At 42.1% G+C, this 144,179-nt stretch overlaps 4 protein-coding genes across 6 annotated transcripts; 2 read left to right on the top strand and 2 right to left on the bottom strand.

Annotated features, from left to right (window-relative positions):
- Positions 1-11,848: 11,848 nt before the first annotated feature.
- On the bottom strand, positions 11,849-31,506 carry LOC112242970 (calcium-binding protein 1-like). Of its 3 annotated transcripts, none has more exons than XM_042302214.1 (9): positions 30,594-31,506; positions 19,365-19,529; positions 19,183-19,188; positions 17,249-17,279; positions 16,749-16,892; positions 14,360-14,469; positions 13,993-14,067; positions 13,787-13,859; positions 11,849-12,001 (listed from the first exon to the last, which is right to left on the bottom strand). In XM_042302214.1, exons 1-9 carry the CDS (start codon positions 31,266-31,268, stop codon positions 11,976-11,978), a joined length of 1,305 nt encoding a protein of 434 aa, XP_042158148.1. In that variant the 5' UTR covers positions 31,269-31,506; the 3' UTR covers positions 11,849-11,975. The 3 variants fall into 3 exon arrangements, with proteins under 3 accessions (XP_042158148.1, XP_042158150.1, XP_042158149.1); XM_042302216.1 differs by lacking the exon at positions 30,594-31,506 and adding an exon at positions 22,667-23,160; XM_042302215.1 differs by lacking the exons at positions 19,183-19,188; positions 19,365-19,529.
- A 14,023-nt stretch (positions 31,507-45,529) lies between these two features.
- Positions 45,530-53,763, top strand: ggt5b (gamma-glutamyltransferase 5b). The gene is made up of 12 exons (XM_024380669.2): positions 45,530-45,794; positions 49,028-49,155; positions 49,273-49,368; positions 49,650-49,845; positions 50,562-50,722; positions 50,889-51,035; positions 51,163-51,293; positions 51,379-51,563; positions 51,778-51,869; positions 52,007-52,119; positions 52,285-52,395; positions 52,746-53,763. The coding sequence occupies exons 1-12, from the start codon at positions 45,616-45,618 to the stop codon at positions 52,890-52,892; spliced, it is 1,686 nt and encodes a 561-aa protein (XP_024236437.1). The 5' UTR covers positions 45,530-45,615; the 3' UTR covers positions 52,893-53,763.
- A 2,396-nt stretch (positions 53,764-56,159) lies between these two features.
- ggt1b (gamma-glutamyltransferase 1b) lies at positions 56,160-70,562 on the bottom strand. The gene is made up of 13 exons (XM_024380671.2): positions 70,466-70,562; positions 62,092-62,262; positions 61,602-61,732; positions 61,363-61,452; positions 61,013-61,205; positions 60,672-60,832; positions 60,392-60,541; positions 59,177-59,313; positions 57,974-58,161; positions 57,759-57,886; positions 57,524-57,639; positions 57,299-57,412; positions 56,160-57,213 (listed from the first exon to the last, which is right to left on the bottom strand). Exons 2-13 carry the CDS (start codon positions 62,256-62,258, stop codon positions 57,067-57,069), a joined length of 1,722 nt encoding a protein of 573 aa, XP_024236439.1. The 5' UTR covers positions 62,259-62,262; positions 70,466-70,562; the 3' UTR covers positions 56,160-57,066.
- A 6,275-nt stretch (positions 70,563-76,837) lies between these two features.
- lrrc75bb (leucine rich repeat containing 75Bb) lies at positions 76,838-129,336 on the top strand. The gene is made up of 4 exons (XM_024380672.2): positions 76,838-77,435; positions 96,887-97,015; positions 101,362-101,474; positions 127,183-129,336. The coding sequence occupies exons 1-4, from the start codon at positions 77,142-77,144 to the stop codon at positions 127,799-127,801; spliced, it is 1,155 nt and encodes a 384-aa protein (XP_024236440.1). The 5' UTR covers positions 76,838-77,141; the 3' UTR covers positions 127,802-129,336.
- Positions 129,337-144,179: the final 14,843 nt, after the last annotated feature.

Raw genomic sequence — 144,179 nt, 5'->3', positions numbered from 1 at the left:
AAGGGCACCTATTGGTAGTAGTGGTGCATGGGTAAAAATCACTGGAGAAGCTAATCCAGGAATTCAAAAGCCATATTACAACTATGTGTTGTGATAATTGCGTTGTTTGCTCTATAACCTGTTAGTTCATATGCGTTGCCACCGTGATATATAGGCCTCAGGCTGAGATAATAAAAGACACAGTTGCAGAATAAATTCAACCACACCTTTGTTTCATCACAAAACCAGAGAGCAACATATGTCCGGTGAAGTCCACAAAGCATTTTGCCTGTAACAAACAATTCCATGCTCTACAGCATGGTCAAGCAAGTTAATGTTTCTGACATTGGAGAAATAAACCATTGATTTGGAACCACAGATTGTTACTGCAAGTCGAAAACAAAACAGGAGCTGCCTCCACTATTCCAGCACCAAATAACCTACGCTTAGTTTAATACAGTGACAACTAAAATATACCAACAAAAAAAACAATTTAGCCCAATCAACTTAAGCTAAAAATGTTGTGGCCGTCCATGGAGATGTGTGTGTGAGTAAGTGTGTGCAAGTAGAAAAACATGTTGACTCCCCCTACTTGTAGAGAAATGGCAATGACATCCTCTTCTCTTTCATGTTGGTGAAACGGCCTATGACTCTGTCATGCAGTATACACTTTCAGTTTGTTGTCCTAGGTTACCTGGCTGAAATGTTTGCTCTCTAGCCTAACTTCCTTTCATGAGCAATGATGAGCCAGCTAACTGTACAAATATACAAACATAACATGGGAAGTGTTGGTCCCATGTTACGTGAGCTGAAATAAATGATCCCAGACTTTTTCCATACAAAGAAAAAGCTTACTGTGGCAAGAAAAAGTACAGTTGAAGTCTGAAGTTTACATACACTTAGGTTGGAGTCATTAAAACTCATTGTTCAACCACTCCACAAATTTCTTGTTAACAAACTAAAGTTTTGGCAAGTCGGTTAGGACATCTACTTTGTGCATGACACAAGTCATTTTTCCAACAATTGTTTACAGACAGATTATTTCACTTAATCACAATTACAATGGGTCAGAAGTTTACCTACACTAAGTTGACTGTGCCTTTAAAACAGCTTGGAAAACTGGCTTTAAAAGCTTCTGATAAGCTAATTGACATCATTTGAGGCAATTGGAGGTGTACCTGTGGATGTATTTCAAGGCCTACCTTCAAAAGCAGTACCTCTTTGCTTGACATCATGGGAAAATTTAAAGAAATCAGCCAAAACCTCAGAAAAAATTGTAGACCTCCACAAGTCTGGTTCATCCTTGGGAACAATTTCCAAACGCCTGAAGGTACCACGTTCATCTGTACAAACAATAGTACGCAAGTATAAACACCATGGGACCACGCAGCTGTCATACCGCTCAGTAAGGAGATGCGTTCTGTCTCCTAGAGATGAACGTACTTTGTGTGTGAAAAGTGCAAATCAATCCCAGAACAACAGCAAAGGACCTTGTGAAGATGCTGGAGGAACCAGGTACAAAAGGATCTATATCCACAGTAAAACGAGTCCTGTGTCGATATAACCTGAAAGGCTGCACAGCAAGGAAGAAGCCACTGCTCCTAAACCACCATAAAAAAAACAGACTACGGTTTGCAACTGCACATGGGGACAAAGATCGTACATTTTGGAGAAATGTCCTCTGGTCTAATAGAACAGTTTGGCCATAATGACCATCGATATGTTTGGAGGAAAAAAGGGGTGTCATGTCCTGACCTTAGTTCCTTTTTTATGTCTCTATTTTAGTTTGGTCGGGGCGTGAGTTGGGGTGGGCCTTCTATGTTTTGTTCTGTGTGGTCTATTTCTAGGTGTTTGGCCTGGTATTCCCAATCAGAGGCAGCTGTCAATCGTTGTCTCTGATTGAGAACCATACTTAGGCAGCCTGTTTTCCCACTATGGGTTGTGGGTAGTTGTTTTCCATTTTAGTGTTTCCACCATACGGGACTGTTTCGGTTTTCATTTATTCCTTGTTCTTTGGATTTCGTTTTCAGTTAATTAAAGGAAATATGAACACATACCACGCTGCGCTTTGGTCTACTCCTTCTTCCTCAGACGAACATCGTTACAGGGGGAGGCTTGCAAGCTGAAGAACACAATCCCAACCGTGAAGCACGGGGTGGCAGCATCATGTTGTGGGGGTACTTTGCTGCTGGTGCCCTTCACAAAATAGATGACATCATGAGGTAGGAAAATGATGTGGATATATTGAAGCAACATCTCAAGACATCAGTTAAAGCTTTAACATCAGTTAAAGCTTGGTCGCAAATGGGACTTCCAAATGGACAATGACCCCAAGCATACTTCCAAAGTTGTGGCAAAATGGCTTAAAGACAACAAAGTCAAGGTATTGGTGTGGCCATCACAAAGCCCTGACCTCAAGCCTATAGAAGATGTGTGGGTAGAACTGAAAATGCGTGTGCGAGCAAGGAGGCCTACACACCTGACTCAATTACACCAGCTCTGTCAGGAGGAATGGGCCGAAATTCACCCAACTTGTGGGAAGCTTGTGGAAGGCTAGCCGACACATTTGACCCAAGTTAAACAATTTAAAGGCAATGCTACCAAATACTAATTGAGTGTATATAAACTTCTGACCCACTGGGAATGAGATGAAAGACCAAGCTGAAATAAATCATTCTCTACTATTATTCTATTAACTGACCTAAGACAGGACATTTTTACTAGGATTAAACGTCAGGAATTGTGAAATTTAGTTTAAATATTTGGCTAAGGTGTATGTAAACTTCCGACTTCAACTGTATGCAAACCCTTTTGAAACACCCGGATTACTGCATAAATTGGTCATCAAATTTGATCTGATCTTCATCTAGGTAACAACAATAGACAAACACAGTCTGCTTAAACTAATAACACAAACAATTATAGGTTTTCATGTCTTTTTTAAACACACCGGGTAAACATTCATAGTGTAGTGTGGAAAACGTATGTGAACCCTTGGATTTACAATAATAAATGGTTGACCCTCCTTTGGCAGCACTACCCTACACAACTCTTTCTGTAGTTGCGGATCAGACCTGCACAACGGTCAGGAGGAATTTTGGACCATTCCTCTTTACAAAACTGTTTCAGATCAGCAATATTCTTGGGATGTCTGGTGAACTTCTCTCGAGGTCATTGTTTTGGGTCGTTGTCCTGTTGCATCACCCAACGTCTGTTGAGCTTCAATTGGCAGACAGATAGCCTAACATTCTCCTGCAAAATGTCTTGATAAATTAATTTGTCCATTTTTAATAGCAAGCTGTCCAGGCCTTGAGGCAGCCCCAAAACATGATGTTCCCTCCACCATACTTTACAGCTGGAATGAGGTTTTTATGTTGGTGTGCTGTGCCTTTTACCCCCTTCACACAGTGTTGTGTGTTCCTTTCTAACAACTCAACTGTAGTTTCATCTGCCACAGAATATTTTGCCAGTAGCGCTGTGGAACATCCAGGTGCACTTTGGCAAACTTCAGACATGCAGCAATGTTTTTTTTGGACAGCAGTGGCTTCTTCCTTGGTGTCCTACCATGAACACCCTTTTGTTTAGTGTTTTACGTATCGTAGACTCGTTAGCATGTTCCAGAGATTTCTGTAAGTCTTCAGCTGACACTCTAGGATTGTTCTTAACCTCATTGAGCATTCTGCGCTGTGCTCTTGTGGTCATATTTGCAGGACAGCCACTCCTAGGGAGAGTAGCAACAGTACTGAACTTTCTCCATTTATAGACAATTTGTCTTACCGTGGACTGATGATCATCAAGGCTTTTAGAGATAATTTTGTAACCCGGAAGTCAACAATTATTAATCTTAGGTATTCTGAGATCTCTTTTGTTCGAGGCAACGCTTCTTGTGAAAAACAAACTCAATTTGTGAGTGTTTTTTTATCATGCAAGGCAGCTCTAACCAACATCTCCAATCTCGTCTCATTGGACTCCAGGTTTGCTGACTCCTGACTCCAATTAGCTTTTGGAGAAGTCATTAGGCTAGGGGTTCACATACCTTTTCCAACCTACACTGTGAATGTTTAAATTATGTATTCAATATAGACAATATAAATACAATCATTTGTGTGTTATTAGTTTAAGCACACTAAGTGTCTATTGTTGTGACTTAGATGAAGATCAGATCAAATTTGATGACCAATTTATGCCGGAATCCCAGTAATTCCAAAGGGTTCACATACTTTTTCTTGCAACTGTATTTCTCTCAAATTTTGTGCACAAATGTGTTCACATCCCTGTTAGTGAACATTTATCCTTTACCAAGATAATCCATCCATCTGACAGGTGTGGCATATCAAGAAGTTGATTAAACAGCATGATCATTACACAGGTGCACCTTGTGCTGGGGGACAATAAAAGTCCACTCTAAAATGTGCAGTTTTGTCACACAACACAATGCCACAGATGTCTCAAGTTTTGAGGAAGTGGCATGATGACTGCAGGAATGTCACCAGAGCGGTTGCCAGAGAATTGAATGTTCATTTCTCTACCAATGTCATTTGAGAGAATTTGGCAGTACAGTGCCTTGTAAAATTACTTGCTTAAAAAAAATGCAAAAAAATGTTTTAATGGAAAAGTGGTGTGTGCATATGTATTCACCCCCTTTGCTATGAAGCCCCTAAATAAGATATGGTGCAACCAATTACCTTCAGAAATCACATAATTAGTTAAATAAAGTCCACCTATGTGCAATCTAAGTGTCACATGACCTGTCACGTGATCTCAGTAGATATACACCTGTTCTGAAAGGCCCCAGAGTCTGCAACACCACTAAGCAGCACCCCAAAGCACAACCAAGCAAGTGGTGAAAACCAAGGAGCTCTCACAAACAGGTCAGGGACAAAGTTGTGGAGAAGTACAGATCAGGGTTGGATTATTAAAAAATATCAGAAACTTTTAACATCCCATGGAGCACCATTAAATCCATTATTAAAAAATTGAAAGAATATGGCACCACAACAAACCTGCCAAGAGAGGGCCGCCCACCAAACTCACAGACCAGGCAAGGAGGGCATTAATCAGAGAGGCAACAAAGAGACCAAAGATAACCTCGAAGGAGCTGCAAAACTCCACAGCGGAGATTGGAGTATCTGTCCATAGGACCACTTTAAGCTATACACTCCACAGAGTTGGGGTTTACGGAAGAGTGGCCAGGAAAAAGCCATTGCTTAAGAGAAAAATAAGCAAACACTTTTGGTATTCGCCAAAAGCCTGTGGGTAACTCCCCAAACATATGGAAGAAGATACTCTCGTCAGATGAGACCAAAATTGAGCTTTTGGCCATAAAGGAAAACTATGTCTGGCGCAAACCCAACACCTCTCATCACCCCAAGAACACCAATCATGCTGTGGGGATGTTTTTCATTGGCAGGGACTGGGAAACTGGTCAGAATTGAAGGAATGATGGATGAAATTCTTGAGGGAAACCTGTTTCAGTCTTCCAGAGATTTGAGACTGGGACAGAGGTTCACCTTCCAGCAGGACAATGACCCTAAGCATACTGCTTAAGCAACACTCGAGTGGTTTAAGGGGAAACATTTAAATGTCAAAGCCCAGACCTCAATCTAATTGAGAATCTGTGGTATGACTTAAAGATGGCTGGCTGTACATCAGCGGAACCCATCCAACATGAAAGCTCTGGAGCAGTTTTGCCTTGAAGAATGGGCAAACATCCCAGTGGCTAGAAGTGCCAAGCTTACAGAGACATACCCCAAGAGACTTGCAGCTGTAATTGCTGCAAAAGGTGTCTCAAGTATTGACTTTGGGGGGGTGAATAGTTATGCACGCTCAAGTTTTCAGTTTTTTTGTCATATTTCTTCAAAGTGATAGGCATGTTGTGGTTGTGTAAATCAAATGATACAATCCCCCAATAAATCTATATTAATTCCAGGTTGTAAGACCACAAAATAGGAAAACTGCCAAGGGAGGTGAATACTTTCGCAAGCCACTGTACTTCCAATCAGACTCACAACTGCAGTCCACGTGTAACCATGCCAACCCAGTTTTTCTGTAATGACATTCTGCTTTTGATGTGATGTGGTTGGTGTTAAGCCAAATCCAAACTGGCTTCCCTTGACACTTTTTTTTTGGTGAGCAGGACCATTCAGAGGTCACTCAGTTTAGCTCAACGCTGATTGGCTTTTTTCTTGGTCAATTCTTTGGGAAGCCTGGCTTCCCTTGGCATCCATGAGTACACGCCACTGATTGGTAGATGGGAAGAAAATTACTGTACACTTTGGATGGTGTATCAATACACGCAGTCACTACATAGATACAGCCATACTTAACTAACATTGTAGTTAAAATCCACAATACTAACCTAATTGACAGAGTGAAAAGAATGAAGCCTCCAGAGAAGAGAAATATTTCAAAACATGCATCCTGTTTGCAACAAGTAATACGGCCAAAAAATGTGGCAAAGCAATTAACTTTTTGTCCTGAACATAAAGTGTTATGTTTGGGGCAAATCCAATAGAACACATTACTGAATACCACTCTCCATATTTTAAGCATAGTGGCTGCATCATGTTAAGGGTATGCTTGTAATCATTAAGGACTGGGGAGTTTTTCAGGATAAAACATAAAGGAATGGAGCTAAGCACAGGCGAAATCCTAGTGGAAACCCGGTTTCAGTCTGTTTTCCACCAAGCATTGGTAGATTAATTCACCTTTTAGCAGGACAATAACCTAAACCACAAAGCCAAATCTACACTGGAGTTGCTTACCAAGAAGACAGTGACTATTTCTGAGTGAACGAGTTACAGTTTTGACTTAAATCTGCTTGAAAATCTATGGCAAGACTTGAAAATGGTTGTCTAGTAATGATCAACAACCAATTTGACAGAGCTTGAACAACTTTGAAAATAATCATTGTTTTACAATTGAAGGTCAAATACACTGCATTCCAAACAGTTAGTAATAATCTAATGAATTCTGGGTTTACACCTAGTCTAAATATAAGCCTTCCACAACCATAAGACCCACTAATAATGAAACGTGTTTATCAAAATAGTTTCAGGCTTTTTTGCAATGAATACTAATTACCTTTTTTGTTCCAAATTTAACTAGAACCATGCATAATGCATATTCACTAAGAATGACTAACTTCTTGTAGGAGGCATTAGGCCATAGAAAATGAACACAGGTCTCGTCAACAATCTCTCAAACCCACGTGCTAGTGATTAGCCAGCTAATCTTTGTATTTCAAGTTTAGCCAACTTGGATCTATTTGCTAGTTAACAAGGTTGAACAGTTGAATAGTTATGAACACACCATTCTGTCTGTTTCCAACTGTTTGAAAAGCATGCCAGCCTGTCCACTTTGTTCAGATATTGAAATTGTCACGTCTACTCCTGCTCCTTCTCTCTGGCGCTCATTGTCGCCAGTTGTCTAATCATTACGCACATCTGCCACCATCGTTACGTGCACCTGCGCCTCATGACACTCACCTGGACTCCATCGCTTTCTTGATTACCTCCCCTATCTGTCACTCCCCTTGGTTCTTTCCTCAGGTGTTATTGTTTCTGTTCCAGTGTTCATGTCTGTACACTAGCCGTGTTTCTTGTTCTGTTCTATGTTCATTTATTTATTAAATACACTCCATGAACTTGCTTCCCGACTCCCAGTGTACACTTTACAGAAATCAAGCGGCCTACCTTATTTCTCAGAATGAGAACCAGTTGTCAATTCCTTATATATTGTGTTTTATGTTTATTGCACATTCATAAAACACTAGATGGCTACTATGTAACCGTATTTGGCTAAAATGCTGCTAGTGGTACGTGGGTATGATACACCAAATGCGTTTGACGGGTCCTTTTTATCTTCTTCTAATGCCTCTGAAGGGGAAAGTAATCCAAAAGTAACTGAAAGTAATCAAGTTACTTTACTTAGTTTGGCTAATCCAGAAGTTGCGTTACTGATTACAATTTTGGACAAGTAACACTGAACTGTAATGGATTACATTCAGAAAGTAACCTACCCAATTCTGCTGATGCCTGCCAGATCTTACAACGCCTGGATAGGTATTTTACACATCAGCTAAGCACGCAGTGGTGAAAAGTAATACTTTAAAGTACTACTTAAGTAGTTTTTTGGGTTATGCGTACTTTAATTTACTATTTCCATTTTTGACAACTTTTACTTCACTACATTCTTAAACAAAAATAATGTACATTTTACTCCATACATTTTCCCTGACACCCGAAAGTACTTGTAACATTCTGAATGCTTAGCAGGACAGAAAATTATTCAATTCACACATTTGTCAAGAGAACGACCCTGCTCATCCCTACTGCCTCTGATCTGGCGGACTCACTAAACACAAATGCTTCATTTGTAAATTATGTTTGAGTTTTGGAGTGTGCCCCTGGCTATCCGTAAATTTTAAAAAACAATACAATTTTGCCTTCTGGTTTGCTTAACATAAGGAATGTTAAATTATTCATGCTTTTAATTTGATAGTAAGGTATATTTTAGCAATTGCATTTACTTTTGATACTTCAGTACATTTAAAACAAAATACTTTTAGACTTTTACTCAAGTAGTATTTTACTGGGTGACTTTCACTTTTACTTGAGTCCTTTTCTTTTAACCCTTTAACTATCTCTTCTTGAAAAACGTACAAAAAAATATTTAACCTTTACATTCCTACAACTAACAACTCAAATAAGAACTTCCAATAGTTTTCTTAACTTGATGTTTATTTATGAAATTACAGAGGTCTACCAGCAGTATGCTACAAACATGCCTCTTTGACATGTAGAATAAGGAATCACGGCTCTATTCATGGTATTTCTATCTGCAACGTTCAAAACACTTTGGCAACTGAACATGGTTATGCCAGCAATGCCATATTAGAATGACAATTTGTATAGCATTTTTACTCAGCTCAACAATATTACATAAATTACTTTAGATCTGCTTAATGGCATTTATAGTTAGGCCTAGTTAAAGATTGTTAAATGAGGACTGATATCAAATTTGAACAAATGATGGATTTCTTTGGTTTCCAAACATAAATATTCAATTACATTAAATTAAGGCATTTTCAGATGGTGTATATAGTTCAAAGTATTTCATTTTCAAATGATCCATGTTCTTCCATCATGTTTCCCACATGATTAGACTACATATTGACATAATGTGACAAAGTGCAGCTTTTTTTAAACTATTATAAGCATTATTTTAGAGACAATCTGTAGTCTAAATATTGATAAATTGACACCAAGGCGAATGTAGTTTAACCAATTTATATTGCATAATATAGTGTGTTGACAACAATTCAATAAAATGTTTAACCAAAATTAGTATTTTTAATAAAACATTTATTTACCACATTCTTAGTCCATAGTAGCCAAGTTCTAGTGACGTTTCTTTCCTTTTATATCTACTCTTTAATCCAATGTCAAAACATGTTCTACCAGCCGGTTGAGAAAACAGTTCAAATTCAAGCTAATTGTTTGTTTCTGTATACAGTTTCAGTTCTCTAAATCTTTTGTCATCAATTCTATTATTTTTGTACGCGACAGGTGTTTGATTATGGTTATATTTTGATTCTGTGACTCTCTCTCAGAGTTGCGTGAGGCATCATCGGCTGAAAAGACCAGGGCAACTAACTGTATGAGAACCATTGGTTACATGCCTACCACAGGAGGCTGGTGAGGGGAGAACGGCTGATAATAGTGGCCGGATAGGAGCAAATGGAATGGCATCAAACACCTAGAAACCATGTGTTTGATGTAATTGATACCATTCCACTGATTCCGCTCCAGTCATTACCCCAAGCCCGTTCTCCACAATTAAGGTGCCACCAACCTCCTGTGATGCTTAAGCTAGAGCTGATAGAGATGAGCCAGCAGATCAACATGAACTGTGAGTAGGCCTAACCATATCTGTGGTATGTGTGTTTAAAGGGAACCTTTTGTGAGTGTCTTTTTTCTGTGATACCGCTCCTGCATTTACTCTATCATTTTCTCTGTTATTACTCTCTCTTAATACACTATCTCTTCCCTTCCTTTCTTCCTCCCTCCCTCTCTTTCTCTCTCCCTCCTTTTGTAAAGTAAAGCAAACTTGGTCTTTGCATATGCTATTTCAGTTCTCTAAATATTTTGTAATCAATTACATTATTTCTGTATCCGACAGGTTTTTGCAACCTGTAGGCTAATGGAAGTACACTGAGTGTACAAAACAATAAGAACACCTTGAGTTGCACCCTCAGAACAGCCTCAATTCGTCAGGGCATGGATTCTACAAGGTGTCGAAATCGTTCCACAGGGATGCTGGCCCATGTTGACTCCAATGCTTCCCACAGTTCTGTTAAGTTGGCTGGATGTCCATTGGGTGGTGGACCATGATACACACACACACACATGATACACACGGGAAACTGTTGCGTGTGAAAAACCCAGCAGCGTTGCGGTTCTTGACACAAACACCTGGCACCTACGACCATACATCGTTCACAGGTACTTAAATCTTTTGTCTTGCCCATTCACCCTCTGAATGGCACACATAAACAATCCATGTCTCAATTGTCTCAAGGCTTAAAAATCCTGAGTCTATGTCATGGAAAAAGCAGGTGTTCATAATGTTTTGTACACTCAGTGTATATCCAACGAGCTCAGGTCCAGTCTGATTGCCCTCTGCTCTGAATGCAGATAGACAAGGTCACACGCACCCACACGCATGCACACACACGCGCGCGCATGCACACACACACACACACAAAGTGTATAATTGCAATAAAGCTGTTTATTCTCAACTACACATTGTTTTAGTATTTTGCATGCATAGAATCGCACAAGACAAATTCAAAGTCACAAATAAGACTGCATAAGGGAGACACACAAAAACTCACAAGTTCCACACTCAAACACAAACACACTCTCATCAGTACAGAGATAACACACTGATCTCACACACATAGAGAGACACAGGTTTCAGTGTTATGTTGATCACCACATTAAATTACAGTGTGTATGTTTGTCTGTGGTGCACTTGGTTGATTTGTACGGAGGGACAGCGTGACAGTGTGTCTGGTTAAATCAAAAGTGGAGCTTGCAATCTCAGTATTCATGCAAAACAATGTGCACATCTTTGGGTCTTGGGTTGGCCAGACGTAAACAGTTTATATATGATTGCTACCCCATTCCCCAGTCTTCGGTTTTCACCAAAATGCTATTTCCTTTAATAAAAACAGTTGCCCATCTATGTTCAGAGCTTGTATAATGTAACTTGATATGTGTTTGATAAGAAGTGCATCAGCGCTAATACGTGAGATGTATTTCAAGACAGAGACAGTTGGCTAGCGTATGCCATGGGTCTGAAACTAACTCTACAGTAGCTTAAGACATATGGAATCGTACAATATGGGAGAATTGAGCTTCACACAAACATACACGTACGCACACATGAACAATACATATTTTGACAGTAGGTACGTTGAAATAATATTGCCATTAAAAAGTTTAGCTCAGGAGTACAAAGGCCCAGAGGGGAATATAGTGCTTTAGGTTGGTTATGGGAGACGCTGGCATGAGAAAATGCTAAAAATGTCAATATGTCTCCTTTTACTTTCCCATAGCCTTAACCAACCATGGTAATGATTGTAAGTAGCTCAAACGTCACATTGCTCTATTAGCCCCTGTTAACACCTACAAATGTTTTCTCTAATATCGGAAATGTACAGTGTAAAATTGTGGGAGGCTGGCTGTTGTTCTCTTTTGCAGCAGCATACAGCATCATCATCGCTGGCGTTGTTCCGTCAGCTTCTGTGCTCATCTTCGGATGTGGCAGTAGCAGGGCGGTTGTTGATATGTCGTTTCCCCTTCTGTTGTACAGAAGTCAGAGGTAAGTGGTCTGTTGGTAACGGCTTCGGCATCTCTTCTCCTTCTCTTCCTCTCTTACCAGGAAAGGGGCCAGTCAGAAACATGGCCTACAGGTGCTTAACCTGTCACTCAGCGAGACATCATACGTACAAACTCTGAGGGGTGAGGAGAAAGATGAATAAAACAACAGAGATGGCGAATGAACATGATTTAGGTCAAGTGTAGGGGCTGAAGATCATGGCGCTTTGAAGAACTGTACGTGCTGCTATCAGCCAATAAAAAGAAAGATGTATTTTGAGCACTGGGGATCATAAACGTGGATGGATTTAGTGGGTAATGACTCTAGGAAGAAAAGCAGCACATTGCTATTTTTATCCTGCCTGTCTTCGAGTGTGTGTTAGGGGATGGAGAAGAGATAGAGAGAGGGAGTGAGAGGAAATAATAAAAGATAGTTAAAAAAGGAAAAGGCTAGAGGGAGAGAGAGAGGGAGAGAGAGAGAGAGAGAGGGAGAGAGGGAGAGAGAGAGAGAGAGAGGGAGAGAGAGAGGGAGAGAGAGGGAGAGAGAGAGAGAGAGAGAGGAGAGAGAGAGGGAGAGAGAGAGGGAGAGAGAGAGGGAGAGAGAGGGAGAGAGAGAGAGAGAGAGAGAGAGGGAGAGAGAGAGAGGGAGAGAGAGAGAGAGGCAGAGAGAGAGAGAGAGGAGAGAGAGAGAGAGAGAGAGAGAGAGAGAAAGGAGAGAGAGAGAGAGGCACAGAGAGAGAGAGGCACAGAGAGAGAGAGAGGCACAGAGAGAGGGAGAGAGAGAGAGAGAGAGAGAGGGAGGGAGGGAGAGAGAGAGAGAGAGAGAGAGAGAGAGACAGAGAGAGAGAGAGGCAGAGAGAGAGGGAGAGAGAGAGAGAGGCAGAGAGAGGCAGAGAGAGGCAGAGAGAGAGAGAGAGAGAGAGAGAGAGAGAGAGAGAGAGAGAGGCAGAGAGAGAGAGAGAGAGAGAGAGAGAGAGAGAGAGAGAGAGAGAGAGGCAGAGAGAGAGAGAGAGAGAGAGAGAAAGGTGGAGCGAGAGAGAGAGCTTTCCTTGTTCTCTTGGTCATCTATGAGGTGACATAATCCCTTGGTGTGGAGATAATCTGACAGACAGCCCGACTCCCTTCATCCACCCGTCTCACTCTCAGCATGGTGCTGGAGTATCCTGACTCAAAATGTGTGTGTGTGAGGATTGGCACTGAGGCAGCGTGTCGATGCATGTGTATGTGCTTGTATGTGTGTGTGATAGATAATGTGAGTGTGAAGCAGGAGAGTGTGTGTGTGTGTGATTGAGAGAGAGTGTGTGAGCGGTAGAGAGACAGAGAGTGTTTGTGCACTGTGTTTGTATTTGAGTATGTGAGAGTGTCCGAAGGGAATAGACTCCACAAGATTTCTAGCTTGCTTTATGTTCAATAAAGCAAGCTAGAAAATCTTGTGGAGACTTGTTATTATGAGGGAGCTCACTTTTCTCACAGGACTTGTTATTATGAGGGAGCTCATGTTGAGCAATATCAGCAATCCCAAAGGGCCTGGTTGGACATGAACAGTGGAGAGGGATTTGTCAGGTGCTGCAATTTAATCCCACTGGGCACCGACGTCAGTTCAACATCTAGTTTGGATTTACATTTGATTGAGTTTTCAACCAATGTGAATTCAACGTGAAATCAACAACAATTTGAACCATGTCATTGGATTTAGGTTAAAAGTTGGGTGAAAAAGAGACAAGCATTCCAAGGAATTCCTTAACACTGAGGACTTTTTCAAATCCACGTTTGACTTTTGTTGAAAATTATGTGGACACAACGTTGATTCACCCAGTTCCTTCCCCCTGGGATGTTTCACACAACAAAATAACAACGACGATAATACCGGTCAAAAAAACGCCCTATGAGGAGGTATCGTAGAACCCACTTAGACAGCTCACCTTCAAAGTCCACGTGACCATCTCCATTCAGGTCAATGTCCCTCAGGATGTCTTCTAGGTCCCTGTGACCAACCTAGCAGAACAGGGAAAGAACCGAGGAATGACACTACTCCGATGTAGGCTACAGTGACAGGATCAGACAGATGCGTGGACAAGTTGAGTGAACGAGTGAGGGAACACACAAAGCGAAAAACTACTTTTCTTACCTGTTGACCGAGAAGTTTTTTCATTGCTTCTCTGAGTTCTGATGTGCTGATCTTGCCGTCACCATTGGTGTCAAACTGAACGAGTAATTAATAGTGAACTAGTTAATCAATCTGCCCTCTCCAAACACCGTCATCACTCCAAAATGAATATTGAGTTCCCCTCGTAAGTAGTGCTTCTCCTCATTGAAACAACTTTCCTTTAGCGTAAACTTTCTTTCATCGCCTTTGGATTTGGTTCTTTCTTTCTCTATTATCTCATTTCTATTTTCATTATCTTCCTTTCCCTCTCACTCTACTTCCATCACTCGCTCTCTTATTCTTTTCTCATTCCATACCAGCCCCCTTTCTCTCCATCCCTTATCCTCACCTCTTTAAAAGCGTCCCTCAGCTCCTTGACCCCAATCATATCTGCTGTTTCAGCCAGAAGCTTTGGCCCCATCAGCTCCACAAAGTCCTCAAAGTCAACATGTCGTCCCACTGTGTGAGATAGAGGATAGAGGAAACAGAATACATCTACAGGGACATTTGCACAATGACAGAAACATGCAACCTTGAAAAAGGACAGAAAGACAAGGCTGGCAAGACTTATCTACAGCGTCATATTCAGCCATCAATGTTCCCAAAGCCCACAGAGTATTTACTGAACGGATGTGATTTTATGTTCCTTTCAGGGGAAATTGTTAAAGGGATCTACGTCAGAGGTACTGGGACCTTGAATGTTCAGAGGCCTGTGTGTAACGGTGAGCGCAAGTCTTCGAGTGTGTGTTAGGGGATGGAGAAGAGATAGAGAGAGAGAGAGGAAATAGTGCAGTTTTTTCTCAATTGCTAAAACACTAAAAACCCATTGGCTGAACAAAGTTCTCAGTTGCCTGGACTCATTTAGCTAATTATGCAGTCTGTTGTCAATACCTTAAACCCTTTCACATGGTAAAACACAATTTGCAGATCTCACTTAGAATTTTCAGCAAAACTCTAAACACATTCTCATTCTCAAAACGCAATTCTGCTCTCTAATGCACATGTCATCCATACTGGTAAACACAAGTGGCAACAATCAAATACAAATAGAGAACATATGTCATTGATTGAACACAACCACTCAAAATTGATTTAACCTGTTTCAAATGCTGCGACACAACCAATATAAGCCAGTTCAGAGAGCAAACAGGTTGTTGAAGGTGGGAAGGAGAAAGTCTGAGAATGGATACTGTAGTACAGTGCATTGTAGGCTGTATACTGTACAATGGATGAATTGTATGGCCCTGAACATTGTGCTTTCCATTTATTAACAGTACTGACTGCTCAATAGATTTTGACTGATTGCAGGTTCATATCAACAAAGAACAAGAATTAGTATCACAGTATCACAGAGACAATGGACAGGTTTGTGAGATGCAGGGTACAGTACTGTAAAAATAGGGGTACAAGGAGGAGGAAGAACAAAAAACAAAATTGCAAAGAGCAAAGCAGAGTAGTAATTTCGGATACATTTTGAGCTACTATGATAGAACATGTTTTCGTTCATCAAAAGACAATGACGGAAAAATATGAATATTTTTTAGATTAAAAATGTACTTCTCCCTGAGAATTGTATGTTTTGAACAATGTGTTTTCTATTTTTCGGTGTATTGTTTACTGACTGCTTGAGAGTGTATATAATTTTGATCACTTTGTTTATGATTTGAGAGCAGTGTTTGATTTTGAACACAGGTAAAACTGTTTTGAGGCGAATGTTTAATTTTGCAAAAGGAGTCAGAGGTTAAGTAAATAGTGCTAGAAGATGAGGTTTTGTGTTGAATGTTTTCAGGAAATGGAGCAAGGTTTCAGAAATTGTGTTTTAGCAATTGAGAAAAACTGTAAAAGAGAGTTAAAAAAGAAAAGTCTAGAGAGGGGGGTAATAATAAGAGAGTTAAAAAGGAAAGTGTGTGAGAGAGAGAGAGGGGGGTAATAATAAGAGAGTTAAAAAGGAAAGTGAGAGAGAGAGAGAGAGAGAGAGAGAGAGAGAGAGAGGGAGAGAGAGAAGAGAGAGGGGAGAGAGAGAGGGGGTAATAATAAGAGAGTTAAAAAGGAAAGTGAGAGAGAGAGAGAGAGAGAGAGAGAAGACAGAGAGAGAGAGGGAGAGAGAGGGGTAATAATAAGAGAGTTAAAAAGGAAAGAGAGAGAGAGGGGTAATAATAAGAGAGTTAAAAAGGAAAGTGAGTGAGAGAGAGAGAGAGAGGGGGGGGGTAATAATAAGAGAGTTAAAAAGGAAAGTGAGAGAGAGAGAGAGAGGGAGAGAGAGAGAGAGGAGAGAGAGAGAGGAAGAGAGAGAGAGAGAGAGAGAGAGAGAGAGAGGGGGTAATAATAAGAGAGTTAAAAAGGAAAGTGAGAGAGAGAGAGAGAGAGAGAGAGAGAGAGAGAGAGAGAGAGAGAGAGAGAGAGAGGGGGGGGGTAATAATAAGAGAGTTAAAAAGGAAAGTGAGAGAGAGAGAGAGGGAGAGAGAGAGGAGAGAGAGAGAGAAGACAGAGAGAGAGAGAGAGAGAGAGAGAGAGAGAGAGAGAGAGAATGATGGAGAGAGGAAATATCATAGAAAAAAGGAACACTGGACCTTTACACTCACAACATTCTCCCTATCCACACACACACACACACACACACACACACACACACACACACACACACACACACACACACACACACACACACACACACACACACACACACACACACACACACACACACACACACACACACACACAGAGAGAGAGTTACTCACGGTTCATATTGATCTGCTGGCTCAGTTCAATCAGCTCCATCTCAGTAGGCATGTAGCCCATGGTCCTCATGCAGTTGCCCAGGTCTTTACAGCCAATGAAGCCGTCGTGGTCTTTGTCAAACTCTTTAAAAGCCTCACGCAACTCTGCGAGACAGAGGAACACATGGAAAAATATAAATTGGGGTTTTCAACCACATTATCAAAATCATTGTTAGTTTATTGTTACTACTACAATGAGTGTAGTGGTATAATGAACATGAGGGTGAGAGGTAAGCTTGTGTAAGCTTGGAACAGTCCGCAATGATTTTGGGCAGAAAAGTTCATAGAAAGGCACTTAAAGGCACACAACATGACAATGAAATTTTACCACGGTCAGATCCTTTGTTTGTCTGCATCTAAACCAGGGAGGACTGCTACAGCCCGATCTGGACTATGCAATACCATGCAATATGAAGGCTCTTTGTCATTTAAACTGTATGCTCCTGTATAACGATACGTACCATCCATTTCCTCCGGCCTCAGCTCTCTATCCTGTAAAGAAGACAGGGTTAGGACCCAGTGTGTGGCATTCTTCAGGTGATGACTCATGATGCTACAAAACTCTTGTCAGATATGATCAATTCAACAATAGTATAATGAACAAAAATATAAACGCAACATGCAACAATTTCAACGATTTTACCGAGTTACAGTTCATATAAGGAAATCAGTCAATTGAAATAAATAAATTAGGCCTTTGTCTATGGATTTCATATGAATAGGCAGGAGCGCAGCCATGGGTGGGCCTGGTAGGGCATAGACCCACCGAAGAGCCAGGCCCAGCCAATCAGAATTTGTTTTCCACACAAAAGGGCTTTATTACAGACAGAAATACTCCTCAGTTTCATCAGCTGTTCAGGTGGCTGGTCTCAGACGATCCCACGGGTGAAGAAGCCGGATTGGAGGTCCTGGGCTGGCGTGGTTAAACGTGATCTGCGGTTGTGAGGCCAGTTGGACGTACAGCCAAATTCACTGAAACGACGTTGGAGGCGGCTTATGGTAGGGAAATTAACATTCAATTCTCTGGCAACAGCTCTGGTGGACATTCCTGCAGTCAGCATGCCAATTGCACACTCCCTCAGGACTTGAGACATCTGTTGCATTGTGTTGAGGGACAAAACTGAACATTTTAGAGTGGCCTTTTATTGTCCGCAGCACAAGATGCACATACTGTATGTAATGATAATGCTGTTCAATCAGCTTCTTGATATGCCACACTTGTCAGGGATATGGATTATCTTGGTAAAGGAGAAATGCTCACTAACAGGGATGTAAACAAATTTGTGCACAAAATTTGAGAGAAATATTATTTTTGTGCGTATGGAACATGTCTCGTATCTTTCATTTCAGCTCATGAAACATGGGACCAGCACTTTACATGTTGCGTTTATATTTTTGTTCAGTATAATATATCATAGAGTACCTTTGTCATGTGTGCAACCCCTTTCTTGTGTTAAATCATGTAATGATGAACCCAAATGCTTGCCTGGCTACCCAGACTCCTTGTTCCGGCCAAATTCTCCGCAATAAGTCTGGATCTGAGTAGCTCCCCAACCCTTCACCGAATGCGAACACATTTGGAGCCGTCTGATTGGTCCAGAAACCGAAGGATTGGGCCAGGACACACGTGGGTAGAGAGTCATTGGCTTTGATACTGATTGGTTAGAGACGATCCAATCGTTGATGTTTTTGTTTTATACAACGCCCCTCGTGCCCTTTGTCACGACAAATGACTTCAATGTTAGCAGTCTCAGACTAAAGTATGTAGTGAACGACAAAACAGGGGAAGAATTTAGTGCGAGTCGTCAGGCTACCCAAATGCAACTTAGTCTAGAGAATTTGTCTGACGCTTGTCTGAGTAGCCTATCTACTTAGGTGAGAGAGAGGTACATGCCACCTTAAGGTTGGTGGTGAGTCGTGGGGGAACAAGGACTGAAGGAGTTCCTTTTGTTCTCTCTCAAGGTTAAAGTCTAGCCTTTGAAGTAGCTCTAGCCCGCATCCATCCCTGCATCCCCAGAACAGAGTACATCGTCAGGACAGGCTATGTGTAACGGATGTGAAACGGCTAGCTTATATGGACGGTGCCAGTATACCAAGGAGAGGTCAGTGCACATCTTCCCTTCACGACAAGGCCTTGCCACTGATCACAGTGAGAGTGAGACAGATGAAGACATCTGCCGCTGCTCCACGCAGACTTTAGTACTCGGGATCGCAGTCTGTCAGGTTAATACTAGGTGTACCACAAGGATTTACAATCTATCAGCGTGACACAAATGGCAATGAGTGCCATCACACACACACACCCACACACACAGTCGCATACGCATACACTTATCTTCACACCAACTGGCAGGCATTCTATATGTAGTTACTGCAAATATTTTGAGTCCATTACCTTCTTCTTTGAGTCCATAGGGAGTGTATTGGTCAACATGGGTGAAAAAGAAGCAGACAAAGACAGAATGTCTGTATGATTGTGTGTAAGCTTTTGTGTACACTGTTTTATCAGGTGCAGCTGCATACTGTAAATGTGTCTCTGCATGCATTATGTGTCTGTTTGTGTCTGGACTTACGTACAGCCTGCCGGCTCTCAGCGAAGCCCTTGCGTAGAAAGATGCAGGCAGGCCCCAGTACGTTGTGCATGTTGCCTCCGTTCTGAGCCATAGCCACTAGTGGCTCAAGATAGGCCCCCCCAGTCCCCTCCTCACAGGACTGCACTGCTCTGTAGTTCTTCTTCTGGTCCTGGGGCCACAGACATCCAGGTTGTGGGGCCAGGACATAGAGGCGCAGGGGCAGAGACAGGGACACAGACTGTGACTCAGCTTGTGGATGGACGACATGGAGTCAGACTACAACAAGAGGCTAGCTGGCATGAGGGTGGGTGGATGGAGGTGGAGGTAGAGAGGCTGAGGTCTGCTAGTCCCTGTGAGGTCAAAGGTCAGGATGGTAATGGGGCTGGTCGGGGTGTCAGTCATGTGAAAAGAACACAGTCAGGGGCTGGGTTCAGTGAACGGGGCACTGAATGCCACCCATCCATCCATCCCAAAGATGCTCTCTGTGCAGCTGGGGACACTTATTTGACTCAGCACTCAGCACATACAATCAAAGAGACACAACAGCTAACTAAGACAATCAGACCAATCCACGAGAGAACACGCAGGAAGACGCAAACAAATATCTGCAAGCCATTCTGCTTTTGATAGACACAGTTTAGTGTTTCCGTGTGACAGCGACCCCAAAAATGGTCACACTCATTACTGGTTAAAGATGTAGGGTTGTCAATACATCATTTAGTCTAATCTCCATTTAACCTTTAAATACAGGGTTTAGTTCATGATAGGAAAGCCACTTGCATATGAAAGTGATGGATGGCTTATTTGTGCTCATTCCAATTTGCCATTGTCCCAATGGAAGGAATCAAATCCATCCAGCCATTACATTATAATGACCAATTAGTCTGTGGACCATGGGGCAGCGGCAGGCCACACATTGCCCAGCCCCAATTACAGACAGAGCCTCAGGTTAATTAAAGAGGGGAACATCAGCCACCATTGAAACCTTTACAAATATTCATCTGCACCAAGGCAAATAAGGGCCAACCTTTCTGCAGTCGAATGACAGACCAACAGAAAAGTGGCATCAGTGGACAGAGCTGAGCTGTGTTTAGAGACCGGAACGCTGACAGGCTTATGACAAAAGTGTCACTATACAAGGAACACTGAGCTGGCAACTTAAGAAGGACATGCTTCTATTTCCCTCCATTGTTTGTTTCCCCCCAAAATAGCCTTTCTCAGCAGCGAGACAGCTCTCTCTCTATCCCTGCCCCACTATCCTTCCTTCCCTCCCTTGGTGGGATTTTAATTAGCTTGGTGGGATATTTTGGGTGACCTTCATACTCCATCTGTTGCTGTGGAATTTCTAGTGCCAGCTCCTGCCCTGCTACAGTGCACCCCATCACACTGTCCACTGGGTAATCTGAGCAAGTGATGCATGAAGCAGTGCAGATTTTCTGAAGGTCCAGTGTGTCACCAAAACCACTACTAATGCGCAGACGTATGTTAAAAATGATGACGTTGAAATGGCAGCTAGAACAATATTGGAATGTGAGAAGCAGTCGAGAAGTAACTTCCTATTTACCAGATGGCTTCAACTGTTGCTTGTCATATTGTACTGTACACGCTCAAGGATGTACAGCTGCTGAAGGGGATTTAAATCCCTGATGCATGGTGTCCCAGCGCTCCCACTGAACATGGAATCCTGTCTTTATTGTGCAGTTATCATTGTACTAGATAGCTAAAGAACTGTGGCTGTCATTGTTGTACGCAGACTAAGCATGTCGCGCTGGCAGATACTGTAGAACTAAGTCAAATGTATCCATTCTATAGATACATGCCGCTCAGTCAAATCCAGTTTGTAGTCCACGTATGGAACAATGACCATCAGCCGGTTGCAAAAACAACCTGCGTCAACAAGGTTTCTGCTAAGATCAGGTTATGGTTCGTGGCGCTCCTGCAGGCAGGGTTAAACAGGATAGCGCCACCTGTTGGTTTGTCCGCGCCACTGTATCCCCTCTGAAGGGGTGAAGTGGTGACGCTGGTTTGGGGCTAAGTCCTTTGACTCATGTGGTTGATCTTGACATGAACCTGCTCATTGACACCACTCATCCCAGCGAGCGGGTTCCAGGACACCACTGGACACTGTCGACTACAGTCGAGTGACGGTTAAGCATCATTGGCTACACTGAGGACTCCAACACAGTCACTCCAGCTCAACTGACATTCAGTAGGGAAAAACAGTTATATGTCCATCTGGTATATATCTATGACAAAGAAATATGGAAAAACAGACGCAATACAGTCCTAATGTGTGGTAGAGTGGTACTGTCGTCATCCAGTCCACAAATGATTTCAAGCATCACAGTCGGTATTCTATTCTGGTCAGCGGACTATTTTAGTTACAGTGGTTCAGTGGGGTGGATGAGACAACAGCATGACACACTAGGTTGTCCTGTCTCCTCTAATATTCACAACTAGCCTATAAGAGCGGGAACACTGCTCCTCGGACCAGAAGTCTGACTGAGATGTCAATACAGCAGTGTGCTCTAAAACCGAGTCTCCCACAGTCAATACAGCAGTGTGCTCTAAAACCGAGTCTCTCACAGTCAATACAGCAGTGTGCTCTAAAACCGAGTCTCCCACAGTCAATACAGCAGTGTGCTCTAAAACCGAGTCTCCCACAGTCAATACAGCAGTGTGCTCTAAAACCGAGTCTCCCACAGTCAATACAGCAGTGTGCTCTAAAACCGAGTCTCCCACAGTCAATACAGCAGTGTGCTCTAAAACCGAGTCTCTCACAGTCAATACAGCAGTGTGCTCTAAAACCGAGTCTCCCACAGTCAATACAGCAGTGTGCTCTAAAACCGAGTCTCTCACAGTCAATACAGCAGTGTGCTCTAAAACCGAGTCTCTCACAGTCAATACAGCAGTGTGCTCTAAAACCGAGTCTCCCACAGTCAACACAGCAGTGTGCTCTAAAACCGAGTCTCACACAGTCCAACACTACTGTAAACATTCCAGTAGAGTCTGCTGAGGGGAGAAGGCTCATAATAATGTCTGGAACGAAGCTAATGGAATGGCATCAAACACCTAGAAACCATGTGTTTGCTGTATTTGATACCATTCCACTGATTCCGCTCCAGTCATTAGCATGAGCCTGTTCTCCACGGTGAAGGTGCCACCAACCTCCCATGACACAATCCCAGGGTCAAAAAGGTCCAGTGTGGTCCAATAACCTCCAGTCAAGTTAAGGACACATAGTGAGACATGCACCACAGACAGTCAGGGGTTCAGGTGGACCACAGCCAGTACACAAAACCTTACCTTCTTGGAGAAGTGAGATTTGACAGAGTTCCCCATGGTGAAGTCCCTCTCAGTGTGTGGTGCGTCTCTAAACGTGTCTGTGTTAGTATGCCTGTGTGGTGTGTGTGCATGTGTTTGCGTGTGCGTTTGCATGTGCATGTGTTCCTATGCATGGGATAAAGAGAAAGGGGGTCCAGTGGGTCAGAAACCAAGACGAGGGAATTTAGGGGGAGAGAGAGACGCACAGAGAAAGAGTGGGAGAGTGAGGTTGCACAGGATCAACATAGGACCTAGAGGGAAGGACACTGGGAGTCACAGGAAGAGAGGGAAGAGGGGAGGTAAACCTAAATGGAGGAAAGCAAAGAAATACTACAAAGAATGAGAGATCAAAGTGACAAAGACATGAGAGGGAGAGGAGGCAGGCATGTCTTAGCGAGATGCATGCGCTCAAAGCAGAAAATGCAAGATTGCTTTATTCATTGGCTGACCGTCCTCTCTCTCTCTCTCCCTCTTTTCCCCCCTCCCTCTCCCGTCTCTCTCTCTCCCTCAGTCTCTCCCTCTTTCCCCCCCTCCCTCTCCCGTCTCTCTCTCCCTCACTCTGTTGCACTGTTTCAAACCATCTCTGCAAAGAGAAAGTGGTGAAAAAGCTCATTAACATATTACCTTCCCCCGAACAACACACTGGAGACACTAATCCAAATACACACACATGCATATACTGGATTAAACCCACACATGCATATACAGGATTAAACCCACACATGCATACACTGGATTAAACCCACACATGCATATACTGGATTAAACCCACACATGCATACACTGGATTAAACCCACACATGCATACACTGGATTAAACCCACACATGCCTATACTGGATTAAACCCACACATGCATACACTGGATTAAACCCACACATGCATATACTGGATTAAACCCACACATGCATACACTGGATTAAACCCACACATGCATATACTGGATTAAACCCACACATGCATATACAGGATTAAACCCACACATGCATATACTGGATTAAACCCACACATGCATATACTGGATTAAACCCACACATGCATACACTGGATTAAACCCACACATGCATATACTGGATTAAACCCACACATGCATACACTGGATTAAACCCACACATGCATATACTGGATTAAACCCACACATGCATATACTGGATTAAACCCACACATGCATATACAGGATTAAACCCACACATGCATACACTGGATTAAACCCACACATGCATACACTGGATTAAACCCACACATGCATATACTGGATTAAACCCACACATGCATATACTGGATTAAACCCACACATGCATACACTGGATTAAACCCACACATGCATATACTGGATTAAACCCACACATGCATACACTGGATTAAACACACACAGATGTGGGGCTATGGAGCTAAAAATACAACACATGCTCTCTCTTCCCCCTCTCTTTTTCTCCTCCCCCTCTCTCCTCGCTCTCTCCCTCCCCTTTCTCTCTTCATGTACATTTTAGTCATTTGTCAGATGCTCTTTTCCAGTGCAATTTACAGGAGCAATAAGGTTAGGTGCCTTGCTCAAGGGAACATTGACTGATTTTTCACCTAGTTAGCTTGGGGATTCTAACCAGCGACCTTTCGGTTACTGGCCCAACGTTCTTAACCAATAGGCTACCTCCCCCTCTCTCGTACACACACATGTACACAGAAGAGTGTGCTCATCACAAAGGCATGCTAAACTAGAAGGGACAGTATTGAGATCAAAGTCAAAGCTCTACAAAATATGCACGAAATGAAGATAAAAGGCATGTGAATGATGGACCGACCACACACACACACACACACACACACACACACACACACACACACACACGTACATGTACTACACACGCAAACACACACCACAAATCACTGCATATACTTGCTAGACAGCTACAGGGGTCCCAGCTTTTAGACAGCAAGCACCACAGGGATGCTGATGCTGATAGCAATCCCTGCAATCCCCTGCAGTGGCTGCCACTGGTCACATAATCAACGACATCATTTCCTGTTTGACTTTGTCAATTGTTTCCCATAGTTACACACACCAAGGTCCTATCTCTCGTCTATCCTCTCTCTTCCATTCATTTATTCTCACTCTGCCTCTCCTCTCACAATGAGCCCCCACGGAGGCTCATTGTGAACATCAGAACACATTAGAAATCAGACTCAGGAGCCGTCGGCTCTCATAATGTCAGTGCAAAGACACAGCACACACACACACACACATCTTATTAAACCTACATAATGGTGACAATTCACATAAACAATAATGCTCACTGCATTCGCACACCTCCTGATATAGACTCATCCATACAAAAATCCCTCTATAATGTGTGCTAATAACAAGTCACATGAACACCCACAGTCATCACACAAAGGAAAGCATGCATTAGTATTTCAAGAAGCTGCACACATGCAGGCACACTTGCACACACGCATACAGTTTGTCACGGGAGAGACAGGCAGCTAATTCCAATAGGAAATGTCATGTTAATAATTGCATTCGCAGTTTAAGGAAGATTTGAGCTGGGAGAGAAGGGAGAGGGGTCTGGGACTGGGAGGGCTGATAACGTCATCTCTCATGATGCCGTCATGGTATGCCTTTTCTCATTCCATGTTTGTACTATACCCCATGTACTATACTATGGTACTGTATGTGAGTGTGGGCTCATTCTGTAACCCCTATACAACAATGAACATATTAGTCTCACAGTAAAAAGGTTGTACCTCCTCCAATGACCTATAATTATTACTGTACATTATAACGCTACATTGCCTCACATAACTATTCACATACAGATGTTCTTCTGAGAAAATAGATTCATAATGTGCTTTATTCTTTGTATTTTTGTTTCATCTGGGGGTAAATACTGAAGAATGGATAACCCTTATCTCTGTCTTTTTACGGAGGAGAGCTGAGCCTGAAAAAAAACTGTTGAATTGGGACGATGACCTTGTAGCATGTTCGCAGCCTCACAGCTCTGTATGTGAAGATCACCAGAGGAGCATTCATTCAGTGATCTATAAAAGCGCCCCAGGCAGAAAGAGGCTATGGTGACCTTCATGGTGACAGGTCATCTCCTGAGGTAAAATATAACAGTTGTTTTAATTCAAGTGTGAATAATTGATTAGGTTGAATTGGTTGTTATTTTATGGCAAGGAAACTATCATCTTTCATTTGAGACTAATTCATTCTGTGCTAGGGATAGTGAAGAGAGAAGCTCATGAAAAAAAGGAGAATGGAAGGGGAGTAGTTTGCTGTCAACGTTTCAAATAGCAAAGCACATAGTATTTTATACAACCCCAGCCAATATTACACTTCTCTTTTTCTTCTGTATCTAATCTGCTTTAACCTCTCTGCTCTCTCTCTCTCTCTCTCTCTCTCTCTCTCTCTCTCTCTCTCTCTCTCTCTGTCTGTGTCCTCTCTCTCTCTCTCTCTCTCTCTCTCTCTCTCTCTCTCTCTCTCTCTCTCTCTCTCTCTCTCTCTCTCTCTCTCTCTCTCTCTCTCTCTCTCTGTCTGTCTGTCTGTCTCTCTCTCTCTCTCTCTCTCTCTCTCTCTCTCTCTCTCTCTCTCTCTCTCTCTCTCTCTCTCTCTCTCTCTCTCTCTCTCTCTCTCTCTCTCTCTCTCTCTCTCTCTCTCTCTCTCTGATTTCCTCTTTCACTGGCTACAGACAGCATCAGGTTACGATGAATATTAATAATTCATATTCACACACAAACACACGCGTGCACGCACATGCGCACGGACACAGACGTCATTACACAGTCTCTTGAATTTCACGGTCTAATCCTTCCCATTTCAATGAGGATTTAACTGAATAGTGAACACATCTAGCTCCTTCACAACCATCCGTTAATGGACTGTATAAATACCCATCCGCGGCTATAAATAGTCTTTGGGCTATAAACATATTGAAAACTGAAATGACATGGTTCATACGACAATACCTACATCATAGCAGCTTATCCACACCTCCTTTCCCTTCCCCCTTTTCTCTCTATTTTCTGTCATCCATGATCTCTCTCCATTTTCTCTGCCCCCCTCTATTCTCTTTCCCTTTCAGACCTCATCAAGGTCAGTATGACCCTGGCGGGAGAGAGGGAAGGGGGGAGGGAGGTAAAAAGGGAGGGATGGAAAGATGGTCAGAGAACCAATAAAAAAGGGAAAGGAAGGAGACTGACAAAGGAGAGAGAGAGAGAGATAGAGAGAGAGAGAAAGAAAAGATGTTGATTCAGTGGAAGAGTGACAAGGGAAGGTAGGGAGGAGGGAGAGAGAGCAACAGCAGGAAAAGGGAGCAAGGGAAAAGGAAGCCTCAGCTGTGATTTTACCAGAGAGCTGTCAGATGCTGTGACAACAGGGAGCTGAAGAGGAAAAATAGAGTCCTGTGTTTTCCTTACATAACCCAGGTCTATTAGCATGCCCGTCCACCTAGCTCGGATCCCTACTCCTATTTATCCAATTCCTTAAATACCTGCTTATATGACTTGGTTTGACAACTGTGGATTTGCTCATGTGTGATTGTCAAAATCGTTAACACACAACACAGTTTAATAATGAGTAACTTATTAGCTCAAGCTGGATAAACTTGCAGAACCAACACACAGCCTGTTATCAAACACGGATGTACACACAAATACACCACTTTGAATACATTGAAAATGCTTTGTGTTTGTATCCACGGTTTATAGGAATGCAAATCCTTGACACATATCTTACAAACAAACACACACTCTCTGTTTGACAAATTGTAAGCAGTCACCTCCATCTGGTGGTGTCATCTCAGAGGTGTTTTCTCATTGTTGAGAAACTATCGTCTATTTACTTCTTTTCGAAGACTTCCAATTAATATTTTCCTTTCCTCAGAACAGGTCTCTTTAGGTCAAATAAAGTACTCAATACAGCAGTGAAAGCTGCGAATAGACTGAAAGAAGAGTTTGGCCCAATCGCGAGGCCGATGTTGTTCTTAGATCAAGATGTTCCTCTACTGATTGGAATCATTCCTCATTTAAACACTCATTAGTCTCATGACCTCATCGCCCCTCTATTTCAGTCATTCCTTCTGATGAAAACGAAAACCTGCCATTTATACGGATGCTTGAGATAGTACGTTTGCTTATGCAGGAATCCCTGCTTAAGTCGCCAACTTGCAAATGGGCTTTGTCAGGTAGCGCATTAAGCCAAAGGATTTGAATATTTTTACTACCACCATAAAAGGCTGCTCTCCTCTACTCTCTTATAATCAGGTCTTGGGAATGCTATATTTAGCTTCCACTGGCAGAAAATAAGTTCTGTAGGGATTGTATGCAGACCTTGATGGAAATATGAAATTTAGAATCTCAGTGGGTATAATTCTCACTCCGTATCAAAACATGTATTCAAAGTCTACTTGTACCAGTGCCAATAAAAAAAACACCATCAGATGTGACATATACATGTGGAAGGCAGTGTCCTCTAATAGAGTATCACAACCAAAGACCCAAACATGCACATTAGTGCAAACACACACAGAGAAGTACAAACCCACGCGCGCACGCACACGCGCGCACACACACAACCTTTGTATCAGACAAACAGAACATCTTGCAATATCTAGGCACCCAACTCTCAGGTGCATTGAAACTTTGCAACGACTTAATTGGACTCAACCATACTGCATATCCAGTTAGAGGTGTGATAGCACTGAAAGAGTCTGAGAGCATTGTGACAAGTCTCTGATTTTCAGTCACTAGCATCAAGTGACACAGTCACCTTGCACACTTTTTCTACTTGAAAACTCCTCCAGCTGAGCAACTTCACAGGCATGTGAGTGTTAACAGATATTGTCATTAGAGGCCCTTCTGTATTCCCATTTCAAGGCATAATGATTGGATAGAGTGATAGAGGGCTACTGTCTCACTACGGAGCAGATTGAGATAAGCAGTATTGAGCACAGCGGTGCTGCATAGATTGGGGTTTGCTGCCTGGAACTCCTGTGACTGATTAGAGCTCTGGCCTAGATTGAGTGGTTATTTCTGGCACAAATTAACACATGGGGAAAGTATTGCCTCCTGAGCTTTATATCTTCTTCAGCACTGAGACAAATGTTTCAAAGCACAGAAAGGAAAACTGGATATCCTATATGAAGAGCAACAGAGGCACAGTAGGAATGAGACTATTGTATGAGGACTTTGAGGAGGGCTCTCGTATTTGTAGATGGTAGAGGAGATGGGATGCAGGAATGAAGAGATGGAGAAGCACCCTTCTTTTACCATCCACCCTCACCTCTCCATCTGCAGGTGTACATCCCCAAAGTATAGCGTAGATTATACCTTTACCTTCCCCAATTTCTCACAGTGTTATCACTGTTCAATGTCACTTTCTTTTTTAAACACTTGATGTGAGTGTGACTTACCACAAATAGCTGTGTGTGTGTGTGTGTGTGTGTGTGTGTGTGTGTGTGTGTGTGTGTGTGTGTGTGTGTGTGTGTGTGTGTGTGTGTGTGTGTGTGTGTGTGTGTGTGTGTGTGTGTGTGTGTGTGTGTGTGTGTGTGCGTGTGCGTGTGCACAGTCGGGTGTTCAGCACAGCTACAATTTCCACAGGATTGGAAAGTTTATCCACCTGACAGACATGATGAGAGTATCCTTATTCATACCGCTACGCATGGTGGTCTGCCAACCCCTCCATCAAACTAATTACACGGAAGTTCAATTTGGACTCAAAATGTGCATACATTTTTAATATGGTCAGTAGGGGTGAATGGGTGTCCGGTCACATTTTGGCTTGGGTTGCTGCTCTACCTGTCCCTCACCTTTGACCCTACCAGACCAACCTGACACTGTGAAGCATTACATTTTTCTCTAGGTGTGTATATCCCGCATGTCTGAGCTGTCTGAGCCATATCATCTAACTTATAGGCTACTATTCATATGTCTCTAACTGTCTTGTTTCAAATATAGTAAGGCATTGGAATCTTGGGGGCAAGTTCGAGACATTGTGTAGTGCACTGTGCAGTTGGAAAAATCCATAATACCTTCTCTGTTGTCATGCGTTCTACATTTCTGTATCATGAATTACTGTTAAAAAATCGTTCAAAAACATGATTTCCTGTGATTATATATATATATTTCCACCCTATGAGGTTGAAACAATACTGTGAAATTGTGAACATTATGATAAATCATTTTAGGTGTAAGAGAAAATACCACATGAAATAGCATCCTGTTTTGGTGGGATGCAGTTTTGGCTTGCCTAGTGACATCACGGTAAATGTGTCAATAGACCAATAAGAAAGATAGTTCCAAACCTCTCTACCAGTAACAGCTAGTTTTCCGTTTTTCCCTCCCAACTCAGACCACTCCCAGACAGTCCAAGCAAAATTCTTGCTTGAAAATTGCTCTTTGCTAAGAAGCTATTTTTGTTTATTTGATTCATTTTAATTGAAAACAATCACAGTAAGGTACTTATTTGTTACCCATAATTGATTTGATATTGAGATAAAAAACAACAACAGCTGCAACAGCCCCCCCCCCCCCATCTCTTTGTTACACAACAAACACCTACGCGTTTGTTCGTAAGAGTGCGGTTTAAACCAATGCATTAACGGGACAACGGTGTAAATTAAGTTGAATATTTTTGCATTTTGTTAGAGACCATCAGTTTTACAGTATAGTGATGGTGTGGCCTATGAGGGTTGTCTAAAATGACAATTAGAAATTACCCTTGAATTAAAACAATACATAAATTCCTATTGAATAAAAAGGAAACTTCTGTCACCGCCGTTTTTTGGCAATGGGCGTATGTATTGATAATGACTATTAATCCCCAGTCTAATTTACTTGTTGAATCCTTGTGCTGACTTTGAATGTTTGTTCGATAGTAATCATGTGTTCTGTCTAGACACGGGACTGCTACGTACCTGTCCGAAGACTGATTTCACTATCGGGTGCAGATTGGAGTCATGTTCAGATGGAGCTGTGCTGAATCTTTTGGAGGTGCGGCTGGTAGCGGGGCCGGTAACTGGCGTGGACGTTGCGGGTGGGACCGAGTTTAAACTCGTGGACGACCCAGTATTTATTCTGTCCTTCGATTCAAAAAAGTACGCAGTATCGTCGGATTGTTTAGTATAGGATGGAGTTGGCGAGGACCTCAGCCCCGGACGTGCGTTGCCGTGGTGATGAGCTGGCGGCAGGTCACCTCTTGAGGTGTGGTGGTGGTGGTGGTGTGGGTGTCTAGACGACTTACTGCGGTCTTTCCCGCTCCGATCCACCCGCTCTCTAACTTCTTCCTGGCTGTAGCCGTCATTGTAGTGGCTGCTTCGTTGGTGGGAATGTCCCCGTTTATCACATCCATTCCTGTCTGTCCTGCCACCAGCATGCCTCGGTTGACAAAGGGGTCTGCGCGCGCTTGCCTCGCACTCATCGGTCCAACACGGCTCGTCAGGTACATCTTTACCTCCGTCGGGTTGATGGATGTGACTACAGTGGCTGCGCGACCCATGATGCTCAGAATGTTCGGACCTCCGACTCACCGGCACGGCCGGAGCTCTCAGGAGAGAGGTGGTAGATTCGCTTTTGGGAAGAGAGGAGCTCATTGTCCTATGCCGTTCCCTTAATGTATTACTGTGTGCAGATACCAGGACTAGACAGGAGGTCGTTAAGACAGATGCACCTGTGTGGTCGTGCTGAGCATTTAGCCAATGTGTAGTCAGGGCAGCCTGTTGGATCACCTCTGAGTAGCCTATTCGCGCGTCTCTAGCCTAGGCTACAATGCAAACTAGGAACACACACCTACACTCTCACTTGTGAAATGATAAAGTTCTGAATGCTACCTGCTCGCGCAATTGTAAATATGTCCAGGCGAAGTGAGGAATCAGTCGCTTATATAGTAGGGGACTAGGGGGTAACTAGGGGGACTAGGGGTAACCCCCCTAAGAACAATGTCTAATTGCTGACACAAAAAAAAAGCTAGTTTTGAAAATAATTGGTATGTGGATGAAGATCATGCTTAGGCGAATACAATATCAGTGTTTACACTTTTGTTTTGTTATTTCATGAAATGTTGTTTTTAAGAAAAGGAGCGTTACCCTGGTAGAAGAATATGGCATAGAGTTTCACACAAAAGTGTGTTAAAATCCATTTGATCAGTTTTATTTAGAAATGGTTTGGTAAGTAATACTGAAAAGCTGTCTAGTTGTCTTATTTGAATGATTTACATAACATATGGGGAGGGGGTTAATGGTGTTGCACGTCCCCATTAATATCCTCACTATGAGGATATTTGATGTAAAGTCCCTATTTTTAACTCGCCTGCACATTCACTTTCTTTGTTCGTTCTTTGTTGTTCCTTTTCCATACAATCCATTATGTCCAATTGCACTAAATATGATTTGAATAATGTAATATTTTAAATTCCAGCAGTCTTTAAAATTACATTCAGGAGCAAAAGGTTTTGAATAGTTGTTTTTAATTAATATAAAATATATAATATTGGAATGGAATGAAAATAATAACGCTGGAATATAACATTTAATTACAATAACTAATTTACTCAGTGTAACATTGATGTGGAAACTCTATTATTCTATGCTATTGCACGATTCTAATTTTAAAGACAGGTGGTAAGGGTAGGTAACAACTTGAGGTCGACCGATTAAGATTTTTCAACGCCGATACTGATTATTGGAGGACTAAAAAAAGTGGATACCGATTAATCGGCCGATTTTATTTATTTATTTATTTATTTGTAATAATGACAATTACAACAATACTGAATGAACACTTATTTTAACTTAATATAATACAGCAATAAAATCAATTTAGCCTCAAATAAATAATGAAACATCTTCAATTTGGTTTAAATAATGCAAAAACAAAGTGTTGGAGAAGAAAGTAAAAGTGCAATATGTGCCATGTAAAAAAGCTAATGTTTAAGTTCCTTGCTCAGAACATGAGAACATATGAAAGCTGGTGGTTCCTTTTAACATGAGTCTTCAATATTCCCAGGTAAGTTTTAGGTTGTAGTTCTTATAAGCATTATAGGACTATTTCTCTCTATACCATTTGTATTTCATATATTGGATGTTCTTATAGGCACTATTGAGTATTGCCAGTGTAACAGTATAGATTCTGTCCCTCTCCTCGCCCCTACCTGGGCTCGAACGAGGAACACATCGACAACAGCCACCCTCGAAGCATCATTACCCATCGCTCCACAAAATCTGCGGCCCCTTGCAGAGCAAGGGGAACAACTACTTCAAGGTCTCAGAGCGAGTGACGTCACCGATTGAAACGCTATTAGCGCGCACCCCGCTAACTAGCTAGCCATTTCACATCGGTTACACCATCCTAATCTCGGGAGTTGATAGGCTTGAAGTCATAAACAGCTCAATGCTTGAAGCACAGCGAAGAGCTGCTGGCAAACGCACAAAAGTGCTGTTTGAATGAATGCTTACGAGCCTGCTGGTGCCTACCACCGCTCAGTCAGACTGCTCTATCAAATATCAAATCATAGACTTAATTATAACATAATAACACACAGAAATACAAGCCTTAGGTCAATAATATGGTCAAATCCAGAAACTATCATTTTGAAAACAAAACGTTTATTCGTTCAGTCTAATAGGGAACTGTTCCGTATTTTATCTAATGGGTGGCATCCCTAAGTCTAAATATTGCTGTTACATTGTACAACCTTCAATGTTATGTCATAATTATGTACAATTTTGGAAAATTAATTACGGTCTTAGTTAGGAAGAAATGGTCTTCACATAGTTCACAACGAGCCAGGCGGCCCAAACTGCTGCATATACCCTGACTCTGCTTGCACGAACGCAAGAGAAGTGACACAATTTCCCTAGATAAAATAAATTCACGTTAGCAGGCAATATTAACTAAATATGCAGGTTTAAAAATATATACTTGATTTTAAAGAAAGGCATTGATGCTTATGGTTAGGTACACATTGGAGCAACGACAGTGCTTTTTTCATGAATGTGCTTGTTAAATCATCACCCGTTTGGCGAAGTAGGCTGTGATTCGATGAGAAATTAACAGGCACCGCATCGATTATATGCAACGCAGGACACGCTAGATAAACTAGTAATATCATCAACCATGTGTATGTAGTTAACTAGTCATTATGTTAAGATTTATTTTATAAGATAAGTTTAATGCTAGCTAGCAACTTATCTTGGATTCTTGCTGTACTCACGTAACAGGTAGTCAGCCTGCCACACAGGCTCCTCGTGGAGTGCAATGTAAGGCAGGTGGTTAGAGCATTGGACTAGTAACCGGAAGGTTGCAAGAACGAATCCCCGAGCTGACAAGGTAAAAATCTGTCGTTCTGCCCCTGAACAAGGCAGTTAACCCAACGTTCCTAGGCCGTCATTGAAAATAAGAATGTGTTCTTAACTGACTTGCCTGGTTAAATAAAATGTTTTTTAAAAAACGGCCACAATCAGTGTCCAAAAATGCTGATTACTGATTGTTATGAAAACTTGAAATCGGACCTAATTAATCGGCCATTCCGATTAATCGGTTGACCTCTAGTAACAACACATCCGCCACGCTGATCCTAAGCATGGGGGGCCCTTAGGGGTGTGTGCTCAGTTCCCTTCTGTACACCCGGTTCATTCATGACTGCATGAGACAGCCTATAGGGAGGAGAACAGAGACCTGGCCATGTGGTGCCAGGACAACAACCTCTCACTCAACGTGATCAAGACATAGGAGATGATTGTGGACTACAGGAAAAGGAGGAACACGTACGCCCCAATTCTCATCAACGAGGCTGTAGTGGAGTAGGTTGAGAGCTGCTTTGGTATCCACATCACCAACAAACTATCCTGGTTCAAACATACCAAGACAATCATGAAGAGGGCACGACAAAGGCATGGGTCCTCAGATCCTCAAAAAGTTCTACAGCTGCACCATCGAGAGCATCTTGACTGGTTGCATCACTGCATGGTATGGCAACTGCTCGTCCTCTGACCACAAGGCATCACAGAGGGTAGTGCGTATGGCCCAGTACATAACTGTGGCCAAGCTTCCTGCCATCTAGGACCTCTATACCAGGCGGTGTCAGAAGAAGGCCCTAAAAATTGTCAAAGACTCCAGCCACCCTAGACATAGACTCTTCTCTCTGGTACCACACGGCAAGCGGTATCGGAGCACCAAGTCTAGGTCCAAAAGGCTTCTTAACAGCTTCTACCCCCAAGCCACAAGACTCCTGAACAGCTAATCAAATGGCTACCCAGACTATTTGCATTGCCCGCCCCTTTTACGCTGCTGCTACTCTCTGTTTATTATCTGTGCATAGTCACTTTAACTATTACCTCAATTACCTCGAATAACCAGTGCCCCCGCACATTGACTCTGTATTGGTACCCCCTGTATATAGCCTCGCCATTGTTATTTTACTGCTGCTCTTTAATTATTTGTTACTTTTATTTTTTATATTTTACTTATCTATTTTTTACTTAACACTTACTTTTCTTAAAACTGCATTGTTGGTTAAGGGCTTGTAAGTAAGCATTTCACTGTAAGGTCTACACCTGTTTTATTCAGCACATGTGACAAATAACATTTGATTTGATTTGACCTGTAGGTCACAATTTAAGCTATCCCCAGTACAATTGGAGCTCATGAGCTCACCTCCTGCACTGCTCACACCTAATCCAGTCCCCACCTGTGACTGAAAACAGGGGGTGAGATACCAATTGAAAAGCTCTCTCTTAAAAATGTAGATAGCTATCTAGCTATATTATATAACATGCTGTGTAAAATAGCTAAATGGCTATACATTTGCATTAACTGTAAAGCTATCAGTCACTAGTGGAATCGTTTGCAACTGAAATTAAGTTACTTTATCTTTTTTTTAATGTATTTTACCTCAGACGATTGCTAGCTAGTACTCCTAGCAGCTTATGCTAACTAAATCAAATCAAATCAAATCAAATTTTATTTGTCACATACACATGGTTAGCAGATGTTAATGCGAGTGTAGCGAAATGCTTGTGCTTCTAGTTCCGACAATGCAGTAATAACCAACAAGTAATCTAACTAACAATTCCAAAACTACTGTCTTATACACAGTGTAAGGGGATAAAGAATATGTACATAAGGATATATGAATGAGTGATGGTTCAGAGCAGCATAGGCAAGATACAGTAGATGGTATCGAGTACAGTATATACATATGAGATGAGTATGTAAACAAAGTGGCATAGTTAAAGTGGCTAGTGATACATGTATTACATAAGGATGCAGTCGATGATATAGAGTACAGTATATACGTAAGCATATGAGATGAATAATGTAGGGTAAGTAACATTATATAAGGTAGCATTGTTTAAAGTGGCTAGTGATATATTTACATCATTTCCCATCAATTCCCATTATTAAAGTGGCTGGAGTTGAGTCAGTGTCAGTGTCAGTGTGTTGGCAGCAGCGACTCAATGTTAGTGGTGGCTGTTTAACAGTCCGATGGCCTTGAGATAGAAGCTGTTTTTCAGTCTCTCGGTCCCAGCTTTGATGCACCTGTACTGACCTCGCCTTCTGGATGATAGCGGGGTGAACAGGCAGTGGCTCGGGTGGTTGATGTCCTTGATGATCTTTATGGCCTTCCTGTAACATCGGGTGGTGTAGGTGTCCTGGAGGGCAGGTAGTTTGCCCCGGTGATGCGTTGTGCAGACCTCACTACCCTCTGGAGAGCCTTACGGTTGAGGGCGGAGCAGTTGCCATACCAGGCGGTGATACAGCCCGCCAGGATGCTCTCGATTGTGCATCTGTAGAAGTTTGTGAGTGCTTTTGGTGACAAGCCGAATTTCTTCAGCCTCCTGAGGTTGAAGAGGCGCTGCTGCGCCTTCTTCACGATGCTGTCTGTGTGAGTGGACCAATTCAGTTTGTCTGTGATGTGTATGCCGAGGAACTTAAAACTTGCTACTCTCTCCACTACTGTTCCATCGATGTGGATAGGGGGGTGTTCCCTCTGCTGTTTCCTGAAGTCCACAATCATCTCCTTAGTTTTGTTGACGTTGAGTGTGAGGTTATTTTCCTGACACCACACTCCGAGGGCCCTCACTAGCTAGCTGGCTAGCTTTTTACTTCTGTTGAAGTTGCTAGCTAGCAAGTTAGCATAAGCAAGCACTAACTGAGCTAGTCATTGTCTAAATGACAGGTAGAAACACATTCATAAACTTAAGGGGGTAACTGGTCCCCAACACACTCATCCAACATATTACTACTTTACAAAAAAATTCTCAAAATGTTTCTCTTTTAACAAGTCGATTATTTATCTTAAGGCTTTTTTTTACTTGTATATTTAAAAAAAAAATATATATATATATATAGATCTAACTTCATTGCAATATTTATATCGAAAACTTTCTCAAAATTGCATTTTTTTAATCAACTTAACACAAAATAATTTTGTTGAAATATCTCAAAAAGTTGTGATGACACAAAGCACATTTTTTGTTCAGCAAGAACAGTGACAGTCAGGGAAAGTTTTGGGTTGACAGTGATTGGTCAGTGGCAGAACACTGACCAATCACTGTGCAAGTATTTTGGTCAGTTATTGATTATAGGCAACCTAAGTGGGACTGCATCTCTTGGACAAATACATAAGGCCTATTCATGTCAAACGAAAATATACTGAAAAAAATATGAACACAATATATAAAGTGTTGGTCCCGTGTTTCATGAGCTGAAATAAAAAATCCCAGACATTTTCCACATGCACAAAAAGCTTATTTCTCTCAAATTTTGTGCACACATTTGTGCACATCCCATTTAGTGAGCATTTCTCCTTTGTCAAGATATTCCATCCACCTGAAAGGTGTGGCATATCAACAAGCTGATTAAACAGCATGATCATTACACAGGTGCACCTTGTACTGGGGACAATAAAAGACCACTCTAAAATGTGCAGTTTTATCACACAACACACTTTTGAGGGGGGTGCAGTTGGCATGCCGACCATAAGCTGCCTTTAATGTCGTTTTAGATAATTTGGCAGCACATCCAACTGGCGTCACAACCGCAGACCCCGTGTAACCAGTATTTCTGTCTGTAATAAAGCTCTTTCGTGGAGAAAAACTCATTCTGATTGCCTGGGCCTGGCTCCCTAGTGGGTGGGCGTATACCCTCCCAGGCCCACCCATAGCTGCACCCCTGTCCAGTCATATGAAATCCATAGATTAAGGCCTAATTTATTTATTTCAATTGACTGATTTCCTTATGTGAACTGTAACTCAGTAAAATCTTTGAAATTGTTGCATATTGCGTTTATATTTTGGTTTGTATACATTAATATCATCACAATATTCTCAATTTCATAATGAGTCATACTGCAGGGAAGGAATTGTCTCTTCTCTCCTCTACATCTTTTGTCTAGTATCTTTCCGAGGACCACTGGGAACAGGCCATTGTAGCCTAGCACAGTAGAAAGTTGACAGCCTGCATGGAATTCCGAGCCAAACTCCCCTCCCCAGTCCTATCTAACTATGTCCCAGCTTTCCATACATCTTGTATAGCCTAGCCTACACTAAACATTTTCAAATGATCGAGCTGATGAAATCCTAGAGGCTCAATGGCCTCAAAAGAAATCTCTATATATTAATTTTCATCCACAATGTCTAAATAGGCTATTACCACTCCTGTTGGCAGATTGCTCTTTTTCCAGTGACCTCAGTCATTCTCTGGCCTCTTCCCCTGTGTGAGCCCCCTTTCTCTCTAGGGTAAACAGATGCTCTCACGCTGAAAGTCTTATGTAACATTGTACATTCACCTTTCAACCCAATTACCACACTGTAAAAACATATTTGTTGTCTCAATTTACAAAAGTTTGTTACAAGTCCAATCAGGATTTCATGTTGAGTTAGCTTAATCTAAAGTTACTTCAACCTAGTAGAGTAAGTGGAACTGACACATTTGGATTTAATAGCTTGTTGAGTGACCATGATACTTGTAGTCAAATCAATGTGCTTCAACTGTTTGTTTTAGTTGTGCTAACAAATTTATTTAAAACCTCTCTGGGATTATGTGGGGCGGTAGCGTCCCACCTCGCCAAAAGCCAGTGAAAGTGCAGGGCGCCAAATTCAAAATAACAAACATCTCAAAATTAAAATTCCTCAAACATACAATTATTTTACGCCATTTTAAAGATACAATTCTCGTTAATCCAGCCACGGTGTCTGATTTTAAAAATGCTTTACAGCGAAAGCACCACAAACGATTATGTTAGGTCACCACTAACTCACAGAAAAATGCAGCCATTTTTCCAGCCAGAGAAAGGAGTCACAAAAAGCATAAATAGAGGTCAAATTAATCACTAACCTTTGATGATCTTCATCAGATGACATTCATAGGACTTCATGTTACACAATACATGTATCTTTTGTTCGATAAAGTGCATATTTATATTTAAAAAATCTCATTTTACATTGGCGCGTTACATTCAGTAGTTCTAAAACATGCGGTGATTGTGCAGAGAGCCACATCTATTTACAGAAATACTCATTATAAATGTTGATGAAAATACAACTGTTATACATGTGTAACGGATGTGAAACGGCTAGCTTAGTTAGCGGTGGTGCGCGCTAAATAGCGTTTCAATCGGTGACATCACTTGCTCTGAGACCTTGAAGTGGAGCGATGGGTAACGATGCTTCGTGGGTGACTGTTGTTGATGTGTGCACAACTGTTATTCTTCAGTTGATTTGACTTCATGGTTATGCATTTCTAAGTGGAATAGACACACATCTCAACTTGATTGAATATGTTTTTGACATTTTGAGTGAGTTGAAGTCAACTCAATTTTTGAACAAAAGGTAAACTCAACTAATTTAGTTGACTTGGCTAGTTTAAATGAGTCATTTTGACTGAATCCTTATATCCCTTTTTACAGTACATACATTTTTTTAATGGTAAAATAAAATGTGACATGACTAAGACAAACCCTTCATAAAAGATGAAGTGCTATCAGTGGTTGAAATTGTGTGATCATTTGTGATTGCTGAAAATAATGGTGTTATATGTAGCTGTTATAATTCAATCAATACAATATAAACTAACTGTCTTTGCAACTTTTGCAAAGCCTTTATAAAGATACAACAGGTGAGGGACAGTAGATCTGAAGCTCTTTATCAATAGCAGTTCTTCAGATAAGAAACTTATAACCTATTTCTGTTTATGATTGCATCATTACATAATGAAAGAAAAACTATGTTGTGTAGCCAGATAGTTGCAGTAAAACCTAACAGTCTTGTAAACCCATCTGCATGCCCATGGTCTTGAATCAGAGCAGATGCCCAGGGATTCAGGGCAGAAGTCCATATGTGAAGGATTTTTATATAGAGACCCAATTAGACATACAACCTCTCCCTCCCAACTGTGTTTGAGTGTGCAGTCCTAATCCAGGCTCTTGTCATCTCCTTTCTAGACTACTGCAACTCTCTGTTAGCTTGTGCCATCAAACCCTTGTAACTTATCCAGAATGCTGGAGCCCGCCTGGTGTTCAAACTTCCCAAGTTCTCCCATGTCACCCGTGCCTCCGCACACTCCACTGGCTTCCAGTCGAAGCTTGCATCTACGACAAGCCCATGGTTCTTGCCTATGGAGCAGCAAGGGGAACTGCCCCTCCCTACCTAGGCTATGTTCAAACCCTAAACCCGAGCACTCCGTTTTGCCACCTCTGGTCTCTCGGCTGTCCAACCCCTATGGGTCAGTTCCCGCTCAGCCCAGTCAAAGCTCTTCTCTGTCCTGGCACCCTAATGGTGGAACCAGCTTCCCCCTGAAGCTAGGACAGCAGAGTACCTGCCCATCTTTGGAAAATGCCTGAAACCCTACCTATTCAAACAGTATCTTAAATGACACCCCCACGCACACATACACACACACACACAAAAATAAATATATATATTTTCCTACTGGCACTGACTTTGCAGATAACTATTTTGTTGAGTGGAAATGTACTTGCTATGACTGTAGTATGTGGTTGTCTCACCTAGCTATTTTAAGAGGAATAAAATCTGGATAAGAGTGTCTGCTAAATGACTAAAATGTAAATGTAAACTGTAAGTGGACTCTGTCTCCCCCATCTTCCCTCCCTCTGCCCCCTGTCTCTCTGACATCTGTTTCTCTGTCTCCCCTGCTCCAGGGATAGGCAGAAGAATATCTTGCTTATCTTTTCGTCTCTTTCCCATCCCCTGTTTTCCTTGCCTTCTTTTCTTGTTCTTGTTCATGCTATTTCTAGTTTGGTCATCCTCTCACCCTCCCTGTCTTTCCTGTGTCTATGTGTCCTTCTTTCTTTGTAGAAAGTCTACAACCCCCTTGGAGTTCTTCATACTTTATTGTGTTGCAAAGTGGGATTAAAATCGATTTAATTGTCTTTTTTTTCAATGATCTACATAAAATGCTCTGTAATGTCAAAGTGACAGAAGAATTCAAAACTGAAATACAAAACACTAATATAACTTGATTAGATAAGTATTCACCCCCATGAGTCAATATGTTAGAAACACCTTTGGCAGTGATTACAGAGCTTTGCACACCTATGTTGTGCAATATTTTCCCAAGCTCTGTAAAGGTGTTGAGGATCATGGCTAGACAGCAATTTTCAAGTCTTGCCATAGATTTTCAAGCAGGTTTAAGTGAAAACTGTAACTTTACCACTCAGGAACATTCAGTGTCTTCTTGGTAAGCATCTCCAGTGTAGATTTGGCTCTGTTTTGATTCCAGGCTGTATCACAACCAGCCGTGATTGGGAGTCCCATAGGCCGTCATTGTAAATAAGAATTTGTTCTTACAGTTTTTCTCAATTGCTAAAACACTAAAACCCATTGGCTGAACAAAGTTCTCAGTTGCCTGGACTCATTTAGCTAATTATGCAGTCTGTTGTTGTCACCCCTGGTCGAAGTATTTTGTGTTTATCTTCATTTATTTGGTCAGGACAGGGTGTGGCATGGGTTTTTGTATGTGGTGTGTATGTATTGGGATTGTAGCTTAGTGGGGTGTTCTAGTTAAGTCTATGGCTGTCTGAAGTGGTTCTCAATCAGAGGCAGGTGTTTATCGTTGTCTCTGATTGGGAACCACATTTAGGCAGCCATATTCTTTGAGTGTTTCGTGGGTGATTGTCCTTAGTGTCCTTGTTCCTGTCTTTGTTAGTTTACACAAGTATAGGCTGTTTCGGTTTTCGTTACGTTCTTTGTTTTGTAGTGTTTGATTTTGAACACGGGTAAAACTGTTTTGAGGCGAATGTTTCATTTTGCAAGAGGAGTCAGAGGTTATGTAAATAGCGCTTGAAGATGAGGTTTTGTGTTTAATGTTTTCAGGAAATGGAGCAAGGTTTCAGAAGTTGTGTTTTAGCAATTGAGAAAAACTGTAACAGACTTGCCTAGTTAAATAAAGGTTAAATAGAAAAAAAAATATATATATAGTTATGTGTGGTGGATGATACAGTATGTGTGGATGGTGTTTGTTGTTGTCCATGTAGCCCTCTCCCTGCTGTCTGTCTCTTATCTCTGACCACATTTTGCACCCCCATAAACCCAGTCCCCTGGCACAGTTTGGTACCCCTGAAACATTTATCCGTTGCTTTATTAATTAACCACACACAAGCTTATGGCATATACAATGAGGACAGAATGTCAATGAACGCTCTTATCTGATACTTTGCTTCTCAGGTAGAAGCAAATCTCTATGGGTTGAAAAGACACTGTCACTGAAAGTGACATTATTACTAAGTGCCTGCATGTGCTCACAAATAATGATTACTGCAATATAATGTACTGATTAGTTTAGAGGGTTTTAGTTTATATTGTACTATATCATGATTTATAATTGAATGAACCATTCACTTTTAATTCTACTTAAAATATTTTTTTAGTTCAGTCCTCCAATAGCTTGTTATTTCTTTCACACTGTTTTGTGTACTCTGTTTCTCCACTGCCACAGGTTCTAATCTCTCCCCCCTCTCTCTCTCTCTCTCTGCTTGTTGGCATCTCATTAAAAAAAATGCCCCAAATTCCCAGAAAAACAAAAGAGCAAACAATATTTTTAAGTGTTGAAGAGAGGAGGGAGTGGTATATTATTTACGATTAACGGAAGAAGTGAAAGGGGATTGAAAACTGACAACTAAAGGAGAGGTGGGTAAGAAAGGGGGGTTGGTGGAGATTAGAATGACGCAAAGAGAGCAGAATAATAACTAGTACTATTTATAGAATCATAGAGACCTTTGTCTCTCTGCTAAAACACATACTCCTACCCCGTCTCTGGGTGTTCTTTTGAATGGTAAATAATGCATGGGGCTTGCAGATACCCTCGTTTTAATGATACTAGGTTAACACAGGGGAAATTCACTTTGTAATTATACTATTATAGGGGCTTAATTACAATATTTACTTCAATTGAAAGATTTTTGTTGAGCTAAATCCTACAATCACTCTGTAAAAATGTCAGCCTTAAATTGTAAGGTGCAGATCACCATCTTGTGCATGTTCCCAATTAAAAAGCTACACACCATCTCCCCCTGGTGTCAAGATCCCATTTAAGAGTAGTCCAACAGAAAAATACAGTACAGGTAACTGACAAAATAATGGAAACACTTGCAGAAATGAGGGCTACGAAGTATACTGAATGCAGGTGCTTCGACACAGGTGTGATTCCTGAGGTAATTAAGCAATTAACATCCCATCATGCTTAGGGTCATGTATAAAAATGCTGGGCAGGCCAATGCTTTGGCTACCATGGCTGTGCCCCCATAGGATGACAACGAACCCATCCACAGGGCACGAGTGGGCACTGAATGGTTTGATGAGCACGAAAAGATCATAGCCCAAGGCCGACTCAGTCAGCAGTTCTCAACCCAATTGAACCCTTGTGGGAGGTTCTGGAGCTGCGCCAGACATATCGTTTTCTACCACCATCAGAATGGAAGAATGGTGTCGCATCCCGCCAATAGAGTTCCAGACAATTGTAGAATCTATGCCAAGGTGCACTGAAGTTGTTCTGGCTAGTGGTGGCCCAACTCCCTATTAAAGGTCCAATGCAGACATTTTTATCTCAATATCATAATTTCTTGATAACAATTAAGAACCTTACTATGATTGTTTTCAATTAAAATGGTCAAAAAGAAACAAACATAGCTTCTTTGCAAAATGCAATTTCTCCAGCAATAATGTTTCTAGGACTGTCTGGGAGTGGTCTGGGAGAGGGGCCTAATGGAAGGGATATGTGACCTGAAAACTAGTTGTTATTGGCAGAGAGGTGATCTATTAACTTATACAAAAAACCCACCCAGACAAACAAGCTGAAATGTCAGGCAGTCTTTTAAAACGGCTCTTACCCTAAAAGTGCATTATCACAATTTCCCAATTTCACTTTATTAATTCCAACCTCATAGTGTGGAATATATATCTATAAAACTTCAAGACACTTTATGTTGATGCGTCCTTTATTTTGGCAGTTTGCCACCACTAGCCAGAACAACTTCAGTGCGCCTTGGCATAGATTCTACAATTGTCTGGAACTCTATTGGCGGGATGCGACACCATTCTTCCGTGAGAATTTCAATAATTTGGTGTTTTGTTGATGGTGGTAGAAAACGATATGTCTGGCGCAGCTCCAGAATCTCCCACAAGGGTTCAATTGGGTTGAGAACTGCTGACTGAGTCAGCCTTGGCATATGATCTTTTCATGCTCATCAAACCATTCAGTGCCCACTCGTGCCCTGTGGATGGGTTCGTTGTCATCCTATGGGGGCACAGCCATGGTAGCCAAAGCATTGGCCTGCCCAGCATTTTTATACATGACCTTAAGCATGATGGGATGTTAATTGCTTATTAATTCACTCAGTAATCACACCTGTGTCGAAGCACCTGCATTCAGATTGCTCAGCTTGGCCGTGTCGCCAGCTCTAGGAAGAGTCTCGGTGGTTCCAAACTTCTTCGATCTTTGCAGCATTCCACCAATCCGGCCTTTATGGTAGAGTGGCCAAACGGAAGCCACTCCTCAGTAACCCCAACCCAACTCCAGTGAGTGTACTTGGCTCCAATAAGCATAATTTACTCAATATTAGTAGTTAGGAAATAGTTGACATCATTAGAAAAAAATATATTATCCTCTTTTCTACCGTTGGTAAATAAATCAAATGTCGTTTATGCTGTTGTTGCTAGCGATATTCATATATATAATGTAATGAAACAGGCAGGCAGCAGGTCTCGAACCCTCGACCTTCTAGCCCTAGGTCCGGCGCGCTATCGACTGTGCCGCAAAAGCATGCTCGTGCGGCAGAGTCGATTTCCGCGCTTATAAACCCTGGGTCGTTACACTACTCCCTCCTTCCAAAGAGCGCGTCCTCGCGCTAGCTTGCGACTTTACGTCTTACAGGAACGCGCTCACCGGCCAAGCACACGCACTGTCGTGGATGCAAGGTCCGATCACTTCTGACACCAATGTAATGAAACAGGCAGGGAGCAGGTCTCGCATCCTCGACCTTCTAGCCCGAGGTCCGGCGCGCTATGACTGTGCCCCAAAAGCATGCTCGTGCGGCAGAGTCGATTTCCGCGCTTATAAACCCAGGGTCGTTACACTAATATATGTATTTATTAATTTTTTCGTGGACCCCCTGCAGTGCTTCCGTCTGCGGACCCCGGGTTGAACACCCTGGTTTAAAACATGGATGAAGATAAGCCTATGAAATTTATAATATGCCTCATTCCCTATAATGTCATGTAATATCTGACGTCTCAAGGGAATACCATAATTACTTTAACTTCTTGAGGACTGATTTCTTCTTTTTTTTACGCGTGGGGGAGGGGATTTGGTGCATAAATAGGAGGGCTCATTGGCTACTGTACCACGCGCTCCTGTGACGGGACTATACAATACCATTCTCCGCTGGGCAGAAAGTGCTCTTGGAAAAGTTTTACTCCTGAAAGTATGGCCAGATATAAGCCCTGGCAGTTTGGTTGCTGTCTCTGTATTGGTTTATTGGGTGCTATAATATCCATTTGTCTCTGCATAGCCTTCGATGTATTTATCCACCGAGGATGCTCGGAGGACACCTTCAAGAACGCGGCGGTTTCTGCGGACTCTCAACTTTGCTCAGAGATTGGCAGGTGAAGTAGAGTACGGTTGCTTTGCTTAGTTAGATACGCTCTTAGAAAAAAAGGGTTCCAAAACGGTTCTTCAGCTGTCCCCATTGGATAATCATTTTTGGTTTCAAGTAGAACCGATTTTGGTTCCAGGTAGAACTCTTTTGGTTTCCATGTAGAACCCTTTCCACAGAGTACTACATGGAACCAAAAATTGTTATTCAAAAGGTTATCCTATGGGGACAGCTGAAAGCACCTTTTTTTTCTAAGAAGGTACAGCTTGTGAGGTACATCTTATTTGAAGTTTTCACTGTTATCAATAGGTGTTTGGTCTAAACAGGTGTTTGATGGTTCGGTAAAATGGCTCAACTGGTCTCTTTAGGCTACAGGTTCAAGCCATGTGCCTTATCCTGTACTGTACAACATAAATGGAAATGTCAATATTGCAGGGATACTCAATCTTTACTGCAGGCATTAGAATATCTGTAGACTATTTTTTTTCAACCAAGCCAAGGTGCAGTGAGATATAAAATGTAGACTAGTGAACTGTAAACGGATTAAGAGATTTGATAGTCTGTCATGGAGATTATGGTCTGAAGAACATTTCTTTGAATTGCATTGAGCCCAAGTGACTTGATTCAACTGTGACTGATCAGATCTATAGCTTTACTTGTATTACAAAAAAAACAAATCAAGTCTGCCAGTCAACGGCAATGTCTGTAAATTCAGAAAATGTCCTACAATAAACATTTGTTATGTTTTTGTGACTTTTCCCATGTATTTTAAGCACACGGACATGTTTTGTGTATTTAATGGCTTGAGCTTTACATTCCTTCGATATAATCCCTAACTTTGCATTACCATTTTGTTAATGTGAGGGCTACCATGACCTTAAATAAGTAGCATCAAATCAAGCTTCAAGTCAGCTCCTCAAGCAACAGAAAATATTCAGCTTTTTTAGCTGAACAGGTAGTGGTAGAGCACAAAACACGCTTTTCTGTGTAGAAGGTCATAATATGTCCCCTATTGGCGAGATGCATCCAGCGAGCAAATAATTACAGGAAAGGAAAAATGAAGTGAGGAAAGTGCGCTAGGAAAGGTGGAAAGGAGCTATGACAGGAAAGTAGATAAGGAAAGGGAGGAAAAGGAAGCTTTAAAAGAAAGGAGATAAGGAAAGAGAGTTGGGGAACGAGGAGAGGAAAGGGAGGCTGGGAAGTTGAAAAAGTTAGATCCCATGCTTTAAAACGCTCTGGATAAATTATGTAAATGAGTTCTCATGTATGTGATAGGGATTAACCACAGCCAGTAAATGGCGATATTATAGGTTATAGTGACAGGATGCTGCGGGGCTGCAGCTAGATACTATTACGATCGGCTGCAAAAGTTGTCGCTCTTCAGCAAATCCATTTCCTTCTTCAGTTGTGTGAAACTATCTTTATCCTTCGCAAACAATGAGACATGAAGACACTCTAGGGGTACAGATTACCCAACATGCACCACCTGACTGGAGGAGAGAGGATGTAAGGACTGTTATAGTTGGACATACTTCTGTTTGGTGGGACATTTGCACTGAATGTATATGTATAAACCAAACAAGCTGTGTGATGACACCATGGCCTCAGATCCTCATACTGTCCTCTTTATTGTTGTTTAACAAAGAGAGGAAATGAGAAAGGACATAAGGCTTTTAATACCTGAGTCATAATATTTTTATGACCCTATTTTAATGACCCGGAAAAGTCCCGCCAGACATCAATGAGGGGTCCTGGCTTTCATCTGGATTCACTTGGTCAGTCTTTATCATGGAAAGAACCAGTGTTCTTATTGTTCTGTATGTTCAGTGTAGATGTAGGATCTGTTTCACCAGTGAGCCCATGCCAAAAAGGATGTTCCATTAACAGGAAATGGCGAGACAACAGTAGAAACAGATAGAATTGCAGTGAATGCTTCACTCTGTGTTCTTAGACTGAGGAGAAAAGTCTTCAAAAGTTTTGAATTCTACTCCCATAGAGAGAGGTTATATAGGCATATTCGATTATTTTACTGGGTCCTCTTTGCTTTCTATCTGAAAGATCTTTTTTTTCTTCATTCAATGACCCCCAGGCAAATTCATCAGTTGGCAAATGTTTGTCATCCTCAGTGATTATGACCATCTTTAATGTAACCCTGATCAAACCTCTGATTTAAAATATCCATATGTAAAAAAAAAAACTCCTCAAGCGACCAAAGTGAAAACAAGGACCCATATAAAAGTAACGTGTTAGATATGATGAGTGGTATTCAGAAATAGTTGGTTTCCTCTGTTAGCTGTGCTCTGGGGGTTGAGACATGGTGCATGGCCCAAACTTGCCTCCTGGCATGGGATTTGTCATTCTGACTTTCTCTTGAACATAACATAACTTAAGTTTCAGTGAAATTACTCAACTACAGGAAGCTGTGAAGAGCGTGTGTGTGCGTGTAGCCTGTGTTCACACAGTCAGTGTTACCCTGTCAAGTATTGTTTATAGTGGAGCATTGAAGTTATACTGTAATGCAGGGTATCCCAAACTCTGTCCTCAGGACCCCAAGCGGTGCATGTTTTGGTTTTTGCCCTAACACTACATAGCTAATCAACTAATCATCAAGCTTTGATCATTTAAATCAACTGTGCAGTGCGTAGTGGAAATTCTAACCAATAAGAAGAGACTTTGTTATTTCTTCAAACAATCATACTTACAACATTGATTAATTATAGCAATAATGGAGCTGGTCAACGAACCACCCCATAGGTGATTAGTTTAGAACCCGATGATACAGGAAATGCTGATGTGTTATATACTAGACCTAAAAATGCTACGTCATGGCTCGTTCCACCCCTCCCCAGCAGACCAGGGCATCGTAAGCTACCTTGTTTTCTTCTTGTGGCTGTGTGTATCGGGTGTGTGAGGTCATAGCGCACAAACAAGTGATAACATTAGTTCTGTTGCTCCTCTCTGTTCAAGCCAGCATCTGTTCACCTCATATCTCCACACAGAGTCAAAGTGGAAAAATGCCTGCTCCTTCTTACAAGACAGTGGAAATTTACAGCGCATGTGCATAACAAAGTTAACCATTAAGAAATATGAAATTCATTACATTGTCTCTGCTAAACAAGCTTAAAGAGGTTATATAGGATTTTTCCCCTTACAAGTGTTAGGGCAAAATCCAAAACATGCACCCCTTGGGGTCCTGAGGACCGAGTTTGGGAAAAGCTGCTGTAATATGTGCTGTGTTTCCAGAGACATACTGCTAGAAGGAGGGTCGGCAGTAGATGGGGCCATTGCAGCTCTGTTGTGCACCTCACTGGTCAACCCTCAGAGCATGGGCCTGGGAGGAGGCTCTATATTTACAGTTAGGGATACATTTGGTGAGTCTGTTCTTTACTGTTCTTTGCTTCTGTGTTACTGTACCGTGTAGGGTTTAGACAATAATGTTTGTGGTGGAATTGTGTGACCTCTACATCTCTTTATCAATCTATTCTCAGGTAAGGTGAAAACCTTCAGTTCGAGAGAGACTGTCCCACAGTTATTCAAAGCTGACCTGCTGAAGGGCTGTCCCACATCTGTCACATTTATCACAGGTAGGTAGACTTGCCAATCGGTGGAGGAATGAATGAATGGCTTGATGGAAGGATCAGTATTCAGTATAAATATGTAAACATTGCATGACAACAACTGATTCAAATTACTCCAAGACCACTAAAGTAGAAATGTCTTTTAGTCTTTCTTACATCAAATGTGAACAAACCACAAGCCCATTTCTGTAACCCTTTAATATTGCTCTCTGTCCTGGAGTGTGGCATCACATGTCTCTTCTCGCTTTTGTGCTTTACGCCTCTTCTGACTCTGTGGCCCCTGGTAGGTAGTCAATGGATTGGCGTTCCTGGAGAGTTGCGTGGGTATGAAGTGGTTCACAGACAGTATGGGAAGCTGCCCTGGGCCAGGCTGTTTGAGCCCACCATTAGACTGGCCAGAGAGGGATTCCCTCTGCCGCCCTTCCTGGGACGCCTCCTTAACTTACCAATCATAGAAAACCTGGTGAAAGCAACATCACTCTGGTAGTACAACATCTCACACTGACACACAGGAACTCAAATGTGTTCCATTTGTTTTCATTCTAACTGTACTCCTTCCTAAAACAGGCATTTTCCCAAATTTAAAAGTCAAAGTGCATGTATCTCAGTCAGAGAAGTCCAGATATCCTGCCAGATATCCTGTCCTATTACCCTAGCAATGAAGCTAATAATAAACTTGCTCTGCTGTAGTCTTTATCTGTTGGCTCAGACCAAGTTCTCATCCGTACGGTTGTGCAGTACTATACACAGACAGACTGCAGAGGCTTTCCTAAAGCCCAGCCCTGGGATTAACATCAAAGGGGGTTGTCTCCCCTCAGCTCCCCGCTCTCCTCCCCTCTCTCCTCCTCTTACAGAACAGAAGTCTAAGCAGTAGCACAAGATCTGCATAGAGAAAGTGCCCTTGGCACCCCGGCAGATGGACAGGGGGATTCACATATACTCAGGGATAATTTGAGATGCTAATGAGTTTCCACAAGCTGCTTAGGAAGGGAGATATTTATGAAATTAGGTGGTAAACAGAGATGTAATGTTTGTTGGCGGTAGCTACTTCTCTGTTCTATCTCTGTAATCCAGTGAAGTCGCTTAACATCCAAGTAATAGGCTATGGCATTGGCTACATGTGCATGTTTATGTTTGTTCTATTGTCTTTTTCCAGTTTATGGTTGCTATGGTATAATGAATGCATTCCCCTCTTCCAGTGAGGTGTTCTGCAACAAGAACAAAACGGTGCTGGGCATGGGGGACATATTGAAGTTCCCTAAGCTGGCGGAAACCATGGAAACCATTGCAGAACAAGGAGCAGATGCCTTTTATACCGGCCAAATTGGACTTGACTTGATCCAAGATGTAAAAGCAGCAGGTGGGTGAGGTTTGTATGTGTAAATGAGAGAGAGAGAGAGAGAGAGAGAGAAGGAAGGAACAAATTATATCCCCCAAAAATGTATATGAAAACTCCAGCTTGTTATGTTTTTTTTGTCTGGATTGCTCACATGGATAGACATACTTTGTTCCCCATTATATTTTAGGTGGGACCCTAACCATGGAGGATCTGAAGTCATTCCAAGTCAGAGTGGAAGATGCCTGGACTGTTCCTCTGGGAGATTACCAGATGCACATCCCTCCACCTCCAGCAGGGGGAGCCATGCTTGCCTTTATTCTCAACATCATGAAAGGTGCATGATCAAATACTTTCTCAAGTCTTTCAACTCAAATCATCATGGTAGCTCATCATTGAACAGTTCCAAAATGTCCCTTCATCGAGTAGTAGAGATTTGAATGGCTGTTTGTGACCTTTCCCAGGGTTTCATTTCACCCCCAGGTCCATGGAGGGGGACCAGAAGGTCCTAACCTATCACTGCTACATTGAGGCAGCTAAATTTGCTACCGGACAGAGGAGACACGTCCGCGATCCTGTCTTCAACCCTAAAAAAGTAAGGATCTGAGAAGAACTGCCTCTCTTTAAGTGTATTCTGTACTTTTCACCCACTAATTTGTGAAATATTTTTTTTCATGTAGGATGCATCGTATATGGTGGACTCAGATTTTGCTGATCGGATCAGGTTATTGATCAGTAAAAACCGTACCTATAGCAACTCCTACTACAACATCACACCTTCCCCTGACCGCTTTGGGACCACACACGTGTCAGTCCTGGCTGAAGATGGATCTGCAGTCTCTGTCACAAGCACCATCAACCAAATGTGAACGTCTACCCTCGCTGAGATAGAGAACATTACAGAACAGTAGCTACATCCCTCTAAATAGAACACTGTCTACTGTATTAGAACACAATCTCCTTCTAAATATGAATAGGAGGACAGTCCTGACGGCAAACGAACCAGCTAACACTGCAGCTTTTGGAGTTGTGTACTCTTCACTTGGCTAACAAAACAGTCTTTCTTTCTCTCCTCACAGTTTTGGTGCAGCGATTTACTCTCCTAGAACAGGCATCATCCTTAACAATGAGCTGGCGGACTTCTGTTTTAGAGCAGAGAGAGTCAGTGCAGGTAGATTACATGTTTTTAAATGAATGTATCACTTAGGCCTACCTGTCTAAGCTCTAACTGGTCTTCATGGGGTGACATCTTATTATATAAGCCTATGGGTGATATCTGTGTATATGATTATATCTCATTTCTCACAGGTGAACAACCTCCCTCTTCAATGGCTCCAGCTATACTGAGCTCCAGCTCTGGAAAGAATACCCTTGTAATTGGGGGATCTGGGGGCAGCATGATCACCACCGCCATGGCCCTGGTGAGTCTAGATTACATTTCTACCAGTTTTACAAGTCTGACTGTTCCTTCTCAACCCATTACCTTCTGAAAAACTGAGAAAGGGATCCATAGGGCCTCATCAAATCCATCCATCTCGCTCTCTCTCTCTCTCTCTCTTGCTCTCTTTCTTTCTCTCTCCTTTCAGTCAATCATGAACCACCTTTGGTTGGGGATGAGTTTGAAAGAGGCCATTGCTGCTCCTGTAGTGTTTGTTGACGGCAACAACAACGTGAACTTTGAGCCTGCCTTTGATAAGGTAATTCCCATGTTCGTATCCTCTCAGTAAACCAATGAAAATGACAGCCAAGGTCACTGCAATTGACTGCCTGAGAGGAGTGACCATTTGTGAAATGTAATGAACTTGTATGTCAGCCCTGTATTAAAGAACATAAATGGTTAAAGAAAAGTTTGATAAATAAAAACAGATACCAATTTCAAGAAACATTCTCTCTGCAATATTAAGCTGATCCACCTCTAAAAAATTTTTTTTTTTAAATGTACACTGAGTAAGTGTTGCTTCATCGCAATCAAACCATAACGTGGAATAGGTAAGGATTGCGAGTGGTGCTTGTTTTACCCTAACTAACTGTCTGTCTGTGCTTTCAGTCTGTGATAGAGGCCCTAAAGGTAATTGGACACAGAGTGTCAGACTACCCATACTTCTTCAACGTGGTCAATGCTGTGGCCAAGGAGGACAAATGCATCACAGCCGTGTCCGACGGAAGAAAGCAGGGCAAAGCTGCTGGCTACTGACCAATAGAAAACTAGGACATTAAGAGGTTCCCGGAACCAGGTGTTCCCTTACTCAGGTCTACAGCCAAATAGTGGGCCTCAGGACACTGCAGTAGATCCAAGGGGGATCATCATTTTAGTGAGATGTATTTTTATAGTTCATTTATCTTTATATACTAAACCAAAAGTCCAAGAGCCTTATTCTAAACCAACAGTCCAAGAGCCTTAAGAAGAATCAAATGTGCCTCTTGACATAATAGTTTGGGCTTTTTTGGGGGGCCTCTCACTTTGGCACTCAAATGGATGGAGTTTCACATTTTACAAAGTACATACAGTACATATTTGTTCTTGAGGACTTACTGCACAGTACACATACAGTATAGTGAGGTCCTGAAGGAACTGACATGGGAACAGAAGGTCAGTACTGCCTGTCAGCCTGTGGTATCATGGGGCTCTTGCTGTGACCACAAGGACCTGTCAGATTCAGGCAGAACGTGTAACAACACAATCCTCCAAGTTCATTTATTAGTCCTTCTCTGGAGTGTAGTAGCAATACTCTGAGACTCACACATTCATTAAGATAAAACAGGCTTTCTGCAGCCCCCTTTCACAATACATTGTAATAGAATCAACATCTGAAATAGCAAGTAAATCGGTTAGAGGGGCTGAATGAATTCTGGTGCGATAGTGATAGTGTGCAATCTTGCAAAAGCTTTAATGGCACGTATTACCAAAATGTGAAAAGTAATGAGCACTGATGTTGATACTGTGAGAGTACTGTGATAGCTTTTTATGTATTTCATTGACCTCACCAGGGCCTGTTGTCACAAATGTACAGATTTATATAGGTCCCCTCCAGGTCTATTAAAACTTCAACCAGTGGTAACTTTCAGCATGTAGTGTCTGAAATGAATACTAATTAGTTCAGTTTTTTCTGTTTGCCCTAAAAGAGGTGAGAACAGCCCCCCCCAACAGAGACAAAGGCAATAGTAATGAGATGTGTTTCAATAGTGGAGCTTATGAATGAGTAATGATCTCCGAAGTGGATCCTCCCAGGCGCTAGATGTGAATTATGAAAACATGCAAATCTGCTACCCAGTGTTAGGTGCTGGTGTCTGGTGTTCATGTGGGATCATTTGGAGTAAAGGAGCTCAGTCTTTGGTATGTGGCAGAGTGTTTCATCAGGTTTAGCTGAATGATAGTGAGGCTCTCGTGAATCAGACCATCTCGAACACTCGTGGAAATGCTTGACTAAAGCCTTAATCAACTCTCCAATACAGCATATTCTCTGTCCAGGGCATGCCAAAGCTGTAAAATAGTTGTTAAAAGCTTTGCCTCATAGTTTTGTCTCTTTTGTATCCTGCTCTCCAAAGGTTTAAGTGCTTTATGGTCCTTTCCCTCCAATAATACAGTGAGAGATGTGGTATGACCCTGTCAGAGGAGACAGTATTGTTAAAGTCATGTCATGAGCGTTTACTGAACTCTTGTTGGTGGGAAATGATTGTTAAAGTCATAAACTGTAGCTCTGCAGCACTTTGCCCTGTTGTCCATAGTACGTCACATAGACTATGTCCAAAACATGACGCTAAAGACGATAGACACAGGTTCAATATTTTCTGACAGACCTTGTCCCCTTTTGTTTGCTATATTTGGTCATAGAGTATATGGTCTATGCTACACATTCACTATATCCCTGATATGGTGCCACTGAGAATAGTTTCAGGTTTGGTTTACATTAGTTTTCTTGTTATCCTCTATGCTATTATGACATAATGGTTTTATGTTTACTGTCCAAATAACATGCGTCAAGTAAACGCATGCAATATATTGGTTTTTTAAGTGTGGGGGAAAAGTTATGTAACACTTAGCCTTACAAGATAAAAAAATGATCATCTATAAATATGTTGTCATGGTATAGGCAATGTGATGCAGAAACGTTGGTGGTTTAGCAAATAGATTTCTGGTAGCTTATACAGTGCTTTTGGAAAGTATTCAGACCCCTTGACTTTTTCCACATTTCTTAACATAACAGCCTTGTTTAAAATGTATTAAATTGTTTTTTCCCCCCATCAATCTACACACAATTTAGAAATGTTTGCAAATGTAAAAACTCAAATATCTCATTCGCATAAGTATTCAGTCCCTTTACTCACTACTTTGTTGATGCTCCTTTGGCAGCGATTACAGCCTTGAGTCTTCTTGGGTATGATGCTACAGTACAAGCTTTGGAACACCTGTATTTCTCCCATTCTTCTTTGCAGATCCTCTCAAGCTCTGTTAGGTTGGATGGGGAGTGTCACTGCGCAGCTATTGTCAGGTCTCTCCAGAGATGTTCGATCGGGTTCAAGTCCAGGCTCTGGCAGGGCCACTCAGGGACATTCAGAGACTTATTCCAAAACCACATTGTCTTGGCTGTGTGCTTAGTGTCGTTGTCCAGTTGTAAGGTGAACATTCGCAACAGTCTGAGCGCTCTGGAGCAGGTTTTCATCAAGGATCTCTCTGTACTTTGCTCTGTTCATCTTTCCCTCCATCCTGACTAGTCTCCCAGTCCCTACCGCTGAAAAATATCCCCACAGTATGATGCTGCCACCAACATGCTTCAGCATAGGGATGGTACCAGATTTCCTCCAGATGTGACGCTTGGTATTCAGACCATAGAGTTCAATCTTGGTTTCATCAGACCAGAGAATCTTGTTTCTCAAGGTCTGAGAGTCCTTTCGGTGACTTTTGGCAAACTCCAAGTGCTGCCATGTGCCTTTTACTGAGGAGTGGCTTCCGTCTGGACACTACCATAAAGGCCTGATTGGTGGAGTGCTGCAGAGATAGTTGTCCTTCTGGAAGGTTCTCCCATATCCACAGAGGAACTCTGGAGCTCTGTCAGTGACCATTGGGTTCTTGGTAATCTCCCTGACCAACGCCTTTCTCCCCTGATTGCTCAGCTCTAGGAAAAGTATTGGTGGTTCCAAACTTCTTCCATTTAAGAATGATTGAGGCCACTGTGTTCTTGGGGACCTTCAATGCTGCAGAAATGTTTTGGGACCCTTCCCCAGATCTATACCTCATCACAATCCTGTCTCGGAGCTCTACGGACAATTCCTTCAACCTCATGGCTTTGTTTTTGCTCTGACATGCACTGTCAGCTGTGGGACCTTTTATATAGACAGGTGTGTGAATTTACCACAGATGGACTCCAATCAAGTTGTAGAAACATCTCAAGGATGATAAATGGAAACAGGATGCACCTGAACTCAATTTCGAGTCTCATAGCAAAGGGTCTGAATACTTATGTAAATATGGTATTTCTGTTGCTTAAAATATATAATCCATTTTAGAATAAGGCTGTGGGCGAATCTATTTATTAGTATAGCCTACATGGTGTATTTTACCAACATAAATTAACAAATGGCAAACAAACATTGCACTTTGCAGTCGTATCATGAGAACAATTGAACCATGAAGTAAGCCCTCTATTTTAAACTTTGTTTCTATCTTCCTGTGTTTTCATTGCTGGTCAATGCTTATAAGATTGTTGCAGTCTTGTTAACATTACATCATAAAACTGTTATATGGGTATGGCTTGTGAATTATTTATCTTGAACCAATAACATGTTTTCTCAAAAGCAACACAAATAATATATTTTTTTACAGAATATAATATTTGGTTTAAGGCAAACAGTGATTATAATAATATATTATCTCAAAATGAAAATTCTGACTGAAAATCCATGAAAGATTGCAGTGAAAGAAAAACATTGATATAGTGTTGGCACAGTTACTTTGAATAAGAAAGGACTAAGGTCATACTGTAGGTCTTTGCTGAGATGACAGGAATCTGAATGTTTTTCTCTTGGTTTGTAATATAGTCTATAGAGTAGGGCCAGGACGATACCAGTATCGCGAAGCGGATTAACTTCTTCAGGAAAACAGCCCTAATGTTGGAAACAAATATCATTATGTTGTCATCCAGAGTCCGATGTATATGTTTTCTATCTACAGCACACAATATTTTACATACAGTACAGCAGGTTTGTAAAGGACCAAAGAGAGATCTGCTTCGTGTATTAATTTTTGCCATGGAAAAATTATTGTAGAGGTGGCTTTCATCTGAATCAGAAGCCCAATCAGCCAGTCTGTCTGTGGGAGCAGAGGTGTGTGGTTTGCCTCAGTTCGTGGGAGCAGGGGTCTGTGGTTGGTCTCAGTACCCAGCAGCGTAGCCCCATTTCCTGGGGTCGGATTCAGCATGGAGCCGGTCTCCCTGGCGCACCACTGCCTGAACCACAGCCCCTGTGGCTGTCAGGAACTCTGTCTCATGGTTCTTCAAAGCCAGACCTGCCATCACCATCTGTAAGGAAAGCTTACTCATTGTGACATTCCTTTTTATGCACTGTAGAGTATGTGAATTCACTGTCGTCAATCTTCTAACCCACCTCGTCAAACCCGGGCTCTCCCAGTGTGGTGTTAGGACTCAGCTGGTTGTGGATTCTAGGATCTGCCACAGCTTTCTTCAGGTCGTAGTTAAAGTACAGCGTGTTGAGAATCACCTGCAGAATGAACAGCCAACAATTCAGTCACAGACGACAACTTGGTAGAATGCAAAGAAAGTATTGGAGTACTTTCACACAGCAATGAAAGGGCATTGTAGCCTGATGTACCGTGGCAGTTGCCGTGGTGATCTTTGTTCCTCCTGAGCCCCCCACCACCATCTTGACATTGTTGCTCCTCTTGTCAAAGAGAATGGCTGGACACATGGAAGACAAGGGCCTCTTACCTGGGGAGAGATAACAAGGCAGTTAGGCCCATCCTTACCCACCACCAAGTACCAATTTCTGCTATTAGAGCCGGGTGGTGAACGGAAAAGTGTGGCGTCTGTACAGATGTAGCCCTTACCTGGTCTGATGAAGTTGTTTGGTGAAGGAGGCACTCCAAAGCCATTGGTGATGAGAGGGGAGCTGAAGTCATCCATCTCATTGTTGAGGAGGATTCCTGTAGATTGTGACATGACTTTGGAGCCAAAACTAAGGAGGAAATAGAAAAGAATGATAATGAGGACTAGCTCCAGTTCATTTTTCTAATCAAATGTTTAACTGGGACATGATTCCTACAATTGATTGATGGTGCTGGTGGCTGCCACAGCACTCCCGTCCTCTGCCACCACAGACAGATGTGCTGTCCCGTGGTTCTCGGGGACAAAGTACTCTGGCTCATAGTAGTTCATGTGATGGGTGGTATCATCTGTAATCTTCTGACGGAGGGCATCGGCAAAGTAGTCTGAGGTCATGTTGCGGATGAGCTGAAGAGGCGAGGGGCCAAGAGAATGAGTCTCAAATGAATGCCCAATAATAAAACTAACCATTTAGAACAGTCTAGAATGATGAAGCTGTACTGGTTTGCATTTACAGAAATTCCAACATAGCACCTGTACAAATAGTCTCTTGGTAGACAGAAGTTCATTTCAATCAATAATCCAATCAACTCTCTTATATGAGCATATTTAATAAAAGGGCTTACCAAGAAAACAGGATTTCAATGTTGCTTCATCTATGATCAGGCTATTAGCTGGCCAAATGTAGGCTACATTAGAAGTGCAATACTGTTAATGTAACCATGTGTTAGTGTGGGTTTTCAGTGAATTCATGTAAATCATGAAGCTCATCTGTATTTCCTTTGGTGCAGGAATAGGGGTTAAACTATGATTTTTCATTGTCCTCGTTTCCATAATGTCGCCATGATTGTTTGTGTCTCTCTGCCTCTGTTTTCACGGACACCCAAATATCACCTTTGTTTATTTTGATATGGGCCTATTAATCAACGAGACACCTGATATTTGTTACTATTATTCTGTGTTATTATTCGCCATTGACACTGTTATTGTTTAATTTCACATGGTTGTGTCTCAATAGGCCACTCGGCTAAAAATAGGAGTTGAGTGCAATTGTTGGGTCAGTCACCTGTAACTGCTCATCCAATGGATTAAAGCTGAGAAAAACAAATCCCTGCCTTTTTTGTTGAGTGCTCCAACTCCTTTCTACTTTGAATTAGTCCTTCTGTAAGTTTTTCTTGGCAAGCCCTTTTGTTGGATTTTTTGACATTGTTACCAAGCATCCCTCTTACCTTTATTTATTTGCTGTAGCTCGGAGGCCTACCTGAAATAATATCCATATTAACTGTCTCCAATGAACATGAACTTATTGACCCATGACATTCCAACACATACAGTACTATGAGCCGTTGATTGAATATAATCAGTAAGTGATTGAGAGTACTAATTGAATATAAACTCTGGGGAAGATGGGGGTGAGACTTACATCAGAGATGCTGAGGAAGTTTGGATCTCCCAGCATGCTTCGCTTGGCGTAAGCAAATCGGAAGGCCTCAACCATGCGGTGGTACGTGAGGATCTTCTTCTCAGTGCTGGAGACACTGTCTGAGGTCAAGTTGTATCCTGAAAACAGTAACCAGTTCAACCATAGCCACCATCTTTACATTTATTAAACAATAATAGAGTACGTTCAATTTGATCAGGTGAAGTTGACATTCAAAGGGTTTTACTCTCGATATAAAAGTTCTGTTCATTCTGTTTCCCTATTCCAGACTCTCAGTGTTAGAACTGTTTTAGCTCACAGCCATAGAGGAAGAGAGGATGGGAAAAAACGAAAGAGAACTGTAACCAAATGGAATTGTTTGATGAATTTCAGCTGACAGGCAGTAGCAGAAGTCATGGTGAACTGTCAGGATGAAGGGCTTGAGCGGGCCCTGGCATGCCAGTGTTATGTGATTCCCCCACCACTCGTCTGTGTCCAATTAGAGGTAAATTGGTCAGATTAGTGTTTTGCGGTAGAGGCAGAGAGCCACTGTAAGTGGGGCGGCCAGGCAGAGGAGCCACAGGAAGAGACGGTTTAGTTTAATTAGATAGTTTAAATACTCTGGAATAAAGTTTCCATCTAATCCCCTGACAGACACTGTCATATTATATAGCTACTGTACTGGGAACCAGCAGAGAGAGGGAGTCTGGAGGAAGTACTCTATTGACTAGATATCCAATAGACAACGGGCATTATGTGAACCTGAAACAAAGCTGGGGATGAGAAGGGGAGATGTATTTTTACACCCCAATTACTGGTCAGTCAGCAGCACCACCACTGAACAGAAGGTGGTTATCTATCTGAATATGCATGGTCAAGAGAGAGAGACATGGAGCATACAGTAACGGGATGAGATAGACCAGGGCTGCTGTAATGGTAATGAACAGTTCAGCATCATTTTCCGCAGTTAACAGTGCTGACGGAGCACCAGGCCTGCAGAGCAGAGTGCCTCGGGTGTGATGGCTCAGAAAACAATTATCTTTGGTTCTTAATTACTCCTATCTGGAGCAGCTGACACATCTATAATACATTTGTACTGTAGCACGAGAGTGACAGGCTGTCCAAATGTGACTCAAATATTTTTCCAAACCTCCTTAAATAGAACAGCCACAGTTTGATGTTGAATTACAACTCTGTGTCATCAGGTTGAAGACTTACCATCCAGGATGTTGAGTATGAGGGATAGGACAGGGCCACTGGCTGGGGCGTTGGGCACATACATGATGTACTCCCCCACATTAGAATTGAGAGGACTCTCATCCAAAAAAGGCTTGTAGTTCTTTAGGTCATCCAGTGTGATGATACCATCTGAAAAACATACCGGTAAACAGACAATAAGACACTGTTTCTGTTAAGATGTTCAGCCAGCAGACCCTGAATGAAATTCAATCAAAATTGCGGTTTGTTAATATTTGGTAGATATAAGGGAGAAGCCAACCTGCTGACTGAATGTCCCTCACAAGGTTCTCTGCCAGTGGGCCCTCGTAAAAAGCATTAGGCCCCTCATTTGCTATTGTTTCATAGGTGTCAGCAAGTTTAGTAAAGGTGATGGTGTCGTTTTCCTTCAGGATGGCACCATTTTTGTCACAAAACACCTCACTTAAAGAGAGACCAAAAACAGAGATGTCAGAGACAACATATGAGACACTGAGCTCTCATGTTTGGGAATAAGGGCAAAAATCATCTTAAAAGAGGAGTCTCCTCATGTGAATATTTGACCCTCTGTACAGTCACTCAGATCACCACTCCATATTATGTCTCCCTTCTAGGCATTCTTACCATAAAGCTGTGTCACTAGTGATGGTTTTTCTGTTCTTGGAGATAGCAGTGGCCAATGCCCTGCCCAAAGGAAAGCCCTTCCGTGCCAACTGGATTGCAGGCTGGAACAGCTCTCTCCATGGCAATTTTCCATGGCGATCGTGTGCCAGCTCGTACCCACGGATCTCCCCTGGTATGGCGATGGACAACCCTCCTGCCAAACGTTACTGCCAAACATTACTGCCAAACGTTCCTGTACAACTCTTATCTCTGTATCTTTGACTCTTATCGCAAGGCCATCACTCATTGTAAACATACGCCTTTCAACCATTTTCTGGTGTTTCTGGTGTAGGTAACTGGTAAAACATTACCTTTCTTGGCTAACTGAGTGCTATTCCCAAACATGTCCTCTGTCGCGGTGGCGGGAGCCGTCTCCCTGGAATCAATGGTCTCTACCTTTCCTTTGAAGGAAGTCAAAATCATCTTTTGAACATCACACCAAGGTTTTACATTTCCTGTTTTTAGTTCAGGCGTCATTGTTGGAATTGTTGACATCAATAAAGATAAATATGGTGTAGTTTTAAGTCAAGGATTAGGGCTCCGACTGTACCAGTTTTGGCATCATAGATAGTGAAGAAGAGTCCTCCACCAATGCCCATGCTGTGGGCGTTCATCAGCCCAACACACAGCAAGGCAGCAATAGATGCATCCACTGCAGAGCCACCTTTTTGCAATGTGTCTCTGAGATTTACAGACACACCCACGCAGAAAAAAGTGTATATTCAGTGGCCCTAATTTGCATACAAATGCACTAGTTCATAAAAAAAACAGCAGGCAGTTTACACAGACAAAATGAATTATCATGACAAAATGGGAAGGATTTGAGATGACGGATGAACATAAATAGACTCAGAAGCAGGAGCATATTTGTATGTTCAGACCAAGAAAAACTTATTAGGCCTGCTTGGAACAGCATGCTTTGAAACCGGTATCTTTTTGTCTGGATGTCTACAAAAACATTTCAATGAGTCGTTTGTTGGTGTGGAAATGTATGAGACTGGTACTGTATATACTGTATGTGTTTGAGTGAGAGTTCTTACCTGCCGATTTCTGAGCATGGGCCAGCATCAGCTGCCACGGCAGCCCTGGAGTAGGAATGGTCATTTGAGGTCGACCTGCTCCCCAGCCCAAAGAACACACCCACGAAGGTGCTCACGGCAGCCACCAGCAGCACCACCAGACCCACCACTATGGACTTATGGACCATCTTTCTGTCAGGGAAACACAGGACATCATATTACAGTCAATCTCAAATGAAGGGAGTTATATAAACACATAGAAACACCCCCACACAAAAGTACTCTCAAAATTGCAAAACACATGAGCAAATGCAAAAGACAGTGCATCACAATTGTGCAGTGTGAGTTGTTGGTCAATTCTTACATTCTGTTCAGATATGAAACCATGCCATTACTACTCACCTCACTCCTCACTGACACAAATGACTGATGACTGGCTAAAATTCATTTATAATAATACGATTGTGGTAGCTTTTTTGTTGGACTTCAGTGCAGCTTTTGATATTACTGATAATAACCTATTGCTGAAAACACTTAAGTGTTATGGATTTACATCCTCTGCCTTATCATGGATTGAGAGTTAACTATCTAACAGAGCACATAGGGTTTTCGTTAATGGAAGCCTCTAATGCAATTACAGTTGATTGTGGTGTACCGCATGGCAGCAGGCTTGGGCCATTATTGTTTTTCTGTTTTTACTAATGACTTTCCGCTGACCTTGAATAAAGCCAGTGTGTCTATGTACACTGACAACTTAACAGCATACATGTCGGCTGCAACATTAAAATAAATAACTGACACCCTTAACATAGAGCTCCAGTCAGTTTTAGAATGGGTAACTAGCAATAGGCTGGTGCTAAATATATTTCAAAAAGCAACATTTTTGAAACAAATCACTCACTCAAACCTAAACCTCTAGATATATATCTAGATATATTATTGAATAATGTGGTGATTGAGCAAGTTGAGGAGACTAAACTGCTGGGTGTAACCCTAGATAACAAGATGTCATATAGACTCAATGGTTGCTAAAATGAAAAGAGATCTGTCCATGATAAGGCTCGCTTTGCTTTCTTCACATCTCAGTCAACCTATTTGTGTCGCACCTGGCCTACTGCCCAGTTGTATGGTCAGGTGTGGCAAAGAAGGACATATGCAAACTGCAGTTGATCCAGAACAGAGCAGCAGGTATTGCACTTAGATGTAGTAACATGAGATCGAATGTCAGTAACATGCATGTCAATCTCTCCTGGCTCAAAGTTGAGGAGAGATTGACTGCATCACTTTTGCTCTTTGTGCGAGGTGTTGATATGTTGAAGGCACCGATCTGTCTGTTCAAGTAGTTGGCACACAGTTCAGACACTCATCTGTACCACACAAAACATGCAACCAGAGGTCTCTTCAAAGACCCCAGGTCCAGAACAGAGACTGGAAAACGCACAGTATTAAATAAAGCCATGACTACATGAAACTCTCTGCCACCTGAGATAATTCAAGCAAGCATTAAAACCAGATTCAAAAACAGATAAAATAACTCCCCATCAGTACGATGGGGACCGTGAAGAGACACAGATACTTTTATGTATTTTGTGTTCTATTATGTATTATAATAATGTGTGATACTTGGTTCTCTCACCTGGCTCTCTTGAGATGGGAGCATCTGCTAAATGACTAAATTGTGATGTAAATGTAGTGCAATGTACAGTCATCTATTTCATTTGTTTTGTTTTGAGTTCTGTTTGCCTCGGCAGCAGCTAATTAGAGATCCTAATAAATAGTACTAATACTACTACTACTCAACAGTGTCCTAACCTTATCTAGAGAGTAAACACAATAGTACTCCTTTCAGTATATCAACCCAACACGATACACTTTTCCCCTAACTACACTGAACAAAAATATAAACGCAGCATGTAAAGTGTTGGTCCCATGTATCATGATCTGAAATAAAAGATGCTATAAATGTTCAATGCACAAATGTATTTACATCCCTGTTAGTGAGCATTTCTCCTTTACCAACATAATCCATCTACCTGACAGGTGTGGTATATCAAGAAGCTTATTAAACAGCATGATCATTACACAGGAGCACCTTGTGCCAGGAACAATAAAAGGCCACTCTAAAATGTGCAGTTTTATAACACAACACAATGCCACAGATGTCTCAAGTTTTGAGGGAGTGTGTAATTGGCATGCTGACTGCAGGAATGTCCACCAGATCTGTTGCCAGAGAATTTAATGTTAATTTCTATACCATAAGCCGCATCTAACGTAATTTAGAGAATTTGGCAGCACGTCCAACTGGCCTCAAAAACGCATACCAATTGTAACCATGCCACCCCAGAACTTCCACATCTGGCTTCTTCACATGCAGGATCGTCTGAGACCAGCCAACCGGACAGCTGATGAACCAGAGGAGTATTTATGTCTGTAATAAAGCCCTTTTGTTGGAAAACAATAATTCTGACTGGCCGAGCCTGGTTTCCCAGTGGGTGAGCCTGGCCCCCAAGTGGGTGGGCCTATGCTCTCCCAGGCCCACACATGGATGTGCCTCTGTCCATTCATGAAAAAACACTAGATTAGGGCCTATTTAATCTATTTAAATTGTCTCTAAATGGGGATCATACTTAAGTACCATTTTTTCCACCTGTGGGTTATGGGATATTGTTTATGTTTTGAGTTAGTGTTGTAGTCACGGTTTGTTGGTTGTTAGTTTATTGTTTATTGTTTTGTCTTTGCTAAAGTTTCACTTCTTTAACAAATTATGTGGAACTCATCGTGATATGCGTTTATATTTTGTTCAGCATAATTTATTTTGTTGAAATCTGATACTGGGTTTACACAGGCATCCCAACTCTGATTTCTTTGCCTAAATATTTGCAAAAGATCTGACCTGATTGGTCAGAAGACCAATTATTGGCAAAATATCTGAATTTGTCAGCCTGTGTAAACCAGGTCCATTTACTGAGGGCAAGGTTCACTTGACTAAAGAATGTAATAAAAAGAGGCATTTAAAAAAAAACAGGCATAAATATTTTATAAAATGTGATTCTGACCTTGGGGCAATGCTAATAACAAGCTTTGACATGTTGCGATGAGAAAGTTAAACATATTTATATTAAACAGTCACACAGATGTGCCATTGGTGAGACGGTAGTCTCTACCTTTTGAAAAGGAAGGTTGTTTTTGAAAAAAAAAGTTTTAATCTAGCTGGTTGGAAATTTAAATTCAGATAAGAGCGTTTTGATGTACTTAATGAGAATTTTCCAGAGCTTTTTTAAATGTATTTTTATTTAACCTCTCTAGCGCAGGCATTCTGCTAGCGGAACCCCTCCACAACATTCTGCTGAAAAGGCAGCATGCGAAATTCAAAAATATGTTTTTTAAATATGTAACTTTCACACATTAACAAGTCCAGTACAGCAAATGAAAAATGAACATCTTGTTTATCTACCCATTGTGTCCGATTTAAAAAATGCTTTACAGCGAAAGCACAAAATATGATTATGTTAGGTCATAGCCAAGTCAAAAAAACAAACAGCCATTTTTTCCAGCCAAAGAGATGAGTCACAAAAAGCAGAAATATAGATCAAATGAATCACTAACCTTTGATGATCTTCATCAGATGACACTCATAGGACATCATGTTACACAATACATGTATGTTTTGTTCGATAATGTGCATATTTATATCCAAAACCTCAGTTTACATTGGTGCCTTACGTGCAGTAATGTTTTGATTCCAAAACATTCGGTGATTTTGCAGAAATACTCATAATAAACATTGTTAAAAGATACAACTGTTATTCACAGAATTAAAGATAGACTTCTTCTTAATGCAACCACTGTGTCAGATTTCAAAAAAACTTTACGGAAAAAGCACAACCTGAGGACGGCGCTCAGAACCCAAAACAACCAGAGGAATATCCGCCATTTTGGAGTCAACAGAAGTTAGAAACAACACCATAAATATTCACTTACCTTTGATGATCTTCATCAGAAGGCACTCCCAGGAATCCCAGTTTGACAAGAAATGACTGATTTGTTCCATAAAGTTCCATAAAGTCCTTAATTTATGTCCAAATAGCCACTTGTTGTTAGCGTGTTCAGCCCAGTAATCCATCTTCATGAGGCGCAGGCACTTCGTCCAGACAAAAACTCGAAAAGTTCCGTTACAGTCCTTTAGAAACATATCAAACGATGTATGGAATCAATCTTTAGGATGTTTTTAACATAAAACATCAATAATGTTACAACCGGAGAATTCCTTTGTCTGAAGAAAAGCACTGGAAAGAGAGGTAACTCTGTCGGGAGTGCGAGTCATGAGACCAAGGCCAAGGCCAGACCACTGACTCAAAGAGGTCTCATGAGCCCCTCCTTTATAGTAGAATCCTCATTCAAGTGGCTAAAGACGGTTGACATCTAGTGGAAGCCGTAGGAAGTGCAATTTTGTCCATATCTCAATGTGGTTCTAAAACTATTTTAGGTAGGCCAAGCTTTGAAAAACTTTTTCTCAGGTTTGAAAAAATAATTCTCAGGTTTTTGCTCTGTTCTGTTATACTCACAGACATCATTCAAATAGTTTTAGAAACTTCAGAGTGTTTTCTATCCAATACTAATAATAATATGCATATATTAGCATCTGGGACAGAGTAGGAGGCAGTTCACTCTGGGCTCGCTATTCATCCAAAAGTGGAAATGCTGCCCCCTATCCCAAAAGAGTTGTGGAAGTAAGTAAGTCAGTTAAGAACAAATTCTTATTTACAACGATGGCCTAGGAACAGTGGGTTAATTTCCTTGTTCTGGGGCAGAACAACATATTTTTACCTTGTCAGCTCAGGGATTCGATCTAGCAACCTTTCAGTTACTGGCCCAACACTCTAGCCACTAGGCTACCTGCCACCACAGCTTGCACTGTACTGTATAGATATTGGACAAATAGTGCATTCGGAAAGTATTCAGACCCTTCCCTTAATCCATATTTTGTTACGTTACAGCCTAATTCTAAAATTGATTAAATATTTTTTTCCCTCATCAATCTACACACAATACCCCATAATCACAAAGCGAAAATTGTATTATTCATTTTTTATACAGTAATTACACAAATATTCAGACACTGTGCTATGAGACTTGAAATTGAGCTCATGTGCATCCTGTTTCCATTGGTCATCCTTGAGATGTTTCTACAACTTGATTGGAGTCCACCTGTGGTAAATTCAATTGATTGGACATGATTTGGAAAGGCACACACCTGTCTTTATAAGGTCCCACAGTTGACAGTGCACGCCAGAGCAAAAAAACAAGTTATGAGGTTGAAGGAATTGACCGTAGAGCTCCGAGACAGGATTGTGTTGAGGCACAGATCTGGGGAAGGGTACCAAAAAATGTCTGAAGCATTGAAATGTCCCCAAGAACACAGTGGCCTCAATCATTCTTAGTTTGGAACCACCAAGACTCTTCCTATATCTGGCTGTCCGGCCAAACTGAGCAAACAGTTGAGAAGAGCCTTCGTCAGGGAGGTGACCAAGAACCCGATGGTCACCCTGACAGGGCTCCAGAGTTCCTCTGTGGATATGGGAGAACATTCCAGGAGGACAACCATCACTGCAGCACTCCACCAATCAGGCCTTTATGGTACAGTGTCCAGACAGAAGCCACTCCTCAGTAAAAGGCACATGACAGCCTGCTTGGAGTTTGCCAAAAGGACTCTCAGACCATGATAAACAAGATTCTCAAGTCTGATGACACCAAGATTGAACTATTTTTCCTCACTGCCAAGTGTCACATCTGGAGGAAACCTGGCACCATCCCTAAGGTGAAGCTTGGTGGTGGTAGAATCATGATGTGGTAATGTTTACCAGAGGAAGGGACTAGGAGTCTAGTCAGGATCGAGGTAAAGATAAACGAAGCAAAGTAGAGAGATCCTTGATTAAAAACTGCTCCAGAGCACTCAGGACCTCAGACTGGGGCGAAGGTTCACCTTCCAACAGGACAACGACACTAAGCACACAGACAAGACAACGCAGGAGTGGCTTCAGAACAAGTCTCTGAATGTCTTTGAGGGACCCAGCCAGAGCCCGGACTTGAACCCGAACGCTCCCGATGCAACCTGACAGAGCTTGAGAGGATCTGCAAATAAGAATGGGAGAACCTCCCCAAATACAGGTGTGCCAATCTTGTAGCATCATACCCAAGAAGACTCTAGGCTGTAATCGCTGCCAAAGGTGCTTCAACAAAGTACTGAGTAAAGGGTCTGAATACTTATGTAAATGTTATTTTTTTAATTTTAATTTTTTTAACATTTGCCACCATTGCTAAAAACCCCGTGTTTTCATTTGTCATTATGGGTTATTGTGTAGATTGAAAAGGGGGAAAACAATTTAATCAATTTCAGAATAAGGCTGTAACGTAACAAAATGTGGAAAAAGTCAAGGGGTCTGAATAATTTTGGAATGCACTGTACAGTACTGCATAGAGCTGCAACAATTTCTTGACGGCAGCAACTTCGTGATTTTAGGAATCTTTACTTTAGAATCCGAAACCATCTCCAAATGAATTTCCTGGTGTTCCATAAGTCAAGATCTTATAGTCCCCCTTTGATGCTCTTTCCATGACGAAGACTGACCAGGTGAAAGCTATGATCCCTTATTGATTTCGCTTGTTAAATCCACTTCAAACACTGCAGATGAAGGGGACGAGACAGATTAAAGAAGTATTTTCAAACCTTGAGACAATTGAGACATGGATTGTGTATGTGTGTCATTCAGAGGGTGAAAAAGATGTAAGCACCTTTGATGAACAGGGTATGGTAGTAGGTGCCAGGCACACCGGTTTGATTGTGTCAAGAACTGCAACGCTTCGGGGGTTTTCAATCTCAACAGTTTCCCATGTGCATCTAGAATGGTCCACCGTCCAAAGGACATCCAGGCAACTTGACACAACTGTGGGAAGTATTGAAGTCAACATGGGCCAGCATCCCCGTGGAACGCTTTCGACACCTTGAGACTTCATGCCCCGACAAATTGAGGAAGGTGTTTTGTACACTTTGTGTAAGTAATAACAGCAGAGCGAATAAGTAGGCCAAATTAAAATGGGGAAAAAACAGGCACTCTTCAAGTGTGATTATTTCAAATCAACCAGTTATAACCCACACTGTACAAGACTTTTTTTTTAAATAAGAAAAGCTTTGTTCTGTGCCCATTCAGTAACACATCTATTTTTTTGGTGTGGTTTATTGTGTTTCTCTTTGTGTTTGAAGAAGCACTTTTGATTGCGAATAAAAAATGTTTTATTGATTTATATTATTTGAATTAGCAGCATATGATAAGCAACATGTGATAAGCATTTTTCTTTATTTTTTTATTTTTAAGCAACATGTAATAATCAACATTTTATGGGGAATGTCTGTGTCTGTGTTGAATACAGAGCAGATTTGATACTTTAACAACAACAGTCGATGAAAATGATCTGCTCTTTATCGCTGTGTCACATTCATCGGTAGATACTAGCACCAGGTGTAGGTGAGTTACTGTTGAATGTAGAATGATAAATTCACATACAGACACATCTCAGCTTCAGTGGGCAACAGTGAACAGTCACCCACGCACCAAACTGCCCATTTAGTGTTGCCAAAAGATATGACCCGTTCTAGCTGACCATAACTCTCTCACCATTTCACATGATCACAACTCACATACACAACCCCCATCGTTAAATACTGTCATCTGCAATGCTTTAAATAACATAGAAACAACATTTTCAAACCCTTTTTATTTGACAAATGTCATATCATAAGCTACCAATTACCCATCATTGTTAAGGAAGAATATTTCCACTGAGATGCAGACTTTTTACAAAGACTGACTGACACTATTAGCTATTTAGTTAAGGACATTTGGTAAATATATAGACACTGAATCATTTATTGACTTGACTGTTTCCCAGTAACAGAGAGACCTGTTAATTGTTAGAAAAGCGTGGATGTGTTGCCTGCATCAAACCCTACCTCACTGCAGAACTGTAGCTACAATATATGTGAGCACACTGTAATGCAGCACATCCCTCTCTGTGAAGCTCATGCTGCCTGCAGCCAACAAAATTAAACCAGCAACACAAAAGACTGGAATTTCTCAGCCAGATAATACCTCCCTTCAGTGCTATGTATTTACTGCCATGCAAATTCCTCAGCCTTCAAAGCAACAGCGTTCAACGCGTGTAACATCTCTGGACACTTCCTTTAGCTCATGTAGCACAGGTGCAGTTGATGAAAATACACAAACCAATCAGACTGAGTTATTCCCTGTCCTCACTCTTTATAGCATTTTTGTTGTTGTTGTTGCCACGATTGAGCCGTCCATCACCCAAATAGTAAAAGATCAGATCCTTCTCTTACCTTGGTGTCTCTCAGGCCTCTGGAACAGACAGACTGGTTGCCAGTGGGTTTCTCACAGTCCTCTGAGCAAGTTTGAGCAGTACATAGCACCATGTAGGCAATAGCTCTCAATGTGTAACTATTACAATGCCATTAAACATTAACCTACGCCTCCATAAAAGCACCTCATCGGTGGTACTGTGGCAAAAGCAGACAGGAACATTCAGAAAACATAAAAATAAGACCCACCTCTCTTATGAGGGAATTCATTTACAAATTAACATCAACATAAAACCATCTATGATGCCGTTTTGTTGCCCCAGATACTGGATATCTGACCAATAGGACAAATTGTCTCTTTAACAAATAGACTGCTCTTGTGCTTGGCTACACACATGAAAGATTAACCACATGAAGCAAAATGGTTGTTGGAGATGAATTCAAACAGGTTAACTGCCATGATTTGAATGTTTAATGTGCTTCTAGAAGCTCTATCTTTTAGCACATTACCAATGCAGCATTCTACCACATGAAAAGGTATAGCAGTGTGGTACACTGCCTGTAGATCTCTTCTCTTTGTAGTCTTTTCTGAGAACAACACAGCTGGATTGGTTTTAATGTTTAAGTTCAATGGGTGGAACAAAGGTTGAGATGGTATAAAAATCTTTAATAACACTCCTATATTGCTGAGTTTTATAGATTCTTCATTTTTTAAATTCGAGAATGACATAACATCACCTCATTTCACAACAGAATTGTGGTTTTATTTCTTCTTGACACGTAGAATACATTATACAGTAACTGCATAATTTATTTTCTCTTTAGGTTTAACTCGCCTATTAAATGTGAATACCAATAGTTAGTTAAATTATTTTACTTTTACATATTGACTGCATGGGAGTCTCATTACCAGCCTGATTCACGGCTCATAATAAGCATTCATTTATATTATGTGAGTATGTAATACTCTGGAAATATCCATATAGCTAAATAAAAAGGTTGGTGAGAAAGAGAGTGAGATAGAGAGAGAGAAAGAATCTGAAAAAAGTCTGCATTGTAGGTCTGCAAGACAATATATAAAAAACAGAGAACGGAGAACAGAGTGGAAGACACGTTTCCTTTATATTGTATGTTTTGTATGCATTGTTGTACTGTATAAACAAAACAAAAACATGTACATTGATTAGCCTATGTGATAATACGGATTATGATAATTAATATCACAATTTACATTCCTGCAAAAAAATGCTGGGTTAAATATAACCCAATTTGGGTTATTTGGTAACCCAGCGCTGGGTAAATTATGGACAGAACACAAGCTGGTTATTTTTACGTGTTGGGGTTGCTTGGATTACCCAAGCGGTTAATTTAACCAACAGTTTTTTTTACCATCAGTTGGGTCGACCCAGCAGCTAGGTCTTTTTTAATGTAATCAATCTGTTATTTCAGTGGGCGTGGCCTAGTAGGGGCGTGGCTTTCACATTATTATTTTTGGCCACCCGTAAGAGTAAATATCATTCCTGTTCATCATTTTAAAGGTGCTACACCTAGAATCTCTCTTAATTTCTCCCCTACGTGGAAGCTAGGTGAATTGCAACAGCACTAGGCTATTTTCAAAACAAATCTCCCCCTATTCCGCATCCTATTACCCTGTAACATGGTGGAGACTCGTGCTTGAGCCTTTTACTTTCGGTTTTGTTCCACCAGCTTCAAAAAGCTGTTAAAACTATATTTGTTGTTATTGAAAATATATTTCACAGCGATTTAGATGATACAATGATTCCCTACACTATTCAATGATTGTTTTCTCACCAGGAAATGAGTGATTTCTACATTGGCCACTCAACCTAATTTCCCCTGGATAGCACAGCCACAAAGTCAAAACAGCTTTTCCATTTTGACAACAGATGCCGCGCCGGCGAATATCACACCCAATCACAACACTGGCAGGTAAGTAATACAGTGAAATACTATAATTCCACTGTTACTGCAGATATATTATGGACATTTTTTCTGAAAATACAATGCAAAAATGAATATATCCTATATGTAAGCACCTTTAAGTTTGTACACTGCAAATTTCAATATTCCTTGAATATTTTTGCACGTTACATATTATAATATAACATTCATAACAATATTATTTACATATCCCAACACTGGGATATGCATAGGCTCCTGGGGCCCGATTCAGAACTGGAAACGTAGCGCATTTCCTATTCACGTCTTTCCTATGCACTTCTCAGTAGTTGGTATTCAGACTTACCTTAACTGATTTTCTTGTGGAGTTTTTATTCAATAGGGTTTTCACTACATTTATCTAAAGCCATCCATTTGAATTTGGTGTACCTTTAATTAGAATTTTCTCACCAGACTCACTAGAATATAGGGAGAGAACGGTTCAGAATACAAGATGAAAGAAAACAGTGAAAGAAAGCCATCTAAATATATGCATATTTGTCTCCGTTTCAGCATTTCAGATTTAAAATACTCTGATCTTGTAGATTATTTGGGCAAATTTCAGGGTTAGGAAAGTATGTATGAATCATAAAATAATTGTTTGGAGAGCCTTTGCGCATGACATATATTGATGAATCAAATATATTGATGAATCAAATATACAGTGGTTTGATTCATCTTGAAAGTTGCCATATTCAAGTTCAATCCATGAAATATTGTAAGGTGAAAAAAAGAGTACACTAGGGGTTTATAACCATAGTCCTATAAATCTGGTGTCCTGTGTGATCTTATGTATGCTCCCTCTAATTCTCCCATCTCTCTCTCTCTCTCTCTCTCTCTCTCTCTCTCTCTCTCTCTCTCTCTCTCTCTCTCTCTCTCTCTCTCCTGGAGGACCTGAGCCCCAGGACCATGCTTCAGGACTACCTGGCCTGACAACTCTTGGCTGTCCCCGTCCCAAGTCCACCTGGTCATGCTGCTTTCTGCTGTTCGAAACCTGCTGTTTCGACCCTCTCTCTCTCTCTTCTCCCCCGCACCTGCTGTCTCGACCTCTGAATGCTCAGTTATGAAAAGCCAACTGACATTTATTCCTGAGGTGCTGCCCTGTCGCACCCTCTATAAGCGCTGTGATTATTATTTGACCCTGCTGGACATCTATGAACGTTTGAACATCTAGAAGAACAATCTGGCCTTAATGGCCATGTACTCTTATACTCTCCACCCGGCACAGCCAGAAGAGGATTGACATGTACACTACCGGTCAAAAGTTTTAAAACACCTACACACCTATGATTTTCCTTCACTCTGCGGTCAGAATCATTCTAAACCATCTCAATTTGGTTGAGATCAGGGAATTGTGGAGGCCAGGTCATCTGAACTCCAGGTCATCTGCGCTCCAACACTCTCCTTCTTGGCAAAATAACCCTTACACAGCCTGGAGGTGGGATATCACTGGATGGGATATCACTCCAGAATGCTGTGGTAGCCATGCTGGTTAAGTGTGCCTTGAATTCTAAATAAATCACAGACCGTGTCACCAGCAAAGCACACCCAGTCCATAACACCTCCTCCTCCATGCGTCACGGTGGGAAATTCACACCAACCCAAAATCTCAAATTTGGACTCCAGACCAAAGGACACATTTCCTGCTCGTGTTACTTGGCTCAAGCAAGTCTCTTCTTATTATTGGTGTCCTTTAGTAGTGTTTTCTTTGCAGAACTCGACCATGAAGGCCTGATTCACAAGGTCTCCTCTGAACAGTTGATGTTGAGATGTGTCTGTTACTTGAACTTATTTTTGGTTGCAATTTCTGAGGCTGGTAACTCTAATGAACTTTTCCTCTGCAGCAGAGGTAACTCTGGGTCTTCTATTCCTGTGGCGGTCCTCTTGAGAGACAGTTTCATCATAGTGCTTAATGGTTTTTGCGACCTTCCTGTCTTAAAGTAATGATGGACTGTCGTTTCTCTTTGCTTATTTGAGCTTTTCTTGCTGTAATGAAGCTGAGAGTGTCAAGAGTGTGAAAAGCTGTCATCACGGCAAAGGGTAGATATTTGAAGAATCTCAAATATAGCATATATTTGGATTTGTTTAACACTTTTTTGGTTACTACATGATTCCATATGTTATTTCATAGTTTTGATGTCTCACTATTACTCTACAATGTAGAAAATAGTAAAAGAAAGAAACCCTTGAAAGAGTAGGTGTTCTAAAAGTTTTGACCAGTAGCGTATCTAAAACCCCAGAGAGCTAGAGAGCAAGCAATGCAAATGTAGAAGCACGGTGTCAAGGAAAAACTCCCTAGAAAGGCAGGAACCTAGGAAGAAACATAGAGAGGAATCAGGCTCTGAAGTCAACCCTCAGGGCCTGGTTCCACTCTATGTTACTTACTCCCTAGGTTCTGTCTTTTCCAGGGAGTTTTTCCTAGACACCATGCTTCTGCATTGCTTGCTCTCTGGGGTTTTAGGTTCGGTTTCTGTTTAAGCACTTTGTGACAGCTGCTGATTTAAAAACGGCTTTATAATACATTGGATTGATTGGTTGATTGAGGACCCCCTGCTGGTGAAATAGTCATGATTCCACAAGCCTCTCGTTCACATGTCATTCCCCATAAAGGGCTTATTGGAGCTGTCATTTGTGATTGAGACTTGTAAAAGCATGCTTTAAACCATGTACATTTGTTGATTTGCTAGGCCTACAAATATGATTATTTCTTGGTACATTTGACAAGATTGTGAACGACTCTTGGCAGAATGCATTGCTTGACTGCTGTGAGGGTGATAAGCACAAAATCATTGGTGAACCGCAGCACCCCAAACAATTTCTCGAGTTTGCGTTTGTTGAGCAAAGGCTGTGTAGGTTTAGGTTCTACAAAGCTGTGTCCATCATAATAACATTCAATAATCAATTAATTGCATTCATTCTTGCACAATGCGATCAATTATCAACCCAGAGCTTGAAGAAGTATCATGTGCAAATATTGAACAATCCAGGTAATGAATTTAGAGGTTTAACCAGAAAGACTGTAATTGATGCCAAAGGTGATTCTAACATGCATTATGAACTGGGTGGTTTGAGCCCTGAATGCTAATTGGCTGACAGCCATGACATATCAGACTGTATACCACGGGTATGACAAAACAATTTTGTTACTGCTCTAATTACATTGGTAAACAGTTTAAAATAGCAAAAAGGCACCTCTGTGGTTTATGGTATATGGCCAATATACCACGGCTAAGGGCTGTAATCCAGGCACTCCGCATTGGGTCATGCATAAGAACAGGCATTAGCGTGGTATACTGGCCTAAAACCATTATTGCTTGATTGACTCAGGGGTGTGCATACCTATGCAAATGAGATAGTTCTGTATTTCATTTTCAATACATTTGCAAAAATGTCTAAAAACATGTTTTCACTTTGTCATTATAGGGTATTGTGTGTAGATGGGTGAGAAAAAAGATTGAATACATTTTTAATTCAGGCTGTAACACAACAGAATGTGGAATAAGTCAAGGGGTATGGATACTTTCTGAAGGATATGTCTGACAAGACAGTTGACCGTCAGAGCACGTCTCCACAGAGGAGCAAGTATAGACATGGACAAGTTACCTGACAACATCACGAAAATGATGAGTGTGCTGCAATGGGTGTTGTTGTGATTCTGGATGGCCAGATAGCTACTGTAGCAACAATGCCAAGAAACTGCCATACAGGGAATCGTAGGAGGCTCGTTTCAGCAAGTTTTTTTAATCTGATACCATGTCTTATTTTGAGGTGTTTTGTATGTGATATTATGGCAAAAATTCGCTAGCTAGCTAACCAACAACTGTAAGGATGTATTTGAGACAAGTTCTCATTGTGCAAATTAATTTATGTTTTCAATAAACATTGGCGACGAAGTATAGTTTACATATTGTCAACAATCTAAGCCAATTATGTCTGTTTTGTACCCATAGTTACGCACGCATCGTTTTTGTTGCTAAACAACCTGTCAATTAATCCTGCTGTAGAATTCATTGCAGCCAAGTAGGTCAAACAAAGGACTGAACGAGTCCTTCGGAAAACCGAATCAAACCTCTCAGTCACTAAAATGAGTCGTTCAAAACGAAGAAATCGTTCACGACCGACACATCACTACTCAATAATCCAGCATCAATAACCTAGCGGTCTTTAAAGAAAACAGCCCAACTAAGTGACCCATAGCCTGCAACCCAGCAGTTGGGTCAACCAAACAACCAAGCATTTTTGTGTGTACAAAATGTAAAAGCATCGATCTCTCAAATCGAGTTAGTTCGTCGTGAGCTAAACAACAAAATTAGCCTTGGACCTATATGAAGAGAGAGTAATCGCGCGACCCTGATCTAGGCAGCGCGGGTTCTGATTGGACGCAAAGACCACGAGCTCCGTGTGATATTGTATTACTGCACGAGCTCTGCTGTGGCAGTGCGTGGTTATTACTGGAAGACGAAGGAAACTATTTGAAGACGAATTAAGAATAGAAAGCTATGCAATACTGACGGTGTGATGCTCTATATTTAATATAATAGAGAATATAGTCATTTATCAACCTCTGCTCATATCTTCTCCCTTTGTTTTCATACTGTAAAGATAAAAGTACATGCGTGCGTTACTCAATTTCCAAGTTTAGGCTACTGTGCAACTGTTATGGCTACATTCAGCCAAACGTTAATGATACATAGTGTCAAGGAGCCGTTGTTCAAGTGAAACATTATTCTGTGAAGTAATGGGTTCTAAGTTGACCAGGCAGAGTAGTCTGGACCAAATAGAAACCACATTTTCCAAGAGGAGACGCCAGCGGCATGACAGCTCCAGAGAAACCGAGAGGAGTGGAGGCAAGGGTGGCGGGGAGTTCTTGTTTACATCCCTGATGGTCAAGTCCGACAAGCTTCCAGGGATGCTACGGAAGACCAACCACAGCCCCTACGTAAGACGGGTGGCATGGATCCGGGAAATACAGAAGCTTATCCGAGAAGAGAAACAAGAACAAGCAGTCGAAGTGCTCAAATTGCTAAGAAAGGTAAGAGAGAACGTTTAACACTGAGTATTAACTTCTCAACTTCATAAGACGTGCTCTCTGTAAGTCACCTGCTGCACCTGCAGAATATGATGCTGCTTGTTCAGCAGTATCCACAGGTTGTCACTCAAGTCAGTGCCTGATAAATTATTACAAATGTACTGGTAAAAATGCTGCATCTATTATTAGTATTAGATTATTATACTGTAGGTTTGTTTTTACGTTAGGCTGGGTTCCTTCTTATTTTGGGGTTTCCCGTTTAAAATTATTTACTGTATGTCTTTAAATGTTTTGATTCACTTCATTGTCAACCTTTATTAAGTGTCTTAGCTTTATAGTTTACTCTGCTCCAATTATTCAGTGGCTTGGCCCTTATAATATCTCAGAGCAAAGGTGTAACTGCTTTGTCAGATTGCTTGCCTCAGGCTCAGGTACAGTGCCTTCAGAAAGTATCAATTTGAACATTTTTGTTTATTTAGCAGATGCTCTCATTCACACCCGTTTACTTTTTCCACATGTTGTTGTGTTACAGCCTGAATTTAAAATGGATTCAATTCCGATTTTTGGTCACTGGCCTAAACGCAATACCCCATAATGTCAAAGTGGAATAATGTGTTTCGTAATTTTTACTAATTAAAAATGAAAAGCTGAAATGTCTTGAGTCAATGAGTGTTCCACCCCTTTGTTGTGGCAAGCCTAAATCAATTCAGGAGTAAAGATCAGCTGAACAAGTCACATAAATTGCATGAACTCACTGAAAAACAGCTTCTATCTCAAGGCCATCAGACTGTTAAATAGCCATTACTAGCCAGCTACCACCCTGTTACTCAACCCTGCACCTTAGAGGCTGCTGCCCTATATACATAGACATGGAATCACTAGTCACTTTAATAATGTTTACATACTGATTTACTCATTTCATATGTATACACTGTATTCTATTCTACTGTATTTTAGTCAATGCCACTCAAATATATATTATTTCTATATTTCTTAATTCCATTATTTCACTTTTAGATTTGTGTGTATTGTTGTGAATTGTTAGATATTACTGCACTGTTGGAGCTAGGAACACAAGCATTTCGCTACACCCACAGTAACATCTGATAAATATGTGTATGTGACCAATAATATTTGATTTGTGTGCAATAGTGTTTAACATGATTTCTGAATGACTACGTCATCTCTGTACCCCACGCATACACATCTTGAAGGTCCCTCACTTGAGCAGTGAATTTCAAACACAGATTCAACCACAAAGACCAGGGAGGTCGCAAAGAAGGGCACCTATTGGTAGATGGGTATAAAAAAGCAGACATTGAATATCCCTTTGAGCATGGTGCAGTTATTAGTTACACTTTGGATGGTGTATTAATACACCCAGTCACTACAAAGATATAGGTGTCCTTCCTAACTCAGTTGTCGGAGTGGAAGGAAACTACTCAGCGATTTCACCATGAGGCCAATGGTGACTAAAACAGTTACAGAATTTAATGGCTGTGATAGGAGAAAACTGAGGATGGAGCAAGAACATTGTAGTTACTAACCTAATTGACAGAGTGAAAAGAAGGATGCTTGCACAGAATAAAAATGTTCCAAAACATGCATCCTGTTTGCAACAAGGCGCTAAAGTAATACTGCAAAAAATATGGCAAAGCAATTCACTTTTTGTCCTGAATACAAAGTGTTATGTTTGAGGCAAATCCAATACAACACATTACTGAGTACCACTCAGCATAGTGGTGGCTGCACCATGTTATCTGTATTCTTGTAATCGTTAAGGACTGGCCAGTTTTTCAGGACAAAAAAAAGAAAGGAAATGGAGCTAAGCACAGGCAAAATCCTTGAAGAAAACCTGGTTCAGTGTAATGTCGACGCAGGGAGTCAGGAAGCAGGTGTAGGTAGTGAGTTTAATATGAATGAACATAGAACGATACAAAACAAGAGACATCTGACAAGGAAACACAACCAATAACGCCTGGTGGGAAATAAGACGGAGTGCTATTATATAGGGGGAGTAATCAGGGAAGTGATAAAGTCAAGGTGTGCCTGATGAGGTGCAGGTGTGCGTAATGAAGGGTTGCAAGGACCGGCGGATTGTAAACAGACAAACAGCTCCAGGAGGACGGCCCTGAGGGCGAGGAGCAGGCCGGATGATCTCGGATAATGTTGGGATCTATAATGTTGTCCACCGGGACCCAACACCGCTCCTCTGGACCGTACCCATCCCAGTCCACCAGGTACTGGAGCCGTCCCACACAACGTCTGGAGTCTAGGAGGAATCTGACGGCATAGGCGGGACCTCCCTCGATGTCCAGGAACCATCGGCCTGAGGAGAGAAACATGAAAGGAAGGTGAGATCCCATACTCAGTGGTGAGCTGTAATCTGTATGTCACCTCATTGACTCTCTGGAGGACCTTGAACGGCCCCACAAACCAGGGTCTCAGCTTCTTGCAGGCAAGGCGAAGTGGGAAGTTCCTGGTGGAGAGCCGGACGCATTCACCAGGATGGAACACGGGCGCCTCACTGCGGTGGAAATCCGCCTGCTATCTGGAGAGCGGTAGGGAGACTAGAGGAATGAGGATGCCTTTGTGCGTAGGTGCAGTGATGATAAAGAGTAGGCTTTCCTGGTGCCACAGTGAGGGTGAGTGGTGCTGTCCTCCAGGACACACCCGCTCACACCACCAGGTGTGACATTTCCAGATCCCAGTGCTCGACCATCCAACGCTTGAACCGGAAATGGAGAGAAGAGCGGGTGTGAGGTGATGTTAAGTGAGGAGGCAAGGGCCTGGTCAATGAAATTCCCTGCGGCACTGGAGTCCACTAGAGCAGTAGATACAAAAAATGAGGGACAGCCAGCTAGTGATATTGATACTAGAAAGGGTTTGGCGGAAAGAGAGGATGGTGGAATATTCACGCCAAACCCAGGAGAGGGATGATCACGGGACTGTCCCTCTGCTCTTGTGAACCCCGGGTTGGGACATATTGGACACGGCTGAAGCTGTGGCCCCTCTTGTCCGCAATAGGGACAGCCCCAGCTGTCTCTGGCAGTGTCGCTCAGCCGTGGGGAGGCACGTGGCCCCTACCTCCATGGGTTCAGGCTCTGACTCAGATTGGTCAACGAAGGAGGCAGAGCGGTGATGGTGGTTTCCGACGCTCCCGTAGAAGGTTATCCAGACGGATGGCCATCACGATAAGTCCGTCCAAGAGAGTGTGCCATCATCTTGGCACGCCAACTCCATCTGGATCTCCTCGTGCAATCCTCTTTGGAATAGGGTGCGGAGCGCTGGCTCATTGCATCCGCTGGATGCTGCCACTGTCCTGAAGATGAGGGTGTACTCCGCAACGGTCTGGTCTTCCTGCCATAGGTGAAGTAAGCGCTCACCTCCATCTCTGCCCTCTGGTGGATGGTCAAAGACCCTTCTGAACAGAGCCACGAACCCTTCATACGAATCCAGCTCCTCCTCTCCTTTCTCCCAGATGGCCGTAGTCCACTCCAACTCACGTCCAATCAGCAGGGAAATAACCATGGCAACCTTGGACCTCTCGGTGGTGGGGGCTGCCATCTGAAGAGCGGAAATCGAGGGAGCACTGGATTAGGAAGCGACGGCATTTTGATGGAGTCCTATCGTATTTGTCCGGGAGGGACAAACTGACCTCGCTGACCTGGACGGACTGCTGGATGGGCTGGGATGCTGGGTCGACACATAAGAAAGAATCCTCCGCCTGAGGGAGGTGACGCCCTTTTGGCAACGTCGAGACATTGAAGAACACGGAGGATCTCATCCATACCTGCCCCCATTTGAGCCAGCTGGTCGTGGTGTTGGCGAAGTACGTCTCCCTGTTCATTGACCATCTGGAAGATGCCTTGATCAACTACTACTTCCATGTGGTGAGGCATTATTCTGTAACGACGACGCAGGGAGTCAGGAAGCAGGTGCAGTTAGTGAGTTTAATATGAACGAACATAGAACGATACAAAACAAGAGATACGCCTGACAAGGAAACATAAGCAATAACGCCTGATGGGAAATAACAACGGAGTGATATATATATATATATATATATATATAAGGGGAGTAATCACTGAAGTGATAAGGTCCAGGTGTGCCTGATGAGGCGCAGGTATGCGTAATGAAGGGTTGCCAGGACCGGTGGTTAGTAAACCAACGACGTCGAACGCCCATGGGGAGGAGCAGGAGAAGACGTGACATTCAATCTGTTTTCCACCAGATGCTCTGAAATGAATTCACAATAACCTAAAACACAAAGCCAAATCTACACTGGAGTTGCTTACCAAGAAGACGGTGAATGTTTTGCTTAAAGTTAACCTTTTCACATGTGGGTTCCAAATATCTCTTAGCGGTCACAGCAGCATGAGTTGTTTTATGCACGAGATGTCAGAATGCACTCACTGTTCCAAAATGTGATTGTTGCGCAACAGGAAAGTTAACACGCGCTGCCTGATAATTATCAATAGGCTATCTTTCAGTTTGTCAATTTCAAATGATTTTCTAACAAATGTTATTTTCAAACACAGTTTGAATTAAGGTGTGTTCCGCCTTTTTTGAAGGTTGTATTGATTATGATGAGCTAATACTAAGGTATTTACCAGCTATGTGTGGCACCATTTTTGATGACATTTTACAATGCGTTCTGGGTGTCACGTAACATAACTTTGTAAGTACTGTGTTTGTGAAGAATGTTTCTTTGAAAAAAACAGTGTGGCCAGCTCAAACGCTGACGGTTGCATCAATCGAAACTGGACGTTCTAAATAAGCTTTCTAATCACACCGGTTTGAGGGTATGCTGCAGGGACCACTGTAGAATGATCACACCCATTTGTTGGTACATGTGAAAAGGTTAATCTTGCATTTTACCAGAGAAATATAGGCTGGCTACACGAGAAACGTATTGGAGGCAAGTAGCTACACATCAGTCAGAGCGCTGTCTGCTGATAGAATTCTCAGTCATGAATTCTCATCCGAGTTTAGAAGTGCAAGGGAAGCACAACATTAGTCTGATGCTGAGCAGAAATTACAATAAGAAGCCTTTTAGATCTGTGTTTACAAAATGCAGCAAGCTATTTTCTATGCATAAAAAAAAAAAATCCTGTGTGGAAAACGCAGAATTATGTGTTAACACGACCCCGAGTTTAACTTGCTATCTAAGTAATTGGCTGAATCAATAAGGTGACGGAGCATCATATTTTGTTAGCTTTCTGCCGTGCTTGAGAAGGCAAAGCCCTTTGGATGAATTATTTGACCAGCTGCCACTTATATCTTGATTTTCATGCATTTTTTTCTCCTCTTTGTTCTCGGCCCGTCTGCTCCTCCCCCCTCTTTTCCAAGCAGAGCAGGCCTGTGACTCACAGACACAGCGTGTAGACATGCTGCTGGAGAGCCAGTACTGCATGCGTCAAAATTTTGTTCGTTTGAACAATGTCTCTCGTTCACATTAGCTTGGAAATGTCCAAAATCACAAAAAAATGACATTCGGTAGAAGCTCCTACTTATATATGAAAACTTTATGAGCTTGATTGCCTGACTTTGCAATTAATTTATTTTTGTTTGGGCTCGTTAGCATATTTAGCTAGCAGCCTCCATGTAAATGTGCTATTACTTGTGTAAATTTTGTTAGCATTCTGGTAATAGATGCCAAATTAGCTTTTTTATTGGGTTTCCTGGCGCCCCCTTGTGTATTAAACCGGTAATACCATATATCCCTGGGTGAGAGAAGGACGATATGAAAATGTGGATACCGCCCAACCTTAAATCCTTCCCTAACCTTTACCATTTAACCTAACTCCTAAACTTAACCCTAACCCCTAGCCTAGCTAATGTTAGCGAGCTAGCTATACATTATGCAAATTTGTAACATAATATACATTTGCAAATTCGTAATATATTGTACATTTTGTAAATCCGTAACATATACTGTAATACGAATTGTAATTTGTGAGATATCATACGAAATAGGTGATGAATATCCTCAAATTCATACATACCATAGAAAACGTAACATATACTAAATGGAGTGGGCATATTTACGTACAGAATAATACAAAATGCTCTGAGACCAGGTTGGTCACACAATAATCTTTGCCAGTGTGTGTGCATGTGTAGGCTACCTGCCCCTCGCTCTCTCCCCACCCGCAAAGTTTAAGTAGCATCTCGCGCCCTACACTTGTCTGACCATCACGTATGTAAACAACTAGCATGCGTGTTCCATGGCAAACTGCTCTATCCACACTGATTGGTGAAGTAATTTAATGAGCTAAATGGAAAAAGCTGTAGATTTCACAGGTTTAAAAGGAACAGAAAGGAACAATATAAACCAGTCCTTTTTTGGGGTTCAAACCGGTTCAGAACTTTATTTTGCTGGTCGGAACAGTGGAACGGTACGGAAAAATTGTGGTTCTGTTCAGAACGAAACGATTGGAAATTTTTGGTTCCAACCCCTGATTGTGTTGCCATGCAGAATGGGGCATGTCTATTGCACAAATTAATGAACTATATGTGAGCCACGTGCCACACATCAAACCTTAGCACCAGCAAAAAGCATAACCTTGTTTAATAAAGGACGTCACACTGACACTTCAAGATTAATGATTTACACACGCTACATTCACCCCTCAAACTTACTCAACAGTGACCCCAGCGTTGAGCTGAGTGTAACTGTAAATCTGGATCACGGCACCACTGTAAAGGACGTCACACTTCTTGCTTAGCCAGTACCACATCCTCCTGATTCAGCTCACGCTGAGGCTCAAACCTCGGACCTCTGCCTTGCTAGCACACGAGACCGCCCTCCTAAAGCGTCTTACCAGTCAGCGAGACACTTCAGGCTGAGTTTCACACATCCACATGTGCTACACTTGCACTGATCTGCTTCCCTGTAGCACTGAAGTTACATTAATTAAAACATGGTCAGCTCCACCTTCTCTTGTCAAGTCCTTACTTTTCACAGATTCGTCACACAACTAACAGTGGGTATTTAAAATCAGTGTCTGTAATTAATGAATCTGGGCCTTGCTGTGGGTTTTATTGCGCTTGGGTAGCCACTTATATTGATCTTACAGGAAAGCCTCTTAAAGTTCAGAGATCAAGACAACTCGTGTTGAGAAGACTCCCTCCCATCATTAACATACCACAGAGGAGACAAATAGTACTGTACTGCCATACAAGTATATGTCCCTATCTGAAGAATACTATGCATTTATTAGTTAGGGCAAACATATTTTCATGATTTCACATACACTGTATATCATGAAAATCAATACATTATAGCACGTTTTTTTTTGGCTCATTCAGTAGTTTATACCTAATAAAGTAGAGTTATTATCTTAAAATAATATTTTATATTTCTAAAACATAAGTTTAACATGATACTGTGGCTGCTTCCTGTTTTCATGAATATTAGATGTATAGCCCAGTGTCAAAACACCGGTTTTAGATGTCCAAATTCAAAATCAATATGTTGAAATAAACTGTGATGTGTTGAAGACAAGGAAAATTACCCTACACACATCACACTTGTAAATTAGTACCTTGTAAACTGCTTTCACCAACAATTTTTACCAGGGGGCCACTCTAGACTGGAATTGATTAGCTTGTTCTACTGTAATCAATAGCGTGTGCATATTAATCACAAACATCAATATTTGTATTGAAATCAATGAAACTGGTAAAACAAAACTGCGTAGATATGTACAGTTTGTGCTCTTCTAACAGGCAAAACACAATGGACTTGGGTATACTACATATACCAGCAGATAAACGAGAGCCTGTTGCAGCCATTTATTAACTCATATCTCGGTGAGAAAAATGTTTACGGCAGACAGCCAATACGAATAAGGTATCACAACACTCACTTTTTGACTGAACAATTTCAAGGAAATCAACACCTCACATTGGTTTCTAAATAGCGACAGGGGTTGGCTTTCATTTGAATGATAGCTTAACCCTCAAATCTGCAAATTCATGTGAGGCCAGAGATATTTATACATAATTTTGTCTTGCCACTATGGCCTTAAAGTCCCACTACAGACAGAAACACTGGTACTAAACCAAAGACATTGATTTGTTTTTGTAAGATTGTGATGATTAGAAACTTTTATACTAACACCACCAATCTGAGGTAAAAAATGTGTTTTTCCTGTCATTTTTGTGTGGTGATTGTACTAAGATGTTCTTATGAATTTAGCCTAATACATTTTTTTAACGTATGTCAAAATAATTCAATATTTAGATTTAAGATGAATCACACTCACAGTTTTACATCTATTTCTTACTACTTTAACATGGAGAGAGTTTAAAAATGCTCCTAACCACAATTTAACAGGGCACTCTAGACTATAGCTTCCATAGTGATTGTGCAGCAGGCTGAACGTTTGACATCTCTATATCTATTCTGTACAACATAGATAGACAGTTAGTCTCTTCCCACTTGCTGTGTCGACCCATTACACTTTTGATCCGATGTTAGATCATTTTAATGAACACATCAATGCAACTTGATAAGAAAACCACCCACTAGATAAAAACACTGGTCCAGTCAGGTGGGAATGAAACCTATATCAACTCACACTGATCCACTTTAACAACACAGTAGTTCTTGTAGCTCTGCTGTTTTTCCTCAATGAGTGGAAAAGCAGTTTTTTCTTTCAGGGAAGGCTGGATTTGGAGTTAACACTTTGAGTCCCATGCCTGCGAGTTTTAGTGATTCAAACCCCTTTTAAACATTTAATGTTTGAGCTATAAACTGCTGCTTTTTAGCATTGGATTTGTCTATTTCTTTTGCTTCCGCGGATAGCAACCATTAGCATGTGCAATTAATAACAGGGGCGTTATTTGTGAGACAAGGGAGGATGTCCAATGATCTTCTATGTAAAATAACCCTTACCTTCTAACGACTCGTGTGGCTTGTGAGCATCATAGAGCAAGACATACGTGCGTGTTTTGTGAAAATGAAAAGCTGAGATTCTCACAAAACACGCACATCTGTCTCGCTCTATGACGCTCACAAGCCGCACAATGTTCGTTAGAAGGTAAGGATTCTTTTACATAGAAGATCATTGGACATCCCATGACATAGTGTCTATCATACTGTCGTGCTTTATGTACAGTACCAGTGAAAAGTTGACACCTACTCATTCAAGGTGTTTTCTTTATTGTTATTATTTTCTACATTGTAGAATAATAGTGAAGACATCAAAACTATGAAATAACAGATATGGAATCATGTAGTAACCAAAAAAAGAGTTAAACAAATCAAAATATATTTTATATTTGAGGTTCCTCGAAGTAGCAAGCCTTTGCCTTGATGATAGCTTTGCAAACTCTTGGCATTCTCTCAACCAGCTTCATGAGGTAGTCACTTTGAATAAACTTTGATTAACTCCCAACTTCTTTGGGATAGGGGGAGTATTTTCACATCCAGATGAAAAGGTTGCCCAGAGTAAACTGCCTGCTACTCAGGCCCAGAAGCTAGGATATGTATATTACACTCTGAATTTTCTAAAACTGATTTAATGATGTCTGTGAGTGTAACAGAACTCATATGGCAGGCGAAAACCTGAGAAAAATCCAACCAGGAGGTGGGAAATCTGAGGTTTGTAGTTTTTCAAGTGATTGCCTATCCAATATCCAGTGTAAATGGGGTCAGATGGCACTTCCTAAGGCTTCCAGTAGATGTCAACAGTCTTTAGAAAGTTGTATCAGGCTTCTATTGTGAAAGGGGAGCGAATAAGAGCTGTTTCAACAAGTGCTCAGCCTGAAAGCCATTAGTTGTGTCTCGCGAGTGGCCGTGAGCGCGACGGTCATTCTCTTTCCTTTCTATTGACAAAGGAATTGTCCGGTTGGAATATTATTGAAGATTTATGATAAAAACATCCTAAAGATTGATTATATACATCGTTTGACATGTTTCTACGAACTTTAATGGAACTTTTTTAAACTTTTCATCTGGTCTTCGTGCCCGCGCTTTGTGCATTTGGATTAGTGAACTAAACACGCAAACAAAAAGGAGATATTTGGGCATAAAGACTGACTTTATTGAACAAAACAAACATTTATGGTGGAACTGGGTTTCCTGGGAGTGCATTCCGATGAAGATCATCAAAGGTAAGTGAATATTTATAAAGCTATTTCTGACTTATGTTGACTCCACAACTTGGCGGGTATCTGTATGGCTTGTTTTGGTGGCTGAGCGCTGTACTCAGATTATCGCATGGTGTGCTTTCGCCGTAAAGCTTTTTTGAAATCTGACACAGCGTTTGCATTAAGGAGAAGTTTATCTTTAATCCTATGTATAACACTTGTATCTTTCATCAAAGTTTATGATGAGTATTTCTGTAAATTTATGTGGCTCTCTGCAAATTCACTGAATGTTTTGGAGGCAAAAAATTACTGAACATAACACGCCAATGTAAACTGAGATTTTTGGATATAAATATGAACTTTATCGAACAAAACACACATGTATTGTGTAACATGAAGTCCTATGAGTGCCATCTGATGAAGATTATCAAAGGTTAATGATTAATTTTATTTCTGTTTCTGCTTTTTGTGACTCCTTGCTTTGGCTGGAAAATGGCTGTATGTTTTTATGTGACTAAGCGCTGACCTAACGTAATCGCATGGTATGCTTTCGCTGTAAAGCCTTTTTGAAATCGGACACTGTGGTTGGATTAACAAGAAGTTTCTTTAAAATGGTGTATAATACTTGTACGTTTGAGGAATTTTAATTATGAGATTTCTGTTTGAATTTGGCGCCCTCGCAATTTCACTGGCTGTTGTCAAATCCATCCCGTTAACGGAATTTGATCCCTAAGAAGTTTTAACAGGTGTGCCTTGTTAAAAGTTAATTTATGGAATTTCTTTCCTTCTTAATGTGTTTGAGCCAATCAGTTGTGTTGTGACAAGGTAGCGGTGATATACAGAAGATAGTATTTGAAACGCTATTAGCGCGCACCCCACTAACTAGCTTGCCATTTCACATCAGTTACACCAGCCTAATCTCGGGAGTTGATAGGCTTGAAGTCACAAACAGCTCAATGCTTGAAGCACAGTGAAACACATGAAAGTGCTGTTTGAATGAATGCTTACGAGCCTGCTGCTGCCTACCATCGCTCAGTCAGACTGCTCTAATCAAATATCAAATCATAGACTTAATTATAACATAATAACACACAGAAATTAGGCCTTAGGTCATTAATATGGTCAAATCCAGAAACTATCATTTTGAAAACAAAACGTTTATTCTTTCAGTGAAATACAGAACTGTTCCGTATTTTATCTAACGAGTGGCATCCCTAGGTCTAAATATTGCTGTTACATTGTACAACCTTCAATGTTATGTCATAATTATGTAAAATTCTGGCAAATTAGTTCGCAACGAGCCAGGCGGCCCAAACTGTTGCATATACCCTGTCTCTGCGTGCAATGAACGTAGAGAAGTGACACAATTTCAACTGGTTAATATTGCCTGCTAACCTGGAAGTCTTTTAGCTAAATATGCAGGTTTAGAAATATATACTTCTGTGTATTGATTTTAAGAAAGGCATTGATGTTTATGGTTAGGTACAGTCGTTCAACGATTGGGCTTTTTTCGCATATGCGCTTTTGTTAAATCATCCCCTGTTTGGCGAAGTTGGCTGTCTTTGTTAGGAAGAAATAGTCTTCACACAGTTCGCAACGAGCCAGGCGGCCCAAACTGCTGCATATACCCTGACTCTGTTGCAAGGGAAGTGACACAATTAACCTAGTTAAAAGAAATTCATGTTGGCAGGCAATATTAACTAAATATGCAGGTTTAAAAATATATACTTGTGTATTGATTTTAAGAAAGGCATTGATGTTTATGGTTAGGTACACGTTGGAGCAACAATAGTCCTTTTTCCGCGAATGCGCACTGCATCGATTTATATGCAACGCAGGACATGCTAGATAAACTAGTAATATCATCAACCATGTGTAGTTAACTAGTGATTATGATTGATTGATTGTTTTTTTATAAGATACGTTTAATGCTAGCTAGCAACTTACCTTGGCTTCTTACTGCATTCACGTAACAGGCAGGCTCCTCGTGGAGTGCAATGTGAGGCTTGTGGTTAGAGCGTTGGACTAGATAACTGGTTGCAAGATTGAATCCCCGAGCAGACAAGGTAAAAATCTGTTGTTCTGCCCCTGAACAAGGCAGTTAACCTACCGTTCCTAGGCCGCCATTGAAAATAAGAATGTGTTATTAACTGACTTGCCTAGTTAAATAAAGGTGTAAAAAACATAACAATAGTAAAGAAAATTTGGCCAAATCGGTGTCCAAAAATACAGATTTCCGATTGTTGAGAAAACCTGAAATCGGCCCTAATTAATCGGCCATTCCGATTAATCGGTCGACATCTAGTTCAGAGGAGACTGCGTGAATCAGGCCTTCATGGTTGAATTGCTGCAAAGAAACCACTACTAAAGGACACCAATAAGAAGAAGAGATTTGCTTGGGCCAAGAAACACGAGCAATGGACATTAGACCGGTGGAAATCTGTCCTTTGGTCTGATGAGTCCAAATTTGAGATTTTTGGTTGCAAACGCCTTGTCTTTGTGAGATGCAGAGTAGGTGAACAGATGATCTCCGCATGTGTGTTTCCCAACGTGAAACATGGAGGAGGAGGTGTAATGGTGTGTGGATGCTTTGCTGGTGACACTGTCTGTGATTTATTTAGAATTCAAGGCACACTTAACCAGCTTGGCTACCACAGCAATACGCCATCCCATCTGGTTTGCGCTTAGTGGGACTATCATTTGTTTTTCAACAGGACAATGACCCAAACACACCCCCAGGCTGTATAAGGGCTATTTGACAAAGGAGAGTGATGGAGTGCTGCATCAGATGACCTGGCCTCCACAATCACCCGACCTCAATCCAATTGAGATAGTTTGTGATGAGTTGGACCGTAGAGTGAAGGAAAAGCATACAACAAGTGCTCAGCATATGTGGGAACTCCTTCAAGACTGTTGGAAAAGCATTTCTCATGAAACTGGTTGAGAGAAAGTGTGCAAAGCTGTCATCAAGGTAAAGGGTGGCTGCTTTGAAAAATGTGTTTAACACTTTTTTGGTTACTACCTGATTCAATATGTGTTCTTTCATCTTTTGATGTCTTCACTATTATTCTACCATGTAGAAAATAGTCAAAATAAAGAAAAACCCTTGAATGAGTAGGTGTCTCCAAACTTTTGACTGGTACTGTATATAATATATATATATATATATATATATATATATATATATATATATATATATTAGGGGCACTGTAGATGTTATTTATCTCTCTATACTGCTCCTATGGAATGCTAGCCTAGCCATAGCAAGCTAGCTAGGTGGCTAGTGGTGTCCTGTTAGAGAATGTAGTGAGAAATACTCAGGACAGGAGGTGTAGAGTGACACAACAACAGATATAAGGTTCTCGAATAATGTTGGTTTACTGACAGATGCGTTGGTACAGAATGTCATGCACTAGTATCACGTGTTATCACAGATCGACCGTGATCAGAGCTAATGCGAGCACACACCATTATTGTTTCATCAACCAGATAGGGGGGGCCAACATCACACCCGGAAGGTGAGTAATCAAACACACATGTAGTCCCACTGTAACAATACTGTAATACGTTCACATAGTTGCTATCACAAACTCCACACAGTTGTCACCGAGTAGTTGGAAATAAATATCCAACTTACCCAACCATTTCTGTACTTACAGCATTCCTATACATTTATTTTCTATCAGGTTTTTGCTTGGCAGACCTTATTTTTAGATTTACATTTGTTTATAAAACTCATGAATGCAACTGTTTATGTCAAATTGGTTTGTGTTCTACTTTTAGCCCTGGTTGTCTAGAAAATAAAATGGTAAAACACTTCAATGTGAGGCTAAATGAGGGCAGAGCAAGCAGATAAATGAAAGTAATGAATTTCAGGTTTTTCACTTTGGGATTGCCTGGGTCTAATAAGGTTTTAATCTACTTGAGATGGTGGATGATATTGGAGCATGCTTGATGTCTCCTTCAGAGCACAGCACTGCACACAGGAAGTCATTACACAGAGGAGATGCACAGAGGAATCAATGAGACCGGACTCTTATCTCCATCTCCAATCTCTTCTGGGCTATTATTGTTAATTACTTTGGACTTTTCTCTATGTTCGTCAGTAAACAAGGAATCAGCAAGCAGGCATTAAGATTAAAAGCATTAACACAGAATATGTTTAGTGATGCAGGAAGCAAATACTAAAGTGCCCCTGAGGTTATAAAAGGCCAGGTAAAATGACCATTGGAATGAGACTTAATAGTCAATTTACTACCTCAGTTGTGTTTGAGAGGATTAGTGAGTCACCGTTGTTTGAAACGTAATGTGAGGTGCCACTTCTCCTGATAGTTCGATGTTAAGGAATAGGCTACTTACCAATAATGTATTATACATATGTACATGTCATTCGGAAATTATTCAGACGCCTTGACTTTTTCCACATTTTGTTATCTTACAGCCCTATTCTAAATTTTTATGAATTACGTTTTCTCATCATCAATCTACATACAATACCCCATAATGACAAAGTGAAAAGTTTTTTTTTAAATGTTTGCACATTTATTACAAATAAAAATACAGAATACAAAATACAGAAATACCTTATTTGCATACTGTATATCATACACTACAGTTGAGAAACAATGGGAAAGTAATTCTGCTTTGAAAGTTGACACATTTGTAACCTCTCTTAAGAACAAGGGTCTTTTGGTACCTACTGGAGAGCTCTTCTTTGTCTACACCCATTCAGCATCGTTCACACCCTCTTAAGCTTTAGCCCCACCCATCTCTTTAAGGATTCACATGTGAGGCTATGTACTAAACAACCAAAGATTTCAAGACTAAAGGCTGGTTTAAACTACGTATATATACACCGTTTGTAAATTTGACCTGGAGTGCCAGGCCATTCGTAAACTCAGAGCGATGTCAGATTGTCTGTTCCTAAATTCAGTGTGTTTTTCTCTCAGAGAGTTCAGAGCGCACACTGGACACTCTGGCCTAGGAGTAAGGTTGATCCGAGCATTCTGATCTAACAGCAGTCAAGCTAACGTTGGCTAGTTTGCTACCTATTTCCAGACACAAATGAGAAAACAGCTCACCATTTTACTCGCACTAGCAGAGCTGCTTTGGCTGTTTTTATGTTATTCAGAGCGTTGGTGATTGCAACTGTGCTGCTGGCAACAATTTAATTACGCTTTTTTCCAACGTTTACTGACACCGGCCATATTCAACGGGTGTTGAGCGTTCGTCAGTTATTCTGTGCTCTGGCACAATCAGATGAGAGTGCTCTGAAATCGGAGTAGATAGCAAGAATTGACCAGCTACAACAATCGACAGTTGTCGCAGTGACATCATAAACATTCTATTGAAATAGTTACTAGCATAGCAGAGTCTTTTGTTTAGACATGTAGCTAGCTAGCTAAACAGTGAACCATAATCCCAACTCATAATGTTACTACCCTGCATGAATCTGCAGGTAGCGAACCAACCGGGTTCAATGTTAGCTAGCTAACATTAGGCTATAACTAACAATGCAAGTGGCTCTGAGATACAACTACTATTACTACACAGATCTTACACGTAACATTAGATAGCTAGCCAGCCAGCTAACATTAGCTAGGTAGCTAACAGTACACTTTAACTTGAAATTAAAAGAACTTGCTGACGAAATTAGAAATGTGTAATATCTGAAAATGTAGCTAGCTACACTATCTTACCCGTATGCATGAATGGACACTTCTCACTCTGTCACGGATGTCATGGTAGCCCTTAGTTTGAAGATGTAATCTGGAGACAGGTGTTTTATACAACAGCCTTCGGTGTGTTCTCTTTTCGACTCTGTCTGCATATTTGCAATCAAACGCCATAATTTTCTCTATCTCCTTAGCTATCATACTCTAATTCCACTGATTTCAAAACTCAGTCCTCCAGAAAGTGAAGAGCAACACTTATGCAGTTGTACTACGTGAAATCGTTCAAAAAAGCATCTCTCGCATGTCCAGCCCACTCATTATCTCAGCCAATCATGGCTAGCGGGAAGGCTGCTGTCTTTTTCAGTAGCTAACCCATCTAGGCTCCTTTTTCTGTGGCTAACCCATCTAGGTTCTTAATTTAACCTTTTTTTCTCATATTTACAAGTTTGTTATTAAGGAATATGATAGTTCATATGTTCCAGAAGGCATTTCTGCCAAAAAACTCATTTTACATTTAAAAAAAAGTTTACGTTGAAATGGTGCTTCTGTGAAGTCATGTCACGTTCGTCATAACGATGAGACCAAGGCGCAGTGTGATAAGAATACATTCTTCTTTAATTAACGAAGAACACTTAAACAAACTAACAAAACAACAAAACTCTATGATAAACCAAGTGCTGACATGCTACACATAGACAATAGCTACACATAGACAATAGCTACACATAGACAATAACTACACATAGACAATAACTACACATAGACAATAACTACACATAGACAATAACTACACATAGACAATAACTACACATAGACAATAACTACACATAGACAATAACTACACATAGACAATAACTACACATAGACAATAACCCACGAAATCAAAATGGAAAATGGCAACCTAAATAGGATCCCCAATCAGAGACAACGATAAACAGCTGTCTCTGATTGGGAACCAATTCAGGCCACCATAGACCTACAAATACCTAGACATACCAAAACCCAATAGAATTACAAAAACCCTAGACAAGGGAAAAAACATACCACCCTCGTCACACCCTGACCTAACCAAAATAATAAAGAAAACAAAGATAACTAAGGTCAGGGCGTGACAAGTCGTGACGTGCCTAGTTTCCTGAAATGAGTCACAAATTAGATATTTCAGTTGTTGTTTTTTTATTATTTTGATAACATTTCTAAAAACCTGTTTTAGCTTTGTCATTATGGGGTATTGTGTGTAGATTGATGAGGTAGAACATATAATTGAATACATTTAAAAATAAGGCCGTAAGTAACAAAATGTGGAAAAAGTCAAGGCTTCTGACTACTTTCCGAACGCACTGGATATTAAACGTCTATATTATACATCTCTCATATAGAGGCCAAATTGGACTGGTGTAGAGATTACGCCTCTTGCCCTCTTCTATGTTGCACCACAATCAGTTACATTAAATTCCTTGCTCTAATGATTTGGTAGCCTTCTGCCATTCATCCACAATTAAAGACTTGGGTGTATGAAAATGTACTCTTTCAGAACACAGAAAGTGTCACAGTGTTTTATGTTTTTATTCCCTTTTATTCATAGTTTTTGAAAGGCAAGTGTTAGATGTGAGCAATTTTATAGGATTATTATGTCTAATAATCCCACTTGTCAAATTGTCAAAGAAAACTCAACGCAGGCAACAGACTCCGGGACTGGTTGTGGGGCTCTATGCAATACGTTTTAATAGGTTCCTAATGAGCTGTGGATGTGGGATGGGTGTTCTCAAATTCCAAACTCTCAGCACTCAATTCTTGGTTGAAAAGACAGCAATCAAATCAGATATGCAGGCAGCCTACGGATCAGGCTTTGTGGAGTGATCTGAAGACAACTTTCATGCAGAGACGGCGACGCAGACACACTGTCAGTGACAAAATGAAACGCCCTTCACACAGAGATGGTGGAACATGAGAGACGCAGTGGCATGTCAGTTATTCTGTCGGATTAACCCATGCAGTGTTGAGCCGACCACACCAATGCAGACATCACACAATGTTGTTTACTGTGCACCCAGAGAAAAAAACATACCTACCGTAATAGATTTAGAACCATGGCATTTTCTTCAAGGCTGATGACTGCTGGGTTTCTTCCAATATTACACAAAATTGGTCATAGTTGACCTACTTGATGATTGAACACATTTTCAACATACTAATTTGAAAATGATCTACTATATAGGCCTAGCTCTATGCTGTTGTTGTTTGGGACTTGTTTACTGTATTTTGTTGGGGTATGTTTCCCTGTCATAAAGGGAGCACTGGAGAATGGCCCGGAGTCAGGGAATCCCAGAGAGCTCAAGTGTAATAAATCAGCCAGAAAGCTGGAGGAGGAGGAGAAAGTGCTGGTGGGAATTTGCCTCAGAGCTTTCACTGTAGCCTTCAGTGTTTGGCCTGTCAGACTGTAGGTTCTGCTTAACATAGCATAGAGTCCCCAGCCTCCTCCTATACAGCCTCTTTACAGCAGCTTACATGAATAGCACTAAGCCCTCGCCTGATACTATCTTCACGTTGCATGTCCAGCAAGTAAACAGATTTACAGCAGCTTTGCACGTACTGTAGAACAGAAGAGGAGAAAATCATATTTAGTATAATTTTTCTTGATATTATATAGCCCCCATATTTGACGCTGAACACATTAGCAAACCAAGTTATAAGCAAGAGGAGGATAAATATTTTCCAAATTTCATTTTTGTCCTCTGCTCTACTCCGCCTTAACCTTTCATTGTGGTAGGGTTTTGTTTTTGAGCCTCTCCTTCACATATTGCCTTGCGGTTTCAGCTAATTTGTTTCAGGACTTGCTGTGTCTGTTTGGTTGATGTCATCCTCCTCGGTAGGGCAGGTGGGTGAGGGCTACGTCGAAGACCCTTTGATGTGTCTCAAAGCGTTACATTTCAAACTCGGGCTCCGAGATGACATCCCTCACCAGCAGCAGCCCTCAGAGCATTACCGGAAGTTGCAGATTCCTTTGCCTCAATATATTTACACTGTCACTGCAAATAGCAGCCTCCCTGCAGATTATACTAGTAAGAACAACCTCTGGGGATGTTTTCTCATTCCTCATTTTTATTAAACCAGTCTGCACATCACACCCGCCTGCCATTTGAATTCCAGAGAAGACGGTGAGGAACAGGAGTTCTGTAGACTTGAACCGTTTCTCTCTAAGTGCCTGCATGGTGTTTTTAGAGGTTTTTTAGAGGTTGTTCTTAGATAACTGGAGTGTGTTCAGTGTTGTATGTGTAAAGACCCAGGGCTTTAGGGGTGAATGACGGTACAGCACATCACTTTAGTTGTTATGTATCTGTTGGAATGTTATTTTGAGAGAAATTGTCCTGCTTTAACCACACATACCCCTCATGCCACACCCCAGCCCTCCCTGTGCCTTGTCCCATGTGACACTCTTACTGTAAAATCCTCTCAGCTTGAAAAGTGAACATCATGAGGCAAGTGGATGATGAATTTATTATGTAAATACATTGACAATCTGTTACCATTAAGCAGTCCACGTCATGTCAGTTTAATGCTTAACGATTCATGACTTTCACTTTTAAAAATATTGAAATTCACGCTCTGTTGGACTTTGGAATGATTGAAAGGAAACACAGATGATTGATTATTTTCTCCTTCTCTGTGTTCCCACAGGACTTGGGACTCCAGGGAACATCCCTTAATGATATCCTCTATAAGAATGCAGCCTTTCTCAACCTGGTGGATCCAATCTCCCATGAGCTCCTGCTCAGCCTGGCCAAAGACATGCAGTGCCCAAAGAGGGTAAGCCCATCGTACCGTCTGGCTGTTGATCTCGACTTCCTCAGCCGTGCTGTTGTCAGGGAACATCAAATGAGATCAGGCACAGAAAATAGAACGTTTAGGAATCCACAGCTGCAAGGGTCAATTCAAGAGCATGTACATGACGGTCAGTCTTTTTGAAATGTGACTTGCTAGGCTACTTGGTTTGGTTCCAGCCTTCCAACTGATGCCAGTATCCATACAGTCGTTATGATTAGTCTCTAAACGATGCCTGTGTGTGTGCACGTGTTCACTCTTGGGGTGCCCGAGACATCGGCACCTATTTATAACTAATGGCCAGAAGTAGGTCAGTCACAGTGTTGTGTCATTTCAACAACGTACACAAGTTACAACACAGTATCTTCTGTTGCTTGTTACTTTTTCTTCAGTATTCACTTGCATGAAAATAGGTAATAGTGTACAATTGATCTAAAATAATGGATTTACTGCCAAGAAAAAATTAAGCAGACAATAGCTCATATAGAGTTTTCGGCCAAAAGTGTTTTCTCCTTCCTAAAAGACTTTGTTTTCATCATCTTCTCGTCTAAATGAATTTACTGGGAGCTTGAATCTCTCAGATTGATGTGGTTGACCTTTCCCTTGCTTTAAATATGTACCAGGCATCTTTTGATAAGCTCTTTTCCCAATAAATGTCTTCCCAGAGGAATATGCAGGGAAGGGGCACACTTTCCAATAATAACAAAGACAGACAGCTGTGCCCAGCTAACAGGCTCATCTTGTTTAAACTGGTGCCCAGAGAGATCTAGCAACACATTGTGAAATACAGTAGATAGAAAAGTTGAACTTTTAAGCACTTCTTCTCTTCAACAGATTATGAAAAATACTTTTGAAAAAAAAAGGCTACTTTGAAATCCGATCTTTCAATAAGGGCAGCATGCCTAGGGTGGTGTGTATTGGATTTTTGTTTTTTTGGGAGGGGTGAGTGGGTCATGAGGGGTTGGCAGGGGTCTTCTCCGCTGTGACCGCCTGGCTTCCTACTGGGAACAAATTGGTTGAATCAACGTTGATGCGACGTAATTTGTCAACGTATAATGACATGGAATCTATGTGTCATCGTGGTAACCAAATTTTAACATAGACAAATAAAATATGTTACATTTGTACCTTTAAAACAACGTGAGATGTTCAACATTAAATCCACAATCAGAAGAAAAAAAGAATAAGCTCAGCAGCACCTCGTGCTGGAGAATTGATCTATCTACAGCTACCCTTTGGCCTCCCATCCAGGGTTTTACCCAGGTCAAATGAAATGTGATCATATTGCGTTTTCACATATGACATTTGATACCCTGGTTTGGTTTCCTGAAGCGTTTGTGAGAATTCTACAGTATACTTTTCACATCAAAGAGAAGAACATGTTTTGTCCAGATTAGAGTCAATAGCTTGTCTACGACTACTTCCATTCAGTTAACCCCTTTCCCACCAAGATTTAACATAACAAATACTGTAATGGTGTTCTCACTGTCGTTTCATTGCCTGAAACGAAACGCTGGAAGGTTTGAAGTGTATGAGGGTTTGTGCCACACAGAGTGGGAGGAGTGGGAATGTCACAATACCTGGTACTTTTGTCCTGGATCTTGGACCCACTACTCACGCAGGTCCAGGATTTGTTTGCGTTTCACACATGCTCTATAGCGTGGATCAGGGTACCAAACGGTCCAGGAAACGGATCATAAGGGGATGTGTGAAAGCGCCCTTTATCACTCATAAAACATCAATGATGCTATTTAGGACTATATAGCATTTGCAAAGTCATCAACAGCTACTGTTTCAATTCAACCCCGAATTCAACAATAAAAAAACAATACAATAGACCTAGGGTTTAAACCCCTGATTTCAAATGTTATTATTTTCAGTGATATTGAATTGTGTTTGGTTGTCAACGCAACCAAATATCAACATTCGAAGGAGATGTATCTTCTGCTTGGATAGTTCCATCTGTTCCACTGACGTAGTATAGCTTTAATTCCAGTTTGTCTACAAATTAATAATTGATATGTTGGATTCATGTCTCCATCTCAACCAAATATCTAAGTTAAATAATAGGAGTAATTCAAATCCAACTTGATTTAAAGTGCATTTAAAGTTTGATTTCACTAGATTTATTCCTATTCTTTAACTTGGATTTTTGGTTTGAGATGGAGACATGATGTTGAAATGTTGCGTTGTCAACCAAACACAATTCAATATTACTTTTGCTAATACAGTAAATGGCCTAAAGTTAAGACAAACTACAAACTAATGTAACATTCAACCTTAAAATAAGTAACACATCCATGGTCACATTTTGAGATTACTATACATTTCTTCTTATGTAATCATCTAAGGCATGCATGTTCAAGACAGCATGCATAGGTCATCGCAGGTCAGTGGAGATCTTCACAATTGCTGTAATAATCTGCATAGAATTTCGAACGGCATTGATCACATGTAATCTCAACTGCAATCCAGGTCATTTGGTTCTGCTATTAGATGAAGCACAGTGATAACACATTAAGCTGTTGTATAAATAAACAAATATCTGAGTTGAACTTTGCTGTGCTTTTAAATGGTTGAAAGTGCAGTGATAGATATGTGGGTGACCACTAAACCAGAAATCTGACATTGTTTATCCATTGGAATTTGCTTGTGCTTTTAGATGGTTGACTGCATAGTGACAACACACTGGAAATTCAACAAACTTTTGGCTCTCTTTTTGAGTGGGAGTATATATGTTGTAAGTCTCATTGATGAACGTCTCGACCAAAAAAATGACATAATTATCTTGAAATGACGTGGTATGCCTAGGGGGTGGTGAAATGTGACAGGGATTTAGTGAGTTGGTCTGCTGGACCTCAGGGCCTCAGCTGCAGGTCCAGTCACGGTTCTTCCTCCTTCACCTCTATGCTTCAAAAGGGGATTGACAATCAAATGCAAAAACAACAACTCATCAAAACATTTCACTGCTTCATTACTATTATTGTGCGTTCAGCTATAGAACTGTATATCTAACTCAAGAGCCTTGTGGTCGTCTAAGTCTATGAATATTCAGAATCGTGTTTGAGTTTGAGTGAAAAACATGTTTTGAACAATGTTAAACAGATGCCATGTTGACAATGCCCGAATTCCCATCAAAGAGAAGAACATGTTTTGTCCAGATTAGAGTCAATAGCTTGTCTACGACTACTTCCATTCAGTTAACCCCTTTCCCACCAAGATTTAACATAACAAACAGTGTAATGGTGTTCTCACTGTCGTTTCATTGCCTGAAGCGAAACGCTGGAAGGTTTGAAGTGTATGAGGCATGTTTTGTGCCACACAGAGTGGGAGGAGTGGGAATGGTTAATCGCCTGAAGTAAAATTGCCCCTGTCTTTTTTCTCTTTTGCTGCATTGCCTCTTTCTTGTTGTCGTGTTGTACCATTAATTAGATTTACCCTGCTCTGCTCAACCCAATCCGTTTAAAGTCTTTGACAGAGGAAGGGAGAGCGAGGGGGAGGGAGAAAAAGCAAGGGAGAAAGAGCTGGAGCGAGACCAAGGAGGAGAAGAGAGGGAGACTGACAGAGATGCTAAAGCATATTTTTATGTATAAAATGCTCGAGGCAACCATGTTGGATGGACAAATGAGAAGAGCCTTGAGATCATCTGGTGAAAGCAGTCAAAAGGTTGGATTGTTTGTAGAGTGATAAGTGAAGGGGATCAGACAATTATAAATCACTACCTTTTAAACCAACATTCTAGGAACAAAGTAAACAGCCTCCTCTCCACAGCTCAATGTGTCATAACAGGGGTTACAAGGCTGTAAGTGATACAATGGTCCATTGAAATATGTGTATCCAAGATGTTCGGCCTTTGGCTTCTAAATGTATAAATTCATTCTATGGAGTCACAAGTTTACCTGTTGTGCTAAATGTGGTTAAGACTACCTTGAAATCAGAACAACAGGTGCATTTGTTGTAAACACATTCCTAAGAGTTTTCAATCTCTTGCAAGAAAGTCAGCACTGTATAATATGGATACGGTCATTCGATTGGATATGATTTAGTAAAGTTTTGTACTTTTACATATACAATGTACATCACCTGGGATATTCAACCAATTCTCAACAAAGGGGTCAAATTCAGTTGTTCATGATGTCGGAAAGGAAAATAAGCATGTTTTCGTTACATTAATTCACTTCAGAAAGTCAAATAGAGCAGTCATTTGATTATTCCTCTATTTGAATGCCAGACACTTTTTGAAACCTTTGAGGCCTTTTTTCAGCTGTAGCCGCCAGCAGAAGAGATTAAAGTGTGTGGGTTTGTGTGTTTTGTATATGTGTGTATTACAGGAGAAGGACACCCTGAAGTCGTCCGACAAGATCTGCAGACAGCTGATATTCCACCTGACCCCTCACTCCAAGTGGATGAGACAGAGCGTGCCCAGGAGGAAGTCGCAGGCCTGGTGAGTCCGTCCGTCTGCCCGCTTGCACATCCACACACCGGGACAGCTACTGCCATAACACCAACGCAAACGAATAAACAGCTAACAGCAAACTGACATCAGAGCAGTGATACGGTGCGCATGGCCTAGAACCTTCAAAACTCACTAGCATCTCTAAAACAAGACAGTCTTGTGTTCAGTGTGTGTCAGAGATAAGTCACTCCTGACATTGGGCTAAGGCGCATTACTGTACAATACCTGCTAGGATTTAATGTGCTAGATCAGGGCTCTCCAACCCTGTCCCTGGAGAGCTACCCTTCTGTACGTTTTCATTCCAACCCCACTTGTAATGAACCTGACTCAGCTTATCAACCAGCTCATTTGTAGAAGCAAGTGCCCTTAATTAGGGTTGGGAGTGATGGTAAACCTGGAGGATGGTAGCTCTCCAGGAACACGTTTGGAGAGCCTCGTGTTAGATAATTATACAGCAGCACTAGCTGCCACAAAGTCTAATAAGTTATTGTATTGGGGTCCTGTAATATAGACCTGTGTAGTAGCCTATTTTTTGGGGCAGGATATCATGTTCACTTGGTCAGTTTCAGTTTCTTGGGGAGTGTACTGTCGCCTCACTGCACAGCTTGACAACTGCCATGGTGCTGTAGACTTATCTCACCCAGAAATAAATGAACAAATCAATCATAATGAATAACAGAAAGGTTTTAATGAAATAAAACATCAGACAGATTCAGCTCGAGAAACGCTGTGTAAAGAATAGACAGAACTACAAATGCTCTCCAGCTCTAATTGCCAAGCAGGTGCATTTGAGGGGAAGAAGGAAGGAAACAATCTAATGATCTTCATGTGTTTCTATCTCCCTGAGCAATTAAACTAGTTTGTGAGATGTTTGACAGCCCCAGTCGAACCTCCTAGCCCGTCTCCTTGTTGCAACGTTTCAAAAGATGTGTCAACAATAACGAGGCTGGCTCTCCCACTGTGTTCATTAGCAGACTCTGCTCTGGCAGCAGGCTCCTCGCTGTAAACCGTTCTTCTTCTCATTGCCTCAACCCTCTTACCAGACAGCCTCTCTTCTCACTGCCTCAACCCTAACTAACTATCCAGCCAGGCAGCCTCTCTCCGTACTGCCTCAACCCTAACTAACTACCCAGCCAGGCAGCCTCTCTTCTCACTGCCTCAACCCTCTTACCAGACAGCCTCTCTCCTCACTGCCTCAACCCTAACTAACTATCCAGCCAGGCAGCCTTTCTCCGTACTGCCTCAACCCTAACTAACTACCCAGCCAGGCAGCCTCTCTTCTCACTGCCTCAACCCTAACTAACTATCCAGCCAGGCAGCCTTTCTCCGTACTGCCTCAACCCTAACTAACTACCCAGCCAGGCAGCCTTTCTCCGTACTGCCTCAACCCTAACTAACTACCCAGCCAGGCAGCCTCTCTTCTCACTGCCTCAACCCTCTTACCAGACAGCCTCTCTTCTCACTGCCTCAACCCTAACTTACTATCCAGCCAGGCAGCCTCTCCCCTCACTGCCTCAACCCTAACTAACTATCCAGCTAGGCAGCCTCTCTCCTCACAGCCTCAACCCTAACTAACTATCCAGCCAGGCAGCCTCTCTCCTCACTGCCTCAACCCTAACTAACTCCCCAGCCAGGCAGCCTCTCTTCTCACTGCCTCAACCCTAACTAACTACCCAGCCAGGCAGCCTCTCTCCTCACTGCCTCAACCCTAACTAACTATCCAGCCAGGCAGCCTCTCTCCTCACTGCCTCAACCCTAACTAACTATTCAGCCAGGCAGCCTTTCTCCGTACTGTCTCAACCCTAACTAACTACCCAGCCAGGCAGCCTCTCTCCTCACTGCCTCAACCTAACTAACTCCCCAGCCAGGCAGCCTCTCTCCTCACTGCCTCAACCCTAACTAACTCCCCAGCCAGGCAGCCTCTCTCCGTACTGCCTCAACCCTAACTAACTATCCAGCCAGGCAGCCTCTCTCCTCACTGCCTCAACCCTAACTAACTATTCAGCCAGGCAGCCTCTCTCCGTACTGCCTCAACCCTAACTAACTACCCAGCCAGGCAGCCTCTCTCCTCACTTCCTCAACCCTAACTAACTCCCCAGCCAGGCAGCTTCTCTCCCCACTGCCTCAACCCTAACTAACTCCCCAGCCAGACAGCCTCGGCCATACTGCGATGGAACCCGTCAACCAGGGTTCCGTTAGCATGTAGTAGCTGCATTTTGACCGATAAAAAAATAGAAAAGACGATAAATAAAATTGGTGCCGACCAATTGTCTGGGAGAAGAAGAAAAAATCTAATTGCGAAATTATGCTTTTTAGCCTATTCATTGATGGAAATACCAGTCAATGTACTTTAAATACATTTGACTGGTCATGCTTATTGGTGTATAGGTTAATTTGCATAATTTAGTGGAATTAAATTGGCACGTGTACAGTATATTTGTTATGTATCTTATTTATCACATGCGTACAGCATACAAATACAGAGCCTTGGAATGGAAAATCTCAAACAGCAAATGCATAGGCAACAGAAGGCATGCTTCATCAGCGCTTCACACACCACTTTGCAATGAACTGGACGCAATATGCATTTTGAAAACATATACTGAATCGTTTGAAACCTTATCGTTTTAATACATAATCTCAGCAAAAAAAGAAATGTCCCGTTGTCAGGACCCTGTCTTTCAAAGACAATTCTTTGAAAATACAAATAACTTCACAGATCTTCATTGTAAAGGGTTTTAACACTTTTTCCCATGATTGTTCAATGAACCATAAACAATTAATGAACACCTTAGACACTAAGAGCTTACAGACAGTAGGCAATTAAGGTCACAGTTATGAAAACTTAGGACACTAAAAGAGGCATTTCTACTGACTCTGAAAAACACCAAAAGAAAGATGCCCAGGGTCCCTGCTCATCTGTGTGAACGTGCCTTAAGCATGCTGCAAGGAGGCATAAGGACTGCAGATGTGGCCAGGGCAATAAATTGCAATGTCTGTACTGTGAGACACATAAGACAGCACTACAGGGAGACAGGACAGACAGCCGGTCGTCCTCGCAGTGGAAGACCACGTGTAACAACACCTGCGGGACAGGTACAGGATGGCAACAACAACTGCCCGAGTTACACCAGGAACGCACAATCCCTCCATCAGTGCCCAGACTGTCCGCAATAGGCAGAGAGAGGCTGGACTGAGGGCTTGTAGGCCTGTTGTAGGAAGGTCCTCAGACATCACCGGCAACAATCTCAATCTCATTAAGTACGTCTGGGACCTGTTGGATCGGAGGGTGAGGGCTAGGGCCATTCCCTCCAGAAATGTCCGGGAACTTGCAGGTGCCTTGGTGGAAGAGTGGGGTAACATCTCACAGCAAGAACTGGCAAATCTGGTGCAATCCACGAGGAGGAGTACTTAATGCAGCTGGTGGCCACACCAGATTCTGACTGTTCCTTTTGATTTTGACCCCCCTTTGTTCAGTGACACATTATTGAATTTCTGTTAGTCACATGTCTGTGGAATTTGTTCAGTCTCAGTTGTTGAATCTTGTTATATTCATACAAATATTTACACGTGAAGTTTCCTGAAAATAAATGCAGTTGACAGTGAGAGGACGTTTCTTTTTTTGCTGAGTTTATTATGAGGCATGTCTTACCTTGCTTTCAAGTAACCTAGCCAAAGTCATACCATATCCGTGGACAATGATTTAATATCAACTTTTCTTTCATTGTCTTGTAGCCAAAGGCAGAATACTAGTCCTATTAGTAACAAGATGCTAGTTGTTGCATATTAGATCTCCCCTCTTTCTAAATGATATCTCTGTCACATGAAACCACTCATATGCACTGTGTTTTCCCGCTAATTGCATTATGGAACAAACATTGCAGTGTGCATCGCTGTGCTTAGCTATAATGTGAAGAAAGTATAGTTTAGCAACATTTTAAGCTAAACGTTCTGATCTGTTGCATCAGATTTGTTGCTTTTTAATATTTTATATGTAACCTAGGCCTACTGGTTGTATGAATTTGGGCACTATCGTCCCACAACTGTTCCAGAGTCTGTTTGGAATAGGCTATTTCTTTCTCGACAAACTGACCAATAGGTCGATTTTGTTCTATGGGGGATAGTAGATTGACATAGGCTAGTGATTTTGCTGTTCATTACTCATCTTCTTGGCTGGGGAAAAGGAATTGTGGAAAGGAATTCTAACATCTTCACAGTGTACATCAGAATTCGGTAAGAAGTATCGCACATCGTTGCATCCTCGACTTGTATGTCCTGTTCATATGAATTACCATAATCAAAATGTGATTTTTGTTATTCTGAGCACCCTGGATGAATGCCCTAATCAGGTTACGCACCAAATGCATATGGGTCTGGTAGATTTCTCAAGTTTGCGGTAAATGAAAATGCTGCTGGGCAAATATCCGGCGCCACATTTTTCTAATGGAAACCCTGCCGTCAACCCATTTCTATTCAAGTACATTTCCAGGCTTAATGAAACATCTCAGAAGACTTTGAAAGAGTTTGTGCTGTGAATATACTAGTAGCATTTAGAATTCATAATGGTTTCACTGTTTCAATGATAATAGGTATTCAACGATGTTTGATACTGGGTATACTTTACTTAAAGTGATGCTTTTCCTCAATTGATGTCTTTATGATTTTGAGTAATCCTTCCTCTTTTATCCTCTTCATCTCTCACTCTCTCTTGCTCACTCTCTCTCTCACGCTCTCTCTCTCTCTCTCTCTGTTTCTCTCACGCTCCCTCTCTCTCGCTCCCTCTCAGGTTGGTCCTATTTTAAAATCCTTTTTCTCACATCGATTTTTTTCTATTTTTTCTTTCTTTTAAGAGTCCATTTTGTTCAACAGTTGCCTCACAGAGAGAACAGAGCAAGTATGCGGTCTGAGCTGGGGCTCTAGGGAAAACCTTCTGTCATAGAGAGAGGAGAAGAGAGATGAGGGAGGGAGAGAGCGAAGAGAGAAGAAGAGAAAGAAAGAGAGAGGGTGGGTGGGTGGGAGAGGGGGGCACTACAAGGTTACCCATTAGAACCCCTGTGTTTCTTTCATTCCTCACACCTCGTCTTACAGTAAATAGGTTACAGCTAGAAATCTGTTCTCTCATGTATAGGAAAGAAAATACTTATTACATGTGCAGTAGCATACTTTCCAGCCACAGAAAATGTAATTATTTTCACAGAAGAGAAGGAATAGAATCCATTGTATTCGTTTCAGAGCTCATGCATAAAATGTATTACTTCAGTCAGCTCAGTCCTAGAACACTGTGTAAGGTGCAGAGCCGTTTTGTCCTTTATTGTTTGGAATCGTGTCCCAGGAGAGTTGAACGTCTATTTGATTAGTGTCCGCAATAGCATGTTATAGTGTCCTCCTTATAATAAATGACTGAGTCCCCCTGAACATGTTTAGAATCTTTTCTACATCTGCATTGGATTTCAAATTAATCAACTCCATATTCTTTAATACCCTGAAATTGCCCTTCCAGCACAATCGGAGGAGAATTCGCTCATATAGCAGATGTTATTTCATTACTTATCTTTACTTCTAGGCAATCACTGACGCCGTCATCTGAGGTCTTAATAACGGCATCCAATGATGAATCTAGCTCAGTAAAAATAGGAAGAACCCCTGCCTGCATCCAATTTAGTAGATACCGTTAGACAACCTTCCCCATGTAGTAATAAATGCATTGCTCAGTACTAGCTGATGAGGGTTTGAAGTTATAAAGGAAGCCAGTGGATATGAGTTAAATGCTCTATGATGTGTGCGCATGCTCAGTAAATAAATACTACTTCTACTTCTAACCCAATTGATACTTATTTTTTATCACTTTATATGGTACTACACTTGTACGAAACTCCTCATTCAGAAGCATTATCAGCTGCATGGGCCAAAGGTTATCCAAGCAGCTCAATAGAAAGCAGTATTAGCTTTAGGTGAATGGTTAAAAGAGTAAGATACTGGCGTTGAGTGCTTTTATGGCTGTCGTGCTGTTATCAAATCAAATCAAATTGTATTGGTCACATACAGATGGTTAGCAAATGCTAATGTGAGTGTAGAGAAATGCTTGTGCTTCTAGTTCCGACAGTGCAGTAATGTCTAACAAGTCATCAAACAGTTCCCCAACAACTACCTAATACACACAAATCTAAAGGGATGGAATAAGAATATGTACATACAGTTAAAGTCGGAAGTTTACATACACTTCGGTTGGAGTCATTAAAACTCGTTTTTAACCCACTCCACAAATTTCTTGTTAACAAACTATATTTTTGGCAAGTCGGTTAGGACATCTACTGTGTGCATGACACAAGTAATTTTTCCAACAATTGTTTACGGACAGATCATTTCACTTATAATTCACTGTGTCACAATTCCAGTGGGTCAGAAGTTTACATACACTAAGTTGACTGTGCCTTTAAACAGCATGGAAAATTCCAGGAAATTATGTCATAGCTTTAGAAGCTTCTGATAGGCTAATTGACATAATTTGAGTCAATTGGAGGTGTACCTGTGGATGTACCTCCAAAGATGACTTAAGGACAACAAAGTCAAGGTATTGGAGTGGTCATCACAAAACCCTGACCTCAATCCTATAGAAAATTTGTGGGCACAACTGAAAAGGCGTGTGCGAGCAAGGAGGCCAACCAACCTGACTCAGTTACACCAGCTCTGTCAGGAGGAATGGGCCACAATTCACCCAACTTATTGTGGGAAGCTTGTGGAAGGCTACTTGAAACGTTTGACCCAAGTTAACCTCTCTAGGGTAGGTGAGACGCTAACGTCCCACCAGGCCAACATCCGGTTAAACTACAGAGCGCTACAGAGCGCTAACATTCTAAATACACCATTCGTTATATTAAACATTCTTGGAAATACATGTATCTCACATCATTTAAAAGATGAACGTCTTATTATTCCAGCCGATGTGTCAGATTTCAAAAAGGCTTTACTGCGAAAGCAAACCATGCGATTTTCTGAGGACAGCACCCCGCACACACAAGTATTACTAGCATTTTCCAACCAAGCATTAGCGTCACGAAAGTCAGAAATACCAATAAAATAAATCGCTTACCTTTGAAGATCTTCCTCTGGTGGCAATGCCAAGTGTACTAACTACACAGTGAATGTTCATTTTGTTTGATAACATCCATTTTTATAGCCTAACACGAAACATTTGTAAACCGCTTGCGTCGTGATTTCCGTCTCATTTAACCTTGGACGAAGCGTTCGTGGTAATTACACACACTAAACAAACGTTTATCCAGTCATGGTTGGTTTCATTGCAATCCACTGGTTGTTATTAACACATCCATACTTGATGGTTCTTTCCCCGGGACATATTGACCGAAACAAACCGATTTGAAGACACCAATCAATGACCTCATTGCGCACCAATGGTAGGACCGGTCTATCGTTGATTGACTGTATTTTGGCCCAATGACCACTGATCATCTTGAAATCTAGCTTGGAAGATAGCCAATGAGCTGGGGTAAACGGCAATATGTAATGGTTATACGTTCGAAGACCAGCCTTTGTTGTAAACTCTGGCATAAAAGAAGTTCATTCGCCATTGCAAATCCTACTTGACGGAGCCACGAGTGTTACGCATAGCAGTACAGAGTCAATAGCATTTTCGGCAAGTTTATATATTTAAATTATGGCGAATAAATCAGGAAATGCTAAAACAAAGTCTAGGTATACAGATTTAACTCAAATTATAGAGGACATTTATAGAGAAAGCGAGACCGAGTTGCTTCAGGAAGATAAATCTTTTTCAGTTTTGCTACCGGTAATGGACGGAGTTCTGATTCCGTTATGGAGTTATTGGATTTTCAACTGCTGGGAAAAGGCTACAAACTGTTTGTGGACAACTTCTACACAAGCCCTACCCTGTTTACAGAGCAGAGGAAGCGCGATGTGTGGGCTTGTGGCACCATTCGGACCAACAGAGTGGGCTTTCCAAAAACAAAGGTGAACGACATGCCTAAGCGGGCTGAGCGGGGTACCATGTGATGGATTCGTGAAAATGGCCTGCTCTTTGTAAAGTGGATGGATACCAGAGAGGTGGTCATGTGCACAACTATCCACAAGTCCTTCAGTGGCGATCACGTCGTCAGGCGTTTGAAGGACGGTAGCAGGGCATGGACCACAAAAAAATTCCCCATTCCAGCTGCTGTGAAGGACTACAACAAGGGCATGGGAGGTGTGGACCTGTCAGATGCACTGATAGTATACTACAATGTTGTCCACAAGACCATGAAATGGTACAAGACGTTTTTCTATAATTTCATTGATATTGCTGTGGTGAATGCCTTCATCCTCCAGAAGGAAATGGCCAAGAGCTGTGGACAGCCCCCCATCTCACAACTAGCCTTCAGGGAGCTGCTCATCCAGGAGCTTGCTAGCTACAGCAAGTCCACTGCAGCACCTTCTGTCCCCTCTACCTCTGTCCCTTCTGCTCCAACCAGTGGTGTTCACCTGCCCAGATTCATCTCTGCAGGCATGAATGTGCCTCAGGGCAAAAAGGGCACAGTAGGGAGACGTTGTTGTGCCCTTTGTCACAGGAAATGCCCCATCACCTGCATCACATGTTCAGTAAGCCTCTGCTTCACAGCAGAAAGAGACTGCTATGGGCCATGGCACCAGCAGCACAATATTGTGTAGAGGACTGAGGGTCTTGACAATATTGTAAATAGAAAATGTGTAAATAGTTACCCTTGATATTTGTTTGTTTAATTATTATTATTTATTTATTTTTAATATTTTTAATATATATTTTTTGGGGGTGTGTTAGAATAGCATTTATGTATTTTATATAGTTCTTTCCTTCCAAATGTATCACTGTACCAATTCGGCCACTTGGGTACATTTGGGTACATTTGTGTGGGTGGGACACCTGGGTGACTTCATGCTCAGTGTCATGTAGCTCGCTCATTTTTTAAGTTACCTGTCTAAAACTTTGCCAAACTAATGTTGCCATCTTATGTTCTTCATTCAAATCATCCTCAGCATCCTATCTGTATGTTTGGCTGTTCTTGGTCATTTGAAAGAGGATGCAGCAACAATAAAAAACAGAAAACGTATGTTTATTTCCTTGTATTTTCTTCAACAAGATCTATTGTGTTATATTCTCCTACATTCAATTCACATTTACACAAAATTCAGAGTGTTTCCTTTCAAATGATACCAAGAATATGCATATCTTTGCTTCTGGGCCTGAGCTACATACAGGCAGTTAGATTAGGGAAAGTCTTTAGGCGGAAATTGAGAAGAAGGGGGAGTACCCCAAAGAAGTTAAACAATTTAAAGGCAATGCTACCAAATACTAATTGAGTGTATGTAAACTTCTGACCCACTGGGAATGTGATGAAAGAAATAAAAGATAAAATACATCATTCTCTCTACTATTATTTTGACATTTCAAATAAAGTGGTGATCCTAAAACAGGGAATTTTTACTAGGATTAAATGTCAGGAATTGTGAAAAACTGGAAACTTAAAATGTATTTGGCTAAGAGTTATGTAAACTCCCGACTTCAACTGTATGAATATATGGATGACCGATGGCCTAGCGGCATAGGGTAAGTGCAATAGATGGTATAAGGTACAATATATACATATGCGATGAGTAATGTTAGATATGTTAACATTATTAAAGTGGCACTGTTTAAAGTGACTAGTGATATATTTATTAAAGTGGCCAGTGATTTGAGTCTCTATCTAGGCAGCAGCCTCTCTGAGTTAGTGATTGCTGTTTAGCAGTCTGATGGCCTTGAGATAGAAGCTGTTTTTCAGTCTCTCGGTCCTAGCTTGAATGCACCTGTACTGACCTCGCACAGGTCTTGTCAGCTGTGCATGTGGGTGAATATATCCACTCTGACTCCATCTGTCTGCCACACGTGAGGCTGTCCACCAGGGGCTCTGATATCTGACCCAGACACAGGCTACAGAATCGGACGACACGGCTACATATAGGACCAACCATTTGACAGCCTGTTCCTCACTGCTATCCCTAGCACACTGCTGGCACTCTTACCTTTGCACACACAAACCTTTGCACCCACACACCCACACATCTAGAAACTTCCACATACACTCTGGCTGTGACATGAGGTAACAGGTTTATCCAAGGCAGGTGGAATAGGTAGGATTTCAGTCAACTCAGCACGTGTCAAGCCCCGTTTGATTGACTGTCAATTTCACACTGATCCAAAGGTGTGAAACGACTTGATACAGTGCGAAGAAAAAGATACTGCCAAGGTTACTTTTGCACATCCCATGCAATGTAACTTCATCGGTCTTTCTTGCCTATTTTTGTCCCTTGAATTCACTCATACACTCACAAGGACATTGTAGTATGCTTTTCATTGGCTTGCTTGTTCAGCTAAGCATGCAGTATTGTCTACAAGTTGACGTTGGTTTACCCAGGCAGATCAGGTTAATTAGCTACCCTGCTCAGGAGCACAACAGCGTTCTGTCATTCTATTGCTACCACTACCTGTTGTGTCGCTACCATTGTTCAGTGAGTCCAGTAGACTTGTGAGTCTAGGACAAAGTTGTTCATGATACTGAAGCACTTCTACTTCATTTATTTATTTACATCACTCATCTGCCTGTTTCCCCAGTGTCGGTTGTTTCATTGTGTTTAACCTATTTCCAGGGAGTCTCGGCAGGCATCCCCTGAGGTCTCTCTACAAAAAGGTCATGACAACTCTGACTCATCCATATCCATATCAGGACCATATCACCTCCACCCTACCTGACACCCTTGACCCACTCCAATTTGCTTACCGCCCAAATAGGTCCACAGACGATGCAATCTCAACCACACTGCACACTGCCCTAACCCATCTGGACAAGAGGAATACCTATGTGAGAATGCTGTTCATCGACTACAGCTCGGCATTCAACACCATAGTACCCTCCAAGCTCGTCATCAAGCTCGAGACCCTGGGTCTCGACCCCGCCCTGTGCAACTGGGTACTGGACTTCCTGCCGCCCCCAGGTGGTGAGGGTAGGCAGTAGATCTCCTCCCCGCTGATCCTCAACACTGGGGCCCCACAAGGGTGCTGTTCTGAGCCCTTCCTGTACTCCCTGTTCATTTGCACGCTCCAACTTCATCAAGTTTACATCAACAGTGGTAGGCTTGATTACTGGGAGGAGGTGAGGGCCTGGAGTTGGTGTCAGGAAAATAACCTCACACTCAACGTCAACAAAACTAAGGAGATGATTGTGGACTTCAGGAAACAGCAGAGGGAACTCCCCCATCCACATCGATGGAACAGTAGTGGAGAGGGTAGCAAGTTTTAAGTTCCTCGGCATACACATCACAGACAAACTGAATTGGTCCACTCACACAGACAGCATCGTGAGGAAGGCGCAGCAGCGCCTCAACCTCAGGAGGCTGAAGAAATTCTTGTCACCAAAAGTCACAAACTTCTATAGATGCACAATCGAGAGCATCCTGGCGGGCTGTATCACCGCCTGGTATGGCAACTTCAACCGTAACCTCCAGAGGGTTTCCAGGGGGTCCCTCCAGGCACCCCCACCCGATGCTACAGGAAGGCCATCATCAAGGACATCAACAAACTGCCTGTTCACCCCGCTGCCATCCAGAAGGCGAGGTCAGTACAGGTGCATCAAAGCTGGGACCGTCATGACAACACACTGTCAATGACACTGACTCTACTCCAGCCACTTTAATCATGGGAAATGATGTAAATATATCACTGCCACTTTAAACAATGCTACCTTATATAATGTTACTCATCCCTCCTGACTTTAACTATGCCACTTGGTTTACATACTTATCTCATATGTATATACTGTACTCGATATCATCTACTGTATCTTGCCTATGCTGCTCTGTACCATCACCATTCATATATCCTTTTAATAACCTGAGAGACATGCTCAAGGTGAGAAAAGGAGGTGAAATGAGTAAACAACATGTGGGAGGAAAATATACATCTAAATATAGACTTCCTTTTAGAGTCGAGTGAAATGCTTACTTAGAATGAAATAGAGGATGAAAAAGGGACATGTCTTAGCAGGTAACAGAGTGGTATGTCATTGTAAGTACCTTATCTGTGAACATTGCCTCATGTTGTCCCTCCCCTACCCATTTGAATGGGTATAAAAGTCTCCTCCTCTCATAGATGAAGTAGTCGGTCTAGTTTCTTGTATACGCTAGGTAATCCAATCAATCTCTCATTGTTCTTTGCCAGCAACATACTGCCCTGCATCCCACTGCTGGCTTGCTTCTGAAGTTAAGCAGTTTTGGTCCCTGGATGAGAGACCAGATGCTACTGGAAGTGGTGTTGAAGGACCAGTAGGAAGCACTCTTTCCTCTGGTCTAAAAAAATATCCCATTGCCCTGTGTAGGTTGCTGTCTTTTGGATGGGACGTTAAACAGGTGTTCTGACTCTCTATGGTCACTAAAAAGCCCATGGCACTTGTCGTAAGAGTAGGGGTGTTAACCCTGGTGTCCTGGCTAAATTCCCAATCTGGCCTTCATATCATCATGGTCACCTAATCATCCCCAGTTTGTAGTTTCCCCTGTAACTATTCCCCAGGTGATTGCTGTAAATGAGAATATTTTCTCAGTCAACTTATCTGGTAAAATAATTGTTTAAAAAAATGTCTAGCCTCCACCTTGTAGAGAAACTTAAGGAGTCATCCATGGTCCTTATCCATAATGAATGGCACATTTCCCAATGAGCCCAGCATCGTAGGGCCTCTTTACACTACACTTCTTTGACGACACAAACTAGGTCCAGGAGAGATACTTGTGTAGTCTAAAGAGACGGATCTAGATTCAAATCACTCTTGAAGAGATGTCGCCCACACTACCTCTGGAGATAGTGTGGGAGTCATCTACACCACATACTCCCCTCTGAGTGGTAGGGCTCTCCCACACCACATGTACCTGCAAGAATTACCTTGATTACCTACAGCATTTTTGCTCTGGTAGCCAAATTCTAAATTAGGATATCCACATTCTTTGTGGTTGTGATCCATTGATTATATCCGTGAAAACATATTGATCTGATATTAGAGCTTTTGATTTGGATAGAAAAAAACATTGGGGATTACAGGAAAATATGGAGGGAGAGAACCTGAAGAATGAATCAAAGAGTATTTTTGTTGCTGACTGGTCTGACGTTTACACAGAGCAAATCCCCATTGCCTCCCAACTACCATCAAGCACCACTGTGTCCCTTTGCAACACTGCACTTTAATGTTGGTTTCATAACCGGGCCTTGACATTGCAGACAGGGGCGCAGTCTTCCATGATTTAATATTCAGTATTTTATCCGGATAAAGCAGCAGCTACTCTTCCTGGTGTCCAGTTACAGTTATGTAACGCAAACTCTTTTCCATGGAAACTGAAAACATGGCAAATAATACACTTCTGGAATAGTTTTTGTTTTTTCATACACTCTTAGAAAAAAGGGTTCCAAAGGGGCTCTTTGGCTGTCCCCATAGGATAACTCTTTGGTTCCAGGTTGAACTCTTTTGGGTTCCATGTAGAACACTAAGTGGAAAGGGTTCTACATGGAACCCAAATGGGTTCTACCTGGAACCAGAAAATGGTTCTTCAAAGGGTTCTCCTATGAGGACAGCCAAACAACCCTTTTATGTTATAGATAGCACAAGATTTTTCTAAGAGTGTAGAATACATGCGCACAGAAATATGTCTTAACACCTGTAAATCAAATCAAATCAAATTGTATTTGTCACATACACATGGTTAGCAGATGTTAATGCAAGTGTAGCGAAATGCTTTTGCTTCTAGTTCCGACAATGCAGTAATAACCAACGAGTAATCTAACCTAACAATTCCACAACTACTACCTTATACACACAAGTGTAAAGGGATAAAGAATATGTACATAAAGATATATGAATGAGTGATGGTACAGAACGGCATAGGCAAGATGCAGTAGATGGTATCGAGTACAGTATATACATATGAGATGAGTAATGTAGGGTATATAAACATAAAGTGGCATAGTTTAAAGTGGCTAGTTATACATGTATTACATAAAGATGGCAAGATGCAGTAGATGATATAGAGTACAGTATAGACATATACATATGAGATGAGTAATGTAGGGTATGTAAACATTATATTAAGTGGCATTGTTTAAAGTGGCTAGTGATACATTTTTTACATCAATTTCCATCAATTTCTATTATTAAAGTGGCTGGAGTTGAGTGAGTATGTTGGCAGCAGCCACTCAATGTTAGTGGTGGCTGTTTAACAGTCTGATGTGTTTTTCAGTCTCTCGGTCCCTGCTTTGATGCACCTGTACTGACCTCACCTTCTGGATGATAGCGGGGCAGTGGCTTGGGTGGTTGTTGTCCTTGATGATCTTTATGGCCTTCCTGTGACATCGGTTGGTGTAGGTGTCCTGGAGGGCAGGTAGTTTGCCCCCGGTGATGCGTTGTGCAGATCTCACTACCCTCTGGAAAGCCTTACGGTTGTGGGCGGAGCAGTTGCCGTACCAGGCAGTGATACAGCCCGGCAGGATGCTCTCGATTGTGCATCTGTAGAAGTTTGTGAGTGCTTTTGGTGACAAGCCGAATTTCTTGAGATGCTGCTGCGCCGTTCTTCACAACGCTGTCTGTGTGGGTGGACCAATTCAGTTTGTCCGTGTACGCCGAGGAACTTCACTTACTACCCTCTCCACTACTGTCCCGTCGATGTGGATAGGGGGGTGCTCCCTCTGCTGTTTCCTGAAGTCCACAATCATCTCCTTTGTTTTGTTGACGTTGAGTGTGAGGTTATTTTCCTGACACCACACTTCGAGGGCCCTCACCTCCTCCATGTAGGCCGTCTCGTCGTTGTTGGTAGTCAAGTCTACCACTGTAGTGTTGTCCGCAAACTTGATGATTGAGTTGGAGGGTACTATGGTATTAAATGCTGAGCTGTAGTCGATGAACAGCATTCTCACATAGGTATTCCTCTTGTCCAGATGGGTTAGAGCAGTGTGCAGTGTGGTTGCGATTGCGTCGTCTGTGGAACAAATTGGGGCGGTAAGCAAATTGGAGTGAGTCTAGGGTGTCAGGTAGAGTGGAGGTGATATGGTCCTTGACTAGTCTCTCAAAGCACTTCATGATGACAGAAGTGAGTGCTACGGGGCGGTAGTCATTTAGCTCAGTTACCTTAGCTATCTTGGGAACAGGAACAATGGTGGCCCTCTTGAAGCATGTGGGAACAGCAGACTGGGATAAGGATTGATTGAATATGTCCGTAAACACACTAGCAAGCTGGTCTGCATATGCTCTGAGGACACGGCTGGGGATGACGTCTGGGCCTGCAGCCTTGCGAGGGTTAACACGTTTAAATGTTTGACTCACGTCGGCTGCAGTGAAGGAAAGCCCGCAGGTTTTGGTAGCGGGCCGTGTCAGTGGCACTGTATTGTCCTCAAAGCGAGCAAAAAAGTTATTTAGTCTGTCTGGGAGCAAGACATCCGGGTCCGCGACTAGGCTGGTTTTCTTTTTGTAATCCGTGATTGACTCTAGACCCTGCCACATACCTCTTGTGTCTGAGCCATTGAATTGTGACTCTACTTGTTTTATACTGACACTTAGCTTGTTTGATTGCCTTGCGGAGGGAATAGCTACACTGTTTGTATTCGGTCATGTTTCCGGTCACCTTGCCCTGGTTAAAAGCAGTGGTTTGCGCTTTCAGTTTCACACGAATGCTGCCATCAATCCACAGTTTCTGGTTTGGGAATGTGGGTGTAGCATCGCCGAATCACTTTCTAATGAACTCGCTCACCGAATCAGCGTATTCGTCAATGTTGTTGTTGGACGCAATGCGGAACATATCCCAATCCACGTGATCAGTCTTGAAGCGTGGAATCAGATTGGTCGGACCAGCGTTGAACAGACCTGAGCGCGGGAGCTTCTTGTTTTAGTTTCTGTCTGTAGGCTGGAAGCAACAAAATGGAGTCGTGGTCAGCTTTTCCGAAAGGAGGGCGGGGGAGGGCCTTATATGCGTCGCGGAAGTTAGAATAACAATGATCCTGGGTTTTGTAGCTCCAGATACTGAGTAAGCAACTGTCAATTATTCACTTTATTAATGATTCACTTTATACATTCAATGAAAAAAACTAACTTTGTGAACTTAGTACAGATACAGTAGATCCTATTAGGCAGGAGAGCAAGGGAAACAGCGAGTGTGGGAGAAAGGTTATTACGGTTTAAAGTTCATGGCTTTGCTTTACCTTGAATTGTGTTATTGTACGTGTGTTCCTTCATGTTGTGTTCTGATCCCTCACGTTGTTGTGTTGTGATGCGTGTCGTTGCACACTGAGCTGAGCTGCCACTCCAGCCTGTGTTAGGGGAACCCGGTGGCATGCTGGTGTCAGGAGGGCCCATGAGAAGTGGCTGATTGGCGTATTAGTGGAGGGAAGGAGGCGTTGGTTGGCACTGATACAGTCTGCTCCTCCCCTCCCTCTGAGACCTCAGTGCCCTTCTCTGGGCTAATTAAAGCACCCTGGCATACACCTGTGGAGAAGCCTGGGGGGTCTCATAGAGCTGGATCATGAAGGGTTGGTGGGAGGATAGGACTCCTTCAGAGGCTGTTGGAAGAGACTTACTTAGCGGTGGGTTTAGGGGTGAAAGCCTGTGTGTGTATGTTCATATGCGTGCCCAATCGGAATGATAGCTTGGCTCAAACCAAACATGTTGCTGAATGTTAGCTTCCAAGGCCCTGTGGCGAAGTTCTAAATCACTGTATGCACATCCATTTGTGCAACGGGCCCAGCAGCAGTACTAAAATGTTGTCAAATATTTTCACTCTGAAAAGCTTCTCTGTGGTGTCTCCTCTTAAAACCACCCAGGCCTGGGAATCTGTGCCCTCTCTCCGCCAATAACCATGACACAGACTGAAAGAAAGAACAACATACAGAACAACGAGAGAATTACATACCTGGTTTGGTGTTGAAAGAATAGATTAGTTAGCAGAAAGCCCTGGTTCTCACAAGGCTCAGCCAACCTAGACCATCCATCATGTTTAATACAGATATCCAGACCATCCATCATGTATAATACAGATACCCATACCATTCATCATGTTTAATACAGATGCCCAGACCATTCATCATGTTTAATACAGATACCCAGACCATCTATCACGTTTAATACAGATACCCAGACCATCCATCATGTATAATGGGGCGGCAGGGTAGCCTAGTGGTGTTGGACTAGTAACCGGAAGGTTGCAAGTTCAAATCCCCGAGCTGACAAGGTACAAATCTGTCGTTCTGCCCCTGAACAGGCAGTTAACCCACTGTTCCTAGGCCGTCATTGAAAATAAGAATTTGTTCTTAACTGACTTGCCTAGTTAAATAATACCCAGACCATCCATCATGTATAATACAGATAACCAGACCATCCATCATGTATAATACAGATACCCAGTCCATCCATCATGTATAATACAGATACCCAGACCATCCATCATGTATAATACAGATAACCAGACCATCCATCATGTATAATACAGATGCCCAGTCCATCCATCATGTATAATACAGATACCCATATCCTGAATAAACAACTCAGGACCAAAGCGTTGATGAAGCAGACATTAATCAAGCTGGATCCACCGGGCCTCTGGGATAGCATCCACATCCAATATTTCTCAAAAGCCTTTATTTAATTCGGCTGACATGAGTCACGTGTGTCTTTGCATTGCTCAGCTGAAGTGTAACCGCCTGGAGGATTCTAATTAGTATTACCTAGTTAGACCCTCTTCCCAGTTCCCTGAGAGACTCACATAGTGCATATTATTTATGCCTGAGCACCTTTTCGAGCATATTGCTGGAGTGACCTGCTATGCTGGCAGGTAGCCTAACAGTTAAGAGTGTTGGGCCAGTAATCAAAAGGTCACAGGTCTGAATCCCTGAGCCGACTAGGTGAAAAATCTGTCTGTGCCCTTGAACAAGGCACTTAACCCAAAATTTTCCTGTAAGTCGCTCTGGATAAGAGTGTCTGGTAAATGACTAAGTCTGAGTTTCTGTAAGTCCACATCCATCACGGCAACTCCTTACATTTACCATATGAGACTGAGTCATCCCACCATTTAGAGTAGATTTGGATATTGAAGTGCACAAAAACTGGTCAGTAGGAATTAAGTTTATATCCACTGAAACACTATAACTTTACTCCCAGGCTCTCTATGCTGATTTATGGGGGTAGATGAAGGGGAATGTGTATTCTATGTGGTTGGACAGATTTCAAGATTCCCTCGACATTTGCATGTATCACTCACCACCCACCCCCAGACGCTTTAGGTGTTGTGCGAAAAGTGTCTGGTAAAAGTTCACCACATATCTTTCCAAATCAAGTTTTTAGTGGTGACAGAAATGTTCATCCCCCACCTTCCCATTTCAAGATAGGTTGCGTACCTTGAGAGAGTTAAGTCGTGCCAGGGCTTTCCCAGGGAGAAATAATTGGGTGGGACAAAGAAGGCCAATGCTTATGACCACTTACCTTCTGTCCACCAGGAGAGCAGCTACACTGAACATAGCCATTAGCCCCAATGGGTCTAAAATGACCCTGACAGACAGTAGCAGTGTGGTAGAGATTAAAGGAGAGGATGAGAAAGGGTGAAGGTAAAGAAATAAATCAATGAGTCCGCTAAGGTCTTTACTGGAGTTGCTATCACCACAGCCAGGAAGAGTTTTAAGTGACCAGAATGAACTCAACTACCAGAGTTCAAAAGCAACACTTACACAGTACACAAATACACATGCTAACCAACATCCTGAATACAAATTTACATGAATGCTGATGTGCGCTGAAATAGGGAATAGGGGTTGCATGAAGAGAGCTCCTCTGGCTGAGACATGAGTTGACGTCATGCTATCTGTGCTGTCGCGGCCCGCTCTGTAAATCTCTGGATTTGTGGCGGCAGGTCTTGAAATGGATGTTGCCATAACTTAGCCTGTATGATCTCAACCCAGAGCTGTTTAAACTGACACTAAATCACAGGTGATGGCCTCGCCCTATTTCACTGAATGGATTGTTTGTTCAGAGCTTTTGAAGCTGATAAAGATCTGTCTTTAGTTCTGGCCTACCGTCTCAGCTTTATACACCAGTGTTTGAGGATATTTTACCGTAGACTCTACAGCCCTATTCCTCAATAGATAACATAGATTGTCATATAATGAGAATGAGTGCTCATAGACATCCATATTAAAAAGAGGATTATTTCCTATAGGAAAGAACAGCTATGAAAGGCAATCAGCCAGAGCAGCTGTTAAATGTTAACCTGTTAAATGTAATATCAAAATGTAGATTTCCACATAAATAGACATAACCAATCATTTTTTTTATCATGAGAGGGCCGTAAACAATACCAAGTAATGCTTATACTGCCAGAAAGATTGAATTGCTGAGGTGTAGTCACTTTTGAGGACAGAAGCTCAAGAACACAGTACAAATATGAAAATGTGAAAATCGTATGATTTTTTTTTCCTATTCAACAAAATAGGGCTTGAAATTATTGAAGTGCTTTCGAGTTATATTTGATTATACTAATTGCTCAGAGAAAGACATTTGTTTCAGAAGTAATAAAAACACGGTGGGGTTCCAAATTATTGACACAAAATGTTAGTATTTGGTCCCATATTCCTAGCACGCAATGATTACATGAATGGCGTCTCTGTTATTGGTAATGGTGAGATGTTAGCATAAATACTTCTAAATAACAAACTGGCTTTATTTACAAACTAGTAACAATGTCTCACCGCATGGCCTTTTTCTCACTCATTTTCCGTTATTTGAAAACAAATCTCCGAAATAATGTTATTTTTTAAACAAAGCGATTATTATTATTATTCATTTAGAATTATATAAAAGCCCATTGGATATTTTCACAGATTTATGACTAACCCTGTTGTACCTGCATTCAGAGGTGAAAGAAGGATTGGACCAAAGCGCAGCGTGGTAAGTGTTCATCTTTCTTTTAATGAAACTGAACACTTCAAAAACAAAACAACAAAGTGAAAACCGAAACAGTTCAATCTGGTACAGACACACAAAGACTGAAAATAACCAGCCACAAAACACAAAGGAAAACAGGCTACCTAAATATGGTTCTCATACGGGACAACGATAGACAGCTGCCTCTGATTGAGGACCATATCAGGCCAAACACAGAAATAGAAAATATAGAAAAACTAACACAGACTGCCCACCCCAACACACGCCCTGACCATGCTAAATAAAGACAAAACAAAGGAATAAAGGTCAGAACGTGACACCTGTTATTAGCAGGACAATATATCATGGCTCCCGAGTGGCGCACAATGGTTTTGCCTTGCAGTTCTCCAGCTGTATCCACTGAAAACACACGAGGTTCAAGGCACAAGGGCAGGGGGCACGGGATGGGCCACAGAGCCGCGCACAGAAGACAGACCTAGCCCATGGGGAATGGAGGGGGAGGGAGGGTGGACCCCCACCCCGCCACACTGGTAGCACAGAGCAGCACTTTATGGGGCATTGCACTAATAATGGCACTGACTAGGGAAACATTCCGGCTGTGCTTAGCGCCAGCCTGCACATTCAAACTAAAACAATGTAACTAATAATGGCATCTTTATGCTTTTTTTTTGCTTTTAATAGCCATTATGGGCAATTAGCAGGACAATATACCTTTACCAGCACCTCTCTGTATTTTGATACTTTTCTCCGGAGTGGAGCCCCCGTCACCACATCGCAATGCAAAATGTGTTGCTACAGATAACCGTGCCTTCAACTATTTTAGCACTGTTTTGCGCTGCTGGTTTTGATAAATCAATGAGATTTTTATTTTCACTGAATCTCTCTTTGAATATTGGTTATACTACAATTATAAAATTAGGGTGTATAAATGTTATGCTCCTAGTGCAACCTTTACTTAACTAGGCAAGTCAGTTAAGAACAAATTCTTATTTACAAGGACAGCCTAGTCCTTCCTCCGCATCACGGAATTGAACCCCTGCCTCCCACATGCCCGCACAACACGGAGATTCTTTAGCTAAAAAAGCCAAGTACTGTAGCCTACTCCCGAATGTCACGTTATACAGCGCCATATTTTCCGATCTATCCTAATGGAAACCCAGAGGGTTAGAAAGACCATAATTTGAATCAAATTAATGAAGCAAAACTTCTTTAAATCAGTCCCATATACTATGTTATTACAAAAAAGGTTTTAAATTCTCTAGTACAGCCACTATTGAAGTGGCTGCTGCCAGCACACTGACTCAACTCCAGCCACTTTAATAATGGGAATTGATGGAAATTGATGTAAAATATATCACTAGCCACTTTAAACAATGCTACTTAATATAATGTTTACATACCCTACATTATTCATCTCATATGTATATGTATATACTGTACTCTATATCATCTACTGCATCTTTATGTAATATATGTATCACTAGCCACTTTAAACTATGCCACTTTGTTTACATACCCTACATTACTCATCTCATATGTATATACTGTACTCGATACAATCTACTGCATCTTGCCTATGCCATTCTGTACCATCACTCATTCATATCTTTATGTACATATTCTTTATCCCTTTACACTTGTGTGTATAAGGTAGTAGTTTTGGAATTGTTAGGTTAGATTACTTGTTGGTTATTACTGCATTGTCGGAACTAGAAGCACAAGCATTTTGCTACACTCGCATTAACATCTGCTAACCATGAGTATAGGACAAATAAATTTGATTTGATTTGAAGGCTATCAAATGCTTCTCAAAGATGCCCTCTGGTGGTGAAACTAGCACTAACTAGCATTAATGTTACCAGTAGTTGGCACTTAAATAATGTGCCATAGAATTCTGCGGCACCATGCAAGCTGTGCCGCAGTACGCTGCAACTTTTCAAGGACGAACCACTGTAGTACATCCTACCAGCGAACTGCAGAAATGTTGGTTGTGTTTCAGATTATGTTGTGCCCAATAGAAATGAATCGTAAATAATGTATTGTGTAATTATGTAGTCACTTTTATTGTAAATAAGAATATAATATGTTTCTAAACACTGCTACATTAATGTGAATGCTACCATGATTATGGATAATCCTCAATGAATCGTGAATAAGGATGAGTGAGAAGAGGGTCAAAGATCATACCCCCAAGACATGCTAACATCTCACCATCTCTCGCCATTCAAATGGCTGATGACTCGATATCATTTTAGCTTTAAGCACAAAGGGATTTCATCCCTCTGTGACCAAGAGAAAGTGGTCTTGTTTCAATTTGACGAAATTATTTGGTAGTTCTTCATGTTGTGAGCTCTAAATCCATCTGAGAACATTACAACGAGATGAGACCACTTTATCTGTAATCGCTAGGCTCCTTTTCATATGCAGTATTGCAAGCGGAGCTGCAAGGTTCACAGCCAGAGGAAATCGATCATTTGTCTGGCTATGCCAGAAAATGTGACGTGTCGCTTCCTATGTAAATGAGGTGTCAGATTTCACATACTGCATCTCAGCTGAAAGCGGAGAGCGGCATGAGATGAGGGACAACCAGAGCTTTCACGGAGTTCACAGCAATTGATGTTGCGCCGTTCACAGAGAGCTCTGTACACAAAAATGTTGTCCGGAACCGGTTCAGAACTGCTCAAAGTCCCCTAAATAAGGGACTTAACCAGCTAATATCTTTACGAAGGGGACTCCATTCTCATTTAGGTTCCTGTGCTGCATAATCAAATCCCTTTTGCCAGAGTGGATAGATGGATATCCCTCGCTCATTTGCTCTTAAATGAGACCTAATACAGGAAAAGCTCAGTGTTCTTGAGATGCATCATCTTGCTTATTATGCAGACAGAATCTGGCTGCCTTTGAAGTCCTTTGTTTATGTTGTAGAAACTTGCAGGTCCAAGTAAAATGATACTGCTGGCCACAGGCAAAGTGGGTGCATTAAATTAGAACAAGAGAGACATTTGTAGTTATTTTATCTTTTCATGGTAACGGGCAGTGAGAAAGGTTGGTTGTGCCCATAAGTCTGAACCAAGCGGAGCCCTAGGCCTGTGGGTGGCATTCTGCCCACCTTGCTAGGAGGCAGTGGATTTGGATGGCGGTCTGAGACCGTCTCTGCTTCTCAGCCTCATTAAAACAATAGTACAGAGAATATTGCCCTACACCACCCACACGCCCCGTCGCAGTGGAACTGGAACAGGCTCTTTCTTTCCTTCTTTATTTATCTCTCTCTCACTCTTTCGCTCTCTCGCTCTTTCTCTGTACTCTCTTTTTCTCTCTTCCTATCCCCCCTTCGCTCTACTCCCCCTTCTCTCTTTCCTATCTCTTTCCGCCCACACAATGAGGAGAGAAAGCAGGCTGCTCCAGCAGGAACTGGGAAATACCCACATCCTCTGAGCCCTCAAGCTGCCAAAATACAGAACAACACAAAACGAAAGTTGATGCATGGCTCTGTTGGCTCAGAAAGTGTAGCCTACATCTTGCAGATCTTGCACAAAGCAAAAGCCCCAGAGCAACTCTGCTGAGGAGAGCTAGGGAGAGACAGATGGGGCTCCCTGGCATTTAGAGGGGAGAGTGAAGGAGCAACCAGTCAATGCCAATGACGTTAATTACCATATAGAGGTGGTGCAGAGTACACCTTATATTTCTGTGGGGAAATCAGCTTGCCATTCTAATCCTTAGGGGTTGTTAGAGAGAAAAGGGTAGCAAGATAAAAATAGATCTTACAACATACAGAGCAAAATAACCTGAAACAGCCCAGACGGGGATTGCAGAGGAAGGGAGAGCGGGATGGATGATGATCGAGGGAAGGAGGGAAAGCGAGAGTAGGAAGTAGAGAGAGGGAGTTGAATTATAGCCCACTCGAGGAATCAATAACTTCACAAATCTGAGCTCCAGTTAGCTGCTGCAGGCCTTTCCCTGGCTGCTCCAGAGCAGAGAGGCTGACAGATGTGAGGACCACAGGCAGCCCATTTATGAAGCTCCTGCTCCCACACAACCTAGGAGCAGGAGGGGAGAGGAGAGGAGGTTCAAATCCCAGGCAAGCAGGACTGACTAAGAGGAGATGGGGTTCAAACCCCTGGCAAACAGGACTGACTAAGAGGAGAGGGGGTTCAAACCCCAGGCAAGCAGGACTGACTAAGAGGAGAGGAGGTTCAAACCCCAGGAAAACAGGACTGACTAAGAGGAGATGGGGTTCAAACCCCAGGCAAACAGGACTGACTAAGAGGAGAGGGGGTTCAAACCCCCAGGCAAGCAGGACTGACTAAGAGGAGAGAAGGGCTAATGTATACACGTCTGGAGTGTAACCTAGTACATCCTCCCAGCGAACTACACAAATGCTGTGTGTGTATGTAAATCTCTCTCCATTCCCACATTATCATTGTCAATTGTTTTAAAGACTTCCTCCCCCTGACTTCCTCCTACTGTAATGTCCTACTGGAGGCTAGAGAAAGGAGCTCAACCCTCTCCCCAAATCCATAACATATTCTTCCATGGCACATCTAGAGTCCTGCACTCCAGTGCCACCTCCGCACGGTACAGCTGCCTCGGAGCTTTCAAATGAATTTTTAATCAGACTATGGCAGGGAGCAGGTTTTTGTTTAGTGCTTCTATTCTGCCTAGTCTCAGAGCTAGTGAGGGATGTGATTATTCACCATGACAGTGTCAAAGGTCCAGTATTACCACACTTGGAACTCTCCATATACTTGGAACTCTCCATATACTTGGAACTCTCCATACACTTGGAACTCTCCATACACTTGGAACTCTCCATACACTTGGAACTCTCCATACACTTGGAACTCTCCATACACTTGGAACTCTCCATATACTTGGAACTCTCCATACACTTGGAACTCTCCATACACTTGGAACTCTCCATACACTTGGAACTCTCCATACACTTGGAACTCTCCATACACTTGGAACTCTCCATACACTTGGAACTCTCCATACACTTGGAACTCTCCATACACTTGGAACTATCCATACACTTTTATTTTTTATTTCACTAGTCCAGTCATTTGAAGATTGGTATGATCATTAAATGCCATATTCTTAATTTGCCATCACCACAGATCCCATCCTCTTTTAAAACCAATTGCTCTTCTACTATATGCAGAGATAGAGTTGAGTAAATCATGTTCTCATTAGTGCCAGTTTGATTCCTCTTTGCCCACTGACAGCTCTGTGGAAAAGGGACAGTACAGCCAATGTCAGCCATGCCCTGTGGAAAGTGACATTTTTGTCATTTTTTGGGCTGTTCTGAAGGAAGAAGGGAGGGAGAGAGAGAGAAACACACACGAATATATGACATTCACCAAAAACACTTCTCAAAACAATTCTCCCAGTTCCCTTATAATCTGTTTTTACTGCCTGGTTGCAGTGGGACCTCTGATCCCATGTCAAGTTAAACAACATCCATAGTCCCCCATAACAAGGCTCTCTGTACATCGATAAAGACAGGATCATTAAGTTAAGATAATTTGTTTTTGCACGCTAGAGGATACCTAACTGCCAATATAGGATGCTTGGTCTCAGCTTTGTTATCATGTATACTAAATGGCTATTCTGTGCTCTAGAGTCTGAGAACCAAAACAACTTGCAAACAATATTGGCTTTTCAATTCTATTCTCTGTGTAGTTTCTAACCGTCTCTGGTCTTTCCTTTCACAGTCTTAAAACCACACTGAAGAAGAAACTGACCAACGATGTGGTCAACCTGTCTGGCATCCCTCTGTCTGGCCGAGACATCCACCGGGTGGCCTTCTACCTCCAAAGTAACTGCGACTCTGTGTCGGCCGTGGACCTCAGCTTCACCGAGCTGCAGGATGAGAGCCTGCGCCTGCTGCTACCCCACCTGGGCTCCATGCCCAAACTCACCACCCTGGCCATCAACGGCAACCGTCTGACGGTGGGCGTGCTGAAGGACCTGACGGAGATGGTGAAGAACCCCCTGCAGTTCCCCAGCCTGGCCTGGGTGGACCTGGGCAACAACGTGGACATCTTCACCGTGCCACAGCCTCTCCTAGTGGCCCTGCGCAGACGCTTCGGCCTCCGGAGTAGCCTGCCCACAATCTATGAGTACAGTGAGGTGCAGGCCTATAGTAGTTATACCCTGGAGACCTCTATTGAAGAACACAGCCTGTATGAAGAGGAGGAGGGGGGAAAGAGGGAGGAGGAGGAAGGAGAAGAGGATGAGGATAAGCTGGAGCTGGAGGCGTGGGGTGTTGGGGAGAAGCTTGGGGGGAAGGTTGTATCCACGAATGTGGCTCTGCACTACTGTGAGAGGTGAATGCTCAGAGCCAGCATTGTGTATTGACAAATCTTTGTACCCTACTGTACCCTCACCTTGCCCTGAGTGCTGCCTCCTGTGTCAGCATGCGTCATCATGACAGGAGAAGCTTGGGGTCACCAATTTCATAAAACACCCACTAGGAGAAAACACTGTGTTGTGTTGTCTCTTTGTATGTTCCGATTGCAGAGAGCTAAAGACAGTTTCAGGAAAATGTACAGTTCTTTTGTTGGTACAGACATTGTTACCCTAGGAACTGCAGTGACGTTGTTACTGTGTCGTCCTCCGAATGTCATTATTTATGAGCAAAGGAATCTTAAACAACAGGAACAAGACAGATTAGATTTCACCTGACTGTTTTGGCTTTCTAATGTCAAGTACGTTTTTTTCTTATGTATTTGAGGTACTTTCATGTAGCACATGCAGACTGGATCACACAGTGGGAGGGTTTGTTTGCATAAATATGCTGCTGTGTTTTATTGCACAACACACAACATTGACTAAACGCTGATTTCAGAACAGATGGTTTTAATTCACCAGAATCCCATTCATCAAAGAAGAGTTTTTATTTTCCAAGTAGAGCAGCCCCGATGAGGCTGTGAACCTCTGAGTGAGCCTCAGCCGGCGAGTTCTGGGTCGGGCTGCCCTGGGCTGGGAGCTGGGGAGAGGACACACAGTCTGTCTGTCTGGGAGGGTTTGGGCAGCTGATGAACTGATTGCCTCCTCTGTCAGGTCGTGTTAGTGGTGACCAGAGACAGATGCTGAGGAGATTAACCATTTTTCTCAAAGCAAAACGGAATGATCTCTCGAGTGCATCGTCCACCGTTGGTTATATGGAAGATTATATTTATGAATCGTACCATAAATAAATAAGATGTGCCCTACTTGTTCAAATGAAAGGCAAAAGTATTGAGATGATGAATGAATTCCTTTTTTCTTTCCTCTGTACTGCTGTTTGCACACATAAATGGACAGAATTGTGAATATGAGGATCAGAAGAAGCATGTTACAGGTGTCCATCACCTGTTCTCTTTAGATGTTCTGTTCAGTGTTTATTTTGAGCATTATTTTGTATCTTTTTTTTAACTGACATGACTGTTTACTGCAGCTCAACAATAGTCTGCAGAGATAAAGTTTTAAATAAATTATTTATAGTGTGTGTGTACTTGTTTGTACACTCGTGTGGTTGTCTATGTCTGTCTGTGTGCACAGTTGTGTGGGTGTGGATGTATGTGTTTGTGAGTGCTCTGGACATACCTGGTGTCCTCTAGAAACGGTTGTTTACTCGTACGCACTTTAAATCCAAATACAAGTCAATGCCTGTTTAGACTGGCTCTATCCAGTCACAACTCTCTAAATTAATGTCCACTAGAATGGATTGATCTTTATCCAAACCGCTAGAGTCACTATGGCTTCCAACATACTGCATTTGTCTCTGCTTCCCACCTCAGTCTACTCTACAGTAACATATTATAGAATACATGTTATGACTGTCGTTGCTTACTTCAACAAAATAAATACATGTCACAGTTCCATGCATGTGGTCATTGTTGTTGTTTGTTGTTGAACTGTATAAACTGACGTCTTCTCCCACCAGGCAAGAACATAGACCAAGAAGTTGAACACTCATCTTCTGTGCATAGGGCAGTGGCGACGTCATCTTTTTTTAAATCGGGGGGGCTTGCCTGTTTTGCATGTTATTTTGGCATTAATACGTGTCACATATCAGTTTGCAAAAAATGTCATTTTTGGGGGGGATCATTGAGTTATTAAAGCCACATGCAAACAGGCAGCTCCAAATGCAGGTGTTTCAGCCTAGCTCAGTGCTTTCTGTTGCGGTGGGGCTGGCCAGCAGAAAATAGGATGATTGGCTCAGCATTGCACCGTGATTAGCTCAGTGTTCTGTCACTCATGGGGACACTACATTACCCCCTCCCCTTTAGTAAGAGTAGACATAAAGAATGTGAGCCCTTTGGGTGCTGCCATAGAGTTACATTAGAAGTGCCCTTCCGAGAAGGCTCAAGGTCATGGGCCACAAATAAAATCACGTTTTATTTGTGGCCAATGACCTTGAGCCTTCTTGGAAGGCCATTTCCAAATCATCTACAGTAGCTTTGATTGGGCTGAACATCATACTTTCAAAATCTTAGCTAGCCATCATCACCATAAACCAAGTAGACAATCTACTGGCAAATCCTTTTTAATCCTTGTCATGTGAAGATAAATAATGAAGATAAATTATAGATAATACATATCAGCCATTGGACATAAACAGCAAGTTGGATATCGCAAATTCAACAATGAGTTGTTTGGAAGGAATCGGTGACAGTGGCTAACCGCAAGCATTGCAACTGGGAGGCCAGACTGGAAAAATCTGTTTTGAACGGTCGTCCAACTAGCAATTGTAAACTTTTTTTTGATGACTAAACTTGCTGACAAAGGACCGCCGCACACAAGGTGAGTCCAAAAATGTATTTTATGCTGCTGCATAAATTATGTTATATGCCAGGGAGATATGGTTAGCTATATCAGCTATGTTTTTTAAAAAGGCAGTAAACGAGGCTGAATGAATTGTTTCGCTGCCAGACAAGGCTCCACTGATAGCCAGGTGTAGCGGTGGTAAGGATTCACTGTATTGTGCTGGAGAGAAAGCTCTGCTGTTGGGACAGCTTTATTTAGGCCCTAACAGTTTGTGCGCACCATTTGTGGCCTTTAAAGTGCAATTAATGTATTATTTAATGTTGTGTTGTGTAGTGGCTTTGCTGGCATGCATCTTCTTGAGTTTGCTCCACCAAGATTTGCATACTAAAATTGTTACTGGTATAGAGTGACCACATTTAAAATACCCAAATGCGGGACAAAGGGATGATTTTGCGGGACAGTGTCACCTTTCATTCATTATTTTTTGGGGGCAGCAAAAAATCCCCTTTCCGCTGTACCGAAAATAATTGACAGGGGCCTATAGGCTAATCCTTTGCCTCGTGCAAAATTTGGTCGTACAGAAACGATTGACCAAATGTTGGCTGTTATATGAACATCTGGGAATACTTGGCCATGGTACCATTTTTTGGTTGGTTTCAGCAAGTGCAAAACAGTTAGGAAGGGAGACTTTGAAAACCAGATTGAGTGAGCAGAAAATATATTGACGCAACTCATGAGCATGGAGAGCCTCACAAGCAGTGGCGATTTTAGAATGTAAATATTGGTGTGGCAAACTCAACATAAAAAAAAATGTAAATGCATGCCAGCAAAGCCACTATACAACACAACGCTAAACAATACATTAATTGCACTGTAACAATGACAAAACGTGTACCACACTGTTAGGGCCTATATAAAGCTGTCCCAACAGCAGAGCTTTCTTTTCAGTACCATGGACTGAATCCTTACCACTGCTACACCTGGCTATCAGCGGAACCTTGTCTGGCAGCGAAACAGTTCATTCAGCCTTATTTACTGCCTTTTAAAAACATAGCTGATATGGCTGACTTTCTTAAACAAATGTGGTTTCTACTGACAATTTAGATGTACAAATTATGGCATAAGGGGATGACGAGCGGCAGAATTCAGAACATGGGCCGTTCTTACAGTATTTTTCCTGTACACCAAGTCAGAACTGTAGGATAAATAAAGGGGGCATATAAGCAGATAATGATAAATGCTCTTACAATATTCAATAATATTAGCCTAACAAACCATTATAACTCTGTTATTGTCGTTAAACGCTTGCGCCAACATTAGCTTAGCTTACATTATTGAGAATTTGACACTATAGAAAACTCGCTACAATGTAAAATCCAAACTCACCTCTTTTACCAAATGAATTTGATCCAAATCAACCCCACCGCAGTGCTGACCTCTGTCCTGCGTTTTACCCTGTGTAGATTATTCCCTGTACTCCAGCTGACAGCGGCACTCACCGGAAGTGCGACAAAAGTTTCCCCTTTTAAACAAAGAGCCCGTTAACACAGATAAAAAACTGTTTTATTGTAAATTAACAAAGATGTAAAGAACTCATTCACTCGTGCTGTATTCAACCTTTTCTGGCCCATGGTGTTGCATGTAAATGTTTATCCTTTTAAGCTTGGAAGAGAGACCCTTAAGAATTCAGCAGTCTTAGGCACCACAATCACAAGATGTCCTGTGTAGCTCATTTGTTAGAACATGGTGCTTGCATTGCCAGGGTTGTGGGTTTGATTCCCATGGGGGACCAGAGATAAAATGTCTACACTCACTACTTTAAGTTGCACTTGATAAGAGTGTATGCTAAATGACTAAAATGTAAATGTCATTACAGACCTGGGTTCAATCCCAGGCTGTGTCACAGCTGACTGGGAGACCCATGAGGCAATGCATAGTTGTCCCATTGTGCAAAGAAACCACTACTAAAGGACTTGCTTGGACCAATAGCAATGGACATTAGACCAGTGGAAATCTGTCCTTTGGTCTGATGAGTCCAAATTAGAGATTTTTAGTTCCAAAGCCATGTCTTTGTGAGACGCAGAGTAGGTGAACGGATGATCTCCGCCTTTGTGGTTCCCACCGTGAAGCATGGAGGAGGAGGTGTGATGGTGTGGGGGTGTTTTGCTGGTGACACTGTCTGTGATTTATTTTAAATTCAAGGCACACTTAACCAGCATGGCTACCACAGCATTCTGCAGCAACATGCCATCCCATCTGGTTTGTGCTTAGTGGGACTATCATTTGTTTTTCGACAGGACAATGACCCAAAACACACCTCCAGGCTGTGTAAGGGCTATTTGACCAAGAAGGAAAGTGAGGAAGTGCTGCGTCAGATGACCAGGTCTCCACAATCACCCGACCACAACCCAATTGAGATGGTTTGGGATGAGTTGGACTGCAGAGTGAAAGAAAAGCAGCCAACAAGTGCTCAGCATATGTAGGAACTCCTTCAAGACTGTTGGAAAAGCATTCCTCATGAAGCTAGTTGAGAGAATGCCAAGAGTGTGCAAAGCTGTCATCAAGGCAATGGGTGGCTACTTTGAAGAATCTGAAATATAAAATATATTTTGATTTGTTTTACACTTTTTTGGTTACTACATGATTTCATATGTGTTAATTCATGGTTGTGATGTCTTCACTATTATTCTACAATGTAGAAAATAGTCTAAATAAACAAAAACGCTTGAATGAGTAGGTGTGTCCAAACTTTTGACTGGTACTGTATATATTGTCAAAAGCGGAGCAAATGAAGGCAAATAGAGATATGTATATAATGACGAGAAGCTCACGGATGTCACCTGCGGGAAGGCAGGCGACAAGTTTAGTTCCAAAATAAGCCCACGGAAACGCATTGGGCTTATTTTGGACAGATTTTGGCGAGTGAAACCTCTCGCTTCACCTCTTCCTCTCTGCTGCAAAAGAGACAGGTTGGAATGTCTGACTGAAATACGGGACTAATCCACCTTTTTCATAAATTAATGGTGTTTGAATGTGTTGGGACATAAATGTTTGGTCGTGGGACAAAAGGCCAAAATGCAGGACTTTCCCTCACAATGTGGTCACCCTATCTGTCCATCGAGAGAGGATATCCCTCTGTATAGTTCTATGGCTTTCCAATACATCAGCTGGATTATCAGCCACGGTTTGTGTTCTGTGTGAATGAGCAGATTGCAACGAGATGGAGGCGAGACCCAGTCATATATGGACCTGCCAGTGGTAGAGTAATATCACTATAGTGCTGACTGTGACTCACTGCTCTGCTGGGTATGCAGCTTTCTCGGTTCATAGGGATAGTACCGGTATGCAGGGCCATCCATCTTCTGCTCCTATTAGGCCTGTAGAAATTCACGTTGGAGCTCAGTGTCAAATAACAGGAGACTCTGGGCCAATTTGCAGCTGACATAAAGCTCGCCAGCTTGTCCTAAAACCTGGAAATGAGTTACCTCTGGTTCGTTCGGCCGTCCCTATGGCGGAAATTAATGGGGAAAGAATAGGGTTTTGGAATAAATGATGAAAATAAGTTCTGAGGTTAACACAGGTTTAGGAGATCTTATACGTTTTGTTCTTGTAATGCTCCGGGTGTCGTGGGTGTGGAGTCAAATGCAGGAAACAGAGATTTCAATGCTGTGCGTCTTTTAATAGCGCTTAACACACCACAGGGTGCTCACAAAAGTAACGTTCCCAAACACAGGGAATCAAAATGTACCATGGAACAAATCACGACCAGGCACAAAACACGTACCTCTACAACAGAGCCGAAGGTTACATAGAAATAATCCCGCACAACAACCAGGCGGGCCGGCTGTCTAATAAAGACAAACTAATTAACCCTACACAGGTGCTACCACTAAACATACAAGGAGGGGGAGGAAAAACAATCAGTGGCAGCTAATAGGCCGGTGACGACGACCGCCGAGCGCCACCCGCCCGGGAAAAGGAAACACCCTCGGTCGGACTCGTGACAGTTCTGTGAGATATTATCAGTCAGTTAACATAACCTTTATGAATTATGAAGTCTTTATGTGGTTTATGTGCTTTTTTAAATGACATAAATTCTTAAATTAATTCTTAGATGAAGATTATCTCATAGTACAAAACATATAGGATCTCCTAAACCTTTGTTAACCACAGACCATATTTTTTGAGTTTATGCAAAAACCCTACAACAACTCCATTCATTTCCCCATAGGCTTTAACCAATGAACCATGGCGGAGTTAGTGCCCACGAAAAGATGGCATTTTTAAAAATGTCAACTTTATTTGCAAGTCAGTTAAGAACAAATTCTTATTTACAATTACAGCCTACCCCAGATGACCCTGGGCGTCGCTCTATGGAACTCCTAATCACGGCCTAATGTGATTCAGCCTGGAGTCAAACCAGGGACTGTAGTGACACCTCTTGCACTGAGACACAGTGCCTTAGACTGCTGCGCCACTCGGGAGCGCAGGCATTATCAATCAATCAGTCAATCAATCAAATGTATTTATAAAGCCCTTCTTACATCAGCTGATGTCACAAAGTGCTGTACAGAAACCATAGTCTAAAACCCCAATCAGCAAGCAACGCAGATGTAGAAGCATGGTGGCTAGGAAAAACTCCCTAGAAAGGCCAAAACCTAGGAAGAAAGAGAGGAAGCAGGCTCTGAGGGGTGGCCAGTCCTCTTCTGGCTGTGCCGGGTGGAGATTATAACAGAACATGGCCAAGATGTTCAAATGTTCATAGATGACCAGCAGGGTCAAATAACAATAATCACAGTGGTTGTAGAGGGTGTGACAGAGGGTGCAACAGGTCAGTACCTCAGGAGAAAATGTCAGTTGGCTTTCCATAGCCGATCATTCAGAGTATCTCTACCGCTCCTGCTGTCTCTAGAGAGTTGAAAACAGCAGGACTGGGACAGGTAGCACATCCGGTGAACAGGTCAGGGTTCCATAGCCACAGGCAGAACAGTTGAAACTGGAGCAGCAGCACGACCAGGTGGACTGGGGACAGCAAGGAGTCATCAGGCCCGGTAGTCCTGAGGCATGGTCGCAGGGCTCAGGTCCTCCGAGAGAGAGAGAGAGAGAGAGAGAGAGAGAGAGAGAGAGAGAGAAAGAAAGAAAGAAAGAAAGAAAGAAAGAAAGAAAGAAAGAAAGAAAGAAAGAAAGAAAGAAAGAAAGAAAGAAAGAAAGAAAGAAAGAAAGAAAGAAAGAAAGAAAGAAAGAAAGAGAAAAGGAAAAGGAGAGAGAGAATTAGAGAGAGCATACTTAAATTCACACAGGACACCGGATAAGACAGTAAAAATACTCCAGATATAACAGACTGACCCTAGCCCCCCGACACATAAACTACTGCAGCATAAATACTTACTATTGACCCAGGCAGACTAGCGTAAAGAAAACCACATTCCTTCTAATAGCATCTCCAAGGCAAAGAGCTCATTCCAACAAGGTATTTTGACAAAAGCTCTGCTGCAAGTACAGTAGCTTAACACATATCCACATTGATGTACTGACACAACACACTAAGGACTCTATTTATTTATTTATTTATTTATTTTTTAACCCCCTTTTTCTCCCCAATTTCTTGGTATCCAATTGTTAGTAGCTACTATCTTGTCTGTCGCTACAACTCCCGTACGGACTCGGGAGAGACGAAGGTCGAAAGTCATGCGTCCTCCGATACACAATCCAACCAAGCCGAACTGCTTCTTAACACAGCGCGCATCCAACTCAGAAGCCAGCCACACCAATGTGTCGGAGGAAACACTGTGTACCTGGCAACCTTGGTTAGCATGCACTGCGCCCGGCCCGCCACAGGAGTTGCTGGTGCGCGATGAGACAAGGATATCCGTACCGGCAAAGCCCTCCCTAACCCGGACGACACTAGGCCAATTGTGCGTCGCCCCACGGACCTCCCGGTCACGGCCTGTTACGCCTGGGCGCAAACCCAGAGTCTCTGGTGGCACAACTGGCGCTGCAGTACAACGCCCTTAGCCACTGCGCCACCCGGGAGGCCCTTAAGGGCTCTATTTTAACAAACCTAACACAACGGTAAATCTTAGCACTGTGAGTGTGTGTCAGAATTTTTACAAATATTTTCACAACCAGAATTATGGGCACAGTAGCTGATTAATAAACAAGTTGTAGTTGTGGTGAGACTTGACCTCTCACTGGCCAATCAGAACGTGGTTCAAAGCTAAATATGTAGTTGCTTGACGTTGTGTATTTACAGTCTTTTTTATTGCATTGTCTTCAACTCCAATGTGAATGTTAGACGCTTGCAGCCTAGTTTGTTAAATAAACTACAGAAAGAAAATAACAAACTGTATGTAGGCACATCCCATCTTTGCTAAAAACGTTTAACATGTTTGCAGTCAAAATGATAAGAAACCTAATTGCATGACTTCAATATGGATTTTTTTTTGTTAAACATAGCATTCCAACTGTTCTAAGGGCTAGGCCTACTTTAAATTGCATTATGTCTGCCTTGTCTAAGCAATGGACATGCCTAAGGTTGTCAATAAGCTGGATTAAATGTACTATTGATAAGGCTTAAAAAGACCCACTGGTTGAGTCAACATTATTTCCACATAATTTCAATCAAATTACGTTGAACCGAAGTTGAATTGATGTCTGTGCCCAGTGGGGAGAGTGAAAAATCACAGGGGCACAAGTTTGGTTTTAGAAGTGGGGGGGGGGGGACATAATTATTATTATTTATTTATTTTATCCTATCAGATAGACACTCCAAACAGTCCCCCCATATTCATTGAAAGTTGCTCCCCTGGTCAAACACCATAATTGCTCCCTGTGGGCATATAATATTAAGGTAGACTATGGAGGCGTTTACGCACATCCAAAACAATAAGGGGATCTGGCTAGAATACTGATGAAAAGAGGATGTCAGCTCACTGTGTTGCTGCTCCCAAACTTGATCTTTTAATAAGCTGTGGTCATTCATATTCATTTCAAAGCAGTCTCATGAGCTAACCCCTTTATTGAGAGACTACTATTTGGCAATTACATTGGGAAGGACAAAAATAAACTGCCTTCATTGAGGGGAGGGGAGGGGAGGCTATGCTTGGTTTTTATTCTAAACAACAATATTTCTAATTAGGATGGGGTCAGAAGCTTGATATCATAAATTGCATTTCTCGTTCCATGACACTCTGTGCACACATAGGCCTACATTTCTTTACGCATAACATATATGCGTCAATACAAAATACTGGGCTCCTTTCAACTGTATCGTTGCTTATGTGCCTTTGACACTTGTACCTCCTTGGCGACATACAGACCACTAAGAAAAGAAGAACATTTCTATCCACCTTGATTAGAAAACTTTAAAACAATTTGAGTTCGTTGGAAATTACATCGGTCTCTGTCTTTGTTGTCTCTCTCTCTGAGGCTGAGAGGAATAGGACTGTTCTTTCTCCATGTCTCTCTCTGAGGCTGAGAGGAATAGGACTGTTCTTTCTCCATGTCTCTCTCTGAGGCTGAGAGGAATAGGACTGTTCTCTCAACATGTCTCTCTCTGAGGCTGAGAGGAATAGGACTGTTCTTTCCCCATGTCTCTCTCTCTGAGAGGAATAGGACTGTTCTTTCTCCATGTCTCTCTCTGAGAGGAATGGGACTGTTCTTTCCCCGTGTCTCTCTCTGAGGCTGAGAGGAATAGGACTGCTCTTTCCCCATGTCTCTCTTTGAGAGGAATTGGACTGTTCTTTCCCCATGTCTCTCTCTGAGGCTGAGAGGAATAGGACTGTTCTTTCCCCATGTCTCTCTCTGAGGCTGAGAGGAATAGGACTGTTCTTTCCCCATGTCTCTCTCTGAGAGGAATGGGACTGTTCTTTCTCCATGTCTCTCTCTGAGGCTGAGAGGAATAGGACTGTTCTGTCCCCATGTCTCTCTCTGAGAGGAATGGGACTGTTCCTTCCCCATGTCTCTCTCTGAGAGGAATAGGACTGTTCTTTCCCCATGTCTCTCTCTGAGAGGAATGGGACTGTTCTTTCCCCATGTCTCTCTCTGAGGCTGAGAGAAATAGGACTGTTCTTTCCCCATGTCTCTCTCTGAGAGGAATGGGACTGTTCTTTCCCCATGTCTCTCTCTGAGGCTGAGAGGAATGGGACTGTTCTTTCCCCATGTCTCTCTCTGAGGCTGAGAGAAATAGGACTGTTCTTTCTCCATGTCTCTCTTTGAGGCTGAGAGGAATAGGCCTGTTCTTTCCCCATGTCTCTCTCTGAGATTGAGAGGAATAGGACTGTTCTTTCCCCATGTCTCTCTCTGAGGCTGAGAGGAATAGGACTGTTCTTTCCCCATGTCTCTCTCTGAGGCTGACAGGAATAGGACTGTTCTTTCCCCATGTCTCTCGCTGAGGCTGAGAGGAATAGGACTGTTCTTTCCCCATGTCTCTCTCTGAGGCTGAGAGGAATAGGACTGTTCCTTCTCCATGTCTCTCTCTGAGGCTGAGAGGAATAGGACTGTTCTTTCCCCATGTCTCTCTCTGAGGCTGAGAGGAATAGGACTGTTCTTTCCCCATGTCTCTCTCTGAGGCTGAGAGGAATAGGACTGTTCTTTCCCCATGTCTCTCTCTGAGTCTGAGAGGAATAGGACTGTTCTTTCCCCATGTCTCTCTCTGAGAGGAATAGGACTGTTCTTGCCCCATGTCTCTCTCTGAGAGGAATAGGACTGTTCTTTCCCCATGTCTCTCTCTGAGGCTGAGAGGAATAGGACTGTTCTTTCCCCATGTCTCTCTCTGAGGCTGAGAGGAATAGGACTGTTCTTTCCCCATGTCTCTCTCTGAGAGGAATAGGACTGTTCTTTCCCCATGTCTCTCTCTGAGAGGAATAGGACTGTTCTTTCACCATGTCTCTCTCTGAGAGGAATGGGACTGTTCTTTCCCCGTGTCTCTCTCTGAGGCTGAGAGGAATAGGACTGTTCTTTCCCCATGTCTCTCTTTGAGAGGAATTGGACTGTTCTTTCCCCATGTCTCTCTCTGAGGCTGAGAGGAATGGGACTGTTCTTTCCCCATGTCTCTCTCTGAGAGGAATTGGACTGTTCTTTCCCCATGTCTCTCTCTTAGGCTGAGAGTAATAGGACTGTTCTTTCCCCATGTCTCTCTCTGAGGCTGAGAGGAATAGGACTGTTCTTTCCCCATGTCTCTCTCTGAGAGGAATGGGACTGTTCTTTCTCCATGTCTCTCTCTGAGGCTGAGAGGAATAGGACTGTTCTGTCCCCATGTCTCTCTTTGAGGCTGAGAGGAACAGGACTGTTCTTTCCCCATGTCTCTCTCTGAGGCTGAGAGGAATAGGACTGTTCTTTCCCCATGTCTCTCTCTGAGGCTGAGAGGAATAGGACTGTTCTTTCCCCATGTCTCTCTCTGAGGCTGAGAGGAATAGGACTGTTCTTTCCCCATGTCTCTCTCTGAGGCTGAGAGGAATAGGACTGTTCTTTCCCCATGTCTCTCTCTGAGAGGAATAGGACTGTTCTTGCCCCATGTCTCTCTCTGAGAGGAATAGGACTGCTCTTTCCCCATGTCTCTCTCTGAGGCTGAGAGGAATAGGACTGTTCTTTCCCCATGTCTCTCTCTGAGGCTGAGAGGAATAGGACTGTTCTTTCCCCATGTCTCTCGCTGAGGCTGAGAGGAATAGGACTGTTCTTTCCCCATGTCTCTCTCTGAGGCTGAGAGGAATAGGACTGTTCTTTCCCCATGTCTCTCTCTGAGGCTGAGAGGAATAGGACTGTTCTTTCCCCATGTCTCTCTCTGAGGCTGAGAGGAATAGGACTGTTCTTTCTCCATGTCTCTCTCTGAGGCTGAGAGGAATAGGCCTGTTCTTTCCCCATGTCTCTCTCTGAGGCTGAGAGGAATAGGACTGTTCTTTCCCCATGTCTCTCACTGAGGCTGAGAGGAATAGGACTGTTCTTTCCCCATGTCTCTCTCTGAGGCTGAGAGGAATAGGACTGTTCTTTCCCCATGTCTCTCTCTGAGGCTGAGAAGAATAGGACTGTTCTTTCCCCATGTCTCTCTCTGAGGCTGAGAGGAATAGGACTGTTCCTTCTCCATGTCTCTCTCTGAGGCTGAGAGGAATAGGACTGTTCTTTCCCCATGTCTCTCTCTGAGGCTGAGAGGAATAGGACTGTTCTTTCCCCATGTCTCTCTCTGAGGCTGAGAGGAATAGGACTGTTCTTTCCCCATGTCTATCTCTGAGAGGAATAGGACTGTTCTTGCCCCATGTCTCTCTCTGAGAGGAATAGGACTGCTCTTTCCCCATGTCTCTCTCTGAGGCTGAGAGGAATAGGACTGTTCTTTCCCCATGTCTCTCTCTGAGGCTGAGAGGAATAGGACTGTTCTTTCCCCATGTCTCTCTCTGAGAGGAATAGGACTGTTCTTTCCCCATGTCTCTCTCTGAGAGGAATTGGACTGTTCTTTCCCCATGTCTCTCTCTGAGGCTGAGAGGAATGGGACTGTTCTTTCCCCATGTCTCTCTTTGAGGCTGAGAGGAACAGGACTGTTCTTTCCCCATGTCTCTCTCTGAGGCTGAGAGGAATAGGACTGTTCTTTCCCCATGTCTCTCTCTGAGGCTGAGAAGAATAGGACTGTTCTTTCCCCATGTCTCTCTCTGAGGCTGAGAGGAATAGGACTGTTCTTTCCCCATGTCTCTCTCTGAGGCTGAGAGGAATAGGACTGTTCTTTCCCCATGTCTCTCTCTGAGAGGAATAGGACTGTTCTTGCCCCATGTCTCTCTCTGAGAGGAATAGGACTGATCTTTCCCCATGTCTCTCTCTGAGGCTGAGAGGAATAGGACTGTTCTTTCCCCATGTCTCTCTCTGAGGCTGGAAGGAATAGGACTGTTCTTTCCCCATGTCTCTCTCTGAGAGGAATAGGACTGTTCTTTCCCCATGTCTCTATCTGAGAGGAATTGGACTGTTCTTTCCCCATGTCTCTCTCTGAGGCTGAGAGGAATGGGACTGTTCTTTCCCCATGTCTCTCTTTGAGGCTGAGAGGAACAGGACTGTTCTTTCTCCATGTCTCTCTCTGAGGCTGAGAGGAATTGGACTGTTCTTTCCCCATGTCTCTGTCTGAGGCTGAGAGAAATAGGACTGTTCTTTCTCCATGTCTCTCTTTGAGGCTGAGAGGAATAGGCCTGTTCTTTCCCCATATCTCTCTCTGAGGCTGAGAGGAATAGGACGGTTCTTTCTCCATGTCTCTCTTTGAGGCTGAGAGAAATAGGACTGTTCTTTCCCCATGTCTCTCTCTGGGAGGAGTAGGACTGTTCTTTCCCCATGTCTCTCTCTGAGAGGAATAGGACTGTTTTTTCCCCATGTCTCTCTCTGAGGCTGAGAGGAATAGGACTGTTCTTTCCCCATGTCTCTCTCTGAGGCTGGAAGGAATAGGACTGTTCTTTCCCCATGTCTCTCTCTGAGAGGAATAGGACTGTTCTTTCCCCATGTCTCTATCTGAGAGGAATTGGACTGTTCTTTCCCCATGTCTCTCTCTGAGGCTGAGAGGAATGGGACTGTTCTTTCCCCATGTCTCTCTTTGAGGCTGAGAGGAACAGGACTGTTCTTTCTCCATGTCTCTCTCTGAGGCTGAGAGGAATTGGACTGTTCTTTCCCCATGTCTCTGTCTGAGGCTGAGAGAAATAGGACTGTTCTTTCTCCATGTCTCTCTTTGAGGCTGAGAGGAATAGGCCTGTTCTTTCCCCATATCTCTCTCTGAGGCTGAGAGGAATAGGACGGTTCTTTCTCCATGTCTCTCTTTGAGGCTGAGAGAAATAGGACTGTTCTTTCCCCATGTCTCTCTCTGGGAGGAGTAGGACTGTTCTTTCCCCATGTCTCTCTCTGAGAGGAATAGGACTGTTTTTTCCCCATGTCTCTCTCTGAGAGGAATAGGACTGTTCTTTCCCCATGTCTCTCTCTGGGAGGAGTAGGACTGTTCTTTCCCCATGTCTCTCTCTGAGAGGAATAGGACTGTTCTTTCCCCATGTCTCTCTCTGAGAGGAATAGGACTGTTCTTTCTCCATGTCTCTCTTTGAGGCTGAGAGGAATAGGCCTGTTATTTCCCCATGTCTCTCTCTGAGGCTGAGAGGAATAGGACTGTTCTTTCTCCATGTCTCTTTTTGAGGCTGAGAGAAATAGGACTGTTCTTTCCCCATGTCTCTCTCTGAGGCTGAGAGGAATAGGACTGTTCTTTCCCCATGTCTGTCTCTGAGAGGAATAGGACTGTTCTTTCCCCATGTCTCTCTCTGAGAGGAATAGGACTGTTCTTTCCCCATGTCTGTCTCTGAGAGGAATAGGACTGTTCGTTCCCCATGTCTCTCTCTGAGAGGAAATGGACTGTTCTTTCCCCATGTCTCTCTCTGAGAGGAATAGGACTGTTCTTTCCCCATGTCTCTCTCTGAGAGGAATAGGACTGTTCTTTCCCCATGTCTCTCTCTGAGGCTGAGAGGAATAGGACTGTTCTTTCCCCATGTCTCTCTCTGAGGCTGAGAGGAATGGGACTGTTCTTTCCCCATGTCTCTCTCTGAGGCTGAGAGAAATAGGACTGTTCTTTCCCCATGTCTCTCTCTGAGAGGAATGGGACTGTTCTTTCCCCATGTCTCTCTCTGAGGCTGAGAGGAATGGGACTGTTCTTTCCCCATGTCTCTCTCTGAGGCTGAGAGAAATAGGACTGTTCTTTCTCCATGTCTCTCTTTGAGGCTGAGAGGAATAGGACTGTTCTTTCCCCATGTCTCTCTCTGAGGCTGAGAGGAATAGGACTGTTCTTTCCCCATGTCTCTCTCTGAGAGGAATAGGACTGTTCTTTCCCCATGTCTCTCTCTGAGAGGAATAGGACTGTTCTTTCCCCATGTTCTTTCCCCATGTCTCTCTCTGAGAGGAATAGGACTGTTCTTTCCCCATGTCTCTCTCTGAGGCTGAGAGGAATGGACTGTTCTTTCCCCATGTCTCTCTCTGAGGCTGAGAGGAATAGGGACTGTTCTTTCCCCATGTCTCTCTCTGAGGCTGAGAGGAATAGGACTGTTCTTTCCCCATGTCTCTCTCTGAGGCTGAGAGGAATAGGACTGTTCTTTCCCCATGTCTTTCTGATGAGGAATAGGACCTTTCCCCATGTCTCTCTCTGAGGCTGAGAGGAATAGGACTGTTCTTTCTCCATGTCTCTCTCTGAGGCTGAGAGGAATAGGCCTGTTCTTTCTCCATGTCTCTCTCTGAGGCTGAGAGGAATAGGACTGTTCTTTCTCCATGTCTCTCTCTGAGGCTGAGAGGAATAGGACTGTTCTTTCCCCATGTCTCTCTCTGAGGCTGAGAGGAATAGGCCTGTTCTTTCCCCATGTCTCTCTGAGGCTGAGAGGAATAGGACTGTTCTTTCCCCATGTCTCTCTCTGAGGCTGAGAGGAATAGGACTGTTCTTTCCCCATGTCTCTCTCTGAGGCTGAGGAATAGGACTGTTCTTTCCCCATGTCTCTCTCTGAGAGGCTGAGAGGAATAGGACTGTTCTTTCCCCATGTCTCTCTCTGAGAGGAATAGGACTGTTCTTTCCCCATGTCTCTCTCTGAGAGGAATAGGGACTGAGAGGAATAGGACTGTTCTTTCCCCATGTCTCTCTCTGAGAGGAATAGGACTGTTCTTTCCCCATGTCTCTCTCTGAGGCTGAGAGGAATAGGACTGTTCTTTCCCCATGTCTGTCTCTGAGAGGAATAGGACTGTTCGTTCCCCATGTCTCTCTCTGAGAGGAAATGGACTGTTCTTTCCCCATGTCTCTCTCTGAGAGGAATAGGACTGTTCTTTCCCCATGTCTCTCTCTGAGGCTGAGAGGAATAGGACTGTTCTTTCCCATTGTCTCTCTCTGAGGCTGAGAGGAATAGGACTGTTCTTTCCCCATGTCTCTCTCTGAGAGGAATAGGACTGTTCTTTCCCCATGTCTCTCTCTGAGAGGAATAGG

Source organism: Oncorhynchus tshawytscha, linkage group LG20 (genome assembly GCF_018296145.1).
Source record: "Oncorhynchus tshawytscha isolate Ot180627B linkage group LG20, Otsh_v2.0, whole genome shotgun sequence".
Lineage (NCBI taxonomy): Eukaryota > Metazoa > Chordata > Actinopteri > Salmoniformes > Salmonidae > Oncorhynchus > Oncorhynchus tshawytscha.
This window is presented reverse-complemented; position numbering and strand designations above follow the sequence as displayed.

Excerpts from the sequence above, each read along its gene's own strand:
- LOC112242970 (XM_042302214.1), bottom strand. The coding sequence starts at position 31,268 with ATGAGCTCCTCTCTTCCCAAAAGCGAATCTACCACCTCTCTCCTGAGA. Across the intron at positions 19,530-30,593 it reads TGAAATCAGTCTTCGGACAG|GACCAGAAGAAGAACTACAG; the intron begins GTACGTAGCAGT and ends CTGTGGCCCCAG. Across the intron at positions 16,893-17,248 it reads GAGGCCGGAGGAAATGGATG|AGTTGCGTGAGGCTTTTAAA; the intron begins GTACGTATCGTT and ends TCTGTCTCGCAG.
- ggt5b (XM_024380669.2), top strand. The coding sequence starts at position 45,616 with ATGGCCAGATATAAGCCCTGGCAGTTTGGTTGCTGTCTCTGTATTGGT. Across the intron at positions 49,156-49,272 it reads TACAGTTAGGGATACATTTG|GTAAGGTGAAAACCTTCAGT; the intron begins GTGAGTCTGTTC and ends ATCTATTCTCAG. Across the intron at positions 51,870-52,006 it reads AGCAGAGAGAGTCAGTGCAG|GTGAACAACCTCCCTCTTCA; the intron begins GTAGATTACATG and ends CATTTCTCACAG.
- lrrc75bb (XM_024380672.2), top strand. The coding sequence starts at position 77,142 with ATGGGTTCTAAGTTGACCAGGCAGAGTAGTCTGGACCAAATAGAAACC. Across the intron at positions 77,436-96,886 it reads TGCTCAAATTGCTAAGAAAG|GACTTGGGACTCCAGGGAAC; the intron begins GTAAGAGAGAAC and ends GTGTTCCCACAG. Across the intron at positions 101,475-127,182 it reads AGGAGGAAGTCGCAGGCCTG|TCTTAAAACCACACTGAAGA; the intron begins GTGAGTCCGTCC and ends TTCCTTTCACAG.
- ggt1b (XM_024380671.2), bottom strand. The coding sequence starts at position 62,258 with ATGGTCCATAAGTCCATAGTGGTGGGTCTGGTGGTGCTGCTGGTGGCT. Across the intron at positions 59,314-60,391 it reads CATACTCAACATCCTGGATG|GATACAACTTGACCTCAGAC; the intron begins GTAAGTCTTCAA and ends TACTGTTTTCAG. Across the intron at positions 57,413-57,523 it reads TCACCACGGCAACTGCCACG|GTGATTCTCAACACGCTGTA; the intron begins GTACATCAGGCT and ends TTCATTCTGCAG.